The sequence below is a fragment of the Coturnix japonica genome, chromosome 1 (genome assembly GCF_054131305.1).
Source record: "Coturnix japonica strain WE chromosome 1, WE-NBRP24, whole genome shotgun sequence".
NCBI lineage: Eukaryota > Metazoa > Chordata > Aves > Galliformes > Phasianidae > Coturnix > Coturnix japonica.
In genome coordinates this window covers 61,367,075-61,511,253 of record NC_140663.1, presented here as the reverse complement: position 1 = coordinate 61,511,253, position 144,179 = coordinate 61,367,075, and the positions used below count along the sequence as shown (strand labels likewise).

Sequence of the window (144,179 nt, the reverse complement as noted above, 5' to 3'; positions counted from 1 at the left end):
AGGGAGTCAGCCCTTAACCACACTACTCAAATGGAATATGGCCATGTCCCACCCACCGTTTACAGTGTCAACCCAGAATTTACAGGTGAGTAATTAGTAATGAACCTGCTGTTTTGAAGGCAGAAAAATAAGAATGCTTCTCCTGTCACATGAATAACATACAGAAGTTCCCCAGTGCTGTGGGAGAAAGTAATTTACAGCACGCCCTCAGAGGGCAGAGGCCCCCTCCATTGGGCTGCTTCATTGTTTCTGGCTGGAACATGGAGAAGCTCCGGCTTCTCTTTCTCCCAGTCTCAGTTCCCGCTTCCTGATGGGGCAGGCAGCCTCAGTGTTTCTCCCTTCCCTCAAGCCACAAGTCAGTGGTAGCCAATGCACCTAGAGCAGCAGTTTTTCGATGAAAAGGAGGAATAAAAATCATGATCACAGACAGTCAATGCATTAATATTAAATATCTTGCACTGAACTAAAGGCTGGGGGCATGTCTGTCTTCTGCTGGCACAGCTGTGTGGACATGAAATATGGTATATTGGAAGAAAAGTTTAATAGAAAATATCTTTTCTTCTTGACAAGTTATGCACCACGAGCATTTTTGGGTTGGCTTTTTTTGTTTTTTGGTTTTGTTTTTTTTATTGTGTTCATATATAGTGTTCATCCACTAAAGTGAGAATTTATGGGACCTTAATTCCCTGAGTTAAAGGGGAGAGAAATGTAAATGATGCCGCAAAGGTAAGTGGGCTACCAAGAAGCAGATGGCTTTAATTACCTATTTACAGGATTGTTTATATTGGGAATTTGAAAAAGACACACAGCTTAGAAACAATACTCATTGTGGGAACTCCGTACATTGTAATTAAGCCAGATTTTAAATGGGAATAAAAAGAGATTATTGAATATTACCCGAAGTCAAATTGACACTTCAAAATCATATGTGCCTTGCACACAAAGATTTAGTCATACCAGATGTGTACAAAGATACACAAATCTGTGCACACTGAGCCTCATCCTCAGTTTTGCTCATTTCCTGCTGTTGCAGCAAAGAAGCCACAGCTGTGTAAGATGGCATTACTTCATGAAGGAGTATGGTTCACTGTGTAGAATGCAGTTCCTGATTTCAGCAGGGTTCAGTTAGAGGCAAATTCAACACCCAGGACTGTTCTTAAGCATTCCAAGCCTTTTTTTTTTTTCAGGGAATCCTTCCACAGTCCCAGAACATGAAGTAAGAAAGCACGGCCAGCTGCAACCAGGTGCCAACACCTGCTCACCCACCTAGCACTGACTTGGGATACAGTGAAACCAAATCAGCCAACATCTTGCTGCTGCCAGCACAAGAGGATTAGCTCCCACCCACAGCTTTTCTTCCTCACTCCCTACTTGTAGCTCATCTCCCATCACTGTTGCAGGTCTTCAGACCTCTTCCGTATCATTAACAGAAAATCAACTCAGCCAAAAGGAAGTGCTGTTTGCTGGGTGCTGAGCTCTCACCAGCCACATTTGCAGCTGAGGCACCTGCAAGCACGAAGGCCTCTTCCAGCTGACACAAGCAGGTGAAATCACAGCCTCAAAGAAGTTTGTGCTGATCAGTTTAAACAAGTTCAGTGCCGTCTAAGGATTTCCCAGTCTAACAACTGAAGTATAATTTCGTTCTTCTATCCCATTCAATCCTAACCAAGAGTTCAGGCACATGAAAAGCAACCAAACTTAACAGTTGTTAGCCAAACTATATGGGAATACCAGCCTTGTGCACACTAAACCCCAAGCAAAAGGTGTTTACTTAGAGCACTTAAATCTACACCACCTCTTCTACCCATTTACTAGACCCAGCACTTTAATATAAGCTGGTTAATGGATTCCAAGCATTATCTACAACTCAGAGCAACAATGAGCACTTTTTTTTTTCTTTTTTATATAATCAAGATCAAACATAAGTAGCATAAACACTAATAAATCAAGTGAGCAAATTATATCTGCAAAGAAAATACGCATAAGGAAGGGCAATTCAGCTTCAGTGACTCTGTACAAACAAACCCCTGGGGCAAAGAATAATTACAGCATACTCTCTACAAATGAATAGAATAACCATATCAAGCCAAAATTCAGCTGTATGGCAGCTCCGACGTGCTTCCAAGCACAAAGAGAGAAGTCACATAGAACCATTTTGCAGATGAGACAAATCAAGAAGAGCAGGAGCACTTGCTCATCATCTCTCCTAGTAAAAACTGGAAGTATAGATTACCTCACAAAGAGAAGCCTCAGCCAAGATATACCATTACAAAGAGAAACAGTTAGCAGGAATTGCCCAGACAGTTTGTAGGATAACAGCATGCCCGATAGGAATTACGCCTGACATGAAATGGTTGTATCAGCCCCCATTACACTGGTGCAATACCAGAAATGGGAGCTGATTTCACAATTTTTGACTGCAAAGTTTCTTTTTCTCAAACTTTTGCATGCTGTCAGAAACCATTATGCAAAAGTCAGTTCCTTCTCACTCAATTGAGACCACAGTGAATATAATCAATGATACTGAACTTTTCCTGCTTGCACACAAATTATGGACTCTCCTGCATCTCTCCCCTTGGCCTGAGACTGTAAAATCTTTAGGACTGAGATAATATTTGTTTCCTCAGCATACACTGCGAGGGGCTTCTCATAGATGAGGCTGTTATAATTAACACAGATGTTCCTGCCTGGTAACTTCCTTAGTTAAGTAGCACAAGTAGCTCACAAGGCATCAGAGATCACACACAGGTGATCCCATCATATGGTTGAGAACTGCAGAAGGTTTAGAGCCTCAAACCAAGTCCTTACTGTGTTGTTTAATAAATAAATAAATAGATAGATAGAAATCCCATTGCATTCAACAGCACTGTGTTTTGCCTTGAGAGCCTGTTTTTGATCTGCAACAAGTTTCCAAGGTTTATCTCTATCTCTTACTTCTAGATTCCATGTACACTTCTACCTTCTCATCCCATTTACAGACATGGGCTTTCTATTAAAAAAAAGTAATGAGAAGAATTGTCACCTCTGCTGTTATGATTTTTGGCATACTGACTGCAGCCTTCTGGACTATGCTAATCTCTGACAAGACTGAGACACAGACCTAACTAAAATAGTCTACAACAGCCAACACCATCCTTAAAATAGTTTCACATTTCTTTATATCTATTTTTACTGGCTAGGGCAAGATTTAATCTTTCAATCATAAGGTTGTGCCTTTGATTTTATTTTAAAATGTGTTAGAAACTCTTTAAATACATGTTTTACTATGTGTATCTTCTGGATGGAGTTAGATAACTTCAAACCCATATAAAATCACAAGCCATGAGTTAGTCTTCAGCAAGTAGAAATGCTACATAGCTTGCCTTTTTCAGAGGAGCATCTTATGCTGAAAGCCTGGTCTTAGTCATGCCGTTGCACTATATCCTTGTGCTTAATGCAGTCACACCTCTACACTGCAATTTCTTTTTTGAGTCTTGCATGCTCAAATCACTAAGATGGCTGCCCCATCCCTATCTCAAGCTATCTAAGTCACAAGAGTCTGGAAGCCCACCACTCAGTGAAATGACTCTGTTAAGGCTTTCTCCCAGTTCGCAAGGTATGAAATAGTGTTATAATGGCATACCACATTATCTTGGCCCTTGGATTAAAGATTCCACTTGTAGAAGAAATTCAACTTAAACAAGAGCTACAATAAGAGAAAATAGTAACATTCTGCTCTGCACTTGACTCAGATGGGAATTCAAAGCTGAGACTTCAGATATGCAAAGGTTTTGATCTGCAGCTGCAGATGAGATTTGTTATTCTGAGCCCTTTATACTAAAATACCTCTAAGTAACATCATTTTAGGAAAGCTATCCTTAACCAGCTTTGGATTCAGTCCCTCCTCTAAGCTGAGTATGTAATGCCAATCTCTATCAGAGGAAGATCAAGAGATACTTAATCATTTAAAAATTGCTCTGAGGTCTCAACCCCCCCCCCCCAAAAAAAACCAACCAACCAAACAAACAAAAAAAAAAAAAAACAACAAAAAAACCCACTAGTTTAATATTAAACATGAGTATGAATTCCTTCTAACCTATTAGAAGTTGGAAAGTAATTTTCTCTAGATGTGCAGAATTGTCTAGAAATGGTCTTTGACCAAATCTACTGGACATTAGCGGTATCTTCATGGGTAATATGGAGACAAACAAGTCCAGGATTTTCATTATAGATTTGCTAAGGTTGAATTAATTGATAAGTACACACTCATTAGCAAAATTCATACATTCCTAAAATCTGACAAGTATTTTCTCTAGCTTAGCACTCCCACTGGTGCCTATGATCAAAAACATCAACCTAGAGCATATTGGATCCTAATAATAAAGCTGGCCATTTGCAACAATACTGATTATTGAAACAGAATGAAACTGATAATTGTTGTAACAGAAAGATCACTTACATATTGTATATATTTGTTTCAAGTAGATGTCTTTTCTGCAGTTATTTCCCATTTACAGAAAAATATGGACAAAGGGTTCTTTGCCAGCAAAATAAGATGCTTTATGCTGCACCAAAACAGCACAGAACTGGCTGTAACTTGCCACCTTTGTAAAATACAAGTTGGGTCTCACAAACTTATTTTTCTGGCAAGAAATAATGTACATTGAACACATTATTACAAATAAAGTGTTCAAAGTTTTGATGTTTTTTTTCAACAATTAAAAATCTATGGACACTGCATTTTTTCCTCCTGGCTTTTCCATATTCTCTTTGTGACTAAAACAAACAAAACACCTCAGCAAGGAATATTCAATGAAATTAAGACGTTTTAAAGTATTGTCATGGTCACTTCAGAAAGAACTTAAACACTGGAATAGGCTCCCCAGGGAGCTGGTTGAGTCACCGTCCCTGGATGTGTTTAAGAGCCGTTTGGATGTGGTGCTCAGGAATATGATTTAGCAGAGGGTTGTTAGAGTTAGGGTACTATGGTTAGGCTGCGGTTGGACTTGATGATCTTTGAGGTCTTTTCCAACCTGAGTAATTCTATGAGTCTATGACTCTGTGAATATACTTGTCCTTTCTGAAGTAACCAAAACGTTTTATTTAATGGTTTCTCGAAAATTTGTCATCAATATATATATATTACTTTACCAGCAAGTTCTAAGATTCTCACGATGTTTGCTGGATGTCACCTCAACAGGACAGCTGTTGCCTGATATTCTTGCAGGAAGCATTCAGACATAGGATTTTCTGTTCTTGTTGTTAAGAATAAAAACTTACTTCATCATGGAGAAGTAAGCTACTTCTAGAGAATACATTAGCCCCTAAAATACAGCCAGTTTATCTAGGTATTCAAAGCAAATGAAAAGCTGATGTTAATGTTGCTATGCTTCGAAAACGTAAAGTGATGCATACAAGTGAAGCCAAGTATTACCCTGCTAGTATTTATTAGTTAAAAAAACAAGCAAATAACTTCATTTGTTTCCATTAATCTTCCCCCCCCCGCCCCCCCCACACACACATTAACATACTGTTCTATGAAACAGTAGACTGGTGGACATAAACTGTTCAGAGCACCATACAAAAAACATAAGACACTGGCTCATGCAGAACTTTCTCTGTGGTAGTCCAATATCACAGATATATTGGGCATGGGTTTCAGAAGCACGTATACAAACACCAGAATATTTCACTGTCTCCAGAGGTTTTCAGAAGATATTTCCAGACGGGTGCACAGACATCTTCATCAGGAAAGTGGAATGTGTTTGTTTTTACTTGAATACTGATCCTGGAATTCTGACTGACAGGCTTGTCCTCTTCTCTAGTTCAGATAATTTGACAAAGCATGATTACCTTAACAAGGATCTCTGAATGGTTTAAAACAACTTCTGGAAAAACAACCCCACCAGTATAAGCTTCTTCATTGCTTTGAAAAAATGCATAATAAATGAAACTTTTTTTTTTTTTTTCTGAAATACGCATTTTGAAACTGAAAAGTCAACACTCTCAGAAGTGAATGGTGACTTAGGTCTGCTGTTTTGAGATTCCTAAATGGAGACACCTCAAAATACTTGGCTTCAAGAGCAAGGATGTGTTTAATCATCAGTCCCTACTGAAAATCTTGGACTGGGTTTCTGTTAAGAGTAACTTCGTGCAATAGTGCACTGGATTCTGCCAGAGAAAAGATTCCCTTGGTATCCTACGCTGGTGGGGACCACATCAATTCACTGCTGTTGGAACACATCTTCAGTTACTCCCATCTATAATTAAAGTTGACATATCTTACATGAACCATTCACTTTTCATTCAACATGAGCAGCATGCAAAAAAAATGGATGAGAGGTTCACAGGAAGGAAGCAGTTAAAAGATAAAAATGTGAAATGTTATGCAGCAAGCTGTGTACAATTAACTAGAACTCAAATATACACCTTGTTCCAATCCAAGCCATTTATCAGATAAAAATAGTCTGCTAGAAGAATGTCATGATTAATGAGGTGAGACTCCAGCTAATTACTGTTTCCTCCAGAAGTAATTAGGTTGGCATTGCTAATCAAGATGAATGAACACTCTGACCCGCTTTTTTAAATGTAAAACTATGAGCTGCAGCAGCAATAACATCATTTAGTTCAGGCAATGTAGTCTTTATTAGGCTTGTAGTTTGATTAAATTCTTTTGTTACACCAGGCTTTCCACACATGAACAGATGAATGCTGTGATGTTCAAAGAGTTTGTCACCCTTAATTAAAGATTGAAAAGGCTTGTTCAATTCACAGGGCAATACACAGGACAGCTCTAAATTGATAGCTTTTAAGTGGGGGATAACTGAGGGAGTCATAGGGCCTGCCCATCTGCAAGAGGATCCCTCCTCCTTCCTCAATTTGCCATCACAGTAGCTGAAAAATTAATATCAGATATTTTTGTATTGATTCCATTAGGCAGCACTCATTTCAACAGAGCACCTTTTCACATACAGCTTTACTTGGAAGAGAATCCATTATCAACTAAAAGAAAGAGCTGTCAGAGGCATGTCCAAAATAGAAGCTAATTTATCACGCTGTTTCTGAATGCAACCATTTTGCACAACTAACGAGCCCCAGAATAGCCTTGTCCCCACCCTTCCAACAGTTTACTTTGTGACAATGTATGACAACTTCATTCTCGAGGGGTGGGAGATACCAGGAAGCATCTTCACAATGTAGAGCAAAACGTAGTAATGTAGAACAAAAAGTATTGCAGAGTACTTCCTTATTCCTAGCATTAATTTTAGCTAAACGCTAGGTCCAAAATCTTGACTGGGAACTTTGATCCAAAGCACACACTTGAGAGGATAAGAAAATGACCCTTGCCCCATGATAGCTTATTTGAACCAACTCACAACCTGGCTAACAAGAAGAACCAGAAGATGCCAGGAGACAGGGCAAGAAGCAGAGGCAGGGAGAGAGCAGCATGGGGCAGAGGGAAGGACAGGAGATGGCAGGTGTAGAAGGCTCATAGCTCTGTGTGGCAGCAGACACAGATGTAGAGCCTAGCTCTTCCATGTGTGCTCCCTAATAGCACCAGGCACCTCTTACAGAATGTCCTGCCTCACACCCCTTATCCCTGCCTTTACAAGGGCAACTGGCGGACCTACAAAAGGAAAGAATCTTACTGAAAAATACTTTTCTTCCTACTGCATAAATAAGTACTACCAATAAAAGATTATTTCATATAGGTGGCTCCCCAGCCATACAGCCAATTAGCCCACTACAAAGCAGCAGGATCCCCTAATTGGAGCACAGCACAGGCCAGACTGGTGCATTCAATGGAAGATGCCAGCCTATCACACTACAGTGACCAAGGGCCAACACCAGGAATCGTAGGTGACCTTTTACTGTAGTAAGTCATTATCAGTTAGGTAAAACAAAGGACAAACTGAGCTATCTCTCTCCTACGTGTTTGTCTCTTGTCTGGTCCTGCAGCAGGGTGAAACCCAACATTCTGTTCTCCACAGGACACAAAGTACAATCAGCAGTGAGAGCTAAGCAACTTCAGACCCACCAACTTTTGTTTAGAAGCCATACACATTCACCAGATGAACTCCACACAGTCACACCGTGCATAACACCCACGGGTGCTATGTGAACTGCAGGACACTGTCTGCATCCCTCAGGGCACCCCATTAGCTGGGACCCACAGCAGACCAGATGCTTTGTGGGCAGGAGATGCCTATTTTACTTCATACCTCCCTCAGCACACCAATAGGACCACAGAAGTTCCTGCGAGCCTCACATGGCTCATGGCCTACACCGACCCCACACCCTGCTGGTGCAAGGTTGTATGCCTGCCTTCTCCTCAAGCTTCTGATACTTAATGATTTAGCAACCCTTACCTAGAGAGTGAGAACAACATCTCCTTCCTTCCTCTGCCATCTGGTTGAAATTTCCGCTCACTAGATTGCAAAATCCTATTTTTAACCTCTTCTGCTTAATGATATTCCTACGCTGGTTGCTGATTGACGTGCTCCTGCTGTTGCTTCCCAGCCACACTCGGTCTGACAACAGCTGTACACAAGGACAGCACCTGGGCCAGCCTTGGGCACTGCCACACATCCAAGAGCAGAGCAGTAGACAGACTCTCACACTGCCCTGAGCATCCCTGCTGAGGCTACACAACACTGTAAACCTCATGGAAATAAGGCAGTGGGTTTTGGAGGGAGACTGCAAGTGGAAGCCCTGAGAGGTGAATTTCAATTGGTGCTTGGATAATCACATCATAACCTGTGTGAAACCTCCCACCTCAACATGGCCTCTGACTACCTTCACTAATGCTCCCTTGTGCCCACAACACTAGCAGCCTGAGTATCTAAATCCCACTGCTGCTCACCTGTCAGGCTCTGGACCCACCTACATGAGTCTGTGGCATGTGGGATTTGAGTCCTAAATTATACATTTTCTTTCTTCTCTTTTCTGTGCAGTGAGGGTGTTTTTAGAGTGGAAGCATCCTCAACTTGGAGCCAAGATGGTAACACTGTCATCCAACAGTTTTGACTCATCTTTGTTTTGCTTACTGAACCAGTCTGCTGGTTGCAGACTCCTGCAAGGATGGATTTGCTGGGAAATTACAAGAGGCTCATTGCTCACAGATACTCTGGTTCTTGTCTCAGAGGCCGTGGGCAGGGCATAGCAGCCACACACATGCTCATCTACCCCTTTGCTACCACACCAAACTGACCAAGGGGAAGGAAGCCTGCCTTGCTCTCAGGGTCCATCTACCTGATCCCAAGTATCCTCTTGTCGATGCAGTTGGTTCATGTATCCCTGGACTGTCACATAGCTCCTTAAAGCAAAATGTGGCATTTCTGAGCTGCTATGTGTCAGTGAAGTCACAGCAAGGACTTATTTATGACAGGTTTATTTGACCTAACCAAACTGTAGGTGCCTGTTCACATCTACTGACATGTACTCTTAATTCTTCTTCTGAGGACTTTTCTTACCTGAGAGAAATTAAAGCCAGGTGCCAGAAGCAAGGAATTTCTCAAATCACCTTCCCTGGTGACACACTTTTCTTCTGTGCAGGCAGCAGTTCTAGCTCTGCTTGCACACACTCATTTCCATCCCTCAGTCTGCTTGCTGCTGACAGCATAGATACTGCACTGAAGTTTTTATCCTCTGAATCCTTCAGGTTCATCGTTCCGGCTGCCTGGAGAGGTGTGCTACCTAAGGACTGCTGGGTGGCTTAGGCTTTTGAGGTCCCCACTTCAGGTCTCAAAGGTCTATCAGGAAACAGAACTTTTTGCATGTGGAGCATTGTAGATGAGCTCTCATTTCATTTTTATTAAGATGTACAAGCTCTGATTGTTTCTTTTTCTTTCTTTCTTTCTTTTTTAAAGCATTTTTTGTATTAATAGAACTACAAACATCCTTGCTGCCGAAAGCTGACCTATACCCTAGCAGAGTAAGCAAGATTATTCTTAGTTCCCCTGACTTTTTGCTAATAATTGGACCCAAGGGTGGCTTCAGAAATACTGGGAGAGTTAAAATATTGGATGGATAAATGAAAAATACAAGTGAAAAAATGCAAGTGAAGTAAGAAGCAATAATAAGCTTGTGAGGTCACTGATCGTGTCCAGACCGCATTGGGATGTAGGGAACTTGCAGTCATTCACAGGGCAGCTATCACCCCCCGTGGAGCAGGGAGGGTGGAGCCCACCTCTCATCACTGAGGTCATCTCCTCTCTAATCCTACACTTTTTGTACTTTTGGAGTGCGACTGCTGTGGTTTCAGCAGGAAGTGAGCTCAGCTCTGCCAGCTGAAGGGAGCAAATTGTCGGGAATTTCCAGCCCGCCCCCCAGCTGAGGTTGTTTATAAGTCCCTGGACCCCTTCTGCTTCAAGAGAAAGAAATCTGTGTTCATCAGGATCCACCTACTTTGAGTGCATTTTGTGCGGTTTGTGCGTCACAGAGCTCAGTTCAGCAGCATCCAATCTATGAACATCTGTGTATGTGCTGGTAGTGCCCAGCTGGCATGGCTCAGGGGTCTCTGGGTGCCTAATCCACAGGACATAAATCGTCCATACTTCTTAGACCCAGAAAGTACTGACTTGAATTCAATGACTTGAATACTTGCGGCTTCGTCTGGGAGAGCCACAGCTCATGGCCCTACAACTAGACAAACCAGCAGGCATAGTGCTTGTCATGCATCACAGAGAGAGGAAGCTTGTCCCCATCCATCGATGAGGGAAACCAGCTTGTCCCAATATGTGCCAGAGCTGAGTGTACCCAGGTGGGCAGAAGGAATACCCATCCTCTTCCCATGCGGGTTTTCTTTTCCCTCTAGTAGATTTCCATCCATTGTCAGGTTTTTGAAAAGAACAACCTGGATCTCCTCAAAACTCTTTATGTGTTTTTCAGAGCCCTTTACCCATTGTGCTGCTGCAGCTGTGGGTGAGGGAGCGTGGGCACACCACCAGCCTTGTCTGCTGTGTGTTTCCTTTGGTTAAGCTTTCTCAGGTTTTGTTGTTTTTTTGGGTTTTTCTTTTTTTTCTTTTTTTTTTTTTTTTGTCTTATTTAACAAATCTAATTCAAGTTATGGAATTCTTGATGCAGGTTTTTCTTCTTGAAATAATGAAATAGAAAAGTCACTGATGATTTGTTCTTTCACTATATTTTAGCACCAATACATCATTCAGCTCCGCAGCAGCCATCAATACCCACTCAGCCACTATAGTGCAGCTTTTCCCTGTCATTCACCGTGTCATTTAGAAAGTGATAAAAAATCCCAGCTTAGAGCAGTGTATTCTCTTTTGTGGTCCCCTACTTCCAGCAACCTTTCAAAGCACTGAACAAAATTAGCAACAAATTACTTTTTGAATGCGGAGCCCTTTTGTTACAGTATTCTGAGAGTTTGCAATACTGTCAGATTTCAATTAAATTTAAGAAAAATTAAGCTGCTCTGTGTGGCTGCTTGCTTAGACAGTGAGGTAATTATATATAATAAGGAGATCTGTTTAACAATTGCTTCTAGTCATGGCAACGTCGCACCATTATTGTGCTTAATGTGAAGAAAGACTGCTATATTGTTTTTAGAATGTGGGAAACGAGCAATAGCGGAGGCACATCATGAGCTTAACACACAGAGCAGGATTTTTAGCAGTACTGGCTGCGGTAAATTAATTGTCACGACTTTCACATTCTTTCAGGGAGCCTGGTTTTGCACACAGGTTAAAATAAACTGTGTGAAATCCCTGGTAACTTGTACATTGCACCTGAAATGGTAGGTGCACAGCAGAAGTACCGCTAAGCCTCAGTTTTGGGGATCAAAACCAGACCAATTATATTGGTACTGCTTTTTCTCTTAAAAAAAATATATATACATATATGTATATAGCTGTTGTCCTTTCTGTATGTCTGAATGGGATGTGACAGGTGGTAAGAGCAAGCATCCTGGAGGAGCCACATCCATCACTGGATCCCAGCACAACAGTCAAGCAATCACGACACAAAGTGAGGCAAATGGAGTACACCTTGCAGTGAGTTCGCAGGATGAGTGATCCTGTGCATTTGGGAAGACAGATGGACACAGAGAGTTCAGACACACTCTTCCACATGTGGGCATGATGACTTTGGTTGCCTTGCCCCAGCAGCTGTAGGGTGTGTATGCTGCTCGCGTGGAAGCACAGCCCCATGCCAAGAGAAGTGTCTACATGGTGGTTTGCCCAGGAGGGTGAAGAGCAGCTTAACATTCAGTGCATTTATTCCTGTCTTAATAGGAAAACAGCTCTGTTCTCGGATTCTGCTTCCTGGTAGTGTGGCGTTTTGAACTCAGGAAGCTGGAAGAGAAAATGTCAAAGTTCAGTTCTGTTCAAGACTCATTCTGAATCATGGCAAAGCTTAACTAGGCAAGCAAGGAATGTAAGTAAGTTTCTGGTTTGTGCCATGGAAAGGAAGCCGCTCAGACCCAAGGAAAAAAAATACAGAAACAGCCATCCATTTTCAAAGTGGGCAATGCCAAAGGCAGTGAAAGCCTTCTCCCCAAGCAGGAGTGCCAAAGGAGACGATGGGAAGCACATGCATATAATCCACTTGGTACTAAAGGTTTTTAAGAAGCATTTCAGAATCGGTGCAGCTCATTTCTAAACTGACAGAGAAAACAGAGTGGAAACTTTGCATAGGGCAGCAGTAGCCAAGCTGAGCTCCCAGACATCTCCAGCACAGCTCCCACGCTGGGGCTGTGACATGAGCCAGCAGCAGAAGAATTTGGCACAGGCAGCACCTCAGAAATCCAAAGGTCCATCTGTGGGAGAAAGTTATTGGGTGAGGACGTGATAAGGTAGCCAGGAAAAGCAAATAAACACCAAGAAAAGCAAAGGACTGCACTTGGGCATGAATTTGTTAATTATCACTCAGGAAGGAGCTTGGCGTCACTGTGGATAATGCCATAGAAACATCAAGTCCATCCTGTGCAGTGATTGAAGAGACAAATGGGACACCAAGAGTAACGAGGGAAGGAAGAGCCAACAGAAGGCAGAACTGTTCCATGTGCCCTTGTCTGCTTCACGTTCCTGTCATAACACTCCAAAATGTTACAAGGACATAGAAGTGATAAGGCAACAGCCATGGGGAGAGTCAAGGAGCAGCATCCGTATGGGAAACATCAAGGTGCCCAAGGGCTCTCCACCTGCAGAAGAGAGAATGTGGTCCTCAAAATGTTGGTGGCTGTGGATAAGGGCAGCAGGGGAAGATGCAGGGCTGCTTCACAGTGTCTAAAGCCTCAGAACATGAAATGAATTAATCTTGCCACAGAGCTAGTACAAATGGAGGAAGCACTTTTCCATGTGGCAGGTAATAAAGCTTGAGTGAAGACAACTCTGGACACCAAAAGTACAAATTAGTTTAAAACAGAATTTGTCAAACTAGGGGAGGGAAGATCTACCAATCTATCTACCGTTAAATGCAAAGTCTTTCATGAGGAAGGTTGCCAGCACAGTTGCAGGAAATAACAAACAGTAAATTACTGTGAGAAAAACGGGTGCTCCGCAATCAGAACAAATTTAAAGCCTTAATTAAAAACTCTGATTCCAGGTCTGAAGTAGCACATGGCAAAAATCAGGTATATTAAACCCATGAAAGCAGCTACATTTCAGTTTCAAGAATAAAGGTTACTAGGAACATGTCTGTCTGAAAAAGGAATTCGGAAGAGCCATCAAACAATGTGGAGTGAGTTGGCTGCTTAGGCCCTGAGTCCAAAAGCATTAGAACAGGACTGATGGTCGTGTTGAAAGAAAACCCACGAAAATTCCAGTACTTTTATGTCTTCAAAAATAAATCATAGATGTTTTGATACTCTCCAAATCAATTGTTCCACGTGAAGCTGGCTTGCAATGTTTCATTCTGAAACAGATTAAGAGTATTCAGTGCTTGCCTTCTTTGGCACTGTGGCTTTATGAGAATCAATCAGGAGACCAATGTCCCTGCTCTCCCCATGGGATTTACCTTCCTGTAACGTACCAGCTGGCGTGGTCACAGGAAATTATTCATTATGTTGTGGGAGATGTGGTCCTCCAGGGAGCCTTGCTCATGGAATAGAAGAAAGACCAAATGTCTCAATGAAACAACTTGCTGGAAGAGAAACAGCATTCAGTGTTTTATTGCAGAATGAAAAATTAAATGTTCTTTGTAAGCCTAGTCGAGTGTTATGCATGAATTATTGTCGCTTGGATCGAATCAGCTAAAACCATATTTTATTTTATTTTTTGCAATCTGTTTTGCAATATTAATATTTTCCTAATTTCTTTTAGGTTACATTTCCCATCAGAATATAATTTTCCAGAAAAAAATAAATTTTGATCATCTGTCTTAGGCAGTCTATTTTTAACTAGACAATCTAAATAGATAGATATCGACATTCAGAAGGCTAAGGAAAATAGAAATGGCCCCACTGTGGAGCGGCCTAATACAGAACTTGATAGTTCTGAGGAATAAAATCTATTAAAAAGCTTTGTAAATGAAGAGGGAGCACTCATTTTATGTCTTTCTTATGAAAAAATACAAAATAAAAACATCACTGTTCTGACAGTGGTCAAAAAGCCACTGAGATGGCAACAGAACTCACAGAGGAAACAGATCTAGTTAAATTTTATATATATATATATACATATGAGAGTATATATATATGTATATATATATATATATATGAGAGTAAAGCAATCAGTGATTCCCTAGCACAACCTATTCTAGAAGGACATCAAACCTCTGTAACTTCTGGTTGTGTTTATATATAACTAACTGCTACTGCTAGGATTCAGAGAAGTAATCGAGAAGGGACCTTGCTGTGAAACTTGCTACACGTTCATAAGCTCAGCTTGCCCTGGAGTCTTCCAGTTAAAAGACCTCTGGATGATAGGTAAGAAATGTGAACAAGCCACATGAGCAAATGAATATGGTGAAGTATTAGCTCAGCACAGTCCTCCTACATGCTGTTTGAGCCACGGCAGGGCACAAGCCATTATTAGATTATATATGGAGTAGAATAAAGGATTAGTTTGAAAAGCACGTTCAGAGTCAAATCTTAAATTAGGTACAAAGAAAGATTCCTATCTAAATGTTGCAGAAGTTGGAGGGTGGCAGCCAGTCCTCCCCAGGTACTAGTCCTGTTTCCTCACGGAGCATGCTGAACTGATCATCTCGTTGAACAAGATTTAGCTGTGAGCAGCTGAGAAAAGTGTAATCCCAGAAAATTCTGCATGGAGAGGAGGAAAAATGCAGTGCTCTCCTCCACTCCCAAAGCAAAAGCAATCTCATCTTTCTGGGAAAATAAAATAAAATAAAAATAAAAATCTAACAAATTAATAGAAACCTCCTTTACTCAAGTACAATAATCGTTATAAATATATAATCACTTTTAGATGCAGAGCTGGCACAGAAGCTTTCAGTGAAACTGGTACAAGTTTGAGAATCACAGAACCATGAAGGTTGGATAAAACCTCTGAGATCATCTAGCCCAACCATCAGCCCACCCCCACCATGCCCACTAACCACGTCCCTCAGTGCCACATCTACATGTTTCTTGAATACCTCCAGCAACAGTGTCTTGTACACCTCCCTGGGCAGCCTGCTCCAAACGCAACAGGTTAGTTTGCAGGGTACTTGGATGTCATGTTTTAATAGCTACCAATAGATTCGAACATAACTTTCTGCCGTTATTGATTTTGTGATAAAGCATTTTGTTTGTAGAGGTGGAAGGACAGAGGAAAAGGTCGGAGACATCTAAACAAGGGGGTTACAGATGAGAATGGCTTGTAACCCTTCCTTCAGGCAGATTTAGCAGCCCACTCATTCAGTCAAGGACGTCAAACCTGTTTCCTCTGGTGGACCCCACACATATCTGGCCAAGTCATATTCATCAGAGGCTAACAAGAACTGCGCAGCAAATAAATACTTCCTTTGTTGAGTCTGCTGCTCACTGATACCTCTTATACATGGTAAGTAACTCTAGAATCACATGAGGTTGCCATGATGTTAGAAATTCAGCACAAAATCCTTAGTGCCTCAGCTGAAAATTCCCAGTTCTTGGGCATTGATCTGACTGTTCCCAAGAGTGCTCTTTCTGAAAGCAGATACTCCAGATATATTCACATCTTGTAGAGTCACAGTCTTGCATACAGGCATAGTTAACATCTCAGATTAATAAAACTGACAAAGCCCTACACTTTGTGACTCCTCTCTTCTGTGTCCACTTGCAAAGACCAGTTCTACTCTAGAACTGCGCATAGGTCTTAGAAAGAATCTGGCAAAGTTTATGTTCAGAATTAATTTTGTATTGCATTCCTCACCCTTTTTTTTTTTTTTTTTGGCTGTCTTAGGGTGCTTCCAACATGCTGAAGGGCGGCAGAAGTACTGTTTCCAAAACCACAACTGGTAGATACTGGTGTCACTGCAGGTTGCCTGCTGGGCCTTCTCCAATGGAGCAATGAACTGAATGGTATTGTGGCTACCTGTGAAGGCTTCCCTGTAGAACAGCATTCTCCTTAGGTTCTTCTCCTGAGTAGATGGATTAAATGTTATCTATGTGTTTGCGCTGCAGTAAGGATAAAAAACAAAGTCAGTAGTACACATGCATTTCACACAAGTAAAGCTTCCATTTGTTGATATAATCTTGCTGTTTGCACTGCCTTTCTTATATATTTCTTTGGTAAATGGCTGGTTTTGTTTACTTTATTATTACTATTGTTCTCTTTTGTTCTTCCCTTTTTCTTCTGCATATATATTAGGTGTTTCTTTAGAGGATGCAAACTCAGCGGGAGTATTTTGAAGCATATTTTCACTTCTGGCAAATATGGCTTGAAAAGCAAGATTTGTATTCTCTTCTGATATAAGAGTTACTTGTTGGAAAAAAAAAAAAGAAAAATCCAAGATCTGGAGAATTCTGTGTACAAAATTTATTTAATCAGAGGAATTATAAGTTCTTAGTCAAAATTTTACAGAGGCTGACTACAAGCCAGAAAAATACTTCCACATCTTCCAGACAGAACAGATAATATCCGGCAGAAAAAAAAAAGAAATAAAAGAAATAGAGGTGGGTTGTGAAGTTTTGATAGAGACTAATCATCAACTTTGCATAACACCCAGACTATAATGCTACAGTATACATACACAAAAGTATATACATACTATGTTTTCCATTTATCCAAACTCTATCTTTTCCCACATCTTCACTTCACATAAGCATTCTTGCAAAGTGCTTTTCATTTTATCTTTTTTAATAATTTGTGCTAAAGTTTACTTCTCTTCCATAAACCATCAAAGAAGGAAATAACATATTGTGTCTATAAACTGCACTGTATCAGTAAGCTCATTAGTCCTGATGAAGACATATCTCAGCTATGAAGGACAAAGATTTTAGGTAGCAATCTCAACCCAAACTGAAATCAGTGTTTCTTATGGCCAGAGTGCTGTAAAGAAAAGCAGCCTCCTTATGCATCACTGGCACTTAAGGTTCTTCAAACAAAATTCTCTATTAAAAATGTCCTTTAATGACTTTGCATGGGAGAAATAGAATTAAGTTCAGTAAAAATTCAGCTGCTGATGCAAAAGAACATCTAGATCACTTATTGCTACAGTTTCTCTGCAGTGTTAATGGCAGAAAATACAATTAAAAAAACAAACAAACATTTTTATCACTCAGAATGACTGAAAGAGACAGAAGATCTACTAATTAGCAGAGAGCTTTTTTATTCATTTAATTAAGTAGTTACTTAATGAAACACAGAATCCTAAAATTTGGAAGGGACCTCTAGAGATCAAGACCAGCCCTCCTGCTAAAGCAGGTTCTCTGCAACAGGTAGCACAGAAAAGCATCCAGATGAGTTGTCAGTACCTGCAGAAAAGACACCATCATGCTTTGGGCAGACCGTTCCAGTGCTCTGTCACTCTGACAGTGAAGTTGTTCTTCCTCATGTTTGGATGGAACTTCCTTGTTCTACTGCTTCTACCAACAAAAAATGTCCACCCCCATCAAGTTGAAATTTGCCCTCATCAACTCAAATGGTATTTTAGACCTAAGTATCTAAGCCTGCTAGGAGTTTGGGATGACTGCAACTGCTTGTATTTCCAAAGTATCCTGGGTCAAGATTGTTCTTCCTCAAGAAGTGACATTGACTTTACAGGTAGAGGTCAGTAACTGCCAGTAACATCCCCACTATATAGTAAGGGATGTACATTTCTGGGCATCATATTTCTTCCTGTTTTGTGGAGGCTCCTGTTTCAATATGTTTTTTGTAACTTTTGGTTGTTTTGTTGTTGTTTTATTTTTCCCCCAGAATCTGAAACTAAATTTTGGACACAGAAAAAACTGAAACATTGCAGATGAAAATAGCATTTGTAATTTTTAGCCAAATACTTCACATGCTCAGACTTAGTGGCTATTACATGAGTTTAAAAGTTTAGCTGTAATTTGGAAATAAAAAGCTTTTTAAAAGAATTTTGGAGAAAAACAAAACAGTAACAGATCTGGGTCATTGTGTAGGATGCAGAATCAAAAACAGACATTTCCCATAGGAACACCCTTTTCATCCAATTTTCCACTTTGACCCAGTGACTGTTTTTCTACACACAAGCAGAGGGAGAAGAGCCTTTATGACTGTTTTTTGCTGTTGTTGCTTTTGCTTTTTTTTTTTTGTCAGCTCCATTACCATTTTTTGCTCTTCACATTGTGCCCACACTGCTGCATGGCACCTCTGTGCCACTTCCACCTCAACAGCCATAGACACTGCTGGGACCACAATGGCTTCACCGAGAGCTTATTTCCACAGTGCTAAATGAAGAATCCAGTGTGCTGCACTGCATGGGTAAAGACACCACAGAGCCTGTCATGGCACTGGGAGAACAGCAAACTATCCTCCCATCCATGCCTCCATAATACCTGGTCATGAGCCACAAGATGATAAATGTTTTCAGTGTCAATATTGATTTTGAGGCCTTTCATTTGACCCTGTGAGACTTTTGAGCACACATTTGGAGAGGTGAGGTGGAGTGAGATGTCAGTGACAGGTCAGTATTTTTGTACCCTGCCCTTTTGGATATCAGTCATGGACCTCGTCCAATGTTGGATAGAAGCTGAGATAGTTTCCAAATCAGAGTAAAATGGGTTAAAAATTGCTTCCAAGCTGACTTAGAACTACCAACATGTTTCCAATACTTCATTTGGATAATGTTTATTCATCTCATTTGAGCTTTTCTTTTATGTCAAATATGAAGCGTTAGCTGGTATATTTAATATGAAGCATGTTAAAGATACTTTTATATAGAAAAAAAAATGAAATGAAAACAGGATAAAGTCAAAACAATTTTATCTTATATCAAAACAAAATGTTTCGATATTATTAAAATAAATCAAGAAAGTAAAAATGAAATGTTTTGACTTTTTCTTGTTAAAAATATTTGTCAGAATTGACACATACTTGCAAAACATTTGGATTTTGACAAACAGAATTCTTTTTACAGAAGAATTGTTTTAGCGAGCTCTAATTAAAAACTGGCTAAATCACAGATCTCAAAAAATAGTTGTCAGTGGTGGATTATTACTGTTTATCAGATATCTGGTGAGAGGGAACAGTTCAAGGCCCACCGCTATTTAGTATTGCCATCTGTGATCCTAACATGAATATAAAAATGTTTTTGACCAATTTCTAGGCAGCGAGGAGTTTGGCAGGAGCAGTAGGAGCAGTCAGGGCCATCACAGTGCAATCAGGATCACCTTGCGAACTCAGTGACTGGAGTACCATGGGTTTCAGTGCAAAGAAATCTAGATCTTGTCCCAAGGCACAAAGATGCTGCCTGATGGTAACTCTGCATTGGCAGAACAGAGCAGCGATTATTAGTTGATAAATATCAACAAATAACTAAATGATTGCAGGGGAGAAGCAAGCAAGACACACAGAGAGGGCCAGCAGTGGTGTGCACCTTATGATTCTGAGAGCAGCAATGTAAAATTTTAACTACAGAAAAGCACAAGGGACTTAAATGAAATGTATTCAAACATATTTTGACCAGAAGAACACAGGATTTGCCCGTACAGAGAACTCTCCATTTCAGGTTCCCTCCAAGTCAAGACTGGCAGCTTCACTGGAGCCACTACTTACTTGTTCATGGCAGATAATCTAAGGATAACCAGGAAATTGTTAGAGGATCCTAAACTACGCTGAATATCATTCACTTGTTACTAGTATTGTCTACAATTGGTGCAGGTGGATCTTTGGATTTACAAGTAAAATACTGTCCCGGAAATTATTTCACAAAAGCATTTTGAACTTTCATAATTTTTCTACAACAAAAAAGACACTTACAAGAGTGTCTTTTTTACCTTGATTTTAGGAGGGTGATGGAGAGAGAGCTTTTCCAGAAGTGCTGCCCCAGTGGTGAGGAGACACACATCCATGAAGGAGAGATACGTGCTTGCCTTCCTAATTGAAAACTCAGTTTCACTGAGGCTTTATACATCACTCCAGTTCTCAGGAAACTTTCAGTAAATAGAACATAACCACAGGAACATTTGAGTCTCAGTGGGCACCATTTCTCCTCAGGAGAAAAACAGGCATTTGAAAAAGCTTGATCCATTTCATATCTGTGTTCAATTCTAACTTATGTTACCAAAGCCAATGCGTAGAGCTGGGTTTGTAATTTATACTTCTGTTATGTTCTTCTTCACCCATAAAATTGGAGCACAACCTTTTTTTACCTTTATTTCTGTTGCAAGGCCCTTGAGTGGAAGACTGTTGCTTTCTCTCTCTGTATATTTACACACTGAGTAAAAAGCAAAACAGCTTTGCGTGCCTAAGCTCATTCGTAGCACAGATAATGCTTGTTCTTTTACTGCTCTATTTAAAAAAAATAGAGTCAACAGTTAGAAACTGCAACTCAGAGATATTATCTGTCATCCACGACTTGGATATTTATTTAAATAAATATCAAATTATTCGAAGAAATTGAATTATTTTATGCCAAGTGTGTCTTGGTAGAACAATAGAACACTAAGATAACATTTTACAACTTCAGATCATTTCTCTTGACTAGGAAATTATATCTGCCAGCCAACTGTTCCCTTGCTGTCTTTAATGTACACACAGTAGATAGCAGTTAGGACTGATGGCTTTGGTAGAACACAACCAGGTGTAAGTAACTGACAGAGTGATAGAACACTGTCGTCTATCTGCTCTCTGCATTTTCAGCCCTCAAAATCTCTTCATGCTTTTCAGTTTCAGAAGACTTTGTTTTAGTTTTAGAGCAGAAGCAATTTTCATGAGTTTACCTACATTATTTGCACTAATTGTATTATATTTGCTATACAGACATGTATATATAGAAAGTGATTTGTTTAGTTGTGCTAGTAGTAGGTGTTTGCATCTCTGACGCATTTTTTATCCTTATCTAGGATAAATCTAAGACCTAGGCAATCTATATAAAATATGGTAGGAAAAGGGAGATTTAGAACACAGGTAGATGGCCCAGATTGGGCTAGTTAACAGATTAATAGCAGAGCAAGATATTAAACCAAATAGATACACAATCATGCTGATGATTCCACCTGATATGTGCATTTGTTCATAACCCTAAAGAAGATATGAAACAGCAGTAATGCCCTGTTTGGTCCAGCATTATGGCACAATAATATTACTCAGTGACAACACCTACAATAACCCTTGATTTTGGGACTCAAAGTAATTCTCCACTTGCAATACCCTAACACAAGCACATACTTCTCCCACGAAGCAGCTATAAATCAGAACATCGAATGACATGACTCAAACAACTTGGCACAGAAAATTGATCTCAGTAGTCTCAGTCACCAATTCATTGATGCAATCCATATGTCATTCATTGTATGATGAATTTCCCAGTCAGCTCTCACTGTCATTCTTCATGCGTCTCCCTTGTTGATAATCAGGTTACATGAAGTAAGGTGTCGTACTTACAGCATCCTCACTGCACAAACACACACACACACACACAAAACATCAGAATATACAGTAGCCAATGTTTTATTAACATCTCAGTCTTTCTAATTCACAGCACAACACGTCACGTGTGGCAGGGTTTGCTAATCTTAGCCACAGAAGATAGCTGTGCTACTCTGCACCTTAAGCTGAGACCAACTAAACACTGAGGTAAACATTTTTACCCCAAACATTCTCATTTTTGCATCTGTTTTGCTGTTGGGGGCTTTTTTTTGGGGTGCCCTTACTATCTCCTCTATAAAACTTTGAATAATCTGCTGGGCTAGCAAAGGTTGGGTACAAACCTTTGTGTTCTTGTTACCACAACATAATTAGCAGCAATTAAGTTTTGTTCGAAGAACAGTTGCAACATTAAATGTGTGCCCTCCCAGGACAATATCTCATACACACATTTGTATTTTTCCTCTCCATTTTTTTCACCTAGAAAATCCTAAGAAGTGGAAGTTAACCCTACAACTAACAAATAAATGTATTTCCAAAACATGAAGTCTAGTATTCATAACAAAAAAAGGTTTTGATTCAAATCAAGCACTAACATGGTGACATCTGCATGACAACTTAATTCACCCACCTCTGCAAGTAGTCAGCTCCAGTTATAGAGGGAATATGAATGAGCTGTAAGGCAGTTCAGTGCAAATAAAGTATTGCTGTTGGTGTAGTTTAAGAGCCATTCGCTTGCTCTCCCCACAGTGGGATGGAGAAGTGAATTAGGAGAGACACTGACCAGCCACCTGAATTGCTAAACCCAGACAAGTGGTTGAAGCAGTCAGGAAGCTGATCTTCCTTCTGTGCCCTTGAGGCACAACCTGAAGGAATAAATATTGGACAGGGATTCACTACCTGCCATTTTTTTCAAAGCTGAAAAGTAGTTTTGCCTTAAAAACTTGTGGGAGTTTGTAACGAGAGCTAGAGGAAGCCCAGTGAATGCACCTTAAGAAACCGTGGTAGGTGTAACTCAAGTTTGGTACGTAAGATCCCTACCAGCTCTCACATGAGCTCTCACAGGATTATCAAAGCCTGTAAAGAAGAAAGCAGGGCAGCAGCAGCTGCTCACAAGCAGAAATTGCAGGACTAGCTTTCAGAAAGCATCTCAAGTATTTAAAAGTTCAAATAAAGGAGGGTCTTTTTTGTCTCCCTAGCTCCAGTCTTTTCATGTTGTTATTTTACTGATAAAATCTGGGGAAAATATGCTGCTGTTTTTATAGTGCAAGACGATTGGCAAACCCCCACTCTAGAGAAGTGTAGGTTGCAGCACGCATGACTAACGATTAATGATGCTCATTAAAAATGAAGTTCTGATGAAATTCATTAATGCTTGGCTTGAGTCTTGCTAACAGTTATGCAACATTAAGAGCAAGGCAATTACGGATCTTGGCTGCAACTCATTGAGAGATAAAAGAATACTCTTTTCCCCATTTAACTCAGTGTATGGCATGCTGTACCACAGAAATACACTGTCTTGATATGCTTCTTGAACAATGAGACACAGCCTGCAGCTCCATTGCCACCTGCGGGTAAGTGCTGGAGTCTGTCCGCCTGTTCTGTTGGACACAAAGAAAGGCATCAACAGAAAATAACTGCAATAAAGAGCTGTGGGTCTGACTTGCCCAGTTAGTCATGAAGTCACTTGGAGACACCACCTTTGGCCTTTAAAGTAACTGCTACCATTTGAAGAATTCTATGCACTGCTCTATTCGTACCCCTAAAACTTTGAAATACTGACAAGTAGCATTATTCTAAATAGCACTGCAAGAAACTAAGATAAGGATGAACTGCAGCCTAATTGCAGGGAACATGAACTGGGGATGGAAAGGAAACCACTTATGGTTAGTAGCTTAAGCAAGACTTTCAAGAGTATACAAGTAAAAGGTCACACTTCCCATTTCAAAGCTAGTTCCTGATGAAATAAATGTTTTTGTCCTTACTTGCCAGCAGTGAAAGCACACTGCGAGACTTAAATAGAGAAAAGAGCTGTCCCTACCCCTTCAGTAGAAAGGGCAGGTTGTAAAATGAGGCTGTCAGTAAGACATACTCGTTGACATACATAGAGGATTCCAGCACACTCTTGTGCAGCCTGACTCTGCTGTGCCAATGGGAGTAAAGGTTTCTACTTAATAAATCCAATAGAAACCTAAAAATTAAGGGTGTGTTGTTCTGCATTCACGCAAGGATGAGTTTTTGTTTTCCATAGGCGCACACAATACATACTATATTGATGTTCAGTACATACACCACTGCTTTCCATCCTGTCACGTGTCTGTATGTTGTTACACACCTTGAGGAAAATGCCCTACTCAAGATGTTGATTTCTAGACTGGCCTTCCAAAAACTGCATTACTCCCCACTGACAACTTCTAACTCAAGTATGATCTTGCTCTGCATTTTCTGTAAAGCCAAGGCAAAGGCACAAGAGAAACAGCTCCTAGTTCCAAGCAGCAATTCTGTCTGGATGAGTAACCCTAGATGTCCGGTCACTGAATGTTTTCCTTCAAACTGAAAAACAACTATGGCCTTACCCATCCTGTAGCAGAAACAGTGCCTTGACAAAAAGCCTAGCATTAGTAAGCCACAGCTTTAGGTCAGTGGCAGCCAGTAACACTTGGAGGTTTAAGAAACTCAGGCCATAGTTACTGTGCATATGGAACATTACTGTGTGACCACTGTACTAATGGAAAACAATCAGTAAGTTTAAAAAGCAAAAGCCTTCCAAATTAAGAAGGAAATATTATAACAAAAACCTATTTAAACCAAGATGCATGGATCTCAAGCATCCTGCAAAGCTGGGTTAAATGCTTTCTCTCAAGCCCAATGATATGTTTTCTTTTGCACTCAACAGAACTTGCTTGCTCTGTCCTTACCTTTCAACATATAAAAAGACTGGTAACTCTTTAATCAAGCTCACTAAACCTAAGAAAACTTAAGATTTTCTATTTAGAGTACACAGGAAAGATGTCTTCAGGGAGAAGGAGGGAAGATCCATCACAGAGACAAACTCTGACTCAGTATTTCGCTCAGTGAATTCACAGTGGTCAACTGCTTCAGGTTACTCAAGCCCAAATAATATCTGGCTTGGTGAAATCATTGTCTTTACAGTAGCACAAAAACGAAGACAGCAGAATTTTACTAATATAAATTATACATTCCCCAAGCAACTGTCTAACACAGTGCCCCTAGCACTGGAGGTAGAGCCCGTAAAACAGAACCCAAGTAGTTAGCACAGCCCTTACTGTGCGCAAGTAGAACTTGATAGCAAGATGGACTTCTTCCCAACCCAGTTTCTCAGTAGTGATCCCTATTGACAGCCAGATTCACTTAAGTCCTGCCTCCCAGATGTGAAATTTTAGCTAATGACCAAGGCTATTTAATATGCAAAAATGTTAAGAGTCAACTTTGTGCAGGCTAAGTACTAGCTCATAACATTTCACTTTCAGATGGGTCATTAATCCCAGAAAGAGGTACACATTTTAACACGAGTCAAAAACCTACAACATCTCTTTAAGTATTCCACAGTAAGTGTTTTTTAAATCTGGGGAAAGCAAAATCACCACAGTATGTGCCAACAGTGCAGTTAGAAACAAACTTTATTGTTGCAGTTTGAAATTATTTACACAATATAAATCTCTTTCAAAGGTACATTACTTCATTTAATCAGTGGTAGAAGGCCTTATAATAGAGCTTCAATAACATTTAGTTCAAAAGAAATACAGTTCACTCCAATGGATAAATGATGCACCTAAACTCCACAACATACAAAAAGGGTAATGGGGACTTTTGGGGGAGGGATGACAATGCCAGAAGATAGAGGTTGCTTCTTAAATTTAACTTATTCACAGCACATAAATGGACTCATGTTAAAAAGAACACTGGCAAATATTCAGTTAAAAAATAAAAGACACAAAGAGGAACATACCCCTACTTATGCTATGGCCCTGTTTCTGCAAGTAATTAAAGGGTTTTAGACAGCTGGATTAAGACGCTTGAGACAGAACTAAAGAATCTAACTAAGTTATATTAAAGATTGGATACATTCTTGGTGCTGAGACTATTCAAAGCACTTGTGTACAAAGCAGCGTTACTGACTACCACAGATTGTACTTGAGATACAAAATGTTAAGAACATTTCTACCTATTAAAGAAAAAGAAATAAAAGGTCTGTCACACACTTAAGACTTGACGCCTACTCTTTATTTTTTGATAACAGTTGACAGTTACTACCACCAAAAGCCAGGAAACTTTTTTCCCCAACCTACTCTGCATTTTATGGGATTGTATGCAACAGTTTTTAATGCTTCTCTCTACTGTGGGTCTCCTTCACCTTGTATTTTGCATGAATCTCTACTATGTGGAGAAAAAAAAAGATACTACATCGTGGAAAAAAAAAAACCAACAACACAGTTGCAATATCACAGAACATAAGGCAGGTGCAGTACCTGAAGTTATTTCATCACTTATTTTTAAATGTTGATAAGGTTTTCAAGTAATGCACTTTCTAAATGCTGACATGACTTAACCAGCACCACGTTTCCCTAAGGTCCATGAGCATCATGTTTCCTTTTTTTGGGTGGGGGGAGGGCTGTTAATTAAAATTTAAACTGCATAGGTAGATCACATGGAAAAGTCACTTTTTCACAAAAGAAAAATCAGCCAGCATCTCACCACATCACTTAAAGCACCTCCATACAGCTGGCACATGCAAACAATCTGCATATTTTCCTTTCCAGTCTGGAGGTCTAAAGGCCACAAAAGTTCTTCTGAAATATCCCACCTACATTAGTGTGGCTTCTCACTGCCATGAATTCCTTTAAGTTATGTGGTTGGCTAACAGAAGACCTATATTGCGCAAGACCAAAGGTTACAGCTTTTCATCTCTCTTAAATCTAATGAAAATATTCAGCATGTAGCCTACATGTTCACATGCATCTGTGAATACGTTTGATAATGCAAAATAGAAAAAAAAAATTAAAAACAAACAAACAAAAAAAAAACATTAATATCTATAAAGAACAAATAGCTAACTCAAAGCAAAACAGATAGGATGAGGTTAACCTCTTCTATTCGCTACAGGGAGAATTACCCTGAGCAAGAAATTATATTACTGTGGGCTACAGAGAAGTTACAATTAGAAAAGCAGTTACCTTACAATTCCTTTTGGCAGGAGCTAAAAATAATTGTGTAAGCCTTTTCTAGCTAGCAAATGTTTTAAAATAAATTTGAACTTAACCTTGAAATAAACTTTGACCATTTGCTCTTGTCCTTAAACTGTGTGATAGGCATATTCAATAACTTGCTATGTTGAAAGTTGGAAGTTCTCATTTCCATTTGGATTTCCTTTGACCTTTACTTATTGAGCCCAACCCACCTCTTGACTAACACTTCTATGACCAGCTCGCTTCCCAGGACTCTCAGTAACTAAAGTGTCAACACTGTTAAGCATGTGTACCTTTCATTCAGGGCAGGTAGAGTTGACAGCATGTGACAACTGTATCTAGATCAATTTGTCTGATGGACAACAAGATTCACACACCAGCATTTTCCAGCAGAAACAAGAATATACCAACAGTTTGAAGGACATCATGCAATTCAAAACTGGTATTGAAAGGCAACAGTAATGAAATACAGTTGGCCATTTGGGGGACAACAACCGTCTATGCTTCACTTCCAAGGTCAAAGGCCTCTTCAGCAAGGGACTTTATACAAAATAATTCTGATGAGGAGTCATATACTAATAAATCAGAACATAATTTCAGTCAAAAAAAAAAAAAAAAGCATGGAAAGGAAGCTTTTATAACCACATTTCCCCTAATGAACTAGGGTATGGGGGTTGTGGAGGGAGAGCAATGCACACAGGAAAAATACCTCCTCACAATAAGCCTCAGATACTCTAAAGAAACTACCCATAATTCTAGTGTGGTCGAAAATGACTGGCAGAACTATTTGAGTGATCTGAGGGTGAGGGGGTTATTATAAGCATTTACAAGTTAGCAACTAATCCTATTTTAAGTCTATATCCACCAAAAACATTTAAATTCGGAGACTTCTACCACAACTAACTCAATTGCTGTCACCACGGGAGCGCACACTTAAAGAGTACTTCAGTTCAACATGCTTATGGTTTAGAAGTCGCCAGCATTCAAGAATGTATAGGAGTTTTGTTTTGTTTGTTTTTTAATTTAAACAGCCTTCCCTATACCGCAGGTACTTACAGGTATCATTTGCCCTATCAGAATAGACTTTCTCGTCACCTTAGCATTGTATGAATTTCTTATTTTTTTTTTTATTTCCCCAGAATCATTCCCAAGAGCAAGATGTTTAAAAATGGTAGCAGGGAAAAAAGACACAGGGTGTCCAAGGCTATCAATGGATACCTGAACGTAACTACTATGCTTTGTTACCAATAAATTTAACAAAAGAAGTCAGCACACAGAGTTAGATTTCTTCTTTACATCAAAATTTCTACAAAATAGGAGAGGATACAATGCAATACACAAGTCCATAAAAGCAAGGTACAGTACAATTCACACTAATTTACAAATGGTTATTTACACTGTTTTATATACATATACAGTCAGATCTGGTTAATACAAATTTGGTAATTACTTTTAAAATGCAAATCAAGACAAATGAATTTAAAATTATGTAAGAACAGATCAGTTGCTCAGAAATCTGTAATGCTTAAACGACTTGAAAAAATTAAGCACTGATTAGCCAGATCTGACTGCAGAAATGAGAAGAAAAAAATTCACACTATTCTGCTTTACAAAAGCAACCAGGCCACTATGGTCTATTGACTTGATGCTATTTATGCAAGAATGCCACTATTAATAATCCTCTTTATATTTACAAGTTTAACTACAGTAAGAATTATTAATTTTGGCATTTATGCCCTTAGCTTAACATAAAGGCAACAGAGTATCTCCTTGGCAAGTCACAGTCAAAACTACTACAGGATGTTTCTAGAGCTCAGTCTTTTTTGCCCTCCTTCAAATACCTTCAAAGTTGCTATTAAGAGACTGAGAGAAACTTATCAGAACAAGTACACATTCTCTAGTTTGGTGCTTTAGTACCTAACTTACATTCAGAATGTCCTGTATTCACAGTTTCAAGCTACCTTAAAATTTGCAATGCTATTGAAAAAACTACTGCTTCAAACTTAATACATCTGTAGATATTCTGTTGCAAATGAGAATATCTGAGTGCTACTGGCTATATGTGATGTGGTACAAGAATCAAGGTAACTGGCATTTCATTTGGGAAAAGTTTACAGTATTTTCTCCAAACCTTTTGATCAGGAATTGTTTTATTCTGTACTTGTCTTGAAAGAAAGCTGATGCAAAGCAGTATTAAAGTGTGTAAAATGAACTTCAACATACAAAATGAAAGCCTCTATCAGTACTGCAAAGTTGACCACTATAACCTGTGATAATCTTTGTGCTTCTTCAAAGTGGCTCAGAAAAAGCTTGCAGTATTTACTATCTGCTTGAAAGTGCTTTTATGGGAGATTCAGTGGAAATTAACTCCATAAGAATGAGATTGAGCTGCATTCACAAAGAGCTTTGGTTCTGCAGAAGTGAGTTTCCAAGTTTCCCCTCCTACAGTTATTGCTACTTGAACTATATAAACAAAATACTACTGAAAAAAAGTTACACTAACTCCAAACTTAAATAGAACTGGTACTTGAAAAGGGAATGTGGGTTGCAAGCTGTTGGGAACGCTAGATAGGATCTATCAAGTGCTGGATTTCCCAAGACCAACTGAATTTCACAGACTCTTACACATGTTAAAAACAAAGCAACACTGCCAGAAATAAAGACACCATTTTAAGAAAATTAAAAAAAAATAAAAATAAAAAAAAACAAGTTCTAAAATCTTTATCAACCTTACTTGCAAAGAGATCATGCCATACTTGAAGGGACTACAAAGACAGCAGGCTATTACTCAATATATGTCAATCATGCCTACAGGGGGAAAGTAGAGAAAACGAGAGTCTTCAGTGCTTTCATGAGCTCTAGCAACATCCTCTATATCTGCTACAAAAGAAAATATAAATGTCAATTTCAGCTATTTATTTCTATTTAACTACCAAGATAGTTTGTCCAGTATATCAGCCTCCAGCTAGCAAATGGTAACAAAAAGGGTTATCCAAGTTCAAGTTACAGGAAAAAAGAAAAAAAAAAGAAATTAAAAAAAAAAAGCCCAGTTTTCCCATTGCATTACAGTTCAGGTTTTGACTAAATAATTTAAAAAACAAAACAAAAAACAGAAAACTTTCAGAGATGAATATAAACAAGAGGGAAAAACCCAACCCTTGCTTTTGTAAAAAACAAAACAAAAAAAAAACCTAAAAAAAAACCCAACAAATAGAATGCCATTCTAAACGGTTGTTCAAGGTGAAAATTCTTCATTCACATCAACCTTCTTTGTCTTGAAAGAATCAAAACAGCTTTAAAGCACACATGTATGTATATGTTATTTATATGTATATACACACACACACAACAGTATGTCACAAAGCAATTTAGAATAAACATCTTTGCTGGAGTCTCTACAAAAAGCTCCCCATAATATTTACTCTTCAGTTAAGTTTGTGACTGCATGTGTATATGCACACACAGACTTTGTACATGTGGGCACTTAAGTGACCAAAGTGCAAAGTTTTTCAGAGTATACCCAAGAGCTGAGTACATGCCTGCCCAACTCCAAATTGCCTTGTTGTTTTTATTTTTTGTTGTTTCTCCCTACCTCTTCTAAAAGAGTTTTAAAGCCTCTTTTCCACTTACGCTTACATATGGTTTTCTTAAGTAAACATTTTCTTTTCAATTCACATTTTGTAATCCAGACCATTCTTGGTATAATAGCTTTAAAAAGCTGTGTGTGACAATCAAAGTCCCATTGTTCAAGTCATACCTTTTCATGTTATCCTTCAAACTGGAGACTTTGAAAAGTAATTTGCTGCCACATAAAGAAAACAGACTTACAGAATCTGCAACTACAGGACCAAGCATTTAAGACTAGAATCCAAGGTTAAATGATGACAAAGCAGAAGACAATATACAACATAACAAACTGTAAACCTAAGTGTCTTGCTCCCCAGTGCAACAGGATCTCTGCTCACTAATTTGCAGTTCAATAGTCCATTCCATCAGATACTGCTGAAGCACATCAGAGACTGGAATAGTGTTCAAATTTTGAATCAAGTTTCAAAAAGTAATACAAATTTTGGAACAGTGGTCTTTTGTTTAAGAAGTACGCTTAATAAACAAGCAGCTTTCCCACAGAAGTTAGAGATGGTACACTTCCATCTAACACTGTGATGGTATGGAGTCTAAAAGAATTTGATGGCCACAGAACATTCACATTTCTAAAGCTTAACACACAAAAAGGAAAGTCAAAATGTTACTTATCATTTTAGCAAGAAGGCTGATTCTTATACAAAAGATAAGTACCATAGTAAGGAGAGCTACCTTTTCCTTTATAAAATTAAAAAAAAAATTAAAAAAAAAATCACCCTAACCTTTTCCTCTAGTTACTACATACCTGTGACCAGTATCTCACTTTTTGCTTGTACAGATCTAAAAGGTTGATATCCTCTGACTGTGTAGATCCTTAATATAAGTTAATGCAGCTCAATAAAACAAGTTGTTAAACAAATCCTTTGGAAAAACTTCACTGTCTGCACCCAACTAACAAAAACTGATGAAAGCAGCAATGGAATTGTGTTAAACTTAAAATAAATAATTCACATACAACATGTTAAAATTACAAAAAAGGATTAAATTGCCATTTCTACAACTTTTTTTAGATTTAGCAAGTTTCTAATCCATTTTATATCAACAGCAGTATGTATGTTCTTCATATTAAATTTAACATTGAAGGACTGTTTAGAGGCGTTATTTATAAAGCAAGAACCACCAAGTGAGCATTACAGAACTTCAACAAATGTTTAGCTTTTTTCCAGTATCCATTCAGAAAAGATTGAGGGTTTGTCTATCCACTTGGTAAGTTTACTTCTCTTCTTTACTCTGGAAGAGTTAACATCATGACCTCCAGCTTCATTTTGAAATACTGGTTAAAACGAACAACTGCATACCTATTTAAAAGAGAAAAGATCTGACGTTAAGAGCAGGCAATTTCCTACATGGAAACAGACAGGCTAGGTCTACCCAGAAGTCCACCTATCTCAGAGCCCTGTTTCAAATACTAACCCATAGGAGCTACCAAAGGAGGAAGAACAGAAGAACCATATTACGGTACTTCCTCAACAACACCACTCCACCACTTCTCCTGGCTTGCTACAGTTTGCAAAACAAATGCTATTTTGAGTCAATCAGAGGTGTCACTTTCAAGCTTAAAGTTCTTAATAAAGTGTTCTACAATTGACAGCTACAGTTGCCCCTCCTCTCCCCCAAAGTAAAAAAGGAAAAAAATATATATACTTTGTTCACTGGAAGATTGCTATTTTTCTAAACCACAACACAGTTTCTCACTTGTGCTTTCACTTGGCTTTTTGCGCCATCTAGAGGTTACTTACAAGCACTTCTTGGGAAAAACTAAGCACAAGGCCACAGAAGAAACTCACAGTGGTACTACTTAAAAAACAGCACAACTAAGCCTAGTAAACTGACTCAGTGATCAATGAAAAAATATTCTAAACTGAAGCAGAAACTCATGCTAAGTAAAATGATGGATTTTATCACTTCTATCAGTTTCCAACAAAAGACAGATATATTCTACTGCTTACTGTGATGAAAGACTATTAAAAAAATTAAAATGCCAAGGACATCCACCTGAAACAGAACCACCAGCTGGTGTTTCAGTAGACAGAACTTAACGTTCATTGGCATTACAGAGGTTCCTATTAAAAAGTTAGGAATTTCTAAAATCAATAGTCTGCACAATAAGACGTAAGCTAACCTTTTTATACAAGAGGCCCATTTCCTGACTCTTGCCGCTGGGGTCATACCTCTTCTGACAACTAGCACAGCACAGTGACTAGTCTGCTTCTGTGCCTTTGTCTCTTCAAGAAAAGCCTTTTATCTTTAAAAGCATTTCCTCCTCTAGTGAAGTGCCTTGCCTTGTTATACTAGCTATGTTAGCCCAAAGGCATACGTTAATTTAGAAAGTTTTCAGGTGAAATGAAAAAAAGATTGTAAAAGCTGTCTACGCGTATTTTCAGTTCAGAAGTTACAGTACAATCACACAGATCAGACACCTCAAACCTCATAGCTTATGATAGCTGGGATACTTAACCAGATGGTCCCAAAATTCCCTTCAAACCTCAATTATCATATTATTATATGGAATGAGCGTGCTTACCCTAGAAAATCAAAGTCAATGGTGGAATATTTGGCTTGAATTAGAGCCCACAATCCCCAAAAGAAGTGAGAAGCCTAGTGAAAAAAAAAAAAAAGAAAAATTAGTTAAGATTAGGATTGCATAAAAGCATATACAAATGCATTTTTACATTGAAATAAAAAAATTCATCTACATGCAATCTCCCCCAAATCCATCTTTGTAAGCTTGCTTAGTATCTCTTCAAAGAGATTAGTAAACAAGTATTACAAAACTATTGGCAGAGTAAATTTATTGGCCTCCAGACACGACATTTGTTGGTTTTTTTCCCCCAAGAAAAACGATGTCACACTTGTGAAAGAGTTCATCTATTAAGTAAATTGTTGTGTAATTATATACATCACCTTAAGTGAACAGAAATAGAACTGCTACTACTGCTACTTATTAAACAACTTACTGTTAATATCCTACATACATTCAACTCTTATGTATACAGAGAATTCCATTTGAACCTTTGATTACACCCTTAGGATATTATAACCACAACTCACTTTCACTACTGACTTGGACAAAAGCATGATCTGTAGCTACAGAAAAGAAGTTCCTCACCATTTACACATCTGTAATCTGTTTCAACCATGACTGTTTTATTAGTCCAGATAAACAGCTTGAAGGTCTATGTTCAATTTCTGATTGAAACTATAATGAATTATGAGATTGCTAATGAACTTTTAGATATACATATATATATTTTGGAAAGGGTCCAGAGGAGGGCCACGAAGATGATCAGGGGGCTGGAGCACCTTCCCTATGAGGACAGGCTGAGGGAGCTGGGTTTGTTCAGCCTGGAGAAGAGAAGGTTGCGGGGTGACCTCATTGCAGCCTTTCAGTACCTGAAGGGAACTTACTCCCAGGAGGGGAGTAAACTCTTCGAAAGGGCTGACAATAGCAGGACAAGGGGAAATGGTTTTAAGTTAAAAGAGGGAAGATTTAGGTTGGATGTTAGGGGGAAGTTCTTCACTAGGAGAGTGGTTAGGCCCTGGAACAGGCTGCCCAGGGAGGTTGTGGATGCCCCGTCCTTGGAGGTGTTCAAGATCAGGTTGGACGGGGCCCTGGGCAACCTGATCTAGTAAAGGTGTATGTTTGGTGGCCCTGCCAGGCAGGGGGGTTGGAACTACATGATCCTTGAGGTCCCTTCCAACCCGGGTCATTCTGTGATATACACAACGGACATGAGTTTGATCATCTCATTATTGAAGACATTTTTGGACCAGATTACATACATGGCATTTCTGACTTTTATTCAGTTAGTAACTGAATATAGTAAAATGCTTCCTGGAGCTTACACCTAACAATTTACCAAAAGCACAGAAGACACTTTCAGGCACGTATGCCTGAAAACACCTTAAAACAACAACCATTAACCACCAGCACCTCTTAAGTTTTGATAACTTTACCTGACAGCGAGCAGTTTGGAGCTCCACATCAGAAAGCATTCATTTTTCTCTTAGCAAAGCTTCCTACATTAACTGACACCTACTTGTATTCGGCACTATTTGTACCTTGTGTATGGTCTGAAGGCAGATCTTAAGCTGTTCTCTGAACAGAATGCTATCCTCTCTTAAACGACCATAGTTTAGAATTGACAAAAATAAAGCTATGTATATTTGACATCAGACCACCAGCCAACATAACTGCAAATCTAACTTGCCTAAATGAAAGAGACAACCAAATTCAGTAGATTATGCAAATCTTAACAAAAGAACAACAAACAAATTGGTATTAAGTCAGCCCTTAGAAAATACCATTTTTTAGAGTAGGACCTGTATTTCTTCATTATTACCATTAGCTTCTTCGTAGAAAACTGAAGGTATTACAGAATGAAGGTGTACTTGGATTAGTCAGACAGAGAAATAAGATCAAATGCACATTTTAGCCTTAGTGAGCCTAAGAATAGTTTAGCACATTTTACTTTTAGAAGAAAGCAAAACGAAGTGAAGCTTTTACATCTGAAGTCTGAGAAGGCAGACTGACAGCAGGAGATAGTTTGACACATGATATAGAAGAGGAACAGGGGAAAAGACTCATACAGTCATCCCTCAGAAAACCTCCTGGGATACTTAAGACTACATGTGCATTTTGCTACAGTTTAAATCACACAGCTTTCTAGAACACTGAAAGCAAGGGAAGAATTGTGGTAGTATTGAAAGATTCTAAAAAGAACTCTAACCTCTTTTTAAAGTTCCATCTTGTTTTTCTATTGTGTTACAAGGAGTTCAGCATAGACCCATCATAAACTTTTGCCAACACAGCAACTTGCCAGTCAGTAGCTATACTTGCTAAAACCTCATCATCTCTGAATACTCACTGCCCCTTTTACTTGGAGCCAACACACAAAATCATGAACTTTCACAAAACAAGCTAAGTTTTTCTTTACATAACACAGCACTCAGGTTAAGAAATTGACAGTTACATTTACCCACAGAGAAAAAAAATACAGCATTTAACATTCACATCCAGAGATTTTACTTACCAGTGCAAACTGATTGACTTGAACATATAGAACTTCAACTTCTTTTTCACTGACTTCTGTGCCAAATCCTTTATATTCTTTGTAGGCCTCAAGGTAAGATCTCAGCCACTGTTCCTGTAATTTTCTGTTGGGATAAAGGCTGTAGTCTACTTCATTTACTCCTATGGAGGTAAAAAAAATAATAATAAAAAAATAATAATCTGAATCTTAGGGTATCTAAAAAGAACATCAGAATCACAGTACTGAACTGCTCCTCTGTCTCTTCCCCCTTTCCTCCCCCCACCCCAAAGCTGAATCCAGATGTGTACACATTGTCAGCTCGTATTTCTAAGACTAAACCTTTAGTGTAGTCTACTCTGCCCCTCCATACACAGAACTAGAAGCCTCATCTCTGTAACTATTCTCTCCTGCCACGTTGTTCTTCTCAGCACACAGCTCCAAAATTGTCTATACTAGACACTCTAAACAGCTGGCCACACAATCTACCAGGAGTCCCAAGACTTGGATCACAGCCAATCACCACCCAGTAGATACAGAAAAATATTTATCTTGCTTCACTGGACAAAGACTGCTCTATGTTTAGAAAGAGATTCTTAGCCACACCACCCCTTCCTCTGAAACACACCCTTGGCCTCCTTTCCTGCGTTTCACCTTCTAGAAGACTAAAGCAGTATGAATGTTCAGTAAACTAAATACTAAACACGCTATTCCTGAGAAAGCACATTTGCAATCAGTAGTACCAAGGCATATGCAATAGAACCACTCCACTCTGGAAGCACTAGATTTGAGAGACATCACACTGAAAAGTACTAAGGAAATGCCAGGCCTACTGTACAAGTGCATCAGGAAAGAGGTTACAGTACACAGCTCTCTTGCACAGGGCAAGCAGTTTCACCTCATGTCACAAATCTACACTAATTTACATGGCCAAGTGGTTGTGGGCATACATGCTACTAACGTTTATGTCCATGACAATGACATTTTAATACCCAGTTCTCCTTCAGTTCTACTTTATGACCACTGCAATCTCCTGGCACTTAAAATTTTTTCCCCCATGTCTAATCCTCAAAAGTAGCAAAGGTGACACACAGCTGCTCTTCAGTGGCTAAAGAATGTTCCTTGTGTGTAGTACTCTTAGTGCACCTAGCTCCTTGAAGATGTACTTGGACTCTTAGAAGTTCCAGATGAAATTTAGCAAAACCTTTCAAAAGTATTTTGTGGGAGATTTTAACTTGTTTCCTAAATACTTAAATTTTTTAAATGTCACAGTATACTTGGTTAAGTTATCTGAACTTGAGATCTGAAAAGCAATGACAGGTACACAAACAAAGGCTTTCATTTAATTCACCACACTGTACTTTTCACCTGCGTGTCTGTGTATGTTTTCCCCATTACTCCATCTTCTAAAATAGCACTGCATAAGCAAGGTTATTGCACTCTTATGGAGTAAAGGGAAGGGGCATTTATCAGAAGAAACTCAAGTAGCTAACAAATGAAACTATCTGCAACTTAATGCCAAAATCTGACACTTTTTCCAACCATGCATTCTTAGCCTCTACCTCTCATTTTAAGCACATAACTCAAGGGCAAGTACTTAGCAAAGACATGCAAAACCACTGAAAAAAATGTAATGTCCGCCATTTGTAACTTTGTAATCACACAGCATATTCTATGTATTAAATAACTGCTTATGCTGTTGCAGATACATTCATGGTATTTCATTATAGCGCGTTGAGTCTGTGCTGCATCATTTCACCCAACAACCTCAAAACCTGAGAGCTGTAAAGGAGGAATGTAATTGGCCTGCGAGTAGAGACATTAACACATTTTGATACCATTAGATTAACAGCTACATGCATGTTTCTAGGTATACAAAAAAACATAACATGGTACAAGAATCAGAACTCAAAGTTTTTTTTATGTCCATTTTACCTTTACCTCATAAACCCAATTTTTACCTGCAAATTCATTGAAGTGATTGCCAATGTCATAAGCCAGGTAGTTGTATCCAGAGTACTCATAGTCTATGAACTGCACATCACCTACGTGAGACAAGAGCAGCAACATCAGAGTCCACATCAAATGAAATCACGGCCCTAATCCTTTGGCGTCCTTTGAAGTTTTAGGGAAACAAACAAACAAAGTACATATCTATCTTATTTGTACCCAGTTGCGTGCACGCAGATTTTACAAGGCAAGACTGCTTTTATGGTATGAGACTTCTATGAACATTCATTTAAGAGATCTCTTTCAATAATCAGAGCTTAAAATGCCTTTTCTTTTTAAACTCTGATTAGCAGAATTTTAACTTCCACCACACGAGGGCATCAATTATCTTCAAAATGAGAAAAACAGTAGAGAAGCCTTAATTTAAGCTTCATGTAGAAATCACAGATCATTCTTTCCCTGACTTAAAAAATTCCAGTCCTGTATATTCTAAGACAAACATGCAACCGTGGCAGACTAACATGTTGCTATTTCCTTTTAGTATGGTGATATTCCCTGCTTTCTTCAAGCACACTTAAAGCAAGACTTTCCTAATAGTTGCCCCTTTTTTGTTTTAAGGTGGCTTAAACTAGTCTGATAAGACAATGCTCAAAACAATGAAGCTACCTAGTATTACATAAATAAGGACTGCTAACAGTCATCAGCCCCAAATATTTCCAAATTACTTAATTTTTTAAATTTTTTTATTTTTATTTTTTTTACTAGTCAGCAGTTGTCTTTGGGGAAGCTAGGAAAAGTGCTTCACTCAAAGATGTAATATAGCACTGAACCTGCTCAAGCATGTCTACATCACAGCAAGCTTTAAAGACATCAACAAGTTTGAACAACTAGATAAAATTAGAGCTCTTTTATTTAAAGGGAGCAACCGAAAGAGAAGTAGTGTGCTATTCACAGTGGAACCTTAAAATGTAAAAGCTTACATTTTCCACACTATGCTGAAATGGCAAACGTTCACAGTTGTATCTTTTTGCCTCTCTGCACTCATCCTTTCAATGACTAGTTGTAGATTTAGTTTATAAAAACATATTCTTATTAAAATGAACAATCTTGCTAGCATCACTTAAAAAACCATACAGATACTAACGCTATTATATGTATCAAAAAAGCAAATTAAGAATAACGTTAAAACTACTAGATATTTTCTAGGCTGAGGATTAAGAATCTAATACTATGTCTCCTAAGAATTTATGAATATTGCACATATCAAATACAATAGGTATATCAAGCATATGTCCCAAGCAAGTTAATACAGAACAACTTTGTTAGAAGTGTTCCTTCTGTCTACACAGTTCATCATTACCATATTTGAAACAATAACAAATCTATCTTTTCCAGATGCATCCATCTTCTTGTCTAAGCACTTACAATCAAAGTTAAACCCCAAAACACTAACAAAATCATTTAGTCACAATCCTCGAAGTCAGATTTACCCTTGCTTCCACAGAAAAAGAGGATTGCTTACCAAGGTTATGAGGTTAAACCTTTTAGGCTCTGACAAACCAACATGAGAATGCAAAGTGGCAAGCTCCTCCCAGGAAAATCTTGCTGGCAATGGAAAATTGAAGGGTCTGAAGGGACAAGAAGTTTTACAGCAGATGCAACCAAAATCTTATGATACTGTCACAGACCAATTTCTGCTGCCACTTGACTGGCAGATTCATACACTTGCATGTGCTTGTGCTTCTCATTGGTTCTTTAGTAGTTGTTTTAAAAAACACCTGTAAGTTACAAGTCAGTCAAAATGTACTGCCCAACCCTTGTTAATGCCCTGCAACAAAACTAACCTCTGATGCCCCCCACCCTAACACCATTAGAAACTGGCTGTATTCAGCTTTTCCCCACATTAGTTAAAAACACAGGTTAAAGTCTGCTTGTAAAGTACCAGCATAAGATATACCATAAAAAAATTTTTTTTTCAATGTCTAAGTTTCATCTCGAACATACCTGTATGTGCCATTATGTTTTTGATTATAGCCAAAACTTAATCCTTGCTACAGATAATACTCTTATGGAATAAGAAATTGAATCTCACAAACTACAGATGATGCTGTTACCAGGCACTCTCCAATGGGGAGGCACACAAAAACAAGTGATGCGATAAAACATTTGCTTAGTGCACTTACGTAGCACTATGCGTATCACAAGACAGCAACAATGGCACAAGTGATCTGCAGCAGATGAAGAAAGTTTGGCAACTCATATGTGATAAGACAAAACTTCAAAGTAAAAAGATCCTGCATTCTCATTAATCTCTTTCAGATTTGTGCTAGCGTGGAGTTTCAACCGCCTTCCTTTAGAAGAAGCATCATTCTCATTGTTTAAATATCCACAGTATTAGAGTTTCCTTTAAAGACTTACTGCAGTTAATACTGCAAAACCGCTTCTAAAAGTATAGTTACACTACAGGTTTATCAGTTTGCTTTGAGGTTTGAAAGAAACATAGTGAATTCGTATATCCCACCATTATCAGTGTGAGTAGGGAGACCAATAATAGAGTAGTCTGAACAGATCTGTGTTTTACTGAAAGAGACATTGCTTAAAACTAAGCTCTGTCATCTCTCTGATGACGACAGAAATAAGGGTGTTAAAGAATATTTGCTTTTCAAGCACAATATATTGTTTTCAAAGGTTGCCTACTACAGTAGGCAACACAATCTCATCCAGAAACATTATATAAAGATACAAAATGGAATACATGTTGTGTTTTATACACCTGAAATTCAGTTTTCAAATAGAAGAAAAACTAATCAAGAGGACATCTGTTCCATCTCCTCAGGAAACTGAAAGGCAGGAGAGTGATGACACCTCTCTACAGCTCCCTTCACTCTCACTGCCTTAATGAGGTAAACGCTTTTAACAAGTGAGTCCTAGCTGTAGTTACTACAGCAGGATGACAAGTTCTCTCCTATCTGGCTCATCAGGTGAGCCACTGATGTCCTACAAGACAGCTTCAGAGAAGACAGTGATCTAGACTACTACTACCACACCTGAAAATACAAAATAGGGTCATACACCCACAGAATAATTTTAGTTATAAAAACCCAATATATCTTTGCAAAATTAAAATCGGTTTTTAGATCAAAACTAGAAGCCTTAAACATACCTCAGTCTTCAGAAGCACTGAGCACCCACAGACTCCTACCAAAGATCATAGAAAACATTGGGTAGGCAGAGGGAATAAACAGAACAAAACTAGCCATCTACCTACACACTTAACTTCCTGGCAGAAGAATTTAAAACATTCAAAAAGAACACAGATATAGACAAAAGAATATTGGTATTTGGTCTTCTTGAACAGCAAGATTTGAATACTTTTAGAACATATGTTTTGGATATTTCCAGCTTATGTTAATAAAAAATTGAACACCATTGGAACAAGAGCTTTTTAAACATGTTACTAAACACATTTTAATTACCTTGATGTCCAAATTGCAATTAAGAGCAACAAGAAGTTCTGAGTTGCATCCTTCAAAGAGTAATTCACACTGATAATTATTATGAGTTACATAAAATAACACTTGCTAATTTCATATCCTGAGCAACTGAGAACGGCCATTAACAAAGCAGCAAGAGGAGGCCAAGTTCCCTCAGTCACAGCATGAACAAATTCAAATCAGATAACTTAAAATCCAGCAAATGAAGATAGCATTCAACATGCTATTCCGGTCTCATAAATAATGTAGGGACATAAGATTGATTCTTCTCAGAAGCAGCACAACAATTAAAATTTTTCTTCCAAGTCTGAAAATTTAACATTAATTTAATCCAGAGTCCATGTCTAAAAGAAGGCACTAGGATAAGTTACTATCATTCTAACTGCACTGGACAAGAGCCTAACATCTGTTGTCAGCCTGTAGTTTAAAAACAAAAACATGGTTGTAAATGCTTAGGACATCTACTCAACAAAACAAATACAGTGTTGTTAAAACCAGTGAGTTATTTTGTGCCAGCTTCTGAAAAGCCAAACATTGCCAGCACTGATCAATCTGTAATGGAGGGGATGGGGGGGGGGGAGAATGCTAAGCAATTAACCTACAAGACTGATTGTCTCTCCTCAGTTCCAGCTTAGTGTAAGCCAGGATGTTTTTGACACACAAGTCTCTCTAGATGATTAAGTAAATCTGGTAAAGTCTCAGTATCATCAAAGCTGTTAGCTACCTTCATGCAGCCAGATGTCATTTCTAATGAAGTGCATCTTTAAAGATTCTATTTTGTGCTTATGAAGTTCTCTATATACCAACATAAAGTTCTGCAGTGCTTAACAGAACTCCAGCAAAACATATGTAGTCTTTTGAAGTGGAGGGAGGCTCAACTATAAAAATAAAATTCCATAAAATTCAACTAATGAGCAAATAGCTTAGTTTTTGCTCTGCAATATGAGCACTATAAGAAAGAGCATTCAAAGGACAGATATAAAACATGCTACAGCTGGCACTGAGGTTTGGTTACTGTAAAAAGGTACCTGCTATACCTAGATTGCAGATATCTTACAACACATGTACAACATTCAAACAAGCGTAACAATCCACCTATCTCAGATTTCCCAGTATTTTTGCCCCAGCCAGCTTGTAGCCTAAGTGCTTCATGTACACCTCCCACTCCTCCCCACCCTGTCCCCAACACTAAACACTCACACACTGGTTATTGTAGGTTTGCTCATAAGTGATGCACTGCTGGCATTGTTTTTTCCTCCATTCTGTTTACAAAAAGAAAAGCATACAGCAGTTGTTTTAAAGTAGAAACTTTAAGTCTATTGACCATGACAGCGAGCCTTTTAGAGGAATTCCTCATTTATTTCACATTGAATCATTGTTCTACTATGGCAAATGACTAGAAACTACATTTTACCTCAATAAGTGATTGAGGAATGTTAAAACCCTAAGTAGTTTCAGCGCTGAAAAAACCTACAGAAGAACAAAATATTGCTTTTGGTGCTATATCACAACTCTAATGTAAGGTCACATGCTAATTTTTTGATTCCTGGTCACTCACTTCACACAGTTTTGACTGAAATACCAACAGTTACTGAACTGTTGCAAACACATGAAGTTACTAAAAAGATCAAGTCATCCTCATGTCAAAAGGATCTTGAATATCTAACCTGATGATTTTATTGCATTCATCTGATCTCAGTTATATTACACAGAAGGAAAGCTGTGCAAATATAGCCAATTTCACCACATCATTTTAGCATCTTGAGGTCTGCCTTCCCTGTTTATTTTAATATTCTATTTAATTGATTAATTTAGTAACTGAACCTCAAACCAATAAAATAAACTGAGTTTATACAGAAGCTTTACAGATTCTATTTGAGGCATTCTTTAATAAAACTATTCTGAATTTAATAAAAATAAAAATATTTAATCTTTACCAAGACCTGTACTGCCTTTAACTGTTTGAATGAAGTACGTATTTAAAGCAATCTAAAATGCCTATGTACCTCATGCAGAACATAAATGGAATGACTGAGCGCAGTGCTAAGTACCACTGAAATACTTTGTCATGAAAATCTTTTCTTCACAGCAGCACAATCATAAACCACAACACCACACATATTACAGGGGATGTCTTCAGATTATTTTTTACGCTTGTATAATTTTTTCCCTTCATACCACAGGAACAGAATTATCATAAACAATGATATACTTTGCAACCTAGTCATACAGGCAGGTTATAGAAAAACTGATTAATTAAATAAAATCAAGTAGCAACATTTTTCTCTGCACAGTAACATAGATGAGAATCAACTAATGCAACAAAAGTAGATTTACACCATTATCACTACCATTACATGCAGTCTTAAAAGCTCAAACCAAGTTCACCAACACTAACAGCACTAAAGGGACACCACTGATGTAGCAAATTAAACTACACAATAAACAAACTAAGCCTCCACTTACTGCTTAGCTCACTACCTACCTCGTTTCTTGTTGTAAATAATATTCTTACACAACAGGTCATTGTGACAGAGTACCACTGGTGATCCTAAATTTGACAGTCTTTCCTTCATCCAGGCCATCTCTTCCTGAAGAACTTGAGGACTTGGAATTTCACTTAAAAACCTTTTCAGGTGTAAGAAGTTTGAGAGTTAATTTTTAGTAGTGTGTTCCATACCAAGCATCTGTAATGAAACAACTTAATTATTTTCCTCTACACTCTTATTTCAAATAATTCAACAGATGTTCTCTCAAACTAGGGCACTATTTCCCGTAGCACCTCTGCAGACAAATCAAGACAATATTCTATTTTGTCCTCTCCAAAGAAATTCTACAGATTATCTATTTTAAATGTGACAGCAGTCTACTCAGGAATAAAATTTGAACACAATTCTGCACATTTTTCAAGGAGCATAGATAAAAAGTTTACAGCACGAGTCTCATTCACACACTGCACACATTACCATACACAACTGCAAGTACCATATTTACCCAATAAGATTAAATAAGATTCCTTTTTTTTCCCCCTTTAATCAAAGTAAATATATTAAGTTGACATCTTTAAAATTATTCAATTACTCTTGTCTAAAGAATTTTGTTATCAAAACCCACAACTTTGCTAGAGCATTTACAATACAGACAGAAAAGCACTTCATATCAACAATATCAAAGAAATTCTATAAAGAACATTTATCTAAAAAGAGATGTTGGGAAAGCACATGATGATCAAATACCTACCTTTTATTCACTTCCTCATCTGCAAACTCTGTGGGTATAAGAGAGAAATACTTCCCCATCTTCAACCACAGGTTAGATTTAGGGATCCATCCATTGTGTGCATGGATAGTATGGATTTTAGCAAGCTGTCTGGCAATGAGTCTTCAAAGAAAAAAAAAAGTTAAAATTAACATTGCATTTGCAATAGATTAGACAGTCCATATCCTATCTTTTCTAGCAAGAAGAGAGGACAACAAAAACATTTAATAGAAATATGATGAGATCCAATAAAGAAATCAGCAAGAGTATAAATAAAAGCAGCACAGCCCACAAGGTAGCATATTTTAAGACTCATAATGTCTTTAAGCAGTACAATGTGTGAAGCACTGGCAGGGAGATAAACTGGATTTCAACTACACCATGTATATTTGATATCTATTCTTTGGCATGCACATCTCAGAAGACTTTACTTAAATTAGGTGCAGTTTTTAGGTATCAAATTTCAGCTCACACATGAAAAGCTAAGAAAACCCTTAAAACATCAGCATTTTCTACTTGCTACTAATGTTAAAAAGTCTCAGTGAAATATTTTGAACCTATTCAAAAATGAAATATAAGAGTTAGGATTCACTTTAATGAAACCCAGCCCCTCTAAATGCACCACATTAAATTATTTCCCAAACAGCAATGTTCAAGAATTGAACGCTCACTAGTAGAACTTAAATGTATATGAAGTGAGAGCAGCAAGGATTTTTTCCACAACTGAAATATCATGATTAACTATGTAAAAACAATGACCCACCACAAGTTTGAAAGTCAGTTTCAGACAGGCTCATAATAACATTCACTGTGTGTCTGCTCATAAACTAAGCCTGAGATACTCTGGATTTGAAATCATATATACATCACAGAACTTGTGTAATAAAATAATTAAGTAAAAAGCTTACCTGAAAATATCAGGATTGCATACATGCTCAGGATCCAGGGCCTCTCCCTGCATGAACTCGTAGCACAAGCCGTTGTTGAAAGTACAATACAGTTGAGGTGCACAGCCATGGGCCTGCAACACACGGAAACTCTTCACTTCTTCATCACGGTCGACTAAGAGCTCAGTCTTGTTTCCATAGATCCTAACTAAAACCACATCATCTGTTATGTCACCCACGTAGCAGCCAATTAATTTATTGGTGATTCCATCAGTAAACAGCTGAAAAGAAAGATAACACATAGCTTAGTTTTGCATCTGTATTTCCACAGTTCAAGAAGAGAATACAAGGTTACTCTTTGGCTTTGGATTTAAAGAAAATAAACCTTTAAAACACAGGAAAATCATGAAGACTGCAAAATTTTTCAATATAACCCACCAGAAGAAAATAGGCCAATGTAAGAACATGCTACAGTGAACTACAGAAACACTACACATAAAAGGCAGTAGCTGAATGTTTCATGTTGCAAAACAAGTTCTCACATAACCACTCTGAAACTGATGGATTAAATTGGCTGAAATCAAAGCCTGAACAAGGTAGCAATCCCAAAGTTCTGTATCGTGAACACAGGCAGCACAAACAACGTGGATTCACTTCAGAATTTCACTATTTGCTGATGAGTGCACAAACAGTAAAAAGATACTCCTGAAGTCCTAAGGCGTTCCTTCTAACAAAGCGAAATTGAGGTAAGGCACAGTCCAAGTTCAGTGTTACCATCTCAGTAGCTGTGAGGTTTTACAGTTTGAGAACAATTCCTAAAGTCACTTTGGATCCTCCACAAACATGAAAGAGCACTTCGAACCCAAGACCTCAGCTTTCAGCCTCAGGTACCACTCCAAGTTGAAGAGCTTCTGACAAGACTCACTCTTTTCATCATTCTACTTGATAACTGGTTCATGCTATTCAGGAGGCAAACAAGCACTTTAAGTCTTTATCATTAAAGATGCACACAAAAGCAGTTTTATAAAGCCCTGCCATTTATTTTTGCTTCAGAGACCAGCCTAGTAACTGACACCTGAATAGACAGGAGGTGCGGCAAGTGACCCTCTACAAAAGTAAGTAAAAGCATTACATTTACATATAATGACACCCTATTCATTGCCCTTCAAGTAACAGTGGAGGTATGATTGCTTTGAGTTCCTAGCTATGGAAAAAAGGAAAAAAGAAAGAAAAATTGTCATTAACTACTGTTTCTCCTTTCTACATTTGATGACAGGACTAAATCGGTCACTAAAAGAAGCAGCGGTCCCACCAATGCTATCAGGTAAGCTGGCTAAATCCAGGGTTACTAAGAAGGTACGTGCATAGAGGTGCATGTAGTCCAACATTGGAAAGCAACACAAAAGAAATAGCAGTTCTCTCATCTGGAATTTTACCAGCTTAGAAAATAGGTGTTTGGTGCTGTCAAACTTTGTGCCCTGTCAACACAGGCTGAGTTCTTGCTAAATTAGCAATACCCATCTCAACTCTAGCTTTTAAGTAAGTTATTTATGGGAAATACATTAACATTTTCATGTGACAAGCACGCTTTCCAACAGCACAAGCAAAACTATCAGTATTTTCATGACACCTCAACAGCCCTCTGCTGTTTTAAATATGAGAAGTAAGCAAAAAGTGAAAGAACCCTTCAGTATCTTCCACTAGAATAAATGACCAGAAAGTAGCTTCAAGTTGGTTAACACGTTCGTATAGATTCACACAATTTCCCCTTTGGTGGGCACCTTGCAACTTTTAAGTCCTTTTTTAGGAGGCACATTCATCATTAGTTCTCATTCAGTAAAATCTGGAAGGACATAAGAGACAAGCAGATTCACAGCTCAACTACCCCATTTAAACATTTTCAAACTACGTAGTTACTCAGTTGCAAGGAGCTTTTGCTTTATAGGCAATCTGTAGACTCCAAGGAACCTCAAAATTCATAACTGTAATGAAAACCAGAAGAGCAGATACGTATTGAAACCTATTTATCAGAATTAGAATAATAAGTATCCCAGAGAAACAGTTTGAATTCCTTATTTACTGGTATTAATTCAAGCTTCTCTTCCAACACCTCTCCATCCAGCAGGAAGTCGGATGGTTTTGGTTTTTGGTGATGGCAGCAAAAGGAGTCACAGACTGATTTATTCACCTTCCAAGATGCAGCCCTAATTTTGAAAAGCACAGTAGTATTGGAAATAAACTAATACTTGTTTGAACAAGTCTCACAGATTTGGAGAAATCAAGCATCAGGAACAGTTGTTTGATTTTGATTTTACTTATCTATTTTTTAAATTTAAATCCTATCGTAAAGCTAAGTTAGACTACTTACGCAATTCACTCAAAACTGAGGACTTTACAACTTATGGATGCTTATTATCATCTATTATTTTAATAACAAGAGATGAGTAATGACAGTCTTTAGCAGTCTCCTAAAACTACAAAATAATGCACTATTAGAGCACTAAAACAAAGTTTAGCACCACGTCTACTCATTTTTACAGCAAAATGAATATATTTATACTCTAACATCACTCTGTTCTTTTGCTTGATACTCATGCGGATGATACAAATAGTCTAAGATAAGGAAGATGTGCTTGAGCAATGGAACATTACCTGATCTGCCCAAGCAGAATATTTTTGTTTCAAGCCATGAGCAACACCACAATAATGCACAACTTTCTCCCTCCATTTAAGTACACCATTATAGAACTGTTAGGTCAAAAGGGGCCTCTTTTGATCAGCAAAGCACTGATTCTTACACATTTTAAAATACAATTAATTCAGTGTCAAAAGAGTTCACCACCAGAACCTAGAACTACTTGCTTCTGAAACATACTGATGCTGGAAGCATATGCTCTTAACTAGCATTCAGCTAAGGCAAGCATGTGTCTGGTTCTCAGAAAAAATAACAGTGGCATTCACATATAAAACAAATCTACTAAACAAGGGAGAAGACCTTTAGCTTAGAAGGATTCATGTTTTCTAAACATGAGCACCTGACATATGGGCAAGTCCTGATTTGTCCCACAAAGTACCCTGAAACAGGTTGCACAACCTCTTAACAATCACATCTCTGCTGGAAGTCCCTGAGAAAACAAGTCATAACCCCTGCCCCTGTAAAGAGGTCTCGCCATGGAAGTGCATTCCAGAACTACAGCTAGTGTCAGGGTATTTAATACATCACATATCTGGACCAACCTCTAACTGACTCTGAAATAACATCTCTCCTTGCTCACTCTTTTTCCCCAGAATGTAGTCACACTTGGACTCAGTTTTGGTCTGAGTCCTGCACAGGTACATCAACACCTCAGCTAGTTAGCCAGACAAAAATCAAGCAGAATTTGAATAAGGGGAAGCTGAAATAAGCCAAAGATAATAATGCACAAAGCTAAGCACAGGGTTGGTAATTTGGACTGCCACAGATGGTGCCCACAACCAATTTATGCTCCTGAGCTCCATCTTGTTACTCCTCAGCAGCAAAAGGAATGGATTAAGTTACACTATTATTTTGACATTCCTGTGTGATAAAAGAAAGGTCGTTTTCACAAACTCTGAAAAACCACTGTTTAGTAACTTATCAGCTTGCCTGAATAACAAGTGAGCATCATCCTTGGCAACCCATTTTAAGAATGGGCAGACTCCTGACACAGGAGCAAGAAAATGTAACCCTGCTACAAGAAAGTAGTTGGAAAGTTGATCCCTTTTGTAAGATAAAGAAAAAAAAACAAACTTATAAATAAGAAATTTCACTCAAGACCTAAGACAAGGACATGAGACAAATGGTCTAGATAGATGTACCACAAGCAGGCAGTGCTCTATGACTAAGCACTTTGTAACTGCCAAGGAAAAAATTCTTAAACCACCAAGAACCCTGTTTTGAGACTCTGATTTGTATATAAGCCAAAGTTTCAAAGAGTTTATTTTCATCTTTCCCTCTCCCTCAAGAAAAATACTAGAAAAATACTTAATAGAGTTATTAAGAACCCAGCAGAATAGAGGAAGAAAATTCTTTAAACCATCGGAAGAAAGAAATGCATCTATCTTTATCTACTGGCAAAGGCAGCAAACAGAAGCAGAGACATAACCTAAAGCAATGGACTTGACTGAACTACATCTACCATGGTTTTCAATACCCAAGTCACTCTGAAAGCAATGCCTCCTATTTATTACCATGAAAACCACAAGAGACAAAAAGAGCACAACAACACTGTCTGACAGACCAAATTCTCAACTACAAAACACCCTTTTTCAACATAGTCACCACCACACGGAAGAACTCAATTCTACACCACTTTATATTCACTTCCACGTTAAGATACCACTTTGCCAGACTGCCCAACTGCTGCCATCTGTCACACAGGACCAACACACCACAGAATACTGGTGGGAAAGTTCAGCCTCTACTGCCACATCACCACCACCCACCTCAGGCGTCAAGGTCATGATATAATAAAACACGACATAATAAAATGGGAAGCTTTAAGAGCAGCTTAGCATGAAAAAAAGACAAAAGAACTTGTAATCAAACTTGCCTTTCCCTCTATGCAGAACATACTATGTGGAAGACCAGGTTTTAAGTCATGAGAAACAGCAACAGCATGTACAACAAAGTAAGAATCTGAAGTTCCCCTGTACTGGTCAAACAAACTTCTGGCAGCTGTGAAGCTTTTGTCATACTGCACAGGTCTGTTATCCCCTCCAAAATAAGCCTAATTAGTGTTAATAAAAGAAAATCTCTACAAGAAGGAAATTGGCCTCCCTCAAATGATAATTTAGGAACTCTACTTCTTATTAGCATCTAATTGTAACATGCTGCTCCAAGTAATTATTTACACTCAGGATCACTTCATTTATTGCATCTTAAAAAGGTAGTTAGCTTACTTTCCTATTAACAGCATTTAGAACAGCTGATTTTTATATTCCATCGTGAAAAAAATACATTGCCTAGAAGTAAAATAATGTTCTCAACAAAAGAATAAAATATTACATCATTGATGCTGCATTTAAAGAATATGCTTTGAATGTTTAACCTGAAACGTAGCAGAGTGCAACAGCAGCTCTTTAACAAAAGCACGAACAGAGAATGGACGCTTAGTTACAGAGACAGGAAAAAATAATCAAACTCTTGATTGGAAGAAAAAGGAAAAATCTACAGAATGTTGCGTATATCTGAAATAGATTAAGAAACACATAAAGCCAATATAGAATCATAGAATTGCTTGGGTTGGAAAAGTCCTCAAAGATCATCAAGTCCAACCGCAGCCTAACCAACATTAGGTTACACAATCCAGTAGAAGCAGAGAACACAACTGAGCATGCAGCACTGTAAGGTCTTCCAAAAGTGCTTCTTAAAATTAAAGTACTAAATCTGTATTGCACGGTCTATACATGCACACCCACAACATCACATCAGCCAAGAACTCCAGGAAAATATAGGCTTTAAATCCCACATGCTCAAGGATAATATCATCTGAAGCTCTCCAGGCACCAGAGCTGTACACCCCCTGGATCACTGCACTTGGCATTTAAAAGACAGTTTGCCTGCATGATTTGGGTGCTCAGTTGACCAGGAGCAAGCATGACTTGGTGTGAAAAACACCGAGGCTCACAGGAAGGCAGTACGTTAATATTGCCATTCCATTATCAGTTCAACTGCAGGCTACATCAGCAGTTTTCCACTAAACTCTCATGGCACTCAGCCACGACAGCAGTATGGAGAAAGCAACAGTACTACTTCTCACACTCCTAAGTATCATAAACACTCCTTGGCTACCAAACAATAAAGCCTGAAGAATTCTTTTTTTTTGTGGTGGTGGGATTTTAGTTTGTTTGGATTCTTTCTGAACGTTTTTAATTTCACATCCTACATGTTCTCAATATGGAGGTCATGTAAAATTACAACCTATTATAAAATATGAGGCCTGCTCCAACAGTAATGCCTCCTACTTTATTACACTGGTCCATACAGTCAGATGCAGATGGTGGTGGTGTGGCAGCAGAGGCCGAATCTTCCAACCAATATTCCATTGCATTTTGTTGCTGTGCGATAGACAGCAGCAGAGGGAGAGTCTGACATGGAAGAACATATGAAGCAAAGGCATGGCATTGAATTCCTCCACATGGAAAAAGTAGCAGTGACATCCATCAATGCTGAACGTTTCTGAGACTAAACAGTGGATGTGAGCACAGTGAGGCAGTGGGTGGTGTATCTCAGTAGCAGCATCAGCAATGTGAAAGACAAACCACAACTGTCACACTGTGAACAACAAGAGACTCAATCAGCTCATCCACCCAAGTATGCAGATTACAACCAGGGAGGGAATTCATACAGAGCTGAATATCAGCTTCAATAGGTTAGAAACGATGGTGACAACATTGGAGAACTGCAAAGTTTGCACCAGGAGAGTCCCACAAATGCTCACACAGGAACAGAAAAAACACTAAGCAAGACTGTCTGAATCTATTAAACCATTAAAAGACTGAAGGTGACAGTTTCCTGGATCACATCATTATTGGTGATGAGACATGGTGTCAACACTATGAGCCAGAGTCCAAAGGAGTGGCAACATGGGAATTCCCTATTGAAAAGAAGTTCAAGATCTAACCCTCAGTGGGTAAAGTGATGTGCACCATCTTTTGGAATAGGAGAAACTTCTCTGTATTTCTTTGAAACCAGACAAGCCATCAACTCTTGACTGCTACATCACAACACTGAAGGCTCAAACTTCCAGACTCAGGCCAGAGGGGAGGAGGACAACCCTCATCCTGCAACACAGTAACACCAGGCCCCATACCAGTCCCAAGATCATGAAGAGCACTGCCAACCTTGGCTGGACCATCCTAACACATCCACGATATAGCCCAGTTTAAGTACCTACTTACCTCCATCTACTTGAGCCAATGAAAGACGAACCGTGTGGACATTTTCCTAGCAATGATGCCATCATAACAGCAGTGAAACAGTAGAACGCCTCCACTGAGGTAGATGTTTTTAAGCACGTCATGCAGGCTTTCATTCATCACTAGCAAGAAGGCATAACTAATGGCAGTGACTAGGTTGAAAAGCAGCATTTTGTAGCTGAGAGTTTGCTCTATCAAATAGTGTTACAGTGCTCTTTATAGCTGTTGCAGTTTCCATAGAAATAAATAGGAGGCGTTACTTTAGGAGCAGCCAATGTACTATAGAGGCATCATCTTTTACAAAGACTGGTTCTGATATAAATGAGTTAAACAGTCATCTTCTATGCCTGAATAAATCTCCAAAGAAAAATAAAGCATTTTTAAACTTCTTTCTGAAGAATACTCTCCCATGAAGGCAGTCAACATCTGATAACCAGTTAAGACTTCTGAGGAAGTGTATTGCTTTAGATCTTTTTACAGACTTTGTGATTTTGATTAAAAGCTGTAGGCAAATCAAAACAAACAAGAAAAAAAAAAAAGAAACTAAACATAAAAATAGTCTAAGATTTTATTCTGACTCAAGAATGAATTTACTGCTCCTCCCTCAGAAGGCTTTGATGTGAAATGTAGAAAAAAACCCAGAGGCTAAGGAGGAACATCTTAGGTAGCCCCCCTTCCTTCCCAAAAATCTAACCTTCAGAGCAAATTATGCACCATTACATAGCCACATCACAGGCTGTGACTAAGCCAGTATTGATTACCTTTATCTAGAACCAGAATCATCAGTACAGACAGCACATCTAGAGCACACACGACTGGGTTACGTCATGCACTGTGACGCGGCACATAAATTAAGACCTCATCACACAAATATGACTGCTGCTCCACCCACAGATACCACAAAAGCTCTTTTACAACCAATTGAGTTTATCAAACTTTAGACACTTCATGAGAATGAAGAAATCAATCAGCAGATGACATCTAATACTGCTTCGATTTTCAAACTACTCTGACTTCGAGTTCAAGTACCTCTGAGTAGTTATACACCACAGAGCATCAGCACAGCATATTCTTGAAACTATTTTCTTCCTATTTTCCTTCAGTCATCCTTGCTCTAAATAGTAACTTTCTCAACTGTTGAAAGACCGTGATGTCCTAGAACAGCCAAGCAATAAAAATAATACTCTTGAAAAAACGTAACACTGAGATTCAAAAATAAGGTTACAATTTACATCATTTTACACGATAGTCATATTTTATTCTTATTCGATTATCTCACGGTTCTCAACTCCATATATAGTTTAAGCAAATCTAAGTATTTTAAAGTCATTCGCAAATCTGAACCTAGGCATAGTTTAATATAAAGAAAATAGCAAGGCCCACACAAGAACAGAACTGAAAGCATCCACCAGAAAATACTGACCACAGAAAAGCTACTGAGCACAAGACAGGAAGGATAAAGCAGACATACAGGAAGCACTGATAAATGCAAAGATACCTACATCCTGACAATAACAGCAGCACTAAAAAGCAAGCAACATTTCATCGTGTGAGGGAGAACCAATCCTGATACTTAATTTTAATTATTTTAGACACTCAAATCTGGCTGCTGAATTTTTGGCACGTATCATGCAATTCAAATAACCAATGTCTAAATTAACACTAAGTCTCTTCAAGAGGAAGGTCAGGGACCTTTTATAAAGATCACTTCAAAATGGGAAGAAATAATGACTGTATTCCCCATTCCATAGCATTAGACTACAGAGAGGCAATCCCGTATTAGCCTACTGATCCTTCTTTATGACCTGACCTGGAAGACCCTTAATAGGTCATGGAATAAAACAATCTGTGCTTACAGCAGTGGTCACAGGTTTTCCCATGTTATAACTTGAAAACAGATTCTTCTTCAAAATCAAAATTTCATCTCCATGAGACAAGGGAAAATAAATCTGTAGACTATGATTGTATTTTCACAACCTCTTTAAGGCAGTAGAGCTGAATATAATCACAGTTCTCTCCACAATTTAGAGCAAATTGGAGAGGATATAAAAATTGGCATGCTCACTTTCACTAATCCAGAACACTGTCTGAGTTTGGAAAGGCATCTTCTTTTATGAAGTCCAAACACATTATTCCCTGTTATTCATTATAACCAGTTTCTGGATTCAGCAAGCTGTAAGTGTTCAGCGGGAGCTCGAAACATCCAGAGATCCCTTCCAACTAGAACTACCCAATGATTTTATTACTAAAATCACATGTAATAAAATCAAAAGCTACTAGTGCAAAAGGCACATACTTGTTCTAATGACACAACTTTCTGCAATCATAAAGCAGAGAAAGTAAATCACAGAATGAGCCAGGTTGGAAGGGACCTCAAGGATCACGTAGTTCCAACCCCCCTGCCTGGCAGGGCCACCAAACATACACCTTTACTAGATCAGATTGCCCAGGGCCCCGTCCAACCTGGTCTTGAACACCTCCAAGGACGGGGCATCCACAACCTCCCTGGGCAGCCTGTTCCAGGGCCTAACCACTCTCCTAGTGAAGAACTTCCCCCTAACATCCAACCTAAATCTTCCTTCTTTTAACTTAAAACCATTTCCCTGTGTCCAAGAACTTAGAGAAAATACTCGGTTAGTTCTAGGCAGCTTGTTGCACATCATCTAGCGACAACCGCACAGACAAAACATATGAAGGTCAGTGTTCAGACAGGAAAACTTGGCTTTTCCTTACCAAAAAATAAGAGCCCGAGTATCTAAGCTGTTCTGCGGTGATCACATTCACATGTAACTGGACACTGAGGAGTTACATTACAATAAACCACCTGTGATTCAGAAAGCAGCTGGCAACTAGTACAGATTCTAGAATTTTGAAAATAAATCAATAATACCAGTTTAAGCACTACGGAGATTTTCATCCTCTGCTGACTAAGCAGCCTGACACAGAATGGTACATTCCGTGTATTTAGTTTTTCAAAAACAAGAAAACTTAGTTAACTTTGAGTCAAACTCTGGGCTCTTCAACTTCCTACTTGTCTTTTTGCACTTAGAAAGGCTTAGAGCAAAGGCAGTTAACAACACAGCCCAGAGGAAGCTCCATCTATAAATGTTTTTTGTCTACCTTTCTATGATGCTGCTGTTTCAGATTAGTCAAGCATATTTTCCACGCAATACATGATTCTCAGTTTCACCTCCCTCCTAAATACACAGCCTCTCTAAGAAGAGGAATGCAGGGCAGACCTTCTGCTTGCTCCATCCCTGGAACAAAGGCAGTTACTTTTTATTTCAGCATATAACTACATGCGACATGTGTAACCACAAACATTCTTGCTTCTTACATACACACAAGTTTAAAAATGGACTAACAAGTGAAACTAAAAGGCTAATGCAGAGCTGTGTGAGCAGGGTGCTCTTGTTCATCTTACAGAAGGAAACAGAAAGAAAAGTTAGTTAAAAAGAAAGTTTCAGTTTCAAAGTAACTTAGTTGAAGCAAAAAATGAACTTTTTTTTTCCACATACAAACACTGAAACACAGCAGCCAATGACTTTACTGCAGCACGGTCATGCTGTGTTCTATGCCAGTGGTACCAGTGGCTTTTATTCTGCTCATTGCTTCTTCTAAACTGGGTAGCAGAGGAAGGAAGTGGGGTTGGGTTTCGCATGTTCTCATAGGTTTGTTGATTTATTTATTTAAACACATACTAGGACTTTCCCAAAAGGTTAGGGCCACCCCATGTAAATTTAACAAGAAAACAAGTTTCGTTTCCCAGGGTGCATGAAATTAAGTTTGTTAAGTGTCCCCATCACTGAACTAGACCAAAACTCACGAGCAGGGCTCTGTTCAGTATCCTTCTTCACGTCGTAAAGCTATTTTCACTGTACATCAAGATACATAAAATAGCTCTCTGAAGAAAGATATCTTACCTACACTGGGACTGTGCTTTGCTTGAGGCCGTAGCCTTCAAGTAAATTACCTGGAAACATTACCTTCATCACAGAACTTCAGAACATTGAAGTCAGTTTGTGTGTTATTACCACAGAGTGCTCAGTTTTGCTACTGTTATTACCACAGAGTGCTCAGTTTTGCTACAGCAGTTCAAAGAGAAATAATTCTCTGGAAATGAGAAACTTCACTAAAATCTGAAAGCACTGCACGCTGTCACTGCCGGGTCACAGAGTTGAAGGGCATGGCACAAAGCACCCACCTGAGCACAGGCAGTACATGAGCAGCTGTTCCTCACAGCTGCACACACGTGGTGAAGATGCAAGCAGGGCTAGGTGAAGTATATTCTAGAAGCACAAAGCAACCAATCCTCACACAGATGATTCATCATAAATATGAATGATTGCTCACCTAGCTCAGCACCAGGCGAGGCTTCGAGGCGAGCAAGGCCGTTACCGAGGCAGATACCTACCGAGATACCGCTGACAAGGAAGAAAAACGCAGCGACCCGAGGCTTTTATTGACGTTTATTACACACGAACACGCGGGGCGCGCCCGCCGTTACCTCAGCGGCCCCTGGCCGCCCTCCTTCCCCCCGGGTGCCTTGAGGCGCAGCCCGCCGGCCCTAAAGGCACGGCGAGGGCAAACCTTCCCCCTGCTTTCCTCCGGGCAGCAGGGCGGAGGCAGCCAAGTTCCAGAGTGTGGGGTGCGAAAGGAGGAAGAGGAAAACGAGAGCCAGAGGAGGGGGCAGGGGATGCTGCCGGCCGCCACGCCCCGCCGCCAGGCAGCTGAGCGAATGGGGCTCGGCGCAGGGGGCTGCCTGCGGAGAGGAGGGGGAGGGGACGGCGGCGCGGCGGCTCTCCCCCGCACAATGGCCGCCCGCCCCCCCTTCCTTCCCTTCCCTTTCCCTTCCCTCCCCAGCCCCAGAACGCCGCATCCCCAGCCCGCCCGCCCGGCCCCGGCCCGCCGTACCTGCAGCGTCACCTCCTCGGGTCTCCAGTGGGGCCGCAGGCGGCGCAGCAGTTGCAGGGCGCCCTGGCGGCAGCCGGGCCCCTCCCGCTCGCTGACGGTGATGTCCAGCTTAGGCACCTCCGGGGAGCCGGGCGGGACGTGGATGTAGTTGGACATGGCGACGGGCGACAACGACAAGGACGAGCAGCTCTGTCTGATGTCTCCTCCGCGGTGGAGCCGGCAACTGAGGGGGAAATTTCCACTTGGGCTCTCGATAAAGCGGCTCCACCTCCCTCGGCTGAGGCGCGGAGCAGGCTGGGAGAGCGGGTAGGCGGGCGGGGCTTGCGGCGTCCTCCCCCCCGCCGCCCCTCACCTGCAGCCGGCTGCCAGGCGGGAGGGGCGGCCCGGCCGAGGCGGGCGTGAAGGAATGCGGCCGAGGCGCGGGTACAGCCCGCAGCCGGTCGAGCGGCTGATGGCAATCGGGCTCCGAGTTACCCAGCTCGGTTAATTTTTAGCCTGTAATTTCCATGCTAGCCTTCGTAAGGCTTTCCCCCTTTACGCACCCCTTTCGTTTTTCCCTGAGGGTGTATTCCTGCTCACCGCCTTGCTCCGCTTACTGCGGTTTCAGCCGGTTGTTCGCGGTGTGGTTTGTATCCCCGTGGGCGCTGAGGAAGTACCGCTCTATGCGTCTGCCTTGTTATCATCGCCCTTCCTATAGGCGGTACGGAGAACTAGTGCTCCTTTTCTCTCTTTTATCTTGGAAACAATGCCGCTCTCGAGCTTTTAGGAGGCAGTTTGAGACCTTCCCATCAGCCGAAATAGAAGCACTGGCCATACCTAAATACAGCATGTTAACAATTGAATAAAACCCCAATGATTCTATTGTTTTAAATAAATATTTGTATGTTACTCATAATTTACCCATAGTATCGCCACAAGCACCTGCATCTGCTATCACGTTCCAAGATCTTCCCATGTAGGCAGCACTGGAAACTCCAGAAGTTCCTCAGTCATAAAGCAAGTTTACTCAGTCAGCCTAAGAAAGACAAACAACAGAGTCACGGAATCAAAGGGTTGGAAGGGACCTCAGTAGAAGGTCTTTTTTGAACAGAGGAGCCCAGACACGTCACTTTATCCTATGGCTCTTCTTCATTCACTCTCCTGTTTGATGCTCCACTCAAGCAGAATTCAACATTTGGAATAGTCAATAAACTAAAAATAATTCCTTTCTTCCTTAAACATTCTTTCACTCCTTGTTATCATTAATCTTAGTATTCTCTTCTACTTGGACTTTCATTCAGACCTTCCTGTAATGTTTAAAATCTCTAGAGCCAGGAATCTGTCTTTGCAGGAGTTCAGGAAGCAAAATTTCCTTCTGTTTGACTTCAGATGAAAATATGTTGATGAATTGGTGTTACTACTATAAATGTTATTCTGCATTAATCACCTTTTTTCTATCAAGAAGTAAGGTGGTAAGATATGGGGGTCTATATCAAATTTCTAGAGTCACCAATGTCATAAAATGTAAATATCTAAAGGTTACAGCTTCAGTATATTTGTAGCGATAATATGTTTTTGGCTTGCCTTTATTTAAATCTGTTCCCTAGAAGAAGCTATTCCAAGTTCTGTAATACTCTTTCCTGTAATTTTGCATCTATATTTTTATATACACTGCCTTACCCATTATTTCCAGTAGTCCCCTGCACTTTTCTTCTTTGAACACTGGAAGTTTAAACACTTTTTATTATTAAAAATATATGTATTTCTTTAAACACACAGCTTCCATCATTATTTATTTTCATACATTATTTCATCACGTGAACTAGCATTAGTACCAGTACTACCATAGTAGCATTATATCACTCTGTCGGATCAGGTATGATATGCAGTGTCGTCTGTTTCTGCTCACGCGGTAAGGTAGATGATAAACTAAGACTTGCTTACAGAGTAAGGGCAAAGTGACATTTTCGTTAAAATAAAATGTTGAAAGTTGAATGCTCCATCTTCCGCATGACCTGCTCAAAACAGAGATTCAATCACTCTAATGCAGAACATAATACTCACTCCTGCCAGAAGCCATATTACTTTCAGTTGTTGACTCCAAGAAGCTTTGCTAATTTGCCAAAATCTGACTAAACCTCCAGAAATTGGCTGTGAATGTATTTTAAACATAAGGGGAGAAGCTGGATCCATCATGGTGTTTAAATTGTATGGGAATTAAGGAAGCAGAACTTGAAGTTCATGATATAAAGGTATATCCCTTTTGCATGTCCTCAAAGTGCATGGGGGAATTCTTCATTTCTATTTTAAAGCATTATTTTTTTTTTTTTTTTCCTGTAAATTCTATGTACAAATTAAACATCAGAAAACATTTTCTAAAGACTGGGAATCTTAAAGTTTTCACTAATAGTATATTTTTTCTCTTTTGGAAAAAGATATCTTTATTTTCTTTATTCCTCCTGACACCTATACCCTACAAACTGAAATCCATTATTAAGAACTCCACTGGGATCCTCAGAGTCTACAAAGCTTTCAGGTCAGCTATGGACTTGTTCTTATAAAGACCTGATATTACATGAAGTGAAGATGTGGAAGTTAATTGAATAACGTGTTTTCCCTTAATATCTGCACATATTTTTTTAGACACATATTAAACTAAAGCCATCCTAAGGCTGATGGTATAGATGTATATAACATGGAATTGGAAAAAACAGGGCGTATTAATACTCTCCCAACCAGCCAGACTGGGAATTTGCTACCTACAGCCTGTTTAAGCTGTTTATCCTCATTGTTCTGTTCTCTTTTTCCATTTTCTACTAATCAGAAACAAGGTTGTGCCATTTCATTTATTTCTACGTTTTTCACCTTGCATTTAGGTCAGTTCTGCATATACTATAAGCTCTTTAGAAGTTTTAAAGAGAAAGAACAGGCTTGGAACCAGTTTTAACCTCCCAGATGCAGTTCTGCTGGCTGCTTTTCAAAGCCAACAATTCAATAATTGCTTCAGGAGAGCTCAGTGCATAAACATGACTATTGGTCAAAAATGCACCATTTCTAGCCATAATTAATTTTGATAATGGTTTGCTTATTGAAGAGTTTCCAAATACTGCTCTTATACCATCCTTATCTTACAGATGGAAAAACTGAGTCACAAGAAGGTTAAACTTTCCATTAGATCAGTCACTCGGTGGGCCTGGAAATAATTTTTGAGTTCCAGTCCAGTCCTTTGATCATATCATTTCTTCAGTGCTTTAAAGAATGTCATTTCTGATGGTTATCCAGCATGTATTATTTGTGTCAAGATGAAGTGCATCTCCGCACACACAGTGTTAAAGTGTAATTCAACTCATATTTATTTATTTATTATATTGATTTTTAGAGCGCCTACTGCCCTAGCATCTGTATTGATTTACTGGCATCAACTCTCAATACACAAAGTTGACAGTTCTATCATACGTTTATTGTATTCTGTAAACATTTCGTTTTAATCTTGGTGAAGACCAGCTTGAAATACATCATTTTATAAAAAATCCTGACAGTTTATAAATTTCTCTAAGATAGTTACAGCTCAATATGTTATTTATATGGTAAAAAACACTCCTCTTGTGTAAGCTGCTTGGCAGAGTAATGAATTATAGCTTTTTCAAGCATATTTTGAAAGAATATTTTGATAGAGTAAAACTTTCAGTGCTTGTTGCAGTTTTATGATTTAATTTTCTAGTAGCCTGCCAATTAGTGACAGCACCTGAGACATACTTCATGATAACTGAGGTCCTGGCTATCTTAGCCCTGGTTTTTTTTTGGTTTGTTTGGTTGGTTGGTTGGTTTTTTTTCATTATGGGAGTTATGCTGGGCATAATCTAATCTTTATAACAGATGTGAGTTCTTCTGAGACTGTTTAGTGGTTTCCACCTCTTTCAGTTTTTCAGGGTTTCACCTGGAAACCTTTGTAGTTCCCAGTGGAAGTCCGGACATCTGTGGAAATAGGCTTTGTTACCTCCAAGGCTGCTTCAGATGAGCACACAGACGTCTTCCTTCTATTCTTCCTTGGCTCTTAGTCTGTGACCTGCAGGATGAATCACTATGGATAGTTACCAGTCACACATCCTGCAGGAAACCTGGCCTCAACTAAGCAAAACACTGAAATATGTTTAAGCTGTTCCCAGTTATTTGAAGAGACAAAGCCTGCTTAAATCAGTAGGGCCAAACACTTGCTTAAGTTAAATCACAGTGAGCTGCTCAGCAAGAGGTTCTGTGATTTCTCATTGCCTGTGAGGGTAAACTACACAAACATTATATTCTTTGGATATAAAGAGAGAAAGCCTTCATACTGTACTAAGAAGTATAGGTTAGATAAAGCAGCACAAAATCAAAACTGAGGCTGGACTATGTGTTTATGTTAATAGGAAAATCTATGTTCTAAAACTGGAAGAGTAATTAAAAGTTGGTTGATCTAAACTTGGGCTGTACACACACCCAGTGGTTTACCATATTGTGATGCTTTTCTGAAAGGCAAAAAATACCTATATTATATAAGTATCCAAACAGGGTCTAGTTAGGTGTATTTATGATGCCTCACATGCAAGAAAAAATTAATATGAAGCAATATAAAAGGAGGAGTTCAATGGCTTTTATATCTTCTGGAAATGTAAGCTTTTCTAACTTCTTATTGTTATTATGACCAAACATCCTCCTCAAAGGAAAAGTTAGAAATTTTGGTAGTTTGAAACTTTGCACAAAGGAATTCTCTGTGAACCAAGACAGTATCAAATGTGCATTTAAATACTGTGTTAGCTTACAAAAGAAGCATGGAATATCTTATTCTTGCTTTCAAGGTAATACAAAAATGCCATTGTTTTCTCACATCTCAAATCAGTATAATAGCATGAAAAGGATGTGTGGGAGTTAGGTGAAATAAATTAAAACAATTTCAAAAAGCATCTACAGATTTGTCTTGAGAGACCAAGACTGCAGTTATCAAATATAAATGACTGCCAAGTCAGGCACAATCAGTAATAAAGAAACAAAAAGATACACACACAAGGAAAAAGAAGAACACAGAGAGAGAAAGGAAAGCAAAGAACAGGACGTTTTTGTCATTTTTTGTCATTCTGAGTCAATGAGAGAAGAAATTAATAAACTGGCATTGTTCTTAGTGACCTTCTTGTTGGTAGTTTCAAGAAGGATCAAAGAATCATAGGAGTTATGCAGAAATAGTGCTGTGTTGTCACTCTTGTCTATATCCTTTGCATCAAGCTGGAGGATAAACAGGACTCTGGAGCAAAACCATCACATCCTTTCTTTAAGGCTGTGTTGGCTTTTCACTGTCTCAGCTTTTTCCCAGATTCCTTTCTCCTTTTGGCCTTCTACTTTGTAGCAGTTTATATTTATTGCACGCCAACACATGAGGGACCAGCACAGTCTGGTTAAAATCAGTCACGTGCGAGGAGCAGAACTTTGCACAGCCGATCTCAGTGCCCATCGCAGTCACCAGGAAAACAACCATTTACCTCACTGGGAGCAAATGAAGCAGAACAGGTGCCGGTACATCTGTACAGTCACATGTACTTTGATTAAAGTTCACAGTTCTGCTCTCTCACTGCCCTCACCCTACCAATGAGGGTGCAAATTCCACCTCTGTGATCTGGTGGGGGGCAGCAGGGGCTGGCAGCTGCCTGGGAGCACTCAGGGCCTGGCACCCAAGGCCTGTGCAGAAGCGGATGGAAGTGAAGCCCTGGCCAAGGGGACCACAAAGGGCCATTCATGCACGCAAATATGAGTTTCACAGAGGCAGACTCAACGTTTTATTCTGAAACTACAGGCTGTAGGCCACCTCCTTAACATGCTTTCAGAAGCCTTGAAGATGTTTGGGTTTTAGTATCCTCTATTACAAACTTACAGACTGCTTTTATTCCTTAGAGGGCTTGCCAAAGAAGCACGGTAGACATAAGAGTACCTCAGAATGGGCTGATATTTAATCACAGGTTGTAAATACCTTTTACAAACTTCCCTATCTGCATCTGCTGCTATGCATGGCACATCATCAAGTTAATCAGCCTTGTTTATGTCTTCTGTAAGGGAGAGTTTGGAACATAAAGTCTCAAGTTTAGAGACAGTAAAGCTACATGTTTGCACTGGGAAAAGTAAGGAATGAAGCTATAAAAGATTTACCAGGTGTACACAGTCAGCTTCTGAGAAGTCTATGCTCTGCTCTGTAGGGCTGCAGAGCTCAACCACAGCAGCACAGAGGGCTGGAAAGGAGGACGGCTCGCCTGGTTCCTGCCAGATCAGACAACCAGCAGCAGGCAGGAGGGTGAGCAGCAAGAAGTGTAACAGAAGTTGCTATCGAGAGAACATCGTGTCTCACAAGCAGCGTTCTGAGTTTTATCAAGTCACCTTGAAAGAGAACCGGAAATCTCATTGCCGGATAAACAAAAGCATTCCTAATGATCACCAGCTTTCCTCAATTGTTTCTTTCACATCTTGCCTCAAAGTATTTTAGCTGGCACAACAGGCTTAACTCCGCAGTCTTTACGCTTGAAAATGTAACAAATTTTCCGGTTCTTTCCAATCAGCAGAACTTTTAACATGTGAAAAGGAACGAATATTCATTCCGGCCTCACCCCCCTCTCTCCAAAGCACCGCTGGAGAGGAGCAATGCCTCTGTTGCTTCCCTACACGCTGGAATTTTGCATTACTATGTCAGCCGGTCCTCCCAGCCCCAAGCCGTACTGACTGCGGTTAGCCCGGAGCACCGCAGATCATCTTTCACAGGCAGGTTGCAACTGCAACCTTCTGCTCCCATTCTGCGATCCACCTATCTTCTGCATCAGTGTTACTTGAGATTTACGTTTGTACGCTGACTGTAAGCTTCTACCTTAGTTGCGGTTTTCTTGTTTAGTTTTGTTTTGTTTCTTTAGAAGATACTATTTTCCCTGGTATTCATTACAGCTGGCTTTGGGTATGTCGGGAGCTTAGTCAGCAGTTAGAGCAGCGAGAGGCCAAGACTTGTTTTTCTTCTTTTTATCCCTTTCATCCAGTGGAAAAAGTTTCCCGCTGCTCTGTCTACTGATATTCGATATCCTGTCTCCGACTGCCGTACATCTTTAAGTTTTAAAGAACAGCACGTCAGAGAGCTCTGTTAATTATCACTCATCTTGAGTTGTCTCTTTTTTTTCCTGCATTTTGGAGATGATACTTCTCAGGGGAGTGTTTTTTTCCCCCCTGATCCAACTGACATTTGTATAATAAAAAAAAAAAAAAACACTTTTTCATCTGTCTCATGTTTTGCAGCAGTGTATTTAATCTGCAGAACTAAAAGAATGCTTGCAGTAAGCAAAGCAGCAATTCAGCACAGAATCATAGAATCACAGAATTGTAGGGGTTGGAAGGGACCTCTAGAGATCATTGAGTCTAACCCCCTGCCAAAGCAGGCTCCCTACACCAGCAGCTTATTCAGAATGTATTTTATGAGTAATATTGTAATGTAGAAAAAATAGAGAGATCTGGGGAGCTTCTCTTGAAATAGTTTACATTCTAATAGATTCTCCTGGTAGGTATCTTGCTGCCTGTGCTTTATGAGCACCTTTTTGCAAACAACATCAAATACCTCCATTGGAAAGGAAACGGTGAGAAGCCGTTACTGTGCAGTTATTGATTATTTAATCAGATGTACTACTGACAGCCATTTAATGATGAGTAAACTGTAGAAACACGTCTAAAATCTTATCCTACCATGACTGTTAAAGTTCCTTGTTATCTTTACAACTGTTTCCCACTATCTTTGGGAACAGGAAGCTTTAATCTGAAAAAAAATAACACAAGAAGACATAAGCAGAAATACTGTAGGAGCGATTGCAAGGTAGGTTGGCCTGCAGTTGCATGGATTAACCACCCAAAATTTAGATATGTATGCAACATCTTTGATAGATCTTTAGCAGTGGAAAAGCAAAACTCATGAGACAGCTCTTCTGTGGCAGTCAGTTATAATTCAGTAAATCATTGTCTTGCTTTACTTCGCTCAATTTAATTGCACAAAATCATTGGCTCAAGGTCAACTTCTATGTGATCCCTAAGTGTTCCCAGAGCAGCTCTTCCACAGCCACAGCCAGTCTTAAAGCCAGAACCACACAGGGACCTGTGAGGAGGAAAGTGGAATAAACCCAAATGTCTGAACTTTCAGAACCCTTATAAGCAATAAACTTAAAAACATTTTGATGGATTTGAGATCACAACATACTTGTAGTTCTGGTGGGTTTTTGTTTGTTTGCTTGCTTTTTGTTTTTGTTTTTGTTTTTTTTTCTTCTTTTCACCTACTGTAACTTTCATGGTATTTAAGGAAAACTTCTTCTAAATCTTGTGTGTACGTGAGAGTTGGTGCCAGAAACCAAACATCTGGCAGAAAATATTTTCTCCTACAATAACATTTCCTTTGCTTACTTTTTTATAAAGCAAACTTTAATTATTTCCAGAAATATTATGTGTTTCTGCTCTTCTCTGATGTATTTTAACTTTTCTTTCCTTTGAAAGTGAAACAAACAAACAAAAAAAAGCCCCCTAAAAGTCACAAAGCTCCCCCAAAAAAGCAGAAAGAAAATCTTTGTGGTGTTTTTCAGCATTCCTTCCTCAGCCTGCTGTTTGAATCTGATTGCAATAATTCACTAGATGTTTTCATAAAAAAAAGCAGGGCTTCTTTTGCAAAGAAAAGCTCTTAATTAAGAGGTTGTACCTTGCAAAATCTGAATTTCATAGCAGAAGGATTACAGAGCAGCACACAATAAGAAGAACAAAGCACATTTTTGATGTGTTTACTGAAAGTTGCAGAAAAGGGTTAGAAAATGGTGTGCAGTAAGCCATGCTGTGGTTTATTGGGTTGTTTTTTTTGGAGGGGGGGGAGGTGTTTGGAGGTGGGTGTGTTGGATACTGTATGAGGAAACAATTTTAAGAAGAAAAAAAAAGAAAAAAGAAATATGAGAAAGCTGCATAGTGGAGAGGTTTAGACTCAGAGTTCAAGAAGCAGCTGAGACAGCCATGGCCGTAGCATTGGAGAGGCAGTTCGTATGACTTTGACCCAATTTGACGAAACCCTGAAGTTAACTGCAGCTTTATGTGAGCAAAAGATGTTTCTGTGTGGACACAAAGTGAATAAAATCAGTACAAACAGTTCAGAACAAGATAAAATGTTTCCATAGGCTATGTCTGAAAAACTAATCACAACTTTTATGTCCCTTATCAGGAAAGCACGGAATTCACTCCAATAAAACCCAGGTCCAAGGAATTTAGAATAAATAAAAGAAAAGCATTCTTAATGCTTTTTTAATTCTTAGTTCCATAGGAGTATGGAAAACAGTGCTTTGGGCGCTTTATCTAAATGCTGTGGCTGACTAATTTTATGACCGATAATAATACCTGCAGTTACTGCACATGCTAATTTAAGGATAATAAAGATAATAGTGATTAAATCTTACTCTTGTCTGTTATAAACCAAATTGTCAGAAGTCAAGAAGGAATTTTTCTCTTTCAAACCTTAGTATGTAGAGCACTGCATATTTTTTAACTGGATTATTGGAAATATATTCAGCTTTCTGTTTTGTTTTTTTTTAAGTCTCTGGTTCTTGCATAGCATTGAGTATAGGAGAGTGGATCACCCATACCGTGCAGCATCAGATTAGTTTTGATGTTCTACAAACATGCAAGCAGGCACACACACTGAGAGAAACGTTTATATATTAAAATGTATGTAGAAATATGTGGTGATCATATTCAAGCATTCACGTGGTCCTACATAAATGTTCTAGAATGCTTTGACTTTTTTTAGCTTGGTGCATTGTAAGAATTATACAGCATTTCTGCATTGAGCATTCAGGACACATCCTTCTGCACATCAGCACCGAGATCTGACAGAAAGAGGGAGTGCTGCCACGAAGCCTTTCTTCTCCCCTAATGAGTCTTCACGGGCTGCTGAGGAAATCCAGGTCCTTAGAGAGTTCTGCATAACTTTCAGAGGTTTTCTTTTCTTTTCTTTCTTTCTTTCTTTCTTTCTTTCTTCCTTTCTTTCTTTCTTTCTTTCTTTCTTTCTTTCTTTCTTTCTTTCTTTCTTTCTTTCTTTCTTTCTTTCTTTCTTTCTTTCTTTCTTTCTTTCTTTCTTTCTTTCTTTCTTTCTTTTTTCATAGACAAGCATAGCTGTGTATCAACTGTTGCTGCATGTGCAGAACGCACATATATTAGCTTCTAGTTTCTGCTGAGACCTCATCAGAAAGACCACATACAGTGCTGACTCCATAAGTTAAAAACCAAAACAAATATGGATAAGGAATAAAAACACGACTCCTATCCCCTTGTAAGAGGAGTTTTGAATTTAGCAAGTTCCATCCAGTACAACAAAGTCTGTATGTGGGTAGAGTCACACTCTACAAAAGTATTGGGGCAGAAGTCTTTTCACTTTAGGATACCTATTTAAGCTAAAAGACAATGTTGGTGTGCATAAAATAGGTATACGCTGCTACTGGTGTTCCAGGTAGAAATTTCTGATTATGTATTGCTGCTCTGAAACAGCCTTCAAATATGAGTAATGGGGACAAGAAATGTCTGGAAGCTAAGGCTAAGCTTGACTTTACTATTAAGACAAAGTATCTGATTTATTTTCCCTCTCCTGAATCTAAGCAAGAAGGATGTTTCACGGTGGTTACTTTTTAAAGCTCCAGTGCTTTTTACACACATACTTAACTGGAACTTCTTTAACCAGAAGGAAAAAAAATAATAACAATAAAATAAAGAAGTAACCTACAAGTTAACTAGCTACATATCATCTGAAAACAGCCAAAGAAACCTTCATGCCCAGAGACAGTTAAATCACAAGAGTGATTTAAAGTAAGTGTTGCTTCGTATGTGTGTGTTTGTTTGCTCTTTGTTTTAAATATAGGTTAGAATATTATTTCTAAGAAATTCCAGGCATTTACCTGCTGGTTTACTCTGATCAGAGTGGAAAGTGGAAAACAACAGTTTGTTAGCTATACTTAGAATTCTGTCTCATACTGTTTGGAGTCATGGTAGTCTGGAGTAAGAAAACACGCAGAAGCATAACCCATTCTAGGTCCAGTCCAACACTAGTTAAGAGTCTCAGTACTTCTACACATCTGAGTATGCAGTCATCTGAGATGGCTAAAATAGAATTATGATTTTTCCAGCTTACTTTTCAACTGCACAAAGTTCAACTACCTAATTCAATTCATCACGATGTATCTATCTCCGGTTAAGACAGCTGGGAGGGAGGACTGCATTTTATCTCATACCAAAGTTCTTTCATATGACTCCTTGGAAAAAAATGCATATAGCTACCAAAAATAGAAAATGAAACTGTGAGGCATAACTGGTTTATAAGCTAAAGGATCATTTTCCTCTAGGAGCCATTCAATATCACAGTTAGTTTTAAAACACAACTTTTATAACAGTGAGCTTTGACAGTAAAGCCTCAGTCTGGCACTGGAAGAGCTGATAGCTGCAAAGGGTGAAGCTGAAAGACAGATCTGGTATGCCTTTGCTGCATGTAGATGACAAAGGAGGTCCATAAGCATGGTCTTGTATACTTATCTAACAGTTGCCAAGTATTCAAAAACTTCATGCCAAGTGAATTACAAAGTATGGGCTAGTATATAAAATCTCACACGGAGTCAAGATCCTTCGCACAAATTTCTAGTAGTTTCCCTAGCTTAACAGCATCACTATTCACTCATCATTTTAGTTCTCATCCACAAGTTCAAGACACCAAGCTAAGAACTCGTGAACTCTATGTGGCTCGAGTGAATATTGGAGCACATCACACAGCACGCATGCATCTCAAACACTTAATGATGTATGCATCAGGATTACCGCCTGTGGAGAACAAGCAGCATACTTCCAACAGCTTCACCCCAGGCCACTGTCTGTGCTTTCAGACTACAAGTATTCTAACCACACTGACTTCAAACACCATATCAGGTCTGTATTATGTGATTTGTGGTGTAACTAATATACTGTGATAGTTTCTCCATTGCCTTATCTCAGCAATGCCTAAATAAAAAAACAAAAAAACAAGCACTACCTGCGCAAGAAAAAAGTTTCAAACACTATCCGAGACAGTTTGTGCTTTTTCAAAGCTGAAAATCAGCGCTATCATGCTCCTTCCCCACACATCCAAACAATAACAAGGTTGAAACAACATTAGTTCTGTCGTAATTTTGAAAAAATCTTCCAACATGAAGAGAAGGCTGCAATGATTTATCTGTTGACTTAAAGCACTGAAAGTTACATAGTATATTGAGATAATCTCAGACATAAGAGGAAAATCACTGGAAAGGAAGGCCACAGATAAAATATGATGCAAAGGTGACAGCAGACCTTCAGAAACTGTGCTGGAATTAGGCCTTCAAAAATTCAAGGCCTCATCTTCATATAGATCACAGCTATGTTTCGCAAGAAACTCGTCAAGTCATTGACCTGGGTTTCTGCAAGGCTTATGTCATAGTCCCACACCACATTCTTATCTTTAATTTGGAGAAAGATAAATTTGCAGGATGGACTATTCAGTGGATAAAGAACTGGTTGGATGCTCACAGCCAGAGCGTTGTGACTGGCTCTAAGTCCAGGTGGATGCCAGTTATGAGTGTTGAGACTGCTGCTCCTTAATGTCTTTGTCAATGACAGTGGTACTGAATGCACCTTCAGCAAGTTTGCAGACAACATCAAGCTGAGTACAGTTGATACACTAGAAGAAAGGGATGCCATTCAGAGAGACCTGGACAAGCTTGAGAAATAGGCCCACATGAACCAAATGAGGTTCAACAAAGCCAAGTACAAGTTGCACTTCGATTGTGGCAATCCCAGGTATGTGTACAGGCTGGGATATCTCTTTGAAAGCAGTCCTGCAAAGAAGGAGTTGGGGGTTCTGGCAAATGAAAAGTTCTATATGAGCCAGCACTGTGCTTGCAGCCTGAAGAGCCAACTGTATCCTGGGCTGCATCAAAAGAGGGGTGGCCAGGATGGCAAGGGAGGTGACTGTCCCCCTCCACTCTGCCCTCATGACACTCCATCTGGAGTAAAGCATCTAGGCCTTGAGCCCCCAGTACAAGGAAGACCTATGGCTGTTAGAGCTGGTTTAGAGGAGACCACAAAGATGATCCAAAGGCTATAGAGCTCCTCTCTTATGAGGAAAGGCAATGGGAGCTATGTTTGTTCATCTTAGAGAAGAGAAAGCTCCAGGAAGACCTGACTGTGGCCTTCCACTACCTGAGAGGAGCTTATAAACAAGAAGAAAGACTTTTTACATTGTCTAATAGTAATGGGACAAGGGGAAACAGTGTTAAATTAAAAGAAGGGAGATTTAGCCTGATCTGGTGGTTGGCAACCCTGCCCACAGCAGCGAGGTTGGCCTTTTCACATCCCTCTCCAAAGTTCAACTGCAGTATTCAAGACCAGCATTAATACAGATGGGGATTCCTTGAAAATAACTCCTGGGGTCTCTGCAGCTTCTGCCCATGGTCTGGGAGCTGGGTTAGGCTTGGGCCCAGGCCCTCAGCCCTCACCTGAGAGCAGTGGTAAACTGAATGCATCCAGCCTTGCAGTGTACACCTCATGTCCCCACCCTGCTGGCTTGTCTCAACTTTTGACCTGCCTAGTTAGCATAGACCAGCACTCCATGGACTCAGCAATTCTTGCTTGGGTGCTTTGGAACTTCATACTGGTGGGTGGTGTCATTGTCCTTGCCTGCCTTGTTGTTACCCTTACCTCCTGGCTTGCCTAAGTAAGGTCTGTATACAATTTTCACATGCTGGAAAATATTCAGTAGTTTTACAGTTATGTTACATTTGTCTCCTTTTTTGTCCTTCTTTGAGCTGAGTTGTGTTGTGGAATAGAAGAGACAACTGCCAAATGGCATGGACCTGCGTCACAGGAAGGTCAGGCTGCATGTCAGGGAAAGGTTCTTCAACAGAGGGTGGCTGGGAATGGAAAAGGCTCCCCAGGACCCCAAGCTTTCCAAATTAAGTAGTGTTTGGGCAACACCCTCAGACACAGGGTTTGGATTTTGCATACTCCCATGCAGAGCCATAAACTAGATTCGATGACCACTATGCATTCCTTCCAACTCAGGATATTCTATGATTCTATAAAAATAATTACATTTAATTATCAATATTTCATAGGTTGTGTCGTTCATAATCATCTTTGTTAATAAAATCAAAGCAGTACCTTCTTCAGCTAACAACACAGTCTAATGTGATGATCATAATTCTCCTGTACGTAAAAGGAGCAAAAGTACAGAACAAGCCTGAGAAATGTGATTTTTTTTGTACTTTGAAAGGAGTTTCAAGACTCTGTCTTCATATATCAAAAGCTCCATAAATTGCTTTTAACAGGGTCAAATGCTGCATTGGCCACAACCTTGTCAAGAATGAATTAAGATGGTACTCAGAACAAGCACAGATAACAGAGATCAGGATTCTACTTTTAATTAGCCAGGTTTTACTCGACACAAGTTTTTACTTAAAGAGTCAGGTGCTAAAAGTAACAAATAGGAAGAGTTTGCTATAATGGCTAGTAATCAAGAGAATGAGATGGATTAATTCACAGTTACACAAGCCTGTACTGAGACCACCAATCTTCCCTGTTTTCTGTACCTCACAATGCAGTTACGAGCACCAAGACTGTGTCAGATGTTCATTTTTGTTTTTTTTTGAGAAGAGTGCTTTATGGGGCTTCAGTTATCCTGCAACTCTTGCACTACTTTGATTTTTTTCTGTGAAGGACAAACTTCCCTCTCATCCCAGCATGAGTGCAGGAATGTATATAGAAATCAAGATTCTGATAAATAAATCAGCAAATTGCCTTGTTAGAAGCATTCATCTCGGCTGCTCCAATAACCCATCAGCCACAGATAACAATCTGTTCTGCACTGGACTTCCATGTAACTTTATACACAGCATAAGATTTTATCACTAAGCCCATCCAGCTCTGCTTCCTGAACCAGCAGCACCATTCTCTCACCATATCACAAAAGACATAGTGCCCCCTCCCAGTAGAAAACACAAAATGAACTTGTAACTTCTAGCTGTGGCTGTCTGCCTGCTCCCGCTCTCTCAGAGCCCTGAATAAAGAGGAGATGGTTTCTTCTGTTTGTTCATCCTTTATCACAGCAAGCCTGAAGAGAGGTTTTCTGCCTAGCTTGTGAAGTGCTTCATCTCTCAGCAGTCACAGTTCCCTCTTCCTCATTCACATGATGTGTCATGAGCACTTTGTGAAGCTGAGCTTGAACAACATTTTCTACAGCAGTAGAATATACTTTTCACAACAGGGTGGATGGTGGTAGAAAGTGAATTATAAGGATGTTACAGTTTAAGCTTCTAACTCCACCAGCCTGAGTTAGGAGCTTAGTTTTTATACTTACTATGTACTAATGGGGGAGAGAGAATTCAGATCAGGAGCCTCCCTGTCTCCTTTGGCTTGGCACGAAAATTAAACTCTCTTAAAATAAACAAGGTGAAACTGCTGTCAGTTGTTTTGACAGTAAATTAACATCACCACGGTGTAGGCACAGGGCTGCATTCTTCACTTGTGTAAGAAGCTGAATGTTGCATGTTGCTGAAAACAGAACTCAGCAAGTTCGTTCCACGAATTTGGGTTTTTATTGTTTAAACGTTAGAAACTTTAATGTTTAATAGCTCACAACATCATGTCTATTCCAAATGGAACACAAGAAGCAAAAGCATCACATGGTTATTAAGAACTGCATGCACTCCAAGTTTCAGAATACAAAGATTTATTGTTTTACTTGTAATCCAATTTAATCTCTTTAATGCACCAGGAAATAGCTTGCATATCTCATGAAGGATTTTGAAGACTACTCTACAGATAGTTGATGTGGTTACTGTCCCTAAAATATCCTCCACCTAGGCAGGAAGATTTGATGAGGGTTTGTGGACCCTTTCCTGCTGTACAGCTGTTGGCAAGACAAACTGCAAGGACCATAGCTACTGCAAGGACCATGGCTCTAATAAGCATTAACCAACATTTCAGGACCATCAACTTTGATCCTGACAGCAATTTCAATACATGAATATACCTGTCCATTAGTATTTCATTCTATCTGTTCAGGTCCCATTCAAAAAAATGTATTATGTTCATACAAGGAAAAGGAAGACAAAATACCAACAATGTTAAAGACAAGAAAAACCAGCAAATATAACAACTCTAATATCTGTGAAAGTCTAACACAAATTACAAGCAGTTAAACATTTCATTTGACTCAACCTTTAGGAGGACCAAGTCACTGAATGACTAATTATCTTCTAATGATATAAATGCTAGTGCTAACAATTACATTTAATTAAATTATTAACTAGGTGTTGACTAATTAACTAGGGCTTTGTATGTTTGAAGTACTTTGAATAGCTGTTATTATTGTACTGCTTGTAACTTAATATCTTTCCTAAAGCATGTGTACACAGGATTCTGCTGCAATCTCTGTGAACTGATATCCCAGTTATGCCATTACCACTCATTGCTCTTAAAATGCACAAAGCCGTGTGCAATGTTATTTCTCTTACAGAAGTAGAAGAAAGATAAATGATATCCAATTACCAGCTGAGAACATGACATCAGCTCCAGTTGCTTGATTCTCCCAGTAGGTAATTGCATACATTCTCATGTTAGTGAATATTTATTTTATCCAGTTTCTTTCAAGTCTATCTGGAAATTGAAATCTTCATGCAGCAATAATAGCATGAAATGGAAAATTTTAACACCGTTAAATTATTTTTAATATTGTTACAAACTGCTTGATATGGACCAAATCCCAGACTGCTAAATTCAACAGGAAATTGTTACTGATTTGACTGGACTGATGAAAAGATGTCATGTTCAAAAAAATAAAATGCTGAGATTTTTCTTCCAAAGGAAATACTTTCATCCAACATCCAGGAAACAAATGTACAGAAACAACTCAGAAATACAGTTTTTGGTCTGAGGCATAACTGAGCTTATTTTTACCCTTTAAAAGTAAGCCTTGAAAATAATTCTTGGCTTCTGTTTGTCCTCAAAGGCCATAAAGGTTTTACTCAATTCACTAGGTCTACAATAAAAATAGTATTTTAGAAAGCACAGGAATTAAAAGAAAATAGTTTTCACAGAATCACACAGAATTGTAGGGGTTGGAAGGGACCTCCAGAGATCATCGAGTCCAACCCCCCTGCCAAAGCAGGCTCCCTACACCACATCACACAGGTGGGCGTCCAGGCGGGTCTTGAATATCTCCAGAGAAGGAGACTCCACCACCTCCCTGGGCAGCCTGTTCCAGTGCTCCGTCACCCTCACCGTAAAGAAGTTCTTAAGCTTTCACTGAGTAAGCTTTTTCTCATTCATAATATTAGCATATCCATCTGGATCCAACTATCTGTTCTGTCAATAGCACGGTGCTTTTATTTCTTGGCTATTTTTAACTTTAAAAATCAACTCCAACATACTGTCACCTTTGAAAGACCAAATGAGTTCTGCAGTCAGTTCCTGTGTAATACAAAGGAATAGATTATGTTATCATATATCACCAGTGTCAGATCAAATTATTCCCTTAGCTTGAGAACTGTTTTGAATAGATTCTGGACAAAAGTAAGGTATGTGATACAATTAATAGTGTACATTGGAAGTTTAATTCCATCAGGGAGATAACTCATTATGATAATCTCATTTTTACATACTAGAGTATCAAGATTAAAAAGTATTATTGAAAGAAGTAGCTTTAGGCAAAGCAGGATGAAGCCAGTAAAACTGAGCTCATTACAACCTCCCCAAGTGGGTGTGTGTGTATCTATATACCTATTATCTACCTAACACCCATGATACAACACTCTGGGCATTGTAAAAAGCTATTTTTGGACTGTTGTCTTGTAGATTTCAGCAGATAGCTTTGGAACATGCAGTTTTACAGAGAAACGCTGGCATTTTCCCAGCAAACAAAAACCAGCACTGCAAAGTTTTATCTCTGGATAGCAGTTGACAACTGTTACTGTAGTGTCTTGTTACAGACACCACTCAGCACAGCAACTGCAGGAGAAACAGAGCTGGTACCTTCCGTGAATGCCACCATGCAAAAGCAAATGTACCTTTAAGTAGATTCCTGATGAATTACTCACAACTTTATTGCCCTTATGATGAGAATAGATCTTGAAGATTTCTATGGATGTCCAAGCCTGCATTTTACTGAGAAAGTACGTACTGTAGGCTTAAAGTATATTCATTACATCAAACATTAGCCTAAACAGCAGGAAATCTAATATTTTTTCAGATGTCTCAAATAGTTTATACATTCTAGGGCTCCGGCCAAATTCTTGCCAGAGTCCCTTCTACCTTTCCCTTTCCGTAAACTCCTGTTGGCCATAGGGAACTGGAATGTTATTTGCATGAGATGTGTTAAGTGACAGGCTAATTTACAAGAAAACAGGCCTCCAGTATACACCGGCATAGGAAGTCATCAACCTTATGATAGACATAACACACCAAGCAGGTTTCTTAATGCATTAAATTTTGTCTAACCGATCCTTTCAAATAGCTAAGAAACAGATATGAACTGGTTCTCCAAGAGTTGTGGGTTTTTTTCTTCATTTCTTGTTTTTTGTTTGATTACTATGATTTTCATTTGTAAAGATGGGTCCTTAGACAAATTTTAGAGAAGTATGTACCATATCAATCTTTGCATTTCATTATCCCACAGAATGGGAGAGGCACGTTCGCTAGGAAACATTGGTAAAGCTGCCCTGAAACACCGCCTCCTGTCTGAGAAGTTTAAAGAAAATGTGATCTGTTTGGAGAGTCTTCAGGGGAAGCTGAGAAGAAATGTTCAGACACATAAAAGAAAGACCTGCAAAGACTGGGAAAAAAAGTTTTTGTTTTTAATTTGTTCAGAATCATGGAATTGTAGGGCTTGGAAGGGTCCTCTAGAGATCATAGAGTCCAACCCCACGGCTAAAGGCAGTGTCCCTACAGTAGGCTGCACAGGTAGGCATCGAATCTATAAAAACATCCTTTTAAAAATGTTGTCTGAGTAAAAGGAACAAATATTCATTCTCTCTCATTATCTAAGAGCTGGGATTCCACATATGAATCAAAAGTTCAACATTAAACTTAGAATGTTTTTCTGTATAGTAGTGAAGCTGTGGATCCTATTGGCCCCAGTCAAATAGCATGACAGCTTACTTAGAAGTATGTGTATCAGTTACAAGCAATCTAAGGGTCTTCTAATATTTCTGAAGGGATAATCTGTTACCTAGGTTTAGTAGGTGAGACAAGAACAGATTTGTATTTCATCTTGAAATGCTCATTTTGAACTCTAGACTATTTTGTATTGGAAAACAATTAGATGAATTGTGTGGGAAGACATGAAAAGCCTTTAGGAGCCAGGAGTGCTGCAGTTTATCTGGAACCTGCCTGGATGAGCCTATCTCTTTCAAGATATTCCCTTGAATGCTTCCTTAGCGCAAGCACCAGATAGAATAATGCATGAATCGTCTAAGGATTGTCCTAAACCGTAGCTATTTTATTTACCAAGGGTGTAAACCAGGACAGGTACTCACTGTCCATTGGTCAAACTGCTCAACCTCAGGTGAGCATTAAAGAACTCCAGAGGTTTTGTTCACTGTTCAGTAACTAAAGAGAGACTTAAAAAGAACCTGGCCTCACATAAATGTTTTTCAGAGTCACCTACCTATCTCTGAAGAGATAAAACTAAACTAAACTAGTGCTCTTTTCCTTACAGTGTACTGGACAGTTTCAATCTTTATCTTCTTAATGGGCTAAAAATGTATTCTTCCAAATTAAAGCAAAAATTGCCAAGCTTTCCCAGTCTTTAGGATCTGAAAAACCACTCTGCATGTCACAAGATGCATTAAAGTCACAGTAAGCACACAATGTTTCCTAAAAATTGCCGCATTTAAATTTATTTAGCAAATGATGGGGAAAAAAGTGTTTTTGCCAGAAAAAGAACATATGACAAAGTCAGTTTTTACTTTGCTCCTACTCATTTATAGTCAAGAACTCACTTTACACTCCCTAAATCTAGGGCGACAGTGCAGCGTACATCATGAATCAGTGAAGGCCAATATCTACCAAAGACTAGAGAACTGTTTTTACTTTTTGCCATCACACCCTCTGCTGGTCACTTTCTAATCCTGTAGGAAAGCTAAAATACAGGAGTGCCTGTTTACAAGCAATGTACAGAATTAATGGCCTCCCCTCAAGGTTCCACTATTGAGGACCCAGCATCCACATCCTATGCCATTCAGAAGATTTTACACTACATTCAATTTGCTATAATGGCTTGAATGCTGTTGAACAACTGGAATATGTTTGATGTACTGCTAGTGAGTGCTTTTCACTTCAATCTAATCCAAAAGAAACACCCAGTCCATGTGCTGTGTGATCGCTCCATTTTGTGAGTGAGGACAACACTTAAAGGTGATAACAGAAGATTCCACTAAAAACAGCAGACTTCTGGTCTAAACCACACCCACACCATTTGTGGTGTATTTTCTGGCTTCAATTCCCTTCCAGGATCTCAGCTCTTTATTGCTGTTCTGACCGGGAAGTAATTCCACTGAAATAAGGATGCATAAAGAAACACGTATCTAGCCTGCTCATCATTTCCTCAGGTTTGCTGGATTCCAGCAGCAGTACGAATGGATCCTGAGATACCTTCACAATAAACTGAGGAAGGGAAGTGCCGTCTATGCTAATGAGACAAAAAAACATATAGCTGGAAGGCAAATAGCCTAACAAAGGTCCACGCCTTAATTTGCTCTGCTGCACACTTCTGCACTTTGTTCATATGGTTGGTGCTTTCAGTATCACAGCCTAAATCATAACATTATTTAGTCTTTTGTAAGATTAGAAAGAGAGGGGAATAATCCAACCAGATCTCGCACTTGGCTCCACGTTTGGGGATAGCTCAGCCCAAGCACAAAGGCTCTTTATATCCCCTGGATATCTGGATATCCCCTGGAGCTGGAGGGGACCCATGAGTCCCAGTGCCACCCAGTTCAGCAGCCTCAGGCCCCCACCGACCAACACACCTGTGGCTTTGTCTCCCTAAGCTTCCCCTGAGCTATTTCCTAAACAAAGAGCTTTTCAGGCATCAAGAAGTCAATACCCGGCCACATGAACCATATCAAATCCTATTTCTGATAACTAAATTCCATTTAATCTATTCATGATCCCTCAATTCCCGTAAATATTTTTCTTCTGATTAAGAACAGCGCACCCACGGCACTGCAGGGGCCCTCAGCAGATCCTTCCTCTCCTCTCCCAGCCCTCGGCCATCCATGACGGCTCTCACACATCGCTGGCCCAGAACCCATCGAGGAGCCAGCGCTGCCATCGCATTAAGCCCCTCACAGCGAGGACGCCATCTTGGCAGCGCAGCGCCTCAAGCGCCGAGCGGGGGCATCGCGCACCCCTTTCCTCCCGCCCGGCCGAGCCGTGGGGGCGGGCGGCGAGAGACCGTTGCACGGTGTGACGCATGCGCGGCCGCTCCGCCCGCCCCCACGGCTGGGCCGTGCCGTTCCATGGGACGCGGGCGGTTGTTTTCTCCCTGCGGCCGGCGGGAGGCGGAGGAGGAAGATGCCGGGGAAACTGAAGGTCAAAATCGTGGCTGGCCGCCATTTGCCGGTGATGGATCGCGCTAGCGACTTGACCGACGCCTTTGTGGAGGTTTGAGGGAGAGGAGGGATGCCGGGACCCGGGGCGGGTGGGCCGCGTTCCGCTGTGCTGCCCGTGTCGTTGGCTGCGGTGTCTGTAAAGCGGCATCTGGGTGTGATTGTTAGTTGACAGCCCTGGGCAGCCAGAGTGTCTTTTCACCTGCTCTTTTCAGCCTCTGTCTGAGGGTTGTTAACGAGTGGCTCTTGCTAACGTGCCAGCCCCAATGCAATCCGTTTTGGGATTCGGTAGATGAGTTGTAACAGAACAAAGCTGTCTGGTCACTTATATCTCTGAATATAGGATGCGTAGAGTGACTGTACAGGTCCTCTTTTAAGGCTCTTATGTATATTTTCAATTAAAAGTATGTGAAAAGGTAGCGTTTTCAAACAGTTTTTATTGAGGACGTACCTGATGTAACTTACATGCTTGAATTACACCAGAAGTATCAAATGCAAACCTTTTTTACAGTCGCAACTAACAGACCCATACAGACTGTTTATAGAATCACAGAACAGTTTGAGTGGAAGGGATCTTTATTCTCCTCCAGTTCCAACCCTGTGCTGTGGGCAAGGCTGCCACCCACCAGCTCATGCTGCCCAAGGCTCCATCCAGCCTGACCCTGAATGTGATGGGGCACCCACAGCTTCTGTGGGCCGCAGTGCCAGTGCCTCACCGCCCTCTGGGTAAAGAATTTCTTCCCAACATCCAACCTAAATCCTCCCCTCTTTTAGTTTAAAGAGTTCGTAGGAAGGGACTGAAAAATGAGCTGATGAGGGCCTTTTGCTCAGTGGCAAAAGCATCACAAATAGCTCTAGGGCAATTCCACAGTTTGAAAAGCCATACCTTCAGGACACAGAGTTGTTCAGAAATGGAGTCATACGCAAATGTGCGCCTGTGCTATAAATAGTCATTGAAGGTTGGCACAGTAATGGGATCCCGATAGGAAAAATGTCATTCAACAACTGTTCACATTGAAAAACTGGAATCTCATCAGTAAGTTCGTCTTACAGAGAGATTCACTTGTGGCTTTGAATCTGATTAATAAGCAGACTACAGCACTTATTGTGTAGGAAGACAAGAAACAGAGTAGGAAGCACAGCCCTGCTGTCAATTGGCCACTTCTAAGCTGCCTTGGGAAGGTGCAGCCCTCTCCTCACCTGTTGGTCACTTGTTCCCAACCTTTCACCATCTTTCTCTACCACCCCTACCTGCAGTGCCAGTAGCTTTGTAGTGAGGCGTATGTAGAAACACATCTGGCTAAATGCTGGCTCAACAAAAAGAAAAAAGGGTGAGATTTTCAGCATTATCTGTTTGCTTAGCTGGGTTAACTAAGGCTCGGCTTCAAGAATGTCTTGGCATAAATAAGGCTGAGGAAATTTGTAGATGAGGCCTTGCTTTTAGGGCCAGTACTTGGAAAACAAGTGCCGTGTGGGAAGTACCCTTTTCACATGTGGAGCGGTTCTGGCTGTGGGCAGAACGTGTCCAAATGAGATTAAAGCTGTCATTTTGTTTTTCAGCGTAAGGTTGCCGAAACCTTTGTGTTTAAATAAAAAATGACAAGCGTATTGAAGCGCTAATTGTTTGCTAGCATTTAATTTCCTTCTTATGTATTGTAATGTAAATCTAGAATTAGAAAAGAAAATGATGAAAGACTTGGAAGTGGTGACTTGTTTCAGGTTATGTATAATTTGGATTTAGCCGGCACATGTGGTCTGGAACAAATTAGCACAACTTCTGCAGCTGTGCTGCTAAATTTGTACAATGGACAGCAGTGCGGGCCATTACCTCTTCTAGCTTTAATGATCTGGCTGGAATAGTGGCTGAGTTTCCTTAGAGCTGCCTGAGGCTCTCAGGGAGCTCATTTACTCCCAAGATAACCTGTAAAATTAGGCTGGGTGGAGCTCTGTGCTGTTGCGTGTTGGCAGCTTCCGCATAAAGTAGCTCTGCTAAACTAGTGTAATTATCACCGTTGTACTGCTTGATGTGATGGATACAACACTCAGATAGGTGTGCTGTGTCTATATGCCTTTAATCTGAATCCACGTTTTGATTGCTAGGTTATTATTATTTTTTAAGCTAACGGCGCTTCGCCTTGTGCTTTCATACCGCTCTGACTTTTAATTTCAAAGCTTACTTTCAAAATGGGATATTTTCCTAAAGCATTACTGTTCCTTGAATCAAGTCCAGGTCCTCAATAGAACTTTATGGAGTTCTGTTGCTTGAGGTGTGGTGATGTGTACAGAGATCAGAGGGAACTTATAGATCAGTTTTGCAGTCTTCAAGGACATTCATTGCAGCCTTTCAATACCTGAAGGGAACTTACTCCCAGGAGGGGAGTAAACTCTTCGAAAGGGCTGACAATAGCAGGACACGGGGAAATGTTTTTAAGTTAAAAGAGGGAAGATTTAGGTTGGATGTTAGGGGGAAGTTCTTCACTAGGAGAGTGGTTAGGCCCTGGAACAGGCTGCCCAGGGAGGTTGTGGATGCCCCGTCCTTGGAGGTGTTCAAGACCAGGTTGGACGGGGCCCTGGGCAACCTGATCTAGTAAAGGTGTATGTTTGGTGGCCCTGCCAGGCAGGGGGGTTGGGACTACATGATCCTTGAGGTCCCTTTCAACCTGGGTCATTCTGTGATTCTGTGTGATTCTGAAGTACTGATTATTTTGAGAGGAACCATTTGCAGAACTCCAAGGGTACACAGCAGTTTGGAATGAAAGCTACAGTGAAATAAAGCCCCCTAGATTATGCAGCGTGGCTTCTTGGTGCATAGACCAGCACAGAAATTCTGTTTGTGATGTGGTCCTGAAATAGATTCCTGCAGATGCCAAGTAGAGAGTCCTGAAATTCACACCTTTAACTGCTTGTTAGCCTTAATCAATAGAAGCATGTAGAATATTTAATCTTTGTTAACAAAAGATTAGAGGGGGTATATAAATAGATAGTTCCCTCTGTCTTGTTGCTGATAGGCCTTCTGGAATGTTCTGTAACAGGGGAGGACTAGAAACTGAAGGTGCTTGTCATTGCTGCTATGAATTCAGGGGTGTGTGTTTGGCATTGGGTAACAGTAGGTCAAGACAGTATGCTTCAAGAAATAAGCTCACTAAAGCTACCATTTTATTTCTATATTTCATTTATAGCTTGTTAATGAAGATGATAAATGAATCCTAGGGAGAACAGTAATGAAAACTAAACTATCATCCCTGAATCGCCATCCCTGCTTGTGTTTAAGAGCCGTTTGGATGTGGTGCTCAGGGATATGATTTAGCAGAGGGTTGTTAGAGTTAGGGTACTATGATTAGGCTGCAGTTGGACTTGATGATCTTCAAGGTGCTTATGTGGAATAGTTTTGCATGAAACATTTCTAAACAGAAGGCATTGTATTGCTGAGACGGTGTACTGAGTGACCACAAGTGGGTAATACAAAGTGCTCTTTTAACACTGATATGATTGAGGAGAAGAAGAAATGATGGGAGAGGCTCATTGCACATGTTGGTGTTAATGTGACGTTACTTACTGATAAATGTACATTGGTGCAAAAAATAAGTCTCCTTGAAGAGAATGTGTTGATGTTATTAAAATATGTGTTTGAAATTATTTGCAAGTAAAGATTTGATGCATAACTCATGTTCTAAATCTATTCATTAATGTTTATTTTTTAATAATTTTTTGTATTTTTAGGTAAAATTTGGAAATACAACCTTTAAGACAGATGTATACCCAAAGTCACTTAATCCTCAGTGGAATTCTGAATGGTTTAAATTTGAAGTAAGTATTTTCTAAGAGGTTACCTGTGTCTACATGGATGCCTTGGATGAAGTAATATCCCTTTAGGCAGAAAAATGTTTTGGGCAGTGAAGGTAATTCTGTTTAAATCCATATGAAGCCATTCAGTAAATCTGTTTATGGTCAAATCGTTTTTGCCAATGGTGTCTCATTGGCTTTTTATTTTATTTTATTTTTTTAGATTCTTTATAAAAATAAAAACTTGGCAGATGAGATCAAACTCAAGTGCTATGACAGAGGTAAAAGCTTTATCCGTTAGGCTTTCAGGTATCAGGATGGGTTTGCTCCTTTTCCTTTTTTTTTTAGGAGTAATTTTCAGTAAGGAAAGTTAGCTGGTATTTGGACTGTTACTTTGGCTGGAGAAAGTAATGCACTTGAAAAAGAAAATAGAGAATTTATATAAAAAAATGAAGAAACAAAGTGTTTGCACAACAGTTGCCTGATGCTTTCTTTCTCATTTCCTTATGTAATAATGGGGACACTTGATGTTCTCCCATAACTGCTTGTTCCTTTAAAGAATCTGATTAGTTCATTTTAATGGTACTATTACCATTATGTATGTAATAATGTAGCATTATGGTACATTAGTACCATAGGTACTGTAAGTGTCCTTTGACATTCTGCCCTAAACTGCTGTTTACATATTTATTTTTTTGTTATTGTTTTTTCGTTCTCCTTAAAAAAGCAGTGTACTGGTGTGTAGAATTAATTGTTAAAATATTTGAATGTACAGTACTGATTTGTTTATAGTGTTCTAAGAGACTGTCCCAGTATAAACATGTTTGCAGATACATGTAGAGAGTGATGTTAGAGCAAGTATGAATCAGTAAGCTTAGGCAACTTACTGATTGATGTGACATCGTTGTTGAAGTACATCTCATAATCGCAGTCTGTGTTTATTAAGAAACCAGTATTATGACGTTCAGGTTGACTCAGTTCTTGTAGTTCTCTCTTTTTTTTTTTTTTTAAATTAATCAGTTCCTCAGGTCTTTTTATTCTTCTGGGAGAGGAAAAAATTAGCTGAACTGTAATGGAGGGCTAACTCTCTTACTACAGGAAAAGGTTTTCTTTACAATAACGGAAGTCTTAGAAATCTTTTTTTTGCATGGAAAAATGGATTTGGGAAAGGAAAGAGCCAAAAAGCAACAGTGGAAAAAAATAATAAATAAATCAGATTTCCACATTTCAATTAGCTGAAAAACACTACTTGCTTAGAAAGTCGCAAGTGTGCGTGTGTGTGTGTAGTTTGACCTTCTGGCTACACTATGTTGTAATTCTACAAACACTCCCATGAGTTTTCCCATTACATTTAGCAAACCTGGTCCTTACTTGGTGGTGTTGGGCGCAAAATGTAGGAGAATCCTGTATATCCTAAAACACAGCCTTGTGTCTGAAGATGGGTTTTTGTGTTCATTTAGGAAAGTGCATGTCTGAAGTTATTTAATACAACTCATAGCAAAACAATCTTATATTCGTTCTAAACCACAGTTCAGTGTTGAAGTGTGAGGGCGTAACTTCAGGGTGTCATAGTTCTCTGGGACTTCTTGTGTTAAATTTTCATATTTTATTATGAAAAGTATACATATTGTGGGGATGGATAAATATTTTTACTTTAAAAAATGTGGAATTTTGAAATATGCTGTCAGTGTAATCTTTTTTTCCTTGTACTTCTCCCAGTGATAACTCTTGTTCCAGGTTTTCAGCATTATATGAAGGGCAAAATAAAAAGAAGGCATTGTTTAGATCCAGGAAGTAGGAATTAGATTTATCTGTATCACGTCTCTGTACACAACTGACTCACCTCTTACTATGCTTGTTTTTCCAGAAGTGTTCCCCTCCTTTTTTCTTTTTTAAATATTCAAATTCCATGTCAATATTTGTTTCTAGGTAGATGACGAAGAGCTACAAGATGAACCTCTCCAGATCACAGTTCTTGATCATGATACCTACAGTGCTAATGATGCAATTGGCAAAGTATACATTGATATTGATCCCTTGCTCTATAGTGAAGCAGCTACGGTTATTTCAGGATGGTTTCCAATTTATGATACCATCCATGGTAAGATTTGCTAATTTAAAACAATGTTGTTTTGCCTTGTTGCTTTCTGTAAGCAGTCTTGGAAATGTGTAATAATTTTAGCTTCAGGAGCTGGAAAGCTCCATTTATGGTGCTTTTATCAGGTCTTTGATAAGTTAAGAATGCCGTCTAAAATCATTGACAAAGTACTCCTAGGGCTTTTCATGTTTAATAGCAATAACAACCATATATGAAAGATGTCTGATATTTCCGGCATAAGAAAGTCTCAACTACTGTGCCAGAATCTTAAGGCTTGGCAGAATGCCTTTCATAAAATTTGTGACTAGAGGAAAACATCTTCTCATACTATTTAAAATAGTTACTGGAAATAGATACTGGAAAAATCAGTTTAAAAAAAAAAAAAAGGTTGAACCATACTTGTTCAATTACTTTGTGTTTACTAGAATATATTTTTGCTGAAGTTACTTAGGGTGTGCCTTCCTGGTCTGCTGGATAAGCTTCATTTGAGATGAGAGGACAGGATATGGCAAACATAAAATGCAGGGTGAAACTCCATTTCCCTGCTAGCAGTCCTAGGTAGAATTCTTCAGAGTATCTTGAGGATACAAGAAAATGAAGTTAATGATGCTGTTGCCTTAGATTTTTAAGGAAGCAGAGCTTTCATCCCAGAAAGTTAAGGTCCATTTACAGCAAATTGTCTTCTCGAATACCTTACTGCAGAACATCTGCATGGTTATTAGTACTGTCATAGTTTATTATACAGTGGGAATTAAATGACTTAACTGTTTTAAAACCTGATTATATCTAGTTGGCGGAAAAGCAATGGTAGTATTTATTGGATGGTCATAACCAGTGACAGTTTTTTTCTTTGGGTATTTCTAATAGTTATAGTGAAAAAGGTTCTTAAGAAATATTGCATGTTTTGTTATTTTATAATTGTACACCCATTTTCTTATTGGATGCTTTCTTTTGAGCTCTTGTCTCAAGATGTGTGCAGTTGTCTGTCTAAGAGAATTAGACCTTCCTGTATTTTCTAGTTCTGTTGGCTTTTCACAGCTCTACTTAGATAAAATAAAACTTCTCTTATTTCCATGCCTGTAGCAGTAGATTCTAATTAACTCAGTGCTTGGCAAACATTAGTTAATGCTTTCTTCAAAGAAAGCAGACATTTATCTATATTTAATCTTTTTTCTTGCTCCATAACATGATTTTTGTGTGAAAACGTGTGAGCTTGATGAGCTTCCTGTTACTGTAAATGTAAGCTTCTTTGTACCAGCAATAGGGAAGATAATTCTGGGTGACTTCGCTGCAGTAATGTCAGTCAGTCTGTAAGTTTAATGCTTTTGTCTGAGCTGGATATTTCTGCGATAAAGGCTTCTGAAGTCATTAGAGATCAGATTCATCAAGAAGTTTAGCCCTCAATATGTCAGAATCCATAATAATGTGATGTGAAAGGATTTGGTTAGTGGGTGCAGGAGAAAAGGAGTAAGCTCAAAATAAGAGCAGAAAAATCTGAAAAGGAATGGTTATCCAGCTCTATTAATAACATTTAGTTCTAGCCAAAATATTATGCTTTACCTAAAAAAACTGTAATACCTTATTTTATATATTTATTCACAAAAAATTTTACATTGCCTGCTTTCTGGTTCTTAGAAGAACAGTAACTATTTTCAGTGTATTGAGTTCAGCTTTACCATGATCTTGCTACTATTTGAGGGAGAAAATGTGAAATGCTGTAAACAACACAAAAAAATCTTTTGATGTGGACAGGACTAGGTTTTTCTATAACCTAAAGTAGTCCTACCTTTTTTTTTTTCTGAGTACGTCCCAGGACAGTATCACAGAACATACCTACTGATTTCTTGTCCTGCCAGCACTGATGATAGCAGCTCAAGGGAGCAGAGGGAGTGCTTGCTCCCTGCAGCTGGGTCCACTGCAATAGCAGGCAGCTGATGGCTTGTTTTCCCAATCTAAAATCCTGTTTGGTGCAGCAGGTATTTGATGATTGTTGCTTGTGAGGCTTCAGCCTCAGAGGCTGGGCAGAACTAGCAGCTTCCTGTGAGAGGGCATCTCTGTGGCAGACTTGAAGGCAGGGAAAAGCTGTCCTGCTCCTTAGCCCAGGCTAGAACTGACATGTTAGCAGTCAGTTGAACCGGGCAGTTTTAATAGGATTGTGTTATGTTCTTTGAAGAAATACTATCTCAGTGGTAATAGAAGGTGCATCAGTTACTAAGTAGAGAGATTACAGAATGGCTAGTTCTGTATTGTTTTTTAATACCGTTTCATGTTTTCTTTTTGATAGGTATACGTGGGGAGATTAATGTGGTGGTAAAAGTAGATCTCTTCAATGATTTGAACAGATTCAGGCAGTCATCGTGCGGAGTAAAGTTTTTTTGCAGTAAGTAGAAGAAAAAAGGGAAAACCAAGTTTTTTTTTTTCCTTCTTTCTTTACTGACTCTGTTTCCCTCCACCTGCCAGCTCATTGCATAAATGCACTGTGGATTACATTGACAGTAGTAGTAAATTCAGAAAACGTGCTTAGTTTGCTTCTTTTTATTTTACTTTTTTTTTTTCTTTCATATATATTTCGAAGCAGTGTAGATATCTTTCCTTTTTCCCACATCTTTCTGATCATTACGTTACTTTGGGTGAATATTCTGTTAAAGAGGCACAAAGCCAAAACGTTTCAGCATAGTAAATGCTTTAGCAGCATTGTGACCAGTACGCTGGACAGTTACTGGTCTTACAGCATCTCTCAGAACAAAATTGCTTTGGTATGTCTACATTTTAACAGATGAACCTTCCTGATATAGGAAGTAGAGCTTAACAGAAAAAAAATTGCATTGATTACATTCTGGAATCACTTACATCAGTGTCTAGGTGTAATTTTCTATTTGTCTTTGTATTCATTTCTCTTAGACACATATCTTGCATCTTTTTATATTTCTTTAACAGCTACATCTATTCCGAAGTGTTACAGAGCAGTAATAATTCATGGATTTGTGGAAGAACTGGTAGTTAATGAAGACCCAGAATACCAGTGGATAGACCGAATACGTACACCAAGAGCATCAAATGAGGCTAGACAAAGACTCATTTCTCTAATGTCAGGTATTAAACATGCAGGCTGCAGTGGCTATTGCTGCTTTGCAAAAGAAATCACCATTCAAATTAGTGACTTAATTTTGAGATGAGACTGTATTGTAATTTTTGGTATTAGTTCTTTATTTTTCTGATTCACGTTGTCTCATGTTTCAGAAGGTTCTGTTGTCCTAACTGATGACTAGTGTGACAGAAAGTCCACCCCACCCGTCTTGGCGATGCCATACTGCTATGTGATTTGTTGGTTGTTTTTAGCAAAGCTAACAAAAAAAAAGCGGAACTCCCTTGTAGATGTTCTTTACCCATATGAAGACTATTAGTAGAACCTTGAGTCTAACGAAGACAGCATAAATGACTCTACCGTCTTTGCACTACATTGAAGTATGTGAATGAGTATCTGAAGCACGATCTCACACACAGTGTACTAATACATATCTTATTTGTCATCTTTTGTAAGTCAAGATGGTCTCATTGTTTCTGAGGAATGCTTCTGCATTGCCTCGCAACTCTTCAGGATATGCTTACAATTTTTGGAGAGACTAGTCACTAGAATTCTAATTTATACCTCCACAGTATCAGTTACCTTCACAGATTTTCTGTCTTTCTATTTGTCTGGTATTGCTAACTTCCATGTTAGTAACCAAGGTCCTCATCTCTGTGACAGTGGAGCAGAACAAATGAGTCCTGCACTAGAGACTAGAGGACCTGCACACTAAGGCAAGAGACAACCAGCTGGAGGTGTACAATACTGAAGGTGTAAGGAATATAATGGGATGATGAAAAAAGAATCCGTAGAACAATAGACAGTGGCTTCAGTTCTCTAATAGGCACTTAATGTTATCATGCTTCTTGTATATACAGCCATGCTTCAGGGCAGATACTAAGAGAAAAGGTAAATTTTGTTTTGCAAATGTATGGAGATTTTTAGTAAGAAGTGCAACCTAAACAGAATATGGAGGTGATACTCAGTATCTTCATTAGGAGAACCAGTAGATATTGTGGGAATACTTGGTACAGTATTGCCATAACTGATGTGAATCATTAAAAATTTAATTAAAAGAAGCTTTGGCTCCTCTGTTACGCCATTTTACAGGATTAACATTTGTAAATCCCTTTTCTTGCATAAAAGGTGAAAGTGAGTAAAAGAGCGCATGTGGAAGCATTCTGCTGTGTTTTATTACTGTTCTTATTCATGGCAGTGACTAAGGGGCCTCGTAGTAACACTGTTTTATGCCATGTAATACAGTGCTTCATTTTGCTATCATTGATTTGTGTCTGAACAGTCCTGAAGAAGTCTATAACTTAGCATGGCTGCAGTCAGAACTGACCTCATTCTGTGGTGTGTGATGAGTCTTACTTACAGTAACAGGGGTTTTCAGTCTTTGTGTAGTTTATTGTTTGCAGTAGTAGTGTATTTGGTATTATATTTTGCTTACTTTGTGTCATACATTGTATTTATTGTATGAGGTTATGAAATAAAGTATGAATAAGGTTAAATTAAGTTAAATAGGTTTTGAGTGTTTGTAAATACAAAAGTAATAGATTTTCATGTGGGTTTCAAAGGTGTTGCAATAGATTGAACTGTTTGAAGGAATGTCTATAAACTCTTGTGTTCTAGCACGCATCTTCACCATCCATTTCTCTGTCTCTGAATAAACAAAAAGGAGAATAGCTAATGAGAATTTGAACTAAATAAATACATTACTAAATAACAAACTATAGCTGCAAACAGAATAGATATAGGAGAAAAGAGTGAAAGCTAATGAAACATCACTCTGTGCTATCGGAAGCAGAGGTTGTGCTCAACCTAGTTATATAAAATCAGAATTATCACCTGTTTTATTGATCTGCAGTTTCAAAATCAGAGAGGACAAAGCCCAAAAGAAAATAGGAAAAGTTCACTGCAGTTACCTATGAGCTTTTCACCTTTTGTGTTCTAGGTGAGCTGCAAAGGAAGATTGGCTTGAAAGTCCTTGAAATGAGAGGAAATGCTGTTGTTGGTTATTTGCAGTGTTTTGATTTGGAGGGAGAATCTGGACTGGTAGTACGAGCCATAGGAACAGCCTGCACGTTGGATAAATTAAGTAGCACATCAGCATTTTTACCTGCATGTAACTCTCCATCCAAAGAAATGAAGGAGTAAGTATGATTACTAGCTTTTAGAGGAACAAACTTCATTTCTTTTCATAGTCATTCAGTTTTATGTATCAGGTGTGATTTTTTTCCCCCTTCCCCCCTCCAGAATCTGTTTTCTTTTGCAGTTTTTTTCTTTTTTTTCCTTTTTTTTTTTTTTTTTTTCTGGAGCTCAGTTTTATATTCTACAGTTTTGAAATGATGTGGATTACTTATGTTATTTCTTTAGAAGCCAGGGTGGTTTTATGGCTTGTTTTGTATTTATATTGCTAGCAAAAGTATTATCCTTGGTCTGGGGTTCACCAGTTTCCCAATGAATGATTAGTGTTGCAGTTACTATGTGTTTGTACAACAAATGTTTCTATGGAGACTTAAATACAAGGCATATCATTAAGATGTTCTAATTGGAGTACAGTCAAGTTTGAGTGTCTGTGCTGAGCATAGAAGGTTTTGCACAGTTCAGTCAGTTTTTTAGAGAATGACCATGAAGTAGGCTCATCTTTTCTTGTGTCCTTTACTTTTTACTGTTGCAGATCAGGTAGGGCTAAAGCGTACTTGCAGAGTTTACTGTTTATGATGGGAAAAATATATCAGAAATCAAGGAATTCTACTGCAGCACTAAAAGCGGTGTGCACACAAATTTTTAACGTGCAGAGAAGTTAGTAGGGAAATACTTGCAGTCTCTAAATTGTTGCTTGGATAAATTAGTTACTTTATTTTTGATACAGTCAGCCAATTTGTAGAAGGAAAAATCAGCACTACAAAGTATACTACTTCCGTAATGTTCCCTGACGTCTTTATTAACTTACTGTTGTGTTACTGCACTAAAAATTGGACATTTTCTAGGAAGCAATGTGCTCTGGCTTCTCAGAAGTAGTTTTCTTTCTGAAATAATAGCTTGTTTAACTTGTCTTTGTTTTAAAACTTTGCCATCAAAAGAGCTTCTGGATACATTGCAGCATGAAATAACAGTGATTATTTAAAGCAAACAAACAAAAAAACCTGGACCTGGCAACCACCATCTTAAAAGGCTTTTGTAGATAACTCTGGAGTGAAAGGTGGAAATTTCATCCCCCAGATAATCCATGTTTAGCAGCTTGGTAGTGAATGTTGATAGAATCGTTGTCCCTCAGTCTTAAAATATGAGACTGTTTCTCAAAGCCAGCAAAGTCAACTAATGCTTCTTATTATTGGCTTTACTAACTTGATGCACTGTTGCCAAAAATCAATTTATGATCATAAGCTAGTACTTAAGCTGTTCCTTTCTCTCCTTATTTCATCTGGACTCTTGCATGCTAGGAATTAAAATTCTTAGTCTGCTTAAAATAAGAGATCTCCTCTAGCTAAACTTCCCTGAAATCATTTATAACATAACTTTGCAACCTGTTTGTATGTATTGTTTTCTTTTCTTCCACCTTGGCTGCAAATTCTCTCAGGTCTCCGCTGGTTCATCCGCCAAGCCATGGATGCCGCTCGACTCACAACAGCCCTATTCACACTGCTACTGGCTCACGACTTACTCAGAACTTCTCTGTGTCTGTTCCCACTCTCATCTACACTGGTACGAGACTGCTCAGACTCAAGAGCTGGGGAGAGGCAGGCCACAAGGCACAGTGGTCGCAAAGTGCAGGCAGGCAGGCAGTGTAGGCAGGTACCACCCATCTTTTCTCCCTCATTTTCTCATGGAGAAACCTTCTGTTGTCAGTGAAGAGCTCTCTGTGCAGCTGCTGAAACAAAGGCAGTAGTTTCTTGAAAGTGCATCAGTCTCTTCCACAAAGCCACACTCTTTGTTCCTCTTTAATAAACTTCTTTTCTAAGAAATTCAGTAAAAATAAGTTGATAAATCTGAGTAACATTCGTTGTGATACAGTACTTGTGTTACCACGTTTTGGTTGACGTTCGTAATTGCTTTCAGGCATAATTCAGATAAAATACTTAGGTTTTAAAGTGGTTACATGAAGGGTATGTGCCATTTGTGGAAGAGACAGCTTTGGAGAGCAGGTAAGTCAATCTGTGCATAAGTGAACTGTTTGTCAATATAGCTGTACCCATAAAGATTCTCCTCTTTGCTCTGTTTTTAGCTGTGGCATGCTGTTGATGCTATAGGATAAGGAAACATTATTTTTTTTTTCTTTAAATGTATATGTGTGTATATACATATAAATGTATGGATATGTATAAACACAAATATAACTTGAAATCATTTTTTCTTCATTCAACTAACTAAAACATTGTGTATATGACTAGATTTTTAAGCCATGAACTCTTTCCAATTTTTTCTTTCGCATATATATTCTTTTTTTTTTGGACCCATCTCATGCCTTTCATTTGGCTTAATTGTTTCATCGTAGATTATCAGCATCTATCTGTAGAGTGCTGAGTGGTAAACAGCATTTGCCTTTGGCCTCATCCCCAGTCTCGCACCTAAGGAATAGCTGCTGGCCCTGCCCCAACCCCATCCTGGTGTTTGGATCATGCTGCTGTCAGCCAGGTCCTTTGGCACAGGATTACTGAATGTGTTTCCACCTTCTTCTGGCAGGATTCCCTTCAATGAAGATCCCAATCCCAATACTCATTCATCAGGACCCTCCACCCCTCTGAAAAACCAAACCTATTCCTTTTCACCTTCCAAGTCCTACAGTCGACAGTCCTCTTCTTCTGACACAGATTTGAGTTTGACACCCAAAACTGGTAAGGCGCTTCCACCCACTTTTTGTTTAATTTGTGTTTCTCTTTTTATATTTTCATTCAACCTCTTTTTGCTTTTTGACATTTAAGTTATCAAAATTATGTTGAAATTGGAGACTTCAGGTAGCACTTTAGTGCACAAAAGAATTTCTGTAGGCTGAAAATTTAAATCCTGCCTTATGTTTCCACTAACGTGGAACACAACTATGTTCAGTCCTGAATAAAATATTGCAGAGCATTAAGGGTGTCTGAAGTAATCACCTTTTTCTTATTTCCTCCATTTCATATTACATACAGATCGTGGGAGTTCATTTCTCACCATAATATGTTAACAGGCAGTGTTCTTGCTAAAGCTGTAATTTTCTAGCATTATGTATTGTCCCGTAGGTGTACTGTTGTATACGCATCTCTGTGACTATTTAACTCCCTCTTGCAAATGCCGTAGTAGAAATCGTGCAGCTGCTGCCTATTAAATTTTCTTGGCACATGGAAATTACACACCCAGTCTAATTGTTGAAGGTAACCTACATAGTACTTCAGTCATCATCTAAAAGCATTTTTCTTTCTTCCTTGTTCTATCAAATTTCTTCAGCTTGTTTCCTTCCCTTTTTCTTTTTAGTCTGTGGTTACAATCATGGCAGTAACAATGTCAGCACAACTCAAGGAATTACATGGTTTATTATTATGTGGCCAGTGCCCTGAGTTTTACCAGCGTAGTGCTAAAAATGTAGCAGAATTGTTTATTAAAGCTTGGTTGTTTTTAAAATGGTGTTTTAAATTGTGGTATTTGGAGCTCAGAACATTCTTGTTTCCATCTAATCATGACAATTTTTTAAGTATGTTAAAATAGTTGATTCAGCTTTACCTAATAGCATCCCTTCCATGAACCTTTCAAGAATTCTCCCCAGCACATAAGTGTCGTACTGCATTCACATGCACCTGTAATAAATGTTTTGCCTAGTTTATTCTCCAAATTTCTGTTGAAAATGTTCCAGATAAGGAAGATGACATTCTTAGCTCTGTCATCGCCTTCTTGTTTAAAAAACAACCAAACCAAACCAAACAAAACAAAGAAACAAACAAACAAACAAAAAAAGGCCCAAAGAAATGACAACAGAGACAAACAAAGACAAAAAACCCACATTACCACTTTGTTCATTGGTCCTTTTGTGTACGTGATGATGAGTGTGTTTGTTTTAGCGAGTATTTGAAAATGTGTTTGTTTTGATCTGGTTTTCATGATATGGACCTTGTGGTATAAAGGATTTAAATGTTACGGTGGTGGTTGTATCTGTAGGTGTCAATATTCTGAATTTATGAAGGTGGCAGCAGGGTTTGTATTTGTCAAGTTTTTGAAGCAGCAGCCTTAACTTGGTTGCTGGCAATGTTTTGTAGTTGGATGGGCCCTCTCTTTTGATCCATTTGTTTATCATTAAACCAGATTGTATAATTGCCACTTCTTAGGAATTTTGAGGTATGTGGAGAAAGCAAACCCATGTTCTACCTGTCTTTTTAGTATCAGAACAGTGGGTGTACTTTTGCTTGCTAGCACTTTTTATCAGCTTTTAACTCTGCTGCTGAATCTTGTCTTAAGAAGATCTGCCAACTGCATTTCAAGTTCACGATCTGGGTGTTTCATACTAAATTCTGAATCTCAATAGCTTAGAGAACAACATCGCTTAGTAATTTGTTTTACTTGAAATACTATACAAAATAAAGTACAAAATATGTTTCCATAATGTACTGAATTCATTCTGTTGCTTCTAACAATACATGGTACATGTTAGGGCCTCTGTTTTCCTTTCCAAGGACTGTAATGTTATTGGAATATTTCTCTGGAAAGTTAAGAAAGGTTAGTACTAAAACAATATCTGTTGTTGTATTGACACAAGCTGTTAAACGTAACATTTGAGATACCAGATTGACTGATGTGAAAAATGAAATATTTCCTCATTTTTCTGCAATACACGATAGTGTTTTATTTCTCGGTCAGGTAGCTGGTATGTTTGCGTGCTTTAGATGGAGACTGACCTGGAAAAGAGAGTGCAGATACCACAATTTCACAGTGTGAATTGTTAATCAGGAGAGATGGAAACTTGGATCTGCTTAGGCATTCAGTTTTCAGTAGCTCCAAATCAGGAGACTGCTATATAGCCTCTGTATTTTCTTGCAGAAAATACAGCCCTGGTTGCATTGTAAGTTCTGGTCTGTATACGCCCTAAATAAAAGGGGAACTTTTTCACTTGTGAAAAGGCCTATTTTGGTTTGAAACTGGATTTCTTCTGTGTGTAGCGATCTATTTTGTGCTGCTGCAAACTAAGTGGATTATTAAACTGTCGACAAGCATAGCATATTGCTTGATGTGATATTTGGAGGAAATTGAAAAGGTGGGAACTCCTTTTCTTGATGGGACCTTAGAATTCAACAGGATATAAGGCTCCAAAGAACTTTATACACCAAAGTGATGAAAGTAATCTCTTATTTAGCCTTTATTCCATAACACCTATCAAATTTTGTATACAATTTAAAAGAAATGTTAGATTACCAAGGCTTTTTAATAAAATGAGGTAATTTAAAAATAATCGGCTTGTGATTTTTGATAACGTGCTTCTCATTCATATTGTGTAGCTGTACTGTCATTCCATTTCTTTGTATGTTGAGGAATAGTTTAGCAGTGAGTGTGAGTTCATTTGGAGGAAAAAAAAATGCTTCATTTTGTTTTCTTTTTTCTGTTTCTTTAGTCATCTTCTGAATCTACATCTTTTTGTCTCTATTACTTTCCTCCACAGCACCTTCCCCACAGGGACCTAGGATTTTCCTGTTTCCCAGCTCCCCTACACTCTCATGTGATTCCCCACATCTTAAAAAGTCCTGTCTCCTCCTCTCGGGGTCTAGCCTTTACCCTCTACACTCTAGCCATGTCAGCCCAGTTGTTCTGAGGAAAAGTGTTTCTTTCACTGAAGAGCTGCTTCTGGCTGCTTCTGGTAGGATCAATCTATTATGGCCTTTTAAACATATTAAGCAAATGTTGTTGCTATTTTATATAGGGACATTTAACACACAGCCTTCTATAACCCGATGTTTTTGTTAGCCTCTGAAAACTGCTGGCTACATGACTATCCATACCATCTCTCAGCTGTGCCCTAGAAGCTTGTAACAGCTTCAGAATTTCACGCTGTAGAGGATTTGAAGCATGTAATTCACGCTAAAGAACTTCCTTGTTTCCCCTCCCAGTTTTCTTTGGTAACTGGACTAAATTAATTGACTTTTTATTTCCCCCTTCTCATTCTCTTCAGTTTGTTGTTACTCTGTTTTGCATGGAACAAGCACTTGCTCGTTAATTCATTCATAATTTTTGGAATTCTGGCTATCAGATGGCTAGCAACTCTGCTCTTTAATGTGCATCAAGCAAAGTTTATACAGACTTTATTCGTACTGCACCTTTTTCCATTCCATTGGCATGCATTTAAATTGTTCAGTTGATATTAGTGCCTTTTTTTTCTGTAGAATCTACTTTAATTAGTTTGATTTTTTTTTCTTTGTCCAGTGTTGATTCTGTGTTTGTCTGTATTTACTATTGTATAGTCCCTGACAATAATATTTAGATCAACGCCAAATAGTTAAAAGCAATTAAAACTTGTTTAATGGGACTATACAGATACTAATCTTATTGTTTCCTTATCCAAGAACAGCTAAAAATATTCATTAGTAGTTATAGTCTTTATGTAGTATATGTAATATATGTAGTATATACTTAAAGTATGTGTAATTAAATAGCAGTGAGAGCCTAGTTAATTTTTGTCAATGTTAGAAATGAAATTAACGTATATTAAGATCAGTATTTCTAGATCTCCCTTTATTTTCTTAGAAGTAAGTACACTTTGATGTATATGTACAATCTCATTCATGTTTATTTGATGCTTAACAGCAAGAGAAAGGTACCTTTCAAGTGTTTTAATTAGTTAGAATTACTGTAAAAGAAAATCTTGCCTTCACTCACAAGTGTTTGCACTGTAGTGTGTTTGTACTTCATCTTGCTCCTGACACGTCTTTTGTTCTTTATCCTTAGTGCTTTCCTGAATTTAGGTGCATGTTATTGCAGTGCCCAGTTAGCACTGATGATTTTAGAGATGAAAAGTACCAGTGGTAGCGTATTTTTAGGCTTGAAAATGTGATTTACCAGCATTGTTTTTATTGTAGGAAAACCACAATCTTGGTATGTGCTTATTTTTTACTTTTTTTGCTTTCTAACCATAGAGCAAATGATACAGTTATGCATATAACCTGCATCTCACAGCGCTCTGCTAAGAATACTGTGCCTTAATAACAGATCCTTGTTGGCAAAGAGAAGTTTATGTATCTGATAAATTTTACAGCTTTTCAGAGAAGTTCCCTAATTAGGGGCTGGAGGTGGAAGTAAAATATGCAAAAGAAAAAGAAACTGAACAATTACCTGTGACATGCAAGATTATAATTTATTTGTTGTTTTTTATTTACAGATGATCTGCAGGTTATGTGTATGAAAATGTAGCGATCAGATAAGTGTGGCAGTTTGAAATGCTGAGCAGTATTGCTAAATTTATCTCACTGAATCAAGTGTGTGAACATCTCATGGTGTTCATATTAAATAAATGCCACTACTATATGTTTCACTTCAAAGGATTTGTGTTATTTTTGCAATTCTCATTTCAGTTTCATGCATGCAATGTACAACTGCTGCTGAAATAGTTTGCAGTCACCTCCTGTCGGTTAGGAAAGGTGATTTGGTTACTCTGAAATTCTGGGAGGCAGGGTTTGGGTTTTTTTTCCCCTTCTTTTTCTTCTTTTTTTAAACCAGTAATGCAAGTAGAGAAGTATAGCTTACAACAGAGGGATGCAGCAGTGTTGTTCAACAATGTAGTGTTAATGGTAAATTTGCAGCCCTCTTTAGACAAGGACTCTGGAATTCTAATGATGAAGCTTTCTATGGAAAGCACAGGAGGGAGATCTACATATCTGTTCTACTATTAAATGTAGAGGTTGCTGGCCCTGCCTGTGGCAGGGGGTTGGAGCTTGATGATCCTTGAGGTCCCTTCCAACCTAAGCCATTCTGATTCTAGACTGAAATTAAAGCTTTATGTTGTAGAAAAGAATTGCAAACCCCGATCTTCAAAGACATTGTATTTTGAAGCCTTTTTCACTCAGGCAGATATCAGGAAAAGGTCTTAGATCAGGAAATTTTTAACCAAATCTATAGTGATTAAAAACACTGCTAGGCATTTTAAAAATAAGCTAAAAAACCTATCACCTTCCTACTCTGCCCCATTCACAAAACCCAGATGCTTAAACTGTGATGCTCAGCATCTTTTTCCTGGAAATTTAAGGGAATAGCTTGTATGTTTTCAATCACAGCTTTATATATTTTTAAATCGAAGTTTGATGGCAAATGATAATATGTTTTCATTTATTTTTTTTAAATGTCATTTGTACTGGTACTCTTTAGGAATGGGCAGTGGGAGTGCTGGAAAAGAAGGGGGGCCGTTTAAAACTCTTTTAAGACAGCAGACTCAGTCAGCTCTGGAACAAAGGGTAAGGCATTTTATGCTTACATTTCTGATGTACTAAAGACAAAATGAAACTTGCAGTAGGTTTTCTGTTTTCTGTTCTGTCTATTTTAAAAGATGCACATCTTTTTTTTTGTCTGAAAGTTTACTATAGATGTTGAATATTTAATAGACGTTTAATAATTAAAAAAACTTACCTGAATTCTAATATATGATTAAAGCCGTAGGAGTAGTGGAAATAAGTTTAATGTGTGCACATTAGTGCTTATACTCAAGTGATTACAGTGGGTATTACAAAAAAGTTACAGCATAACTTCCTGCTGTTCGTTGTCTAAGTTATAGATGCGTGTGTCCATTTAACATTTTATTGTCACATCCAAAAATTAGTTGAATTTTTGTAGAAGTCAAAGTCACAAACATGAAATAACTTCAGATTAGGTGAAAGTCCTGTAATTAACTGAGAAAACTGGCATTTGGAAGAAAGTGAAGTTGTTTTATAATAGTTCAGCCTTGTTTGTTCTGCATGAAATGATGTGCATGTAGCCTTTGTAAGATGATAACTTAAATAATTCGGTTCCCAAACAGTGAAAGGGGTTTACAAGTTTTGGAAGAACATCTGTAAGACCAAAAATTCCATTTTTTATATGCCATTAATCTATACTGAATACAGAGCAAAATAAAAACAGTGTTTTAAACTCCTTTCAGTTGTTTAAAAATGTTTACGAGGTCTTTGCAAGGTTTTTACAACGTATTTTGCTGTGGTTAAAATGCTGTGTTATTAACGAGGTGTCTTGAAGGAAAAAAGTGTGGAATATTCTGTTATCTGGGGAAAAAGAATAAATGATTTTAATTACAAATCCTGAATACCTGAGCTACTTATATAGAGCCTGTGTATGTTGTTGAGAACAAAATCAGCTGCATCTGTGAAATAGAAGTGAATAGCTGCTATTCTGAGTCAAGTGGATGATTCTCTTCTCGTTTCTTGTGTTGTCCATTGCTAAGAGAGGATCGCCTCATAGGTTCTGTAGAAGGCGGGTATGTTCTACAACATTGTGTGACTCTTTGTAGCTTTTTTTTTTGATATTAAAGATTTCTAAGCAATTATTTCTAATCTTTTGAATTTCTTTGTGAGGTTTCTTTAGTTTTTTTTAGAATCTTGCTTATGCAGGAATTTTGTATATTACGTTTTCTTTCGTTTTAAAGCATTTATCAGATTTACTTGGCTTAGTTTATATTTTGCATGTTCATACATTTCAGTTATAATTTCTCTTTTAAATTCAAATCCATAGCTTTGCTTTTAATGCTGTAGCTTGGAGGAAAAAAAAAAAGACCTTCAAAAACTTCCATTTCTCTCTCTTACCTTTTTTCTCCTAACATTTCAGATGTTTCATGGCTTATCTATTAGTTCTTCAGGAAGCTTCTTAAAAACAATAAAAAATGTAAAATCAGTACAGCTAACGTATATCTGGAAATTTGTTTGCAAATTATTTTGGTAAAATATGTATTGTATACTGCCAAGTTGAAGAAATACCATAAAATGAGGTGGAAACATGTTGAATTTGTTACTAATTCTGAGATGAAAAATATGTAGCAAAGCAGGAAAACTGTTAATTGACACACAAAAAATGGCTCCTGTTGTCCTTCTGATAATTGTATGTTGGATTTGTTTTCTGTTGCTCTTTTCTTCTTTCAGATAGTTAGAATGAATCAGAAAGGCGGGGGAGAGGCACTGAGCTCAAAATGTCTTTGACACTCAGAAGAATTTTTTTGTCTGTTTCACTGTTCCACACGTTGTAGCTACCTGTGTGGATTATTTAGGGTAGCACTTAGGCAGAGAGTAAAATTGATATATTACATTGCCACATGTGATGAATGCATAGTAAGCGCTTTCGAATCTTAACTAAGATTATTTGAGCATATGGATAGTTCTGAGGTGTTTTATAAGCAGTTCATTTAACTGGATGTCTTGTCAGCTTTTTTATTCAAATATTAATTAATCTGTGTTAATCTGTTACTTAACAACCTGAATTGGAAATCAGAAGAGATTTTGTTAGAATTATTATCTTAATGGTTACTTTTTTCCTGGGAAAGTACACCAGCCATGGAAAATGTGTACATGTGTTGTTTAATATAAATATGTTTTTAGCACTTCACAGGATCCCTGTTGACTGCAGGTGTTAACTGTATGACACAGCTACCTCTCTGTGTACTTTTGCCTAGAAATGTGTATTGCCTCTGCCAGTAGGCAAAAAATTAGCTTGTGTCTGTTTTTGCAGATGCAGTCAAGCACTGCTCCTGATTGTAAATCATGTTTCTTTCAAACTCAACTTGGACAAATGTTGTTAATCCTCCGTATTTGCATTCTGCAAGTGCTTGAGATACCTTTATTGCTGCCTTTACAAAGCAGAGATCCACTGATATTCATCTGTGAAGAGCACTGCTGGATCACTGTTGTGTTACAACGCAGTTCTCTCTCTGATTCTTTTGGCTGCTCTGCTGACCTAAGCAACTTCTCTTTCCAGTGACTTCTTACTCCTATCCAGCCCACCCCTCAGTTCATTTGAAATAAAAAATTATGAGATATTTTGGCCATCTGGTGTGAAGGCATAGCAAACATGTCTAGAATAAGGTAACTCAAATTGGAAATCAACAGTAATTTGGTATGGATGAGATTGCTTCTCTGGCTCGGTGTATGTATCAGCATATCAGGCTATACCTGAGGGAGTGGTACCATGGTAGGAATAAGGGAATGGCTGGATAGAAAGCTGAGAACTGCTTCCCTGGCACTAGCACCACAGTGTGTGTGTGTTTTTGTGTGTAGCCTTGTTCCATGTGCTTTTTCATTATTTTTTGTGTAATGTATGTAAAATGCAGTTTGAATACTAGCAATACATGTATGTATACACACAAGTGTTTTAAGGCACTGTATTAAACATAGCAATGACTTTCTTGTAACCTCATCAAACTTTCTCCAAATGTGTGTAGTTCCAAGGGTTAAATCAGTGATTTACTTGTTAGAGAGTCCATGCAGTCAATAACTGATAAATGGTGTAGTGAATTGGACTCAAGGAATATGCTGAGTTGGAAGAGACCCATAAGGATCACCGAGTACAGCACCCAATTTACCATTTAATATTGGTAAAAATAGTTGGCTGTCTTCAGTTGTAGCTTGAAAAATTAAGGTCATCATGTCTTCATACATGGGAAGATTCTGTGTTCGTGCCACCTTATCCCCTGCAAAGTACAGTAATGGTGAAAATTTATAATACACAACTATGGCATCTGATTCAAAGGAAATCTGTTTTCTATGCAACAAGAATGGCTTCAAACTTGATGAAGTATTACAGATCACCACGTGTAGTTGAGTCTGGGTCTTGCGGTATATTGAGTAATACGATAAGAAATAAACCTTTCTGAATGAGCTTAGGGAAAATAGAAATAAAAGGCTGTTGTAATAAATGACAGCCATACGTGCATCAGAAGGAATGGGACACTTTGTCAGTGGAGTAAGAGCATGTTTGAGTACTTCAGTGAGTTCTTTAGAGTTGTTTCTGGGTGAAATTAATTGAGAGGGCACAGGCCTAATTTTAGCTTATTAGATATGCAATAATGAATGCATCTTAGTGTACTGATTGAGACAAAATGATGCTATTATTTATTCCTAGTTTGTAAACTAAGCAGGCTGCTTAGTGTCTGAACATGTTACAGGTACTTGCTGTGTGAAGCCTTATGAAAACATGTAAAGTAGCTTCTGAATACAGATTAATAAGCATTTGATCTCCTTGTCCTTTAGAGCACAGAGTGAAAGCATTTACTTTGTTCACTACATACACTAAGCATAGCTTAAGAGTCAATATATGTATATTTCATAGATAGCATGCATTGAACTTTCTATAATCAGTTTCTACAGTTCTAAAAGAACTACTTATTAGTTTTTTAACACTGCTAATGCAGGGTAACTATTCAGGAGACACAGCAAATGTATGTTTGCTGTATACATATGTATTTTGTATATTTTTAAGTTACACATAATGGCTGTCTTGGAATTACACAGAAAAAATATCATCACTGTATTGTGAGTCACTGAGCAGTTGGCGAAGCTGTACTGGGATTTGTACAGATGATCCATTTGTGAAGATCATCCAGTCCAGCTGTTCACTTATTACCAACAGCTCCCACTAAACCATGTCCCTCAACACAACATCCAATTGTTCTTTGAACACCTCCAGGGTCGGTGACTCCACCACCTCCCTGGGCAGTCCATTCCAGTGCCTCACCACACTTTCCGGGAAGTAATACTTCCTAATGTCCAGCCTGAATCTCCCCTGCTGCAGTTTGGGAATGGTTTCAGTGGAGTCATCCTGGTTTGACAACATTGTTATTGATGACAAAATTTGCCACAGTTTTGAAATCCTGTAAGAGAAGTGAAAATGCAGAAAAAATGCCTTGGATTTTTGCTCAAAAGGCCTTTCATGCCATGTATTGCTGGAAGAACCATGCTCCTCATTTAATTTGCAGCATGTATACTGTTAGGTGGAAGCTCAGTTGCACTGTGCTGGAAGTGCTTTAATTATGTGAGAAAGGAATCTGTGCTGTACTTTCTCTCATATACAGTAACGCTGTTTATTTTATCCATTCACCACTACACAAACGATGATTGCATGATTTGTCTTTGTATTTTTGCCTCTCTGTTGAGAACTGCTGAACACTAACCTGTCACCTTTCCCCCCATAAATATGCTATAGAGTGTGTAATGCTGTAGAAAATAAAATCTTCCCATTTTGGGGTTCACCACATTTGAATATGAAGGATTTTGACATGTATTTACATGACAAATCGCTATTTATTTCTCAATGGCCCTCTGGATGAACATTTTCAGACTGTTGTGAAAACTTATTAACAACTGATTTCAATTATGAATTTGTAAAACTTATTTAAACAAATGAAATTGGAAGTGAATTTCCTTGGCTTAAGAACTTTGTTGCATTTCATAGAAGGCTTACACTTTATTCCAAAAAGTGAATGTTTACTTCTTATCTTTAGAGCTTTTGATACTTGTGGAGCAATCAGCTAATACATTTGTAGATGTGTCCTCCTGTTCCTCCACTTTTCTTACAAAACTGCAGTTAGCTTTACCCTGTGTTTCAGGATTGAACTGCATTCAGATATAACAGTAAGCCCTAGTAAATGGAGGAAAATAATCCTTTATTTTTTTATCAGCTAACAAACTTTGGTTGTTTAGCTGCCTTCTTAAAGGCAGACTGATAAAAGCTTTGTTAACTCAAACATGTAAGGCTTTGATTACTAATTAATGCTGTGGTAGGATGCAACTCTATGGGGGAAAAGTATTATTACGTTTTTAGAATAACTCTGCTTTTCTTACACTGTTGGTATGTGATGATGTATGGTTACATAGTGCCTAGTAAGCCTGAAGGATACATTTGGCCCTCTGTAACTGCTTTATTTGTATTTCAGGGCAATGACCAGTTCACTGCATGTTTAGTGGCAATTAGTGGTAGTTGATGAACAGTCATTTGATGTTTGTTTTTAATTGTGACAGGAATTTCCATTTTTTACCCTGACGGCCTTTCCACCAGGCTTCCTTATCCACGTTGGTGGTGTTGTTAGTGCCCGTTCTGTGAAGCTCTTGGATCGCATTCACAATCCTGGTACGTTGACACAATACATCTTGCCTAAGTTCTATCATGATGACCATGTATTTCTAATTGTTAAAGTGTTGTGAGGTAGTAGTATTTTTATTAACAGAAATGTGTTCTAACAGTGTGTATTAAGAGTAATAATTAAAACCTGAAAAATAATAGGCGTTCAGATGGTTTGTCTTCAGTGAGAAATCTTTCATCAAATTAGTGAAATTCTAAAGTATGTGAGATCCAGTAACTTCATATCAAGATCTGTCTTTGAATTATTGAGACTTCAATTATTTTTTGGCTACTTCTGAATATTAAAGCATGATGCAAGTTTTCCTTTCTAACAAAAATCAGATGAAATACTTATATATACTTAGAAATGTTTTCTAATGTTTAGCTCTTTGAAATCCTTAAGGACTAATCTCTGCATTCTAGCTCAATATGTGTTTTTAGTCTTAGTTGGTAAGACCTTTAGAGTGTTATATTTTTACTTAAAAAACATATACAGAACAGTTTTTAATGTTTTCATTTAATATTTGCCTGGGAGCTCCAGTAATGGAACATGCTTTTTGCATGTCGCTGAAATCAACATTGTGTGACTCTGAATACTTTTGATGTTATATTAACTGAGACAGGTAGAAGTGCTCTGTAAGAAGCTGGAGATAAGCAGCGCACTTAAAATGTAAACAGATAAAAGAATACAGTAGTACTTGTAGTAGTTTTGCATGCACTGGCCAGGAGTAATAAAACATAAAAAAAAAAAAATGAAGCGACCAGAAATCTTTCCACTTTCCCTCAAGGCAGGTGATTCTTGAAGCAGGAAGATTGTTCCTGGATTAAACTGATAATATGAAATTAAATCTCAGACTTGATTTGAATTCAGTTGAACTACTTTAGGAAATTTCTAAAGCATCTGAGTGCAGAATGTTGTGCTTTCTTTCCCTATTTGTAAGCTTTTATTCATGAATTAGAGAATTTTAAGAATACTAAGAGTAATGTCGATGTGTAATTTGTGTGTTCTTTTCTGATACAAATTTGTCTCAAACTGTCTGTATTTTGACATGTATGATACAGATATGACGTATTGTGTACAGATTACATTTATGATACAGAGCCCTTTCATGTGAAATTTACTGTATGACAAGACAAAATGAAAAAACCTGAAAGCAGGAAAAAAATATAAAATAGAAATGCACATTTGCAAAGTTAACTGACTTCTTGCAACTTAAAGGGTGTTTTTTTGTGTGTGATTATTTTGATTGCTCCTGACAAGTGTATGTAACATAAATGATACTTCAACCTTGCTATGCAGCAAAAAAATGAAAACTGAAAAAGGAGAGTAAAAGGATGGGCCAGTGGGAGGGAAAGTGAAAAGTAGGAAAAAAACCATCTGATGTGGTGATGGTCATACAAAGCATTTAAGTGAAGTTTATAAATTAATTAAATTACATAAGTTGGCAAGTGAATATGCAGGAAATTATGGAAGAGGAAAAAAAAAAAGACTAAAAGAGGTTGTTTGAGAACTTAACGAATTACACATTAATTGCTATTTGTTCTACACTTTGATCACGCCTAGAGCTAGATTGCTATAGCATGCTCCTTTTTTCCCTTTCTATTTCAGCCTCTTATTAACTCTGCTGTCTGTGTCTTTCCAGTTCCTGTGGAGTGATGTTGTCAATTGTGTTCTTGTTGGTAGTTTTTTTTTCACTATTCTGCTCCTATAACTGATCTACTAATTTGCTGTTTTGAACTCAGCCTTTGTCGGAATTATGGGTAACACAAGATCATACAAACTGCTAGACTGGAATAGTTTCAATTCAGGTATTTTACTAGTCATTCAGTACTACATACGCTGACAGAAATTATGGCAGCTCAGTGAAGTTCTTAGATATACTGTAGGGTATTAATTAGGTTAATGCTTCAAATTTAAATCTGCTTAATGGTTACATGCCTCAGTGTCTTGTTCTAATGTTGTTAAAGGCTTCCAATTAAAATTGCAAAACTTTATTCTAGTATAAAATAGTATTCCTAAGATTAATATTATACTAATTGATTATATATATATATAATCTGATATATATACATACTAATCTGAAAAGCCTTTGGTCAAGAAAACAAGTAAGCTAGGTAGAGAGAATGGATTCTGGTTTTACACAACTGGGATCGTGTCAAATGTCATTTTTATTTTTATTATTATTTTTGCTGTTCTTTTATTTTGCATGATCTTGCACTTTCTTTAATAATGGCTGTACTTCTCTTAATTTCAGGAAGTCAATGAATATGTTTATTCTGAATATTAGACATAAAGTATGCTGAAAGCAAAAAAAACCGTCTTAAGAAGATGGTCTCTTCAGAGAGGGTTGTGTGTAGTCTAGAATGTGCTGGTTCATAAATCTTGTGTTTTAAGATAGAGTTATCTTGCAAGTTTTATAGCAGAATTCTTTAAGCTTTTAAATCTATTTAAAACTTAATGTGAAAAAGCCTCAGTATTCTACTTTTTATGCTGTTTTAGGGATTAAAGTATGTACCATCTTTATATATATATATATATGTAAATGGAAGAGTTATGGTGCAGTCTGAAGTACTGGCCTCTTATAGGGTGAAATAAAAGCTACCTTTTTCAAACATTCCCTTTTTTCCCTCTGGAAATATAAAATGGTATAGAAGAAGAAGTGTAACTTCCATGCTCATAATATCCAAGTCAGTGAAGCCTGCCAAGCATTGATGTTTTTAAAACTGACACATTAAAAGGCAAAAAGGTGACTTTGAGGGATTTGTTTTCTCTTGGAATCAAACTTGCCTTCCTGTTACTGAACTGCTGCATTGCACATCTGTATTTGTCTTTGGAAACTGCGCACAGTCATGATCCAAACTTTAGTTTAATTATCTATATACATTTTTCATTTTACAGATAGTTCAATTACAGGTACCATGTGAAACAATTGGCTAATTTTTGTGTGTTTCTTCCCACATTAAATGTTCTGGAACATCAGATTTAGGAGGTTTTCTGGCTTTTTTGTCTGTTTTATTTTTGTTTATTTTCTTGTTATAAAATAGAATCTCTGAATTTGAATTTTCATAGGAAAATAATGTTATGACATTTCCAGATTTATTATTGGTGTAGCATAGCCTGGTTCGAGGTGTTTCGTGTTATTATGGAAATGTTACTAGAATAATGGAGTAAATTAATTGTGCATTGACTCTAAACTGGATTAAACTAGGCTAGAAAGTGATCCAGTGATGTAAGCCTACAAAACTAAAGTCCAGCTAGTCATGAATTCATTTCAAAACAGTAACCTGAATTGTTTAGAGGTGACAGAAAAATGAAGATGTATTTCTGTTATATGCATTTATGCCCAGGAGTGTTGGTTATGCAGAAATCCTGGAGTAGAGAAGCAAATTGAGCACTAATTTTAGAGTTAATACTTCCCTGAGAGCCAGAGCTGTCTGTATTTCTGTTGCCTTGATAAGTGCCAGCAGCTCTCTACTGAACAGTCCTGATTTATCTTAATGGTCAGGGACTGAGCGAGTCATGTTCACATTTGTTGGTTTTTCATTGCCAGGGTTGTTGCTGAACAAGAAGAGTGAAGGAATACAGTAGATCAGGTGTTATGTGTGATGTGCGGTGGGCAGTAAATTTAGTAGTAGAGTTCAGCTGACATAACTCTGTCTTAGACTGAAATAATGACGGTGTTGTGTAAATCTGCTACCGCAGAGAAATCTAAGATTTCCGTTTGTCTCCCTCTCCTAGACATTTCTTGCCAAGTCTTCTGTTGCTTGGCCTGAAGAAGAGGCTTTTAAGGGTTAAGGAAATCAGTACTATGCTTTTACTTTATGTTCCTGTTAGCAAGGATGTAATCACCGCTATAAGTAGGCTGAAATTGTTTTCCTTTTAGAAATTGTTCAGGCTTCATTTAAGCTTATCAGTGAACTTGTGTACAGACACTAAAGTGTATGGAAGGAAACTCATTTTCTTTCTTTGGTAGTGGTCAGGAGGTTGTTTGTATAATTGTGTAAGATACAGCAGCAATTGATGAAAAGCAGCAAAGATTTGAGCATGCTTGAAAATCAAATGTGGAAGTAAGGACTGGCTTGAATTTGATGAAGGGAAAATAAACTTCTTAAACTACAAATTGTGTATAGTTAAATGACATGATTGTTACATGTTTGTAAAGTTAAGAATAAGCAATGGGCAAGATGAGTCTGCAGTATAAATGTAGAGAGGCAAGAGCTCAGATTTATGGAAACAAGGGCACTACTGGTTTACATTTCTGTGGTATCCTGGAAAAGGATGTTAAAGAAGTGTTGTAAATATAAAAGTGTGAAAAGAGTCCTAGGTCCAGAAGGCTGGATCTTTGGTAGTTTTTACTTGAGGTTAAGTAGAGAGAAGAAAGGTTCCTAAGCAAGTAAAAGAAACTTGTTCAATAGATACCACTTTCACATACAGTCATTTCATAGACTAACATATCCAGTGTACTCAAGTAATTACATTTTTAAGCTCCTGCTTCAGGGAGCTGCTCTAACAGTGCTTCTTTGGCTCCAGCAGTCAGAAACCTGAAAGGAAAAAAGATTGTTAATATAATTCCCAATGCTCTTCTGAGCTCCTTGTGTGATATTCCTGGAGTGTGGTATTCCTGGAGAGTGAAATTCACCAGAATACTTGTTTCTTACGTGGGAAAAGGCAAGAGGGAAGCTTGAAAATGTTTTGATTCTGAAACTTGAATAGCTTTTCTGTTGTGGAAATACAAACATACAGTGCATCCTACTGCTATTTGGCGTGGTGATGTGGTGTAGTTGAAAAAAATGCAATAGGAGATGTTGGAATGTTTTCATTATAGTCTAAAGCAGCTGTTGTTTAGATCTATTAAAAAAAAAAGAAAAAGAAAAAGAAAGAAAAGAAAAAAAAAAAGCAGAATTTCAAGTCTGACCTCTAGCTTTTTCTTGAAGAATTTCCAGATTGACTTGTAACACATCAGTGTGATTAATGGTACAGTGGTTGTCCAGGGGAGGTTTCTGAATGTCTGAGTGAATCTTCAGCTTTTCTTTCTTTATTAACACATATATTAACTTCGGATGTTTTTCAGTAATATTTCACTCTGATTTTTATTTTTATTTTTGCTCTGAAATGTTTATTTCAGAGGAGTGTGTATTTCCAAATGTTTTTTGTGATGAATGTGAATGATATCTTCTTTTGAAGTAGATGCACCCTTAAATTAAGGAAATAATTCCCTTTGAACTGCGTGTGTGATTTTTCATTTGAGAGTTTTGAGCAGATGTCTGTGTAATTGAACAAAGGTTCACCACTGTCAGTGACTGTAACATACTATTCTGCTGTTCTCTTAAAGATTCACATATTAACAAATTTTACACTTAAAGTCCTTGTTTTATAAATCTTCGCCCTAATGCCAAGTATTGCTATTTACTTTGTTTTAGTTGATCTAAAAGTCTCTCTGTAATTTGGTTAATGATGTGAGAGTCAGCATAGCCTTTTCTTGCACAGATGCTTCAATGCAGCTATTGCTTATTACACCACTGTGGTTTGAACTGGTAGTAGATGAGAACCGTGGTCTTGAAGAAAATTGTGGTTGCAGATCACTTGTTCTAATTACAAAACATGAGCTTTGACTAAAACCATTATCTTGATATCGTGGTTTTCCTTCATGGGTTGTGATGAGTTTTGGTCAGCCTTATGCTGTGTCACTTTATGATTGGAAAGACACAGTTGTACAGTTACTTTTTCCAAGGTATATTAGAAGAAAACTAGAACAATGCTAGTTGAAGTGACACCTTCCTAAATGCTACAAACAACAGACAAACATTTGTATTTGTAAAACGCTGACAGAGTTTTAGGAAACTGGACTGTAAGTTGCAGATTATACAAGTTCTAACTGACCTTTGTAGGGTAGTAACGACAGCAGTATGTAAATGTTAATGGATAAGATCAATTTTCTGAGCTGAATTAGGCACAACAGCTCTTCTCTTCCTTCTTAGTTTGGATACTTAAGTTCTTCAGTACACCATGCTTCTCATCCAAAAAAAAAACCAAGTTTTTTTTTCCTCATTCACTTTGTAGTTTAAATCCTGCCAGACAGTGAAATCTGTCTTTGATCTTCTGCAGATCTATTTTCAGTGTTTTCTGTAATTTTTGAGTTGTTTTGTCTCCATATTGTCTTGTTGAAGTTCTGTAGGAGAGACTTACTGGATTCAAAAGTTTAGAGAGGGTTCTTCTGCCGGTTTGTCTAGCAAAAACAGAAACACGTGGTTGTGAAGGTATAGGAGTACGGGATGTCTAAGATCTGTGTATGTAAAGGACAAAGCTTGAGGAGTGTAAATAGTGAATAGGAAATGCAGAGGCAATACGAATTTCTGCCAAATAACGTCATCTTATTTCTGCACTTCAGTGAGGTAATTTGTCTGCATGGCAGCCAGCCAAAAAGCAGTAGTCTTGTCTGTGAACATCTGTGTTTGTTGAGAGTTTAACCTCTTGTTTTCTTTTGAAGTTCTTTGTATGTTTCTTCCAGTTGACAGTATTAGATAAAATAACATTCTTGCATACTTTAAGTTTCCAGGTAGTTGGACTTGCTTAAGACTTTAAAACACACCCATACTTCATTTTTTTTTCATACTAGTTATTAAATAGACATTGAGTGGTTTTTAAAAATGTGCCTTGTTTACAGCAGAGTATCTCCAGTTTTGACTGACAATCCCATCATTTCCAGATGTCCTTTGAAGAATGCTTGTTTTAAAATCAGTTGTATTTACTGTGCCTAAATGACAGAGCAACAGGTAGAAGTTAAAACAAGGAGCATCTTTGTTATCTAGCAGCTTGTCAGAGTGCTTGTCAAAAGGATCAATTAAAACATTTCTGTATGGTATTTAGCGTCCCACTTGATTTGTTACTAGAGGAACCTTGTGCACAGCTGTAAGGACTTCGGTGTTAGAGAATGAATGACTGATTGAGATGATAACTAAAAGTGACACGATTAGGCCTTACATACTAATATTCCAGAGACAATTTAGTTATGGTGTTTATCATTTTGTTATGCGTGAACAGCATTTTTGAACCTTATAGTGCTAGGGAAGTATGGTGAGGATTAAACCTTTATTTGTAAGAGTTTAATTTTATGGTTTAATTTTTAATTAAATGGTTTAATGGTTTAATTTTAGGTTTAATTTTTAATATGTACTTAAAAAAACAATATTGTTTTTAGTCTTCAAATGTGTTATCATTTGATTTGAGTTTTTTTAGTTGTATTACATGATAATTTCCTTTTCCTATAAACCCAATTACTACTGCCAGTTTGGTGTGACAACTTTAAAAAAGAAAATATTTTACGAAATGATACTCTTTTGCAGCATGTATTGAGCACGTAAGACCTTCACCTATCATTAAAAGGAAAAGTTACAGGATTTTTTTTTACAGCCCTGCAGTTAATCTTGGTAGTGTTATTCAGCAGATTTGTTTGAACCCGTATGGAAAATTCTTCCCTCAGTAATGATGTGTAAAGTCTAGAAAAGGTTAAATTATGCTGTGATCTGTCCTAGTAATTCTTGCTTCTTTGTTCTGAAGATCAGTCACATAGCTTGCCATGTGTGACTAATAAACAAAGTGCAGAACAATGAAGGCTTGGCTTTTTTTCCAATTACTGATTTTTTATTTTTTTTTTTCATCTGAAATGTTCAGTTTAGATATACAGAATTAAATTCATGTAGGTCACACAGTGAACAGTACACAATGCTAATTTTTAGTGATGTCTAAGATTTTGGAGATGCTAATCTTCAGGTATCTGAATGTTTAAAATGTTCCACGGATTATTTGTTTGAGATTAGGAATAAAGTAGGAATGCTTCAAACCTGGGAATGTCAAGAATGTGAGTTTGTTTACTGATGTAAGAGAGTTGGCTAATGAGAAAGTAAGGCTGGATTCCAAGAGCTAGACTTCTGAATTAGGATTCTTATGGTTGTCTTTTAGGGATGAGGCAGTTAAAATGCATCAGTCCATTTTAGAACTTCTGTATGGAAGTGTAATTCCATAGATTCCTTCCTAAATTACAAGCACATTCACCTGTATCAAAGGAGCAGAAGTTACAGAATCACTTGGGTTGAAAGGGACCTCTGTAGATCAGAGTCCAACTCCTCTGCTACGACAAGTTCCTTGCAGAAGATTGCACAAGAAAGCATCCAGGTGGGTCTTGAGTATCTCCAGAGAAGGAGATTCCATCGCCGCTCTAGGCAGCCTGTTCCAGTGCTCTGTCACTCTACACAAAGTTTTCCTTGTTCATTCCTTGTGTGGAATTTCCTATTTTTCAGTTTTTGCCCATTCCCCCCGTCCTGTCACAGCACCACTGAAAAGAGCCTGGTCCCATTTATTTCCCTCCTGCACTGCAGATATTTATAAACAGTAATGAGATTCCTCTCTCAGTCTTCTCTAGGCTGAACAGGCCCAGATCTCTCAGCCTTTCATCTTAGAGGAGATGCTCCTAGCTCCAAGTTACTGAGACATTTAATTCTGTTTTATACTTAAAGCTACTCTTTCCCCCTTTTCCCCCTCCCCTTTTGTAGTAAAAATCAGTGTTCTCCAGTCTTCTGGCAGTGATTTCAACAGAATTTGGAACAAAGAATATTCAGGAGTTGTAGTGGAAATGCTGCTAAGAAAACTTTGCTTCATCTCCATCTGGAAGTGTATCTTTATTAAATCTAACACATCTCAGCAGTGAGCCGCCACTGAAAGGAGCAGTCCCGCTTTTCTCTACTGTTTCTTCCATGTGGTCCCACAGTCTTGTGGTGGCCATACTTGCAGAGTGAGTCTCTTGGCCTGACTACCCTGTTGGAAGACTAGCCCTGCAAAGGAGTATTTTTGAGTTCAGTCAGGTAGCTGAAATGCCTTATCCTACAGGTGTGTGAAAGCTGGATGCAGTTTTAATTGTAGATGCTGCATTTTTGATAATTGGAAAATTCCTTCGAGGTCAGCACTTAAACCTGTGATTGTTTTCATTCAGTATTTGGGCTTGAGAAATGAGGTACATGCTGTCTGACCTCATTTCCTGTGCCAGGACAGCATTGACACAGTACTGTTCTCTAGCCTGGACATTTTATCTGTAGTTTGAAATTTTGTGGAAGTCTGCCATTTCTCTTTGGTGATATGAATTCATTGCCTTTTGCATTATAGTTTTCATGTGTTTAATCACAATAATTACTTCCTTTGGTTTCTGAATTATTAAAAAAAAAAAAAAAAGTTTCATTTTCCCATCTTTGTGTCAAAGATAAACATAGGGACCAGTTTAAAGAGGAGGGGAAAAAATGCATGAAGTGGCTTTGAGAATCTTTGGAAAGTTTTGCATTAGTCTTAGTCTGTTATAGAGTTAGTTATTTGTTACTCCAGTTTCATGTTTTAAGATATATGGGCAAGAAGCTTTTTGTACACTTACTATTAAATAGTTTAGAAAGGTTATGGGAAATAAATTAATTTATAGGGTAGCCAGAGAACATGAAATTAGACTTGCAGGGAGGTGAGACTCCAGGGAAGGGGCTTGTAAACCTGACAAAGATATTTCTTAAAAGAAAAGGACAACCCCCCAAAAAACCCCTATCTCACACCCAGAAAACAAAGCACACAACTTCCTCTCTCTTTCCATCCCCCCCTTCCTCCCCCCAATATAAGCTGATTAATAGGTTGTAATAGAGAAGATTTGAGAATAAGAGGATAAGGAAGCTCTGTTTGCAGTATAAAAGCACAGCAGCTGTGCCCGTTCCTGCTACTTTGACGTTATTGAGATGGAGGCCTCCTCAGAAAAGCATGGATTATGACTCTACCTAGTGAAGGATTCAGAGTTTAAATTTGCTATCATTGTTGCTATTTTTTGAGGCGCCAGGACGATAAATCATTTGTAGGTTGATAGAACTCACCAGTGTGATTGTACTTTTCATTTTGTGCTGTGTTGTAAGTGGAAATATTCACTAAATTTCAGTGTATATGATGCATTGAAATGAACCATACAGTTCCTACTTTAAGAGCTTTTCTCAGGATCTGTTTTTTGTGGATTCAGTTTTAATGCAGTAACTCTTGTGTAAATAACTCTTGTTGTAAAGATCTGTATGGACCTACCCTAGTGCCAATTCTGGTTAATTCTTGAAAGGCCTTGAAGACAGCCTCTTAACAAATAACCTTGGAAAGATGTTGCTTCTTGTGAATCAAAAAATGTCTACGCATTTAAACGTTATCCAAGTGAAACAAATCAACCCTATATTTTGTAGGAAAGAAATAGGTAGTTTCTGGACCAAAAGAACAATTGGGGCACCAAATAAAGGCAATGTTTGTAATTACTGAGGCTGTTAAACAAATACGGAAAAGTTTCAACTGGAGAGGGTTTGAGTAGGCACAATTTTTATGGAGAGCTATTCTGTTCATAGCATTGTTTCTCAAGACTTCAACTCTAGAAACAGTGTGCTTTGCTTCTACTTTGTTATTAAACATCATGCCAATTTTGAAACATTAATGAAAGCAGGTTAGTATTCAGTCTTTGATTTCCAATAAAGAGTACGTAATAGCAGTGTAATTTTTGCAGACTTCCTTGTTTGGAGTTTAGATAAACCTTGCTATAAACGACTTGATGGATTTGCTAGAAAAGCTTGTGATTGAGTGCTATGTATGCTTGCCTTTTTGCTTCCACCTAGAATCCAGGGCCATTACTTTCTGTAACCATTTCAGTGAGCTGCCATAGTTTTCAGTCTGTACTGTCACCTGATCCAAGCATGCGCCAAAATACCCACCGTTTCTGGCTACTGTCTGCTGAATCTGCTTTGCAAACCCTTAGTTCTTAAGCTTTTGCCTTAGTGAAAAACAACAACAGACACTCATACAGAGTGCGCTGGACACATGCCATCCTGCTTCCCTAACTCCTCTAATTGTTTATGTAAATCCTTAGCTTTACTAAACTTGTAAATGCTACAATGGCATCCCCATGTGAAATTGTGTGGCTCGTGTCAAACAAGGCTGCTTGTGAAAATATTTGTCAGAAGAATTTGAATGCTACACATTGCACTGCATTCAGTGTTCTGTATCAATTTATTACTGCAATGTCATAGTGTTTGATCTTAATTGTAGACAATCATTTTGTATTTTAATATGCAAAGGTAAGTTCGTGTAAATTGTGTGTGAATGTACAGTATTAATATACTGATTCATATTATTCCCTTTTTGGAAGGGAAAATACCATGACTCAGTTGAATGTCTTGAAGGAGGCTGGGTCTTCTTACAAGCACTTGTTTATGCATGACCTTTCTGAACTTTCACAATGAGAATTTGTTGGATTTTTTATTGTTTATTTTTGAAAGATACTGAGCCTGATCCTGTGAGCCATGAAGACAATGACTGGAAAATGGTTCTTTACTAAGAATTAAAGTCATCCATTGCATTACTGTAGTTTGTTTTATTAATTCTTATGGTAAACAGATGCTTAGAGTAAAGGGTTAAATGTTGCTTGAGCAACCTCACAGCAGTATGCACTTTCCATTACGATAAGGCATTCTTGTAGGTAGGCTAGGTGAGAAAATTGTGTTACCTCTCTTAAATACTTGTTTTGAACTTTGATTTGAGTGCTAAATTTCCTGTTGAAGAAAGTTATGTGTTTGTAATAGAGGTTGGGACCCGTCACTTCTCTCTCAGCCATTTCTGTTCACATTGAGCATACCTCTTCTGTTGCAACATTTCAGCTTGTTTCAGTTTTTCTTGTGTCCGCGTTCCTTTTTCTTGTAATCTTGTTCTTCACAATGCTTCATTTGTTTTCCCCACTGCTTCACCTGTTGCTCATTTTCAACTCCTTCATCACAACATCATTTCATTTGCACGTCTTTTAACAGGGAGGTCATTAGCATTATTTGCCAAACGCTACATGAGGATGTTAAGAAAACTAACAGTAATAATAAAATTAACTTTCCTTTGCCTAAGTCTTTATGTCTGGGAAAAGACTACAGTGGCCCACTTAGATCTCCATTGCAGGTTTTTCTGTGAATCACAGAAATGTCAGCGGCTATTTCATCAGAGCTTACATCCAGTCTGTGATCAAGTCCAATTGAGCAAGAAGTGTCTTGTGTGATCAGTGCTCCCGGTTTTTCTTCTTAGTTAAACCTTTCTCTTATAGAGAGAAAAACATTAATAAGCAAACATCTTGACTGTGATTAGATGGAGATGGAGAAATGTCTCTTTAGATCCATTTCTGTTCTACCAGGAAGAATTAGTGATGACATTTAATTGACTAGCTTGTGGTCTCACATCTTCCTGTAGCTAGCTTACTGTATTTTGTCTGTCATTGTAGTCTTTGCCTTAAAATGTGTTTCCAAATTTCCTGTGGTTGCATAGTAAAGCTGCTGTCAACTGGTGGCAGCAAGGACAGCCTGTGCATTTCTGTACCTGAACACATGCAAAAGAAGATGCTTTGTTGGTTGTGACTGGTGAACTTGTGAAGTCCAGTGCTGTGATGTGATGGGCTACTTCTGCACAACTCAGCTCTTTAAAGCTGAAAAGTGTGAGACCTTAATAGTAGGTACTGCAGCCATCTGAGTCTTGGGCACTTGATTTTTTCCAGTCAGCAAAACTGTTTCAATGCTGGTTTCATTCTGAGGAATGGCAAAATACAATGCCTAGAGATTTTACTAGGAATGTATTGAAACCCGCTAAAGGTAAGCTCAGATAGAGCGTAGTGTGATTAATACAGCTCATGAAAATCCTTAGTCTGTTTTATGTTTTTGCATGTATATTTTTGTCTCAATTCTTTGGAAGGTATTCCCTGATCACTGTACTTTTTTGTTGTCATTAGCATATATTTCTTAAAACAAACATTGGATTAACTTTATTCTGCATACCCAAGCCTGCTGTTAGTACTATACTATGAATGCACAAGCAGTAACATCTTAAGATAGATATGGTTGAATATCTAATCTCTTTAATACAAACATCTGTGCTTGCTTTTTAATCCTTAAAAAATGATCATTAGTTTTGGAAAGCTGAAAGCCAAGTTCTGAATTAAAAGCTAAGTTGAAATCATGGATGGATACATCTTGCTGTACGATGTTTTTGTTTCAATAGGTTTCAAATTATCTGTATATCTGCATCTTCCATTTTTGTTCATCATGTTGTCAGAGCACATAGTGTATGATACGGAATTATCATACACTATATTTACAAATATTCCTAATAGCACAAAAGTGCAAAAGTGGTTCCCAATGGTCCTCAGGTTTAGTATTTAAAATAATGACTCAGCAAGCAGATCCTGATGGCTGGGAGTTTCTATCCATGCCAAATGCAATTGATTCTAGAGAAATTGTGTAAGAATCTATCTGTTCAGATCCTTTTGTAGAATCTGAGTGCCTACAGTTTGATATTGTTTTCTCCCTTGTTTTGTGTATCAACAGTTAACATAGTTTTCCATTTTGAAAGATGAAGCACTTTATAAACCTTAGCTTTAAACTGCTTTTTTTTTTTTTTTTTACTTAATATGTAAAAAGTTTGCAGGAATAGAACTTCAGTTTTGGGAAACTTTTCTGAACTGTCTGAACTTATTCTAGTAATATTCTTTCTTTTGCATGTATTGTAATTTTCAGGGTAAGGAGATAGGGTATATTTAATATTTAGGATGTACCCCAGATAAAGATGATGAGATAAAGAATCCATTTGGGGGAGGAGGGGATGAAAGAAAAAAAGAAAAATGTGCAGTCACCAGGATACTGAAGCAAAAAAGATGTTGACAAATATATAGTCAACATACTTCTTGTTCTTCTTCTTGCTGTTAATTTAAAAGTAGCTTAAAATTTGTACTGTTTATTTTATAAGCTAGAAGTGATAAACTGAGAGCTGCAGAGCACTTCGTTTAACTGGTGATTCAGTCTTGAACAAATGGTTCTACAAATCTGGTTAGCAGTACTTCTGCTTGCAGTAGAAGAAATGGTTGAAGGTTATTTCAAAGGTGTCAGATGTATTACTCTAAATACTGTTTCATTAGTAGTAGTAGTAGTTGTTTTTCCATATTAGAGAAGGTCTTTGATGCTTTATTGCATGTTAGATGCTCTTGTTAAATTATTGGAAACTGATAGTATGATCTTAGAGATGGTAGAGATTGAAACAGTATCTCCAATACTTGGGTATCTTGTGGACCACAACAAGAGTGCAGTAATTTGTCAGAACAGTTCCATGAGGGATGAACGAGAACATTAATGAAACATCCCTGCTGATGTTTGCTCAATACTTATAGTGTGACAGCTAGGAGTTAGAAAGTTGTCAGATAAAACACTTGAATATGAAAATTTCAATTTCTGTGAGATTAATTGCATGAAATTTTATGTTGACGTAGTGCGGAATAGTGAACTGATTTGTACTTTGTCTTTCAGATGAACCAGAGACACGAGATGCATGGTGGGCAGAAATCAGACAAGAAATAAAATCCCATGCCAAGGCATTGGGTTGTCATGCTGTAGTGGGCTACAGTGAATCAACTAGCATTTGGTAAATCATGATTTTTCAAAATGCCACAGAGAACTTATTTCTTTTTAAGATTACAGATAGAGAACTGTTCCAACACAGTTGTTGTCACTGTCTGCTAGGCCTACTTTGGAGAGAACGTGTTGAAGTAATTTCCTTAAGTTTCAGAATTGAACTTAAAAAGTTAAACAGCCTGTCAGATTTTCTTTTTGCTAATGGGTTTTAGTTTGGCTTTCACTGGGTTTTCATTTATTTTCTAGTTTACATTATTGTTCTTATCACTGCTTTAACAAAAATGAAAATTCAGTTCTGCATGTTTCATTTTGTAGTAATAGAACTAATTTCGTTGAAGTTTTCTAAGCCTGATCTACTTGAAGTGGCAGGCTGGTACTTCAGTGGTAAACATCAAACTTGAGACACATGTTCTTTATACTAGGAATATATTAAATGTACATTAAGGGAAAACATGCTGCCTAATGTCCTACTAAGGCCAAACTTTCAGTGCTTTGTTGAACTCCTCTTGACTAAAAAATGTGTATTTTATAGCTTGATAATAATCTTTGAGGAGTTCAGAGATGTGGAGAAATGTCGTAGAATTCATCTTGTTACAGCATTAATATATAATTTTATTTTTCTTCAAGTACTGGGTAAAACTACAGAGTTAGGCAGTTGATTATTTGATTATTTCATACATTCATTTCCTTTGGAAACTTAATGTTTTTCAGTGTTTATTAGAGTTTCTGTACTTACTTCTCAATTAAGATTTATTCCATAGTTAAAGAGCAAAGCTCTGTCTGCTAGATACGGTGTACAAATATGATTCTGGTAAAAGAAATGACAAATAAAGAAGGCAAATATATCATTCTAGAAAATGTAGGAAATCTGTTTTCTGTACTTTTTCCATCATAGTATTTTAAGTACTGAATGTTACAGGTTTGTTTCATATCTAATTGATTAAAAAATGCTTTGCATTTCTGAGAGATTTAACTCTTCCAAACTAGGAATGTGGTCAGTTATTGACGTGCTCTATGTGCTATGATATTAGTTGCTAGTAGTTCTGCCACTTATATCTTCCAAGAAGCATCGTTGTCCGTGTTGTATTGTGAGTTCATTTTGAGAGTACATGTCTTTAAGATCATGACGCTCTCAGCTCCCAGTTCACTTTGGTAAACAATTATGCTTTTTCATAATAATAAGTGCTTTTAAACACTTCTTTGCTTTTGTTGGATGACTGAATTTCTTTTCATTAACTGTAGTGTCAAAAGCCATTCTTAAACCTGGGCAACCTTTGTGGTACTATACTACATTTTTTTATAACTTTAGGCAAAGCTCTTTAGTCGTTCTGTTTATTCCTGCTTCGCTTACTGATAATTTAAATACTGAAGGAGGATTGTGTGTGAGGTTTCTTGGTTAAAATTGAATGAAAGCATAAAATTAGTAGCTATGTTGAATTTACTGAGACTTAAGTACAAGACTTTTAATCGAATAGTTTTAAATAAAAGTAGTACTGAGTAGTAGGAATTCACTTTGTTGTAATTCTTTTCTCTTATAGTGAAGAGGTCTGTATTTTGTCCGCGTCTGGCACAGCAGCTGTACTGAACCCTAGGTTTCTTCAGGATGGCACCGTGGAAGGCTGTTTGGATCAAAGGTTGTCATGGCAGCCTGGCTTCTTTTCCATAGGGTCAGAGAAGGGAGAGGTTGATTTTTTTCCTCACAGCCAAGATAGTTCTTCTCTATTAGGGTAGGTTACAGTGTTACAGTGCAGGATGCGGGACCAACCACTTTACTCCTTTTCACTAACAACAACAACAACAGAAGTAATGGAACTCTGCAACAAATTAGATATTCTATTTTTATTTCTAACAGTCTGAATAAGGTAACACATTTGATACTAACCACAGATGATAACTCAGTTTTTCTCTTTGCCACTCCTCAGGTATCTTTCTTAACTTTATATCACACTGAAAAAAATGACAGATGTATGATAACTTATGTAAGCCAAATTCTACTGTGGCTATCATATCTGTGTATATGCTCTGCATGCTATTTAAGAGCTGCGTAGGAGATAAAAGTAGCTTAGTTGTAAAGTGATGATGGTCACAGATTTTTTCACAAGGTGTATGTTTTAGGTGAAGTTCATGAAACAAAAATCAAGAAACGGAAGGAAAGCCATGAAGTTTCCTGCTACATCCCTTTGTTTCTGCTTTTGCAAATAAAATTTAAAGAATGATTATTGACAGTTACTTTTGGGAAAACAAACAAACAAACCTCTAATTAGATTAATACATAATGGTTGCTTATTTGTCAGAAAAGTCATCAAGACCTTTCTTGATGACAAGTCATTCAAGAGATTACTTAAAGTCACAAGTAAGGCTGTTTGTTATATATTAACACTTGTATTACTTTTTCCATATAATTGTGTGGTTTATTATTACTATTATTGTTTTTTACTTTAGCAAGAGGCTGTTATCTTCTTGTGTAGATAAGGTTTTGAAAAATGTAGCCAGAACACAAACATTTGTTTCTATATTCAGTATATCACTCTACGTTCTGTCAGCAAATTAAGAGGTGGAAAGAAAGAAATGTTGTGTTTGCATTGTGATGGAAATCACATTTTTATCTAGATATGTATTTCACTGCTACTAAGAGTCTTGGCAAAGAAAACAAAGTAAGATAAAGCAACTAGGCAGACAGACGTGTCTTAAACCACATTTGAGGCAAAATATGCTGGCCAAAGTGATGCTTCCGAGTCTCTCCAATTTGTTTTAATCATCTCCTCAAAAGTAACTGAGAAGCACTGGTTTATGTGAGACAAAGGAAGTTCACAGGGATGATGTTAGCATGCATGTTCCGTGTTCATATTTTTTACAGTGGTCGCTCCTGGATTTTTCCTGCTGGGAAGGGGGACTTGTCTGTTCTAAATGAACAGGAAGTTTAACTTAATACTTAACTGTAGAAAATATTTTTGCAATGTTAACATTAATGTTAATGTTATGCTTCTTCTCAGTAGTATGGTTGTACTGTCTTTTATGTTCTGCTTGTTAGGCTTGAGTAGGCTTTTTGATACAGTCAGATCGTATTTGGTGCAGCAAATACTCTGTAAATGTGTAGTACCATGAACTACATTTAAGAAGTTGTATAGCTCAGTAATGATTTAGGAGTACATTAATCATTGGCCGCTGTATGTATTCAGTCCCTGTATGATAAGTTTGAGCACAAGCCTAATTGATGCATTAGCTAGTAATGTGCAACTGAATTTTAACCTTTTATTGATGAAATGGCAGTACACATGTGCACATGTTGATGCTTGTTAATAAGATGTGGATGTTTTAAGTACGTTCTCCATAATGTATTTTAGGCTTGAAGAAGCTTCACCGCCAGGTTGTGGATTTTGCCATATACCATATGATGAGCTGAACATGCCATTCCCTGCTCACCTCACTTACTGTTACAACTGCAGGAAGCAAAAAGTTCCTGATGTCCTTTTCACCACAATTGATCTTCCTGTAGAGGCCGCTGTTATTGGAAAGGGATGTCTTATTCAAGCCAGGTATTGATCAAAATGTTTTCTTCATAAAGTTTTAAAGATGTTTGAAAGAATTCCTGTTGCTAAAGTTGAATGTGCTATTTAAGCTTAAATTTTCATTTAACAACGATGTGTTAAAGTACCACAGGGGAATGCCACCTTTCTCCTCCCGTTGTGTTACTTTTATGTCTGTTGATGTTACTTTTGTTGGTTGGTGGACACAGCTGTGTTTTGTCTGCATGGATTATAAGGCAGAGTTGCCATGCTTTAACTTGCTGACTGGGACTGCTAACATGATCTGTTACAGCTATTCCTTTTTGAACTCAGCAGACTCTTTAAGACAGTTGTATTAATACTTTGCTGATGTCTGTAACTTCAACTCTGTAGAACTGTCAGCTGTGTCACGTTTTTGCTGTGGCCTTTGAATTTCAAAAGGGGAATAGGAGATTTACAGTGGGAAAGAGGGAAGGGTTAGCTGTGTATGGTTTGTCACTTGTGTGGGTAAATAACTAGTTGGATGGCTGGGCTCAAATAATTGTGGTTTACAGTTCATAACCTACCCGGATGACTGTAACAAGTATAACAGGTTCTGCAGTGGGACCTGTACTATTAGAGACATGGGGGGCGGGAGTGAGTAATGGTCTGCACTCCCTTCAGGTTTGTTAGTTATGCCTCATTGAAGGTGATAAATTAATAAAGTATTTGTTGAGCTGAGTTTTCCTCTGAGGCTAAGAAACACATCAGTAAATTAGAGAGAGTTTAGTGGAGGACCACCAAAAGAGTAAGGAGCACCTGGCTTTACATGAGAAGCTGGAGGCATCTGGACTCATTCATTGTGTAGAGAGGAAGGTTTCAGGGGTATCTAATTGCAGCCTGCTTATACCTATGTCGAGCTAGTGGAGAAGACATAGGATGGTGTACAGTGGAAGGGCAAGAGGCACTTGCCTTAAGTTGAAACAATAACGATGTAAAATATAGTCAGATTTTGAGGTGAACTTGTTAGGATCAGGTGAATTACTACATTTTTCTGGTCATGTAGTAATGTAGTTCTTAGAGGGAAGCGTCTGGTCATATCACTAGAAGGTGTAATAATCATTTGCACTTTTTAGAATGACGTTTGGTAACTGAAAGTAAGCAGTCATTTCACTAGTATGGTGTTTGAATTTCAGTCTTTGAGACTAAAGCCAAAGAATGTACAGTATAGTCAGAGATGGTATTTCCATGGCCTTTTATTAATGAAAATCTGGTATTTCTAACGTGGTTATTGCTTGAGCTGTGAGGGTGCTGATTTTTCTTCTACTTCTTTTTCTCCTTACTCCCAAATAGTATTTGAAATATTTCTATTAATATAATTATTCAAGTTCTACCAGTAGCTGTAATTTTCTGAAATTGTACCTTAAACACCTAAGAGGGTTGCAGCAACAGAGACAGACAAAATAGATGTTCAGTAGTTATCTGGATCTGTCAGACTGTTATGGGGAAAAAAACCACCTGTGTGATGCATGTTGATTCTATCTGATAACACCCCTTAAGCATACTTCGCAACCACCACAGAATGTCAGGGATTGGAAGGGACCTTCAACAAAGGAGACTTTATTCAGTGGTTTGGAGAAATATAATACTTCTAAGTTTCGTGTTCTGCTTTGATAGGGAATATTATTTTAGTATTGCTGAAGGTTATGTATTGTTCTGTTTTACGTTTCTCTTGTTGCTGCAAATTTTTGTTTCATATTAAAATAGTTTCCTATTAAAAATGAAGATTAAGTCAGTTACTGAAACTCAGTGCCTTGGTCTCCTCAGCAAGAATCTACTTTTATTTTTTTTGAAATCCTGTTAAAAGTAAGTAAATATGGTAACAAGAAACTGGTTGTATTGGTTGATACAGCGATATGAGAAAGTATCCTTTGATCATTTTCAGTTTTCAGTGTTCTGTTAAAATTGTCTGCTAATGTTGTACACTGTTTCTCATTATCAGGTTATGCCGTCTTAAAAAGAAAGCTCAAGCAGAAGCAAACGCAACTTCTATCAGTAATCTCTTGCCATTTATGGAATATGAAGTGCACACACAACTGATGAACAAACTTAAGCTTAGAGGAATGAATGCTCTGTTTGGGCTGAGAATTCAAATCACTGTAGGTGAAAATATGCTGATGGGGTTGGCGGTAAGTACAGTTTTAATCTTGGGACTCTTTTTGCTTTCTTACATTATTTTTCAAGACAGAGATGTGTTGTGGAATTCAGGATAGCTAAGGATGTTAAAATATCATTTTAAGAATAAATAGGGAAGAAATAAGGTGTCTAATTGCTGACAAATCAGGTCAGATTGTCTTTCAGCACAAGAAAAGAAGATTGGAAACTCTTGGAGCTGTGAAGGAGTAAGTTATTAGACAGGGGATGATAGGAAAAGAAATTTCAGACAGTTTAATGTCATAAATTATAGAAAAATGATTGCATTACTTAAAGGTCAGAGATCCTTGTTCCTCAAGTCGCTTTACAGTTCCATGACAAATAAGGTTGATGCATCCTTTGTTTAGCTGCCAGCTAGAGGAAGGTTTGTTGCCTCTTATTTGATGGCTCTGAAGAAATAAATAAATTGAATTGATTGAAAGTCTCCTAGGTGCATTGAGGAAATGCTCATCTGCAGTATTTTTAGCCTCATTTTGTTATGTGGGACAAGAATAGTGAATTATACTACTTCCTGTGGCAGTGCAAGAGGATGTTGGGTAATATTGAGTGACTTTCATGGTTCGTTTGTCTGACCTGATGATCTGTTTCACGAAAATATAAAATGGGTCTGTGACAACTTTTGTAATACTGTAAGTTGTTTGGACACACTTTAAAAGTTGGAAACTGGGAAGCCACCATCTGCCTGTGCAAGATATACTAGTGCCAGGACCTATATCGACTTAATCCATTTTGAAGATAAAATCAACCTAATTCATTTTGAAGATAAAAATTTACAATAATCTAGAAGAGTTTTGAGTTTATACTTTGCTTGGAACTTTTAGGTAACTTAAGAGCTCCATCATGCAAAAGATCTGTGAGAATGAGGGAGTTAATTAAAAGGCAAGTGTTTTACATATGTTAGCAGTAGAGAGAGATTAATTTGATATGGAAAGAGATTGTGCTGTAATGTACGTGTTATAATGCTCTCCATTATAGCATAACCATTATTGGAAATCATTTCTATGAAAAGTTTAGAAGTACTTGCTTGTGTAAGAGGTTTGAAGATGCTGAAGAGTATTTTTTTTCTTAATGACTTTCTAAAAAGTCTGCAACAGGTGTATATCTCGCCGCTTTGCCAACACCTGGTGGTATTCAGATCGCTGGGAAGACTCCAAACGATGGCACCTATGAGCAGCATATATCTCACATGCAAAAGAAAATAAATGATACAATAGCAAAAAACAAGGAGCTCTATGAGATTAATCCTCCAGTAAGTAAGGCTTTTATATTCTTAAAATTAGTGCATTCTGAGTCTAACACAAATTATACTCTCTATACATCCTTGAATTCTTTTTATCACCTTTGACATAAATCATTTTTAAAATAGATATATAATATGTTCACTGTTTTTTGTGAATGCACCGTACTTATCTTATAATCCACATAACCAAATCATGTTTTACTTTTATAGATTTATTTCTCAGAAAATTTAGTTTCAGAATGTTCTGACTCTTAAAAGTGTAAAGAAATTGCTTAGAAATGAAATGGTTTTAAAGCTACATTGAGCAACTTAATTGTGGTATCTTTTTTAGGAACTACCTGAAGAAATCATTGGGTCTCCCATTCCAGAGCCAAGACAGCGTTCCAGGTTACTGAGATCTCAATCAGAAAGCTCTGATGAAGTTACAGAGTTAGATCTTTCACATGGGAAAAAGGATGCTTTTGTCTTGGAGGTGATAAATGCTTTCAGTACTAGTTTCTATACCTTTTTCTTTTCCCAACATATGTTTTAAAATAATCAAACAACAGCAAAAAAAAAGATGGGAAAAAAAAGAATTACTCTTCTCCAAAGACAGCTTTAAAATTTTATACTTCTTCTTTTCTTCCTATTCTGTGTCATTAGGAAAAATGTCACAATGATGTTTGTGACATATAAGTAGTCTGTAAAATTATAACTAAGCTGGTGAGAAATGCTATTCTGCCTACTTAAGCAACAGTCATGGTGGGTCCAGAAGCTAAAATACGTTCTTATGAATGATGTGGTTCTCTGTTGTCACACTTGATGCATTTTTTTCTTTGCTAAATGTGTTCTTCCTGTTACGAAGCTTTTGTTGTTGTACTTAAATGTTCAGAATTATTAGTTCCTAGGACTGATAGTATTCGGAACAGCAGGTGTTGAGATAACTTAAAGGAAGACTTATTTTCTGAACTTACAGCTAATGCTTTTCTGAGCACAAAAATTTAAAACTGAAGGGAATACCACTCAATGCCATCCATAGCTATAAGTAGAGACAAAAACTGTCCGTAGATAAAAACTGCATGTTTCTTTTACCTCTTTCTTCACTTAGATTTAAAGATGTAGTTTTAACAGTGTAAAATTTGAAGGATCAGGTATTAAAGAACTCAAGAACTTTGGTTTGGTTTTGTAGCTACAAGTGTTGTAAAGACCTGATCTCAACTAAGAAAAAGGAAAAAATGAATGAAATTACAACCTGTAATTGCAGCCTGGCAGGCATTCAATACTTATGTTGATCTTTGCAAAAAACTACCTTCAAGGAAAATGATCTGAAAGAAAAGTTGTTGGTAGCGGAGAATGTGAGAGTGTTGTAATGGGCATTTAATTTGAAAACACAGAGACTAGTAGAGAGGAGAAAAAAAAACCCACAAAAGTGGGTGTGGGCAGTTGGTATAATTAATAAATTGAGATTTGTAAGCACTTCTGATGTTTGAGTACCCTTCTGTTCTCCAGTGCATTTCAAGTATACTAGGATCAAAGAAAGTAAATTGGGAAGTCCTTTAGGTTAGTTTCACATTTAAAACAAATAAGATGTGTTCTCATCAAATAATTTTGCAGCTGGTATAATCTGTATAGACTCTGAAGAATGGAACTGTATCCTCTAAACAAAAATGATGAGAGATGTACCATGAGGTTGATCGGAGGGTAGTTCAGTTGGTGCTGACATGTGAATGTATTGATCCTATAATGTGTGCCCCTGTGCTTTGGTAGTTGAGTCTTTATTTATAGGAGGAAAAAAAAGGCTTTGGAACCACCTACTACTGTATCCTTTGTTTAGAAATTGGTAATTAGACACAATATTCCAGGAGCTTTAGTGAAGCTCCTGAACGCTTAGCTGAGAAAAGTTCTGAGGTCTGTGACACCATGTTGGGAATTTTATGTTGTTTTAGAAATCATTTGTTTTCACCTTCTTATTGAGTGCTTTTCTTGTATATTCTCTTCATGTTGTTTTCTTCTGAATATTGTTTAATTAAGGGCACTATTTTCCAGGCATTAAGCACATCATAAGCTCTTGTGTTAAATTCAGAAAGTCGACTGATGGAATCTTTTATTTTAAAATACCTGCTTAGCTGTCAGATACAGATCTCTATTAATATCACTTGTATGTCTTTTTGAGACTTCTGACCAAAAGAGAAATGTGATTTCAATTTATTATTATATGTTTTTCCCTAGATTGATGATACAGATGCAATGGAAGATGTACATTCTTTGCTGACAGATGCTCCACCACCTTCTGGTATGGTTAAAATGATGCTTTTCTGATTTATACTGTAGCCTGTAAAACCTTCTTCTTAACAATATGACAAGATACAACTTTCTAAGTGAGAGTTTACCCCACACAGAAGTAGGTGTACTCTATCACATGGTGTATGCTTGCTGTTACAAATGAGCCTAAAAGGTGTATTGCATTAAAAGTCAGAGTGGGCAAAATGAATAAAAACAAAAAATCCCCAGAATAGGCTGTTAGCAGTTAGTGCTTCAGCAGTACCTGGAAAGAGAGTAGCTTTTTATCAAGCTTTTCTTTCTCTTTTGCTGTTTGCATTTTGAACGCATGTGCACTCTCAGTGTTGATAGAATTTTGCATCAGGATTTGTAACCCAATGAAAGCTGTTGCCTTTTGTTTGGAATCAGCTACCTTCTTAGCTTTTTTTCCCCCCTTCTTTTTCCTTATTGTATTGGGAAGATAAATGAACTGAATTATTGCTTTCTGTCAGTTTTTTGTATTCTGTCTGTGGTTTTATAGACACCTATCGTGTCCCACTCAACCGAACTTCTTGATCTGACTAAGAGCCTAATGAATTTGTTGACTATACAGAAGTTTGGTCACACTTGTCATCCTTCTTTTATCTTTTAGAATTTACCCATGCTTGTGAATGTGTCTGTTCCATTCCTAATAATTGCTGCAAGTATTTATGAGTACTATTGAGTTCAGAACGTTTGTTGTAGTTACCTATTATTATCACCGTATCTTCTGTTCCTCGTAGATTATAGCCAACAGACAGATTATCGTTGCATATATATGATGTTAAATTTTTTCTGCATGCATCAGAAGTTTATTTATATTTAATTTCATCTCTTACATACTTATTATCCATTGTTGGGTCCTGCTGCAGTTGATTTTACTACCCTAAAATAAGGTGTTAGCAGTCATCTCATATCCTCTCTTACATATAAGCGGTGTTGGAAGTAGACAGTTCTGAGTTAAAACTTTATCCACTGTAATATTTGACCATTTCCTCTGACCTTCCGTTCAGTCTTTTAGCTAGCTACATTCTATTCAGCGGTATTCTATTGTATTCCTCAGCATATTGCTTTATTAAAAAGCCTGTCTTTCCAAACGCCTTTTTATATCCCAAGCAGATTGTGTCAATCAGATGTTTGTGTGCTTATTGACTTTTCAGAACTCCAGTGGGTGTGTGAGCCATTGCTTCTATTTACAGAAGTTATACCAACTTCTTTTAAGTGTCTTCTTGTTCTTTCTCCCATGGATTTCATTTTCTGGAATAGCTTCCTCAGACCAGTTGTGCCAGTATCTGTACCATGTGAGGTAGTAGCTTCTGGTCACACAAAAGCACCTCACAAGCAGAAGGTGAAAGGATGCTTTTCTCTGGTAGTGAGTTCAGTCACCTATTCGGTTTTTTCCTTTCCTGCTGGTATATGATTTTTTATTAGTTCTTTTGCCTGATTATTCAAAAACTCCTTGAGAAATCTCAATTTACGACAAGTTATTTGAAAAATAAGCTAGAGTTTTCCATCGCCTTCTCAACCATGGTGAACACTGATACAGAAAATACATACGGGTTTGCTGTTGTGTTATTCTCTCTGAATATTATGTCTTACTTGGCACTAGACAGGTTTTCTGCTTTTGATCTTCTGAAAGAGAATTAAGTCACATATATCCTTTTTTCAAGCTGCTCCACGATTTCTTTTCTAAGTTTTCTAGTTTATTTGGTGCGTTTACTGAGACTCAGTAGACCAGATTTTTCCCTTTTCAATGCATTTAGACATATATTCAGATTTTCAGGGTTACACAGTTGCTTTTGATGACCTCTTACCTTACTGTTCAGTTGATGTGCTATTTTTTTTTCCTTTGTTACCCAATATCTTCAAGTTTCTCTGAGTAAGTGCCCTATTTGCCCTTCAGTCTTTGGGTAGTATCTTCAGGCATCTCTGCTGTCCGTTGAGGGGTCAGCTTTTCAGCTTCTCTTACAAGCACATTTTATGTGAGCTTCCTCATTTGTACTTAGTTTCTTAGGAGCTAAGTTGTGGATTTTTGGTGTTTGCCAATGACTGTGTAAATATATCTTGATCAGAGCTAAAAAGCTTCTTTGTACACTTCTCCGTGAGATTCTTGTTTCAGGGAATGGCCCCATGAGGCAGCCATGGAGCGTGTCTGACCTGTCAGCATCAGGTGACATTAACTAGCCAGTCTCCAGTGCAGTTGTCACTGTTCCATTTCATGCTGCTTAATCTCTCTGATGTCACTTAACATGATGACATTTCTGGCTTTGTTTTTTGGCACTTGGATTAATATTCGGAATAAATAGTCTGTCGTCAGAGCATTTGTTTTAGAATTGATGAGTTCCATCTTTCCTACCTGTTTTTCACTGCAGTATGAATAATAGGAACTCTGTTTATAAGTTATACTGTATTCTTCAGATGCTGCTTTTTCTTTAGATATTGTTCTTGTATTTCTGTTATTATCCAATATTCAGAAACACTCAAAATCATTTATAGAACATGGAGTGGGATTGTTTAGGTTTCTTCAGAAATATTTGCATATTTCAGTGTACAACTTAATTTGCCCCAATGTTGTCATTACAGGTTTTTACAGTTGCAACACAGAAATTATGCCTGGTATAAATAACTGGACACCGGAAATCCAAGTAAGGTTATTTCAAAAAATAAGCCATAAAAACTACCATCATACATGCATTCCAAACTGTTGAAATGCGCTGTAGTTACTTAAATATATTTCAGGGATCACTGATTTTGGAGGATAATCTAAAAGGATACGCTTGTGTTAGAAATATGGGTAGTATTTTGGTAAGAACAATAAGGTGTGGAGCCTGGTTTTGGTGTATGACTGTCTGTGCGTTGTTATTTTTAGTACTGTTATGTAACAATTTGTTACAAAAACGCAAACGCTACAAAAGTAGTTGTAGTAAATATGAATTTTAAGCTTTCAGGCATTCTTAATAGGCTGGCTACATTTTAGAGCTTCTTGAACAGATGTTGAGAAGTGTTGGCTAGGGTCAAATTCTGAATTTGATAGCTTTAATAGATTAAGATAAATAACAATTAGATAAAGCCAAAACGGAGGGGAAAACAAAACAAAAAAACTTCTGCTTAGAATTAAATATTTTGATTTAATTTATACCGTACAATTGTCACATGTAGAGAGGGAGTTAAAACAGATCTAAATTGGCACAGTGCGGGACTGTGCTTTGCAGAAATGGAGCTTGAAGCTGAAAATACAATGACTGCATTAGCAGCACGCTTTCAGGTTGATGCGATTGCCTGTGTGTCTGTGTATGATATTTCATTATTGTGTACGTTATTTTGTACACAGTTTATATACATAGCATTTCCTCTAGATGAAAATTTTGTAGGAGGTAGAATGACTACGAAGCAAGTAAAAAGGACATACAGTATTTTATATCTTGATCAGTCTCCTTTTTTCATGTATTTGTGAACAGTAGCGTGCAGAGATTGTCTTTTATCAAACTTTGAAAAAGAACCTCATTAGTTTTTTCCTTTTCTTTCCATTTATGTCTCATTGTTCTTAACTGTGTGTTTCTAATTCAGATGTTCACAGCAGTAAGAGTCTCCAGATTAAGCAATATTAATCTAACAAATCAAACACTTAACAAGAACTTCAATGACCTATGTGAGAACCTTTTGAAGGTGAGAGCCTTTGATTTAAAACGTACCTTGAATTGTTCATTGGATGCAAAGCGAAATGAAACTATAGTGATAATAACGTTTTCTTCATAGTTGCTTTTCACAATTCGGCTACACCATGCCTGAAACCAGTTTGCACGCTTCTGTAAAGACAGATTTAGCCTTTTTTAGTACATTAAGCATTTCCAAAGGCTTTTGGATAAGTCTTTATTGATAGTGCACTCTAGAGAAGACTTTTGACCTTTAATTTCTCTGAACTAAAATAACTATTTAAAATATTTTTTGTTATCAACAGAGCTTGTATTTTAAACTGAGGTCTATGGTTCCTTGCTGCCTTTGTCACGTGAATTTTACTGTCTCTCTACCAGAGGATGAAATAGTTCAGGTAAGTGTACTGCTTCTTTGGACTTTTGGCATGTGCCAGTTTTGGCCTTCAGTTAACACGTGGTCCAGTAGGGCTGGATTATTGGTATGCCTGTTGGATTCTGAAGTAAAACTTAAGGCTGTGAAGAGGAAGGGAAGAGGATGGGTAACTACAGAGTTTGGAAAATGGTGGGACTACAAACAGCACATCATGAGCATGGTGCATCTTCATGCCATGTTTTTAGTTAGGAAGCAAGAAGACCAGAGTAGGTATGCATTAAGACATACATTATTCTGAATGGAGGTTTTTTAATATATCTTCTTAATTTTTTTTTCCCTTCATTATTTTCCCGTGGAAAAATCTGTTGGGTTTTGTTAGTTTTGTTTCATTTTGCTTGTTTGTTTGTTTTCTTTATCTGGCTTTCTTTTCCAAAAAGCTTTGGTTTTTTTGTAAGAGATGAAGTTGGTAACATGCCATAAATTTCTGATTTGCAGATTGCAGTCACAGCTGTTGCAATTACATTTGACAAAGACCAAGCATTACAAGCAGCCAAACCCCCAACAGAAAAATCACAAAAAAGAGGTAAATACTGTGAGGTCTATACTATAAAATCATAGTTATAATACAGAGTTTTTGGAGCTCATGTCTATGAGCTCCAGTAGGAGTATGCCTTACTTGTCAGGTAGTCAGTATTTGTACCTATTAGATAAATTACAGTCTTAGGAAAGGAATGTTTGCTATTTGTGTTTTCTGTGTACCGTATTTCTTAGAATATTATTCTCTAAACAATTCATGTAATGCTTTTTAATGTTTTAATCATAGTTTGAAGTAGATAACATAAGCCATTGTGCTTATAAGTAAGAACTTCTGCCCTTACTTCAAGAAGGGATAAAATGAATCATAGTAGTTGGGAAAAAAACCTCCACACCCAGCAAAAAACACAAACTCACAAAAATAATGTTCCATTAAGACCCGACTAAACTGAATCTGTATTGCTTGCTACTGCTGACAAGTCATGTCTTTGGAATAATTACTAATTTGATGAATTTTCTTTGAAGCCTCAACAGACAATGAAGAACAGCTACAATTTCCGCTGGAACTTAGCTCTGATCCCCTTGCTTCTCAGCCATTCTCAGCAGCTAAAGGTTGGTTATATGGAAGAAAAATGAACTCTACTGATTTTGAGTATGACTCTTTTAACTGTTAGAGTAACTTTTAAACATCTGTATTTTCATTTTAAATATTCTCTTCCACCTCTGCATAATAAATACTCCTACAGTCAGTTTTTTGAGTCAAATAAGGTCTGTATTTTCCTTTGGTGGATTACCTGTATTCTTTTCTCTTTCATTATATTTATTTTATTGAAAAAGTTGTAAAACTGCTCTGTATTGGGTGTCATTTCACTTAGGAGAGTTATAAATTACCTTATAATAAGGCTTGTCTCACATGACCTTGTTTCCACAGATGGCCTATATAAATTAACTCCGTCATCACTATCTCACAGTTTTTCTGGGCTGTGAGAAAGACTTCAGACAGCAAATGCTGGATTTTTAGCTGAGCTAAACTGCATGAATTTTTTTGGTTAAGTGGCCTGAAATTGTATAGTAAATGTTAAACAGCTTTCATTGAAATCGCCTACCTTTACTTCCTTGTACGTTGTTGGTTAACACCTCTGTTAGCAAAATGGACAATGGGAATGAATGCACGCTCAGCTGGTTTGTATGTGATACAGAGTTGTGCGGTGTGGTCGACATGCTGAAGGGCAGGGATGGCATTCAGAGAGATGTAGGCAGGCTTGAGAGTTGAGCCTGAGCAAACAACATGAAGTTCAGTAAGGCCAAATGCAAGGTACTGCCCCTGGGTTGGGGCAATCCCAGACGCAAGTACAGACTGGGAGAAGAACTTATTGAGGACAGCCATGAGTAGAAGGGCTTTGTTGTTCCTGTGATCAAAAAGCTGGATATGAGCCAGCAAAGTGCATTTGCAGCCCAGAAAGCCAACTGCATCGTGGTCTGCATCAACAGAGGGTGGCCAGCATGGAGAGGGAGGTGTTCTTTAGCTTTCAGTTATTTTGTTAGCATTGTGACTAAGTGTCCCCTCTCACCTGTCTGCAATGTGAGTGAGCCTATAACGTCACGTCACATCACTGTGCTGGTTGTAGAATACGTACTGACCAGTAGAGGGCAGTCTGTTCATGTAGATTACTTTTCCTGGTGGTCTTCACATTCTGTGTTATACCATAGCTCACCTTCAAGGTTTTCAGATAGATAATTGTTTCAACTGTCATTTCTTCACAAATAGACACTGAGGGTGCGAAAAATCTCCAGTTTTTAACAATGTTCTTAAAAGCCTTGAGATTGAATGGGGTGAATGTTACAGCTTTGAAATACAGAAACAGAGGGCAGGCCATTGTGTTTGGTTGCATTTCCAGCCTGAAATCTAATGTACTACTTAAGCAATATGCTCTTTGAACGTGCTGAGTTCGACAGTACTTGGTAGAGCATTACTTGCATGTGTGTATATCTATCTATCTATCTACATATGTATATGTCTTTTTAATATATGCACACATGCAAGTGTGTATATATTCCTATATATACGTATATAGGAAGAGGGGGAGAAATTGGTAATACATCCTTCTCAGATTGATTTTTGACATGACTATAAAATGAACAGAAAGTAAATAGGCAAACTAGGATGTGCTGAGACAGGTTTTTTTGTAGTGGAGTCTACCTCTGTGGGGGTAGATCTTTCAAAAAGGTTCTTAAAATTGTATTTAATTGGGGCACTCTGCAAGTGAGTGAATGCAGGAGAAGAAATGTAAGTTTTGAGAAGCATTTCTTGTCTGCCAGTATCCTGGTAAATGTTCTTAATTGCTGTCAGGTAAGGTTAGAGTGGTTCTGTGGCTTCTGCTATGCTTGAATGGGATTGACCAGAAAATGAATGAGACTAGAGACAATAAAATAGTTTTCTCTCAAACTTCTGACTGTCTTAATCGCAAAGGTTGAGGCCTGAGTATTTACAGGTGATTCTTCTGACATATTCCCTATAAGACAGTGCTGTCCTGGCTGACATCAGATATTCACTGCGATCAGTTTCTTTTAGAATAACGTTTACCATATTCTCATTCCTGTATTGTCTATTCTTCAGGATAGGTAATAGAAAAAAAAATCTTAGCTACTTCACTTATTTTGGTCTTAAACTTATGAGCAATTGGACAGTAATGCTGTTAGTGCTAAATGTTTTGCTATGAATGTGAGCAACAACGCTTATTACTTCTGATCTAGTTGTCTAGGTGACTGTTGTATTTGAAGGAGATAAATAGACACTGGAATACAGCGTGGCTTATCTTAAAATAAACAGTAGTTTTGGGATTGGATGCATTGTGCCTGAAAAAGCCTGCCTAAGAATGCATGCTTCTTCTTTAAAAAGCAGCAAGAGTGATTATTTATCCTAATTTGGAGGGAAGAATCCATTGTCTGTTTCATAGAGACTCAGCAGGTTTGCATCATTTCAACACTCAAGTAGGAAAGCTAATGTTTCACTCACCAATTCCTACATTACTGTACATTGCTGCTTATGTTCACTGCTTATCAGAGATGTTACTATATCAAATTACATAAGTTATAATCATTTTTGAACGTCTAAGAGGTATAAAAGTAGTAAATACAAGGTTAGGTGAGACTCATGAGACTCATGTCTCAATGTAGACCAAATTAATTTTTGCATTCAAATAGCATGTTAAAAGTTAATATAAGTTGGGAGGCTAGAAGTCAGGATGAGATCCAGTTTCTATAGTGGCAGACAGTAGTGACGGACCCTAAATTCGTCAGTCAGAACAAGAAGAATTGCAGTCTTCATTGGGCCGTTAGTTCTAGGAACTGTGCCTGTCCGCCGTGAGAGGTGATGACAGTCAGTGTGCTGAAGTGATGGGTGTATTTACTTGCTTGTGTGTTGGGCAGAGGAATTGCTAACTGTGCAAAGGTAAATGTGAAGTGGATAAAAGATGCTTCTTGCAGGAAAAAAAGGGATAACCAAAAGTGTCGTAATATCACTAAAGTTGGAGAAGACCTCTGAGTTCATCCAGTACAACTGTCAGCCCATCCCCACCGTGCCCACTAACCATGTGTCCCTCAGTGCCACATCTCCATGCTTCTTGAACACCTCCAGGGACGCTGATTCCACCCCCCCCCCCCCTCAGCAGCCTGTGCCAGTACATCACCACTCTTTCTGAGAACATTTTTTCCCTAATATCCAGCCAGAAATGATTTATGATTTTGAGTTTGCTCTTACTTGAGTTTACTATTTGCTTTGTGTTAAAAGGAAAATGATAACTAATCTGTTTTTCCCTGTTTACTGAAAATCTTGTGCTTTGGTAATGGGTGGGAGGTGAAAGAAAGGTTGGTGATTCGTATATCTCAAAGTTTAAAGTTCGTTTGACTTCTGGAATGCGGAGTCGTAGCTGGTTGGTATGTTTACGTTAAGCTAACTATAAATGTCTAGGTGATATCTATCTGTTTTTCAGAACTGTTTGTTAATAAAGGATCTCTTAACTTCCATGACAAGTTAGGTAAAGTGTTTGTACCAACTTATAATCTGCTACCAAGGTACATGACATAGATATTATATGTAGGAGACTTTTCTGTTATTTTACTTTAAAACTTCTACGAGAAGGAAGTTTTTGTCACATCCTGTGTGACTCACAGTTCATAGTGCCCATATGTTATCTGAGTGACATTTATTTTGTTTTGTTAGAAGCCCCGGAGGGTGCAAGTTCCCACTCAGGTATTCCTGCTGCTCAGAGAGGTGAGTTTACTTAATTTAGCTGTATGCCAGAACAGAATGAGCATCCTTAGGCCATTGGTATACTCTTTTTGGATGTGTGTAATCCAGGAAGTGTTTACAAGTTAACTGAGAATGCATGCTCTGGTGTGGCTTAATGATATCATAAGATTTGGATGTGTTTTTTTTTTAATTACAAAAGCCTATGCGTTAATAACAAGTGTTTTTCTGTGAGATAAATGGAGATGACTTTATCTGCCAGAAAATGAGTTCCTGAGAGAGCTTTTTTGTTTTGCTTTTAGTACCTTGTCTTAATGTGGAGTTAGCATGTGTTCCTTCCGTTTCTTCAGGATTGTGAAGAAACGGTGTTTGCAAAACTTTTTGATTTATTTATTTATTTTAAAAGGTGTGCAAACACTCCCACAACTAATAGCAAAAACTCACGGCAGAAACAAGGCTGGTTTCCACTGTAATGATAGCGGGGATGGAGAAGGAAGAGGACAGCATTTTGTTATGGAGAATTAATTTATGTTTTAAACATAGATGCTGTTTCAGCTGCTGACTCTTGTCCTCATCACCAGTGCTTCTTCTCAGCCTGTAGGATAAATATTGATAAAGGTAGATAGGAAGTTTAAATCGTCATCTGCAGCTCTCCAGGAGGAAAGGAATAATAAGGGAAATTAAAGTTAAATAAGCCTAGGTAAACAAAGCCCAAAATTCAGCACCTAGTGTGGAAATAAAACAAAAATTAATGAAAAATCTAGCGTAAGGGGTTGATGGCTTTATTTGCATGTTTTTTCAGTGCTGAGGCCCCAGTCATGCAGTTGGTTCACAACCATGACATCACCAGAAATTGGTACACTGGCTTGGACGAGTCCAGACTTATACTGTAACTTTTCCTTTAAACAGACCTGGAAAGGGATGTTCGATCTCTCTCAGACACAGATAATTGCTTCCTCGGGAGGAGCGTTGAGATGAGGGAGAGACATCATCCATATTTTTTTCTTTGTTTTTTCTTTTGTTTTTTTCTGTCTGTGTTTTCAGCAACGACAGTTGATTACAGTTCCTTTGCAGACAGATGCAACAGCTGGATAGAGCTCATTAAACTGAAAGCTCAGACCATAAGGCGCGGATCAATTAAGACAAGTAGGCTGCTGTTTCTACCACGTTATGATAATCTGAGACATATCTCTGATTTCCCAGTGGTGAATAGAGGAGTTTCTTGCCCAGCAGTAGCACTGCAGATCACACGTAGAATGAATAGTCGAGTGTGAAAAATGCCGACGTGTTGATGACTGTGTAAGCTAATAAGGGGTTTATGAACTGGTATCGTAAAGAGCAAAATAGAGTATTTCTGTTCACATAGTTATGATATTAGTTATGGATAAATGTGTACGCCTACTAATTATATAACATACACTGCATGGATGTAGGTGTATGTATGATCTTGGAAAATTTTTGGTGAGAAACAGGAAGCAATCACCAAGGTGACAGTCAAGGCAATGGTCACTAAATTAGCAAGTGGTGAGTTCTTTTTCAGTAGTTCTTTGGCCACAGGTCTGACTATCTTGCTTAAATTAGTAGAGATTAATATCTGTGTTAATGGAAAATGCTTCACTGGGGAAACACAACAACTTTCACACTTCCTATAATAATTTGTTTCTCCGTCAGAACATGTATTTCAATATGTTGGCACTTTTTTCTTTATCTTCACTTTATAACTGATCGTTGTATGTGCAGCTACTCGCCTCAGTGTTTTCTTTTGCAGGAATGCCACTCTTCCAAATAAATTCCATTTCAGCTTTTTGTCTCCTTTTGCATGCATTGCATGATAATTTCCTTTCTCACATGGTATGGCTGAGCATCACAGGCAGCTGAATGTTGTCACCAAGCTATTTGGAAACCATAAAGAAGAATGTGTTTTAAGAATCAGAAATCTTACTTTGATAGTTACTTTCTCTTCTTTCTTTTCCACCTGTTTAGCTGCATCAGTTGATAAAGCAAGTCCATTGGCTGAAGGATACTTACGGCACCGTTCTATTCCATCGTGTACCAATTCTACCGTCTCTGTTGTTAAGATGACGCCTCTTTCTTTTATTCCTCGGGCAAAAATAACCAAATACCTTGGGATAATCAACATGTTTTTTATACGAGAAACTACTTCTTTGCGTGAGGTGAGCTGTATACCAGGAATTTGTACTTTTTGAAAGAGCAATAATAATCAAGTATACATGGTATCTGTGGAGATTTGAGTTGAATGTTAAATGTTGTATTCTCTGCATGCTCGTTAACATAGATCCATGTCATAATTGTCTAAGATGTGCTCCTTCTCATCATTGTGTTGTTTTGGGAAATAGCCGTGATTTCTAGAAGCAGAAATAAACTGTTCCTCATCTGTTTTGCCTGTACTGAGACCATGCTGTATGCACTGATAAATAAAAACTTGCTGCCAGCTCTACGTAAACACTTTGAACAGACAAATCTCATTTGGATCTTGCAATTAATGGTTCCTTTTAACTTGAAAAGCCCATATGAAAAGGACAGCATTTTGAACGGGATTTAATAAGGTATGCCCAGGGCACTGGTTGCATGGTGCTTTAGCTCTAACTGCACCTTCTGTAGTTACAAATTAAATAGCTGATCTGCAAACTGTGCTGACTACCATAATGGATCTCAGCAGAGGTAAGTTGCTCAGGTGTTTGATTCAGTTCCTCCATGAAGTTGGGAAGCCTGTGCAGTTTTTATGTTGCTGGCATTACCAAGGGCAGCTAGTTAACACCTCTTTCAGCTATATAGGCTGTGACAAACCAGCTTTAATAGTGGTTGCAGAGTTGTGTGTAACTCAGAGTTGTGTTTTATATTCTATATAGAAATAGTTGGCAGTATTTGATTTGCTTTCTACCTTGGTTATGGTATTTTACAGAGTATTGAAGCTGTATGAACCCTGTAAGAAGCTCAACTGCATACAAGACACCGTACTTCATAAATAGATAATTTTATGTTCAGTTTATTCATTGCTTTTAAGCTTTGAAATCTAGGTGTGGAAAAACTTATCTGTTGCCATCACGTTTTGTATAAGGCTTGTAGTAGTACAGATTTTTTTTCCACTGGTGCTGTTACTGTTAAAAGGAGTTGGACAAAATCTGAATTTCACAAGGAATGACAAACTCATATTGAAAATGTGATTTCTGGCCTCAGGTGACTTCATTCATGCTTTATGCATAGATTCGTGAAGTTGTATTTGATCTCTTTATTTGTTCATTTTCATCCAAGATATGTTCTTTCCAATTCTTAATGTCTTCGATTCTCTTTGGGGTAAATGATACATTCTCCAGTAGATGTTAGGGCAGGCCATAGTTGCTGAAGTGTGTTCCTTCTCCCTCTTTTTGCACCAGTTCAAATTACTGGGCTCAGCATCATGCAAACTAATGTCCCCCATGAGCGCCATCAAGTCAAAGCAGTAACTAAACACAATGGCTGGAAGTTCTTTTGAACTTAATGGGGGAAAAGACATCCCAGTGTGTACCCCTGAAAGAACAACTAAAACCACCCACCAGTAAGAAACCAAAGAGCTTGAACATCTCAACTCTCTGATCTGTCCTTATTCACTTTGTATTTTGAGGGATCTGTTCTTAGTGAATGTTGGGAACTAAAGACAGTCATTATCATACATGGAGCCATAGCGGCCGCTCCATACTCTTAATGACTTTCCATGACTCTTAAGCTTCAGTGTAAATTATTCAGTATTTACTCCCCAGTTTTCAAGAAAAAAGAGCAGCATTCTTTGTGATGAAAAAAATATCTCATTACTCAACTGCCAGTTGGATATTACTGTTCTTGCAAAGGTTTAGGGATGTCTGAAAAGAATGGCTGTATGCGATACCCAGATGTGGTTCCTTTTCTCAGGCAGTGAGTTTGATCGATCTGAGGCGTAACTGTGACACATGAAATGATGAATGGGTTTTATGTTCTGTACAAAATTCAGTTTCAAGTTTGCTGATGTATTCAGTGGATAAAAAGAATTCAGCATCCTGTTGTGGTAACTGACACAAAATACCTTGTTGGGTTTTTTTTCTCCCATTTTAGGAGGGCGGTGTCAGTGGCTTTCTCCATGCTTTCATTGCTGAAGTGTTTGCAATGGTGAGGGCGCACGTTGCAGCGTTAGGGGGCAATGCGGTTGTCTCGTACATCATGAAGCAGTGCGTGTTCATGGAGAATCCAAACAAAAATCAGGTGAGTTGTGGTGTGAATCACAGTGCTCCTATTAGTATGACATGGCTATAGGACCCTTTTCTGTTGTTCTAAATTCTCTGTAGAGCCGTGTGAGCAGCACTTCCAGATCTCTCATTTCTGTAAAGAAGCCAGGAGCACTCTGCGCACCCAAGCTAACATAACATAGCAAATATTTATATGGATAAATTCCCAAATGGATAAAAAGAAACCCTAAGGTCACTAGGATGAAGTGCCTTGTGGGGAAACTAACACAGCACTGCTGAACTTAATTGGCTTTCCTGATTTAGTAGCATTAGTATTTTAATGTATTTTAATCCTGTTCATATGGAGATTTTGGTTCATTTTGGACATAAAGTGACAAAATCTTGTTAGAAAAGAAGGCAGCTGAATAAGGCTGCTTTGGTACATGAGGTAAATTCAAAACAGCAGTGAAATGAAGAAGAGCCGCCCAGGTTGTTGCATGTTGCAGGTCTCATGAGAATCTGTCTACACAGCAAAAAGTGGGGGTCTATAAAAGGGAATTTGTCCCCCTCTGATCTTCACCGACACTTTATTTTCTGTGTATTTACACCTAGCAGACTAAACAAGCACGTATTTTGTGTTTACTGGTATGTCTGGTAACTGTATGTTCTCTTTGTCTTCCCAGGCCCAGTGCTTAATAAACGTAAGTGGAGATGCGGTCATCTTTGTACGTGACTCTGAGCTGGAGGTGTTACCAGTGCAGCCCAATCCAGTTGCTTCCCAGCCCACGAGTACTGGAGGAGATGTCACAACGTGAGGACAGAAGAAGTGCAATAGTCTTCCAGCCAGTTTGTTTAAAATGTGGGAATGTTAGGATTGCATCTTCAAAATCAGTATCTTCCCTGAACATCATTAGCCAAAGTGTAAGACAATCACAGTGTTTTGTCCTCTTAACTCCATGCAATTGTCAGGACAGCATATTGGTAGGTATGCTGCGATTCTTCTGGAAAAATTACAGGCTCCTTGGAAACACAAACAAGCAGAAGCAGTGATAAGAAGTGTGATAAGAAAGGAGACATCCCGGAAAAGTGAACTAACATCCCATTGCGTTTTTCAGCTGTTAACAGAACTGCGGGACATTAAAATTGAGAACCATCTCCGAGTTCCCTTATTATGTTATATCAGGTGCTTCTCAGCTCGCTTCAGAAAGGACTGGGTGTGAGCAGATGGGCTGTGGCTGAGGTTGTGTCAGCAGCCTGTGCTGTGCTGGGGCAGCAAAGGGAAGGGAGCACGGGCTGTGAGGTCATGCAGCATGGAGGGGAAGGAGCAGCACCAAAATCACGTTTGGATTTTTTCTGCACACAGAAAATATTTCTCAACTCTTTCAGAACTGCTGGGTTGTTTTGTTTTGTTTAAGTTATTATTAGATGAAATTAAACTATTGGGGTGTTTTTTGTTCCGTTCTTAGAAAGCTGTCAGGCCGTGATGCTGCGTTCTGATTTCATTATCAGCAAAACAGATGGTTTTTTTTATATGGAAAATGATCATAAAGCTGAATTCCTTAAGGAAAGTCATCTTTGCAAAACAAATACAATCATAAGCCATCCTCTTAAAGAGTAGCGAGGTACATGGCAGCCCCCTTTCCGTCAGGGATGGGACATGCAGGGCTGATTGTACGCGGGTGCACATTTGTGATGCTCACTTCTGCACATTGTTTTTCTTTTCCGGTACGATATCTGGGAAATGAGGGTACTAAACAGAAAGGAAAGCTGTCGTTTCCATTGAGTGTCTGAAAGCTGGTGTACTCCAGTGTTAAAAGATGCAAACCTTTGATCTGAAGATGCATTCTTACCTAAATCTGACAATACGTGGAACTTGAACAAAGGTGTACACTTGAATGTAAATAGTCTGCTTATTGTCGACATTAAGCAACGGCATGGTTATTTGTTAAAAGTAATTATTTCATTGTAAATGAGCATGAAAATCATTCTTTGCACAATAAATTTCTGTAAAAAAATACCTTGCCTTTTTATATATGTGAGACCTAAATGTGTACAGTGGATGCATATTAAAGATGTCACATTCTTGCCTTCCTCACACAGGCTTTTTCTTTGGTGTTACAACTGCTTGTTTAGCATTTGGTGAGGTAAGGAATTGTGTTTGCTGTGACTGCGTGAGGTGCTCAGCAGGATGCTCACACAGTTAATGTTTCTGAAATTCTCTAAGTTCTGATGCAGCCCAAACTACTGCAAGTGCAGTAATTTGCACCAGGGGAGGTTTAGGTTGGGTATCAGGAAACACTTCCTTACTGAGAGGGTAGTTAAGCACTGGAATAGGCTCCCCAGGGAGGTGGTTGAGTGACCATCATTGAGTGACCATTTGGATGTGACACTCAGAGATATGGTTTAGCAGGGGGTTGTTAGTTATGGTGCTATGGTTACGCTGTGGTTGGACTCGATGATCTTTGAGGTCTTTTCCAACCTGAGTGATTCTATGGGTCTATGAAATGACATCACCAGTGAGTAGCTGCAGCTCTCCTGATTGTTTTCATGGCAAGTTTTGTTCTCTGTGAAGCTGATAGTAGAATAATTTCAGAAGACCTTGGATCTGGCACAAGAAGTAGTTTTCAGCCTAACTATTTTGGTTGGCAACGTTGTCTGAAGTAGCACATTGAGGTGCTGTTCTGTATCTTTTTGATAGAATCTGTGCAAGTGCCGTTGTTACTGTCTTCTTTCCATCATTTAAAAGATATACTAAAAAACAGTTAAGAGAGATCTGTGTGTGCGAATGCATCATCTGGAACATCAAGCTTGAAACATTTCTCTTATTTAACAAGCATTTTTGACATAATGATTGAAGTTTCTGACAAAACAGATGCAGTTAATGCAAGATATCCAACCCAGATGGGACTTGCAGATGCAAGATGGCAAGCAGGATTGTTTTCTTTGTCAGGAGCTGTACTCCAACAATAGCTGGTCAGGGACAGGAGCTAATGCAACGCTCCTTTCTCCTCATAAGGGAAATCCAAGTGACAGTATTATAGCCCAAGGCCCTGCATCAGCCCTGGGCTGACAGTGCAAGGGACGGACCCAGCTCCCTGCAGCCCTGCCTGCCCTCTGAGGCCCTGCAGAGCTGGGGCTGCCCACTCCCAGCTGCCAGGTCATGCCCTGCTGTTCAAGGGGCCTGCCAGCTCCGTACCACGTGGCTCAGAGCTGGGTTTCAGGATGTGGGCTGGCACAGGAGTTTAAACACAAAACATGGCTTGTTTTACATTTGTGTAACCTGTACGAAGTCTGGAAATCGGGTCCCACCTCCAAATGCTGCACTTTGAATGTAGTGACAAAGTGGAACTGGCTGAAGGTTCTATGGTGCCTGGTGCGTTGTGCCCAGGGAACAACCCAAGCTCTGTCTTGCTGCCCTTATGCAACCTGCCACGCGCGCACTTAGCTGCCCACGTGTGGAACTGGGTGTGCAGGCCCGTCACAGCGCACTGCTCCAGAGGGATCTCTCGCTTACGCCTGAAACCTGCAAATGGGCTTTTAAATTGTCACTTTAATTTTACATAAATCAGCTGTTAAACCTGCCCAGAGGCTGCGTGAAGAGAATGAAACTCGGCA

The 144,179-nt window shown here is 38.2% G+C and overlaps 2 protein-coding genes across 45 annotated transcripts; one reads left to right on the top strand and one right to left on the bottom strand.

Annotated features, from left to right (window-relative positions):
* Nucleotides 1-25,531: 25,531 nt before the first annotated feature.
* On the bottom strand, nt 25,532-57,520 carry ETNK1 (ethanolamine kinase 1). Of its 11 annotated transcripts, XR_014944320.1 has the most exons (9): nt 57,230-57,520; nt 45,398-45,657; nt 44,472-44,612; nt 43,717-43,859; nt 39,260-39,365; nt 37,749-37,832; nt 35,791-35,951; nt 33,282-33,355; nt 25,532-32,055 (listed from the first exon to the last, which is right to left on the bottom strand). XR_014944320.1 is itself a non-coding variant. In XM_015869631.3 (8 exons), exons 1-8 carry the CDS (start codon nt 57,383-57,385, stop codon nt 31,983-31,985), a joined length of 1,092 nt encoding a protein of 363 aa, XP_015725117.2. In that variant the 5' UTR covers nt 57,386-57,520; the 3' UTR covers nt 25,532-31,982. The 11 variants fall into 11 exon arrangements, 7 of the variants coding, with proteins under 7 accessions (XP_015725117.2, XP_085398467.1, XP_085398445.1 ...); XM_015869631.3 differs by lacking the exon at nt 39,260-39,365; XR_014944310.1 differs by lacking the exons at nt 25,532-32,055; nt 33,282-33,355 and adding an exon at nt 42,432-42,493 and having other exon boundaries at nt 35,911-35,951.
* Nucleotides 57,521-78,768: 21,248 nt separating this feature from the next.
* Nucleotides 78,769-142,659, top strand: C2CD5 (C2 calcium dependent domain containing 5). Of its 34 annotated transcripts, XM_085542300.1 has the most exons (29): nt 78,769-78,934; nt 82,600-82,686; nt 84,592-84,763; nt 87,045-87,140; nt 87,698-87,853; nt 89,785-89,983; nt 91,414-91,538; nt 92,517-92,668; nt 95,455-95,649; nt 98,148-98,233; nt 103,769-103,877; nt 105,612-105,677; nt 118,239-118,353; nt 119,882-120,070; nt 121,688-121,879; nt 123,831-124,017; nt 125,127-125,291; nt 125,614-125,754; nt 127,491-127,554; nt 130,143-130,204; nt 131,127-131,225; nt 131,518-131,607; nt 132,081-132,168; nt 132,645-132,731; nt 136,342-136,392; nt 137,413-137,514; nt 138,352-138,542; nt 140,455-140,601; nt 141,248-142,659. In XM_085542300.1, the coding sequence occupies exons 7-29, from the start codon at nt 91,444-91,446 to the stop codon at nt 141,377-141,379; spliced, it is 2,805 nt and encodes a 934-aa protein (XP_085398426.1). In that variant the 5' UTR covers nt 78,769-78,934; nt 82,600-82,686; nt 84,592-84,763; nt 87,045-87,140; nt 87,698-87,853; nt 89,785-89,983; nt 91,414-91,443; the 3' UTR covers nt 141,380-142,659. The 34 variants fall into 34 exon arrangements, 32 of the variants coding, with proteins under 32 accessions (XP_085398426.1, XP_085398305.1, XP_085398299.1 ...); XR_014944305.1 differs by lacking the exons at nt 91,414-91,538; nt 137,413-137,514 and adding an exon at nt 137,802-137,892 and having other exon boundaries at nt 141,248-141,719; XM_085542179.1 differs by lacking the exon at nt 91,414-91,538 and having other exon boundaries at nt 119,882-119,977.
* The last annotated feature ends 1,520 nt before the right edge of the window (nt 142,660-144,179 follow it).

Bases quoted from the DNA above. Each gene is read 5' to 3' on its own strand.
- C2CD5 (XM_015869490.3), top strand. From the start codon at position 78,845: ATGCCGGGGAAACTGAAGGTCAAAATCGTGGCTGGCCGCCATTTGCCG. The intron at 120,071-121,687 runs GTAGGTTACAGT...AATGTATTTTAG, and splicing joins GATAGTTCTTCTCTATTAGG to GCTTGAAGAAGCTTCACCGC. The intron at 132,732-136,341 runs GTTGGTTATATG...TTGTTTTGTTAG, and splicing joins GCCATTCTCAGCAGCTAAAG to AAGCCCCGGAGGGTGCAAGT.
- ETNK1 (XM_015869631.3), bottom strand. From the start codon at position 57,385: ATGTCCAACTACATCCACGTCCCGCCCGGCTCCCCGGAGGTGCCTAAG. The intron at 44,613-45,397 runs GTAAGCTTTTTA...TTTTCTTTGAAG, and splicing joins TGCAATCCTGATATTTTCAG to ACTCATTGCCAGACAGCTTG. The intron at 35,952-37,748 runs GTAAAAATTGGG...TTACCTCCATAG, and splicing joins TCACTTCAATGAATTTGCAG to GAGTAAATGAAGTAGACTAC.